The 121,896-nt window shown below is 40.7% G+C and overlaps 2 protein-coding genes across 2 annotated transcripts; one reads left to right on the top strand and one right to left on the bottom strand.

Moving 5' to 3' along the window:
- The first annotated feature begins 266 nt into the window (after positions 1-266).
- Positions 267-77,299, top strand: si:dkey-288a3.2 (protein phosphatase 1 regulatory subunit 37). The gene is made up of 9 exons (XM_060932784.1): positions 267-408; positions 20,839-20,939; positions 21,403-21,522; positions 28,773-28,920; positions 33,921-34,076; positions 34,197-34,309; positions 37,218-37,359; positions 37,442-37,608; positions 77,102-77,299. The coding sequence occupies exons 1-9, from the start codon at positions 267-269 to the stop codon at positions 77,297-77,299; spliced, it is 1,287 nt and encodes a 428-aa protein (XP_060788767.1).
- Positions 77,300-96,818: 19,519 nt separating this feature from the next.
- On the bottom strand, positions 96,819-114,834 carry LOC132893636 (adenylate kinase 7-like). The gene is made up of 18 exons (XM_060932782.1): positions 114,745-114,834; positions 112,814-112,960; positions 112,626-112,737; positions 112,447-112,541; positions 112,262-112,372; positions 110,361-110,444; positions 110,182-110,270; positions 109,758-109,848; positions 109,579-109,656; positions 107,171-107,320; positions 106,908-107,036; positions 106,708-106,807; positions 106,426-106,554; positions 106,298-106,348; positions 105,996-106,193; positions 105,532-105,749; positions 100,630-100,788; positions 96,819-96,887 (listed from the first exon to the last, which is right to left on the bottom strand). Exons 1-18 carry the CDS (start codon positions 114,832-114,834, stop codon positions 96,819-96,821), a joined length of 2,100 nt encoding a protein of 699 aa, XP_060788765.1.
- Positions 114,835-121,896: the final 7,062 nt, after the last annotated feature.

The raw sequence follows: 121,896 nt of genomic DNA, 5'->3' as shown, positions 1-121,896 counted from the left end.
GCTCCATGAGTCGCTCGGCTCGTTCATTATTGATGGCGTGGCATCCTGTGGCAGGTTTGTAAATGCTTTAAGCACAGGTTTCTGGTTTCCACGTGCCACTTGACTGCTCTGGATCCACAACAGAACCAATTTTCAAAGTGGACTGCGAAGTGGAACTGGACATGTAGCTGTTCTCACGGACCCGAACTGTCTGAAATGACTTCCAGTGCTGCAGGACAAATTAAAATGAACTGAGTGAAGCTGTTAATATCTGATCAGCAGTAGTGATGACGATGAGCGGCCATGCTGAGGAAGAGGAAGTGGCACGTCTGCTTGGCAGAAAGAGCCGAGGGGAAAAGCGTGTCTCATTTCCTCCAGATGAGGCAATGGTTTCGGGATTTGCTGAGAGCAAGGATACATGGCAGGATGGTAATAAATCCTCAATAATAATAATAATAATAATAATAATAATAATCTGCCTTTCTGTGTGGAGTTTGCATGTTCTTCTCCTGTCCGTGTGGGTTTCCTCCGGGTGCTCCGGTTTCCCCCACAGTCCAAAGGCATACAGGTTAGACTAATTGGTGGCTCTAAATTGACCGTAGGTGTGAATATGAGTGTGAATGGTTGTCTGTGTCTATGTGTCAGCCCTGTGATGACCTGGCGACTTGTCCAGGGTGTACCCCGCCTTTCGCCCGTAGTCAGCTGGGATAGGCTCCAGCTTGCCTGCGACCCTGTAGAAGGATAAAGCGGCTAGAGATAATGAGATGAGATGAGATAATCTGCCTTTCTGTGTGGAGTTTGCATGTTCTTCTCCTGTCCGTGTGGGTTTCCTCCGGGTGCTCCGGTTTCCCCCACAGTCCAAAGGCATACAGGTTAGACTAATTGGTGGCTCTAAATTGACCGTAGGTGTGAATATGAGTGTGAATGGTTGTCTGCGTCTATGTGTGAGCCCTGCGATGACCTGGCGACTTGTCCAGGGTGTACCCCACCTTTCGCCCGTAGTCAGCTGGGATAGGCTCCAGCTTGCCTGTGACCCTGTAGGACAGGATAAGCGGCTACAGATAATGGATGGATGGATAATAGTTATCGTCGTCATCATCATCATCATCATGATCATCATCGTAATATATCACAATGCTGTTGTATTCTCCATTTTGTTTGGTGAGAAGGTGTTGATTACATCAGAAATAAAACACTTGGGAGAAAACTGATCCATAACACAGTGATGTGAAGATCTGTTCACACCATTATAACCCAGAAATTGATTATTTTCTCATAATAGCATGCCCCGAATTGGTTTAACTATCTTCTACTACAACAATTTGCCAAAGTTTCCAAGTTAATGAATGCAAGCTCATATATTTTTATCCACTTATAGTTACACTTAACATTATAGAACCTCTGGGGACCAAGTTCCTTTTCTCACTGATGTTTTTTCAGTCTTATTTCATGGACGTTCCACAACATGCAACTGGAAATGGATAAAAGGTTAAAATGTGCCATTATAAGAGGAATAAAACACTCCAGGATGTGCTGTTATGGGAAAATAATCACACCGGCATTTTGTTGATGATTGTCCTGGACTAGCACAGCCCACGTATAAACAAAATCTGCAACCAAAGAAGGATTGACATGGTTTCAGATCTTTCTTGTTTTTCAATTCCCTCCTGTTACATCTCAGTTTTCACAAACACGATAAAGAGAATTTCAGCAGCTCATCCGGCGGTGACCTAGATGTTTTGAAAGAGATGGATTAATAAAATGAATGTTAATTAAAGTCCAGGATTTGTGCAGTGTAAAACTGTAACACACACACACACACACACACACACACACACACATACACACGAGTGCTTCTGTACTTCTGGTAAAAGTTTCTTTTCTGTGTTTGTCTTTGTTTCTGGAATTGCGAGTAAATCAGGAGTTCATCACGTCTGTGAGACGCCCTGAATGCATTTACCTTGCGTTAATGAAGCACAGAGAAGTGTATTAGGCAGGAAAAAAGGAAGAAAACATTTTTAAAATGCGCTTTCATCAGTAGGGCTAATTGTAGAGCTCTCATTAAGACACAATAAACACTGGATTAGTGGATAAGGAATGAAAGCCTGCTGCTGCTGTTGTTGTTGTTGTGGTTGTTGTTTGTTGAGCCTTTTATTTCTCACTTCTATTTTAGGCAACAGTCCAACCTTGACAGATATAATTTTGGCCTACGAGCAGAGCTGCATAAAGCACAAAGTCGCACCCAATCCCAAGACACTGGACCAAATAAAGGTACAGCGGATTAACACTTTCTTTCATTTATGTGGAAAAGTTCACACGTCATGTTTGTTGTGTAAATCATACACAATTCACGTCCATTGCTATGAGATCAGGTGTACAAATAAAAATATTATGCCCGGAAATTGATCATGTGACTCACATGACATGATGTGATATATTTATTGTGAAATAAAATTCACCTTTTCATGAGCAAGATCATAAAAACACTTAAAGAATTAATCCATTGCAATTTTTTTTAATCACATCAAGGCTCAATTTATACAAGAATAGAAATCATATCTGAAAAGGGAAGCCACATTAAATATTAACAGGTGAAATTCAACAAAATCATATGGAACAATGAATTATGATTAAATAAATAAATAAATGAATCATATGAAAAATAGGATGTAAAAAATTAATCATGGGCAAGTAAATGACTCATATATGAACTGAAACAGGAGGAAATATATAAATCATGGAAATCACAGGAGAAAATAACTGAATCATGTAGAAAAAAGAATAGTGAAAAATCCCATAAAAACAAATCATCTCATCTCATCATCTCTAGCCGCTTTATCCTGTTCTACAGGGTCGCAGGCAAGCTGGAGCCTATCCCAGCTGACTACAGGCGAAAGGCGGGGTACACCCTGGACAAGTCGCCAGGTCATCACAGGGCTGACACATAGACACAGACAACCATTCACACTCACATTCACACCTATGGTCAATTTAGAGTCACCAGTTAACCTAACCTGCATGTCTTTGGATAGTGGGGGAAACCGGAGCACCCGGAGGAAACCCACGCGGACACGGGGAGAACATGCAAACTCCGCACAGAAAGGCCCTCGCCGGCCACGGGGCTCGAACCCGGACCTTCTTGCTGTGAGGCGACAGCGCTAACCACTACACCACCGTGCCGCCCCAAAACAAATCATAAGAAAATGAATAGAAAAAAAATAATCATGGGAAACCAAAAGAATCATGCAAAAGTAAATAAATATTTTAAAAAATCTGGTGAAAACTGAATCATGAATAAATACATTAATCATATGGAAAATAACATGAATGATATGGACAATCACATGTGAAAAATGAATCATAAGTAAATAAATTAATCATGTGGACAATTACATGTGAAAATGAACCATGAGTAAATAAATGAATCATACAGATAATCACATGTGGAAAATGAATCACGAGTAAATAATCATATGGACAATAATGCGAAAAATGAATCATGAATAAATAAGTGAATCATATGATCAATCACATGTGAAAAATTAATCATGAGTAAATAAATTAATCATATGGAAAATCACATGTGGAAAATGAATCATGAGTAAATAAATGAATCATACAGATAATCACATGTGGAAAATGAATCACGAGTAAATAATCATATGGACAATAACGCGAAAAATGAATCATGAATAAATAAGTGAATCATATAATCAATCACTTCTGAAAAATGAATCATGAGTAAATAAATTAATCCTATGGACAATCACATGTGGAAATGAATCATGAATAAATAAATGGGGCAGAGACTTGGACTAACATGTGACTTACAACATGCACTGGGATGGTTTGCAGCCGAGTGCGAAGCGGGTGGGATGAGGATCAGCACCTCCAAGTCTGTAGCCATGGCACTCAGCCAAAAACGGGTGGAGTGCCTACTTCGGGTCAGGGGGGAGTTGCTACCTAAAGTGGAGGAGTTTAAGTATCTCGGGGTTTTGTTCACGAGCGAGGGTAAGGGGGAGCGGGAGTTGGACAGACGGATCGGGGCAGCATCAGCAGTGATGCGGACGCTAAACCGGTCTCTTGTGGTAAAGAGAGAGCTGAGCCAAAAAGCAAAGCTCTCGATTTACTGGTCCATCTACATTCCCACTTTCACCTTTGGTCATGAGCTGTGGGTAGTGACCGAAAGAATGAGATTGCAGATACAAGCAGTAGAAATGAGTTTTCTCCACAGGGTGGCTGGGCTCTCCCTTAGAGACAGGGTGAGAAGCCTGGTCATTCAGAAGAGACTCAGAGTAAAACCGCTGCTCCTCAACATCGAAAGGAGTCAGTTGAGGTGGTTCGGGCAACTTGTTAGGATACCCCCTGGGTGCCTCCCAAGGAAGGTTTTCTGGGTATGCCCCACCAGAAGGAGACCCCGGGGCAGACCCAGGACATGCTGGAGAGATTACACCTCTTGGCTGGCCTGGGAATGCCTCAGTATTCCCCCGGAAGAGCTGGTGGAGGTGGCCGGGGAGAGGGAAGTCTGGGCTGCTCTGCTTAGTCTGCTACCCCCGCGACCCAGATCCGGATAAGCAGTAGAAAATGGATGGATGGAAAATCACATGTGGAAAATGAATCATGAGTAAACAAATTAATCATTTGTACAATAATGTGAAAAATTATTCATGAATACATCAGTGAATCATATGGACAATCACATGTGGAAAATGAATCATGAATACATAAATGAAATATTTGGACAATCACATGTGGAAAATGAATCATGAGTAAATAAGTGAATCATATGGGCAATCACATGTGAAAAATGAATCATGAGTAAATAAGTGAATCATATGGACAATCACATGTGGAAAATGAATCATGAATACATAAATGAATCATATGGGCAATCACATGTGGAAAATGAGCCATGAGTAAATAAATGCATCATATTGACAATCAAATGTGGAAAATGAATCATGAATACATAAATGAATCATATGGACAATCACATGTGGAAAATGAGCCATGAGTAAATAAATGCATCATATTGACAATCAAATGTGGAAAATGAATCATGAATACATGAATGAATCAAATGGACAATCACATGTGGAAAATGAATCATGAGTAAATAAGTGAATCATATGGGTAATCACATGTGGAAAACAAATCATGAGTAAATAAGTGAATCATATGGGCAATCACATCTGGAAAATGAATCATGAATAAATAAGTGAATCATATAGACAATCACATGGAAAACAAATCATGAGTAAATCAGTGAATCATATGGGCAATCACATGTGGAAAATGAATCATGAGTAAATAAGTGAATCATATAGACAATCACATGTGGAAAATGAATCATGAGTAAATAAGTAAATCTTATGGGCAATCACATGGGGAAAATGAATCATGAGTAAATAAGTGAATCATAAGGACAATCACATGTGGAAAATGAATCATGAGTAAATAAGTAAATCATATGGGCAATCACATGTGAAAAATGAATCATGAGTAAATAAGTGAATCATATGGACAATCACGTGAAAAATGAATCATGAGTAAATAAGTGAATCATATGGACAATCACATGTGGGAAATGAATCATGAGTAAATAAGTGAATCATATGGACAATCACATGTGGAAAATGAATCATGAGTAAATAAGTGAATCATATGGGCAATCACATGTGGAAAATAAATCATGAGTAAATAAGTGAATCATATGGACAATCACATGCGGAAAATGAATCATGAGTAAATAAGTGAATCATATGGACAATCACATGTGGAAAATGAATCATTAGTAAATAAGTGAATCATAGGGACAATCACTTGGGGAAAATGAATCATGAGTAAATAAGTGAATCGTATGGGCAATCACATGGGGAAAATGAATCATGAGTAAATAAGTAAATCATATGGGCAATCACATGTGAAAAATGAATCATGAGTAAATAAGTGAATCGTATGGGCAATCACATGTGGAAAATGAATCATGAGTAAATAAGTGAATCGTATGGGCAATCACATGTGGAAAATGAATCATGAGTAAATAAGTGAATCGTAGGGACAATCACATGGGGAAAATGAATTATGAGTAAATAAGTGAATCATATGGGCAATCAAATGTGGAAAATGAATCATGAGTAAATAAGTGAATCATAGGGACAATCACATGGGGAAAATGAATCATGAGTAAATAAGTAAATCATATGGGCAATCACATGTGAAAAATGAATCATGAGTAAATAAGTGAATCGTATGGGCAATCACATGTGAAAAATGAATCATGAGTAAATAAGTGAATTGTATGGGCAATCACATGTGGAAAATGAATCATGAGTAAATAAGTGAATCATAGGGACAATCACATGGGGACAATGAATTATGAGTAAATAAGTGAATTGTATGGACAATCACATGTGGAAAATGAATCATGAGTAAATAAGTGAATCATATGGGCAATCACATGGGGAAAATGAATCATGAGTAAATAAGTGAATTGTATGGACAATCACATGTGGAAAATGAATCATGAGTAAATAAGTGAATCATAGGGACAATCACATGGGGACAATGAATTATGAGTAAATAAGTGAATTGTATGGACAATCACATGTGGAAAATGAATCATGAGTAAATAAGTGAATCATATGGGCAATCACATGGGGAAAATGAATCATGAGTAAATAAGTGAATTGTATGGACAATCACATGTGGAAAATGAATCATGAGTAAATAAGTGAATCATATGGGCAATCACATGTGAAAAATGAATCATGAGTAAATAAGTGAATCGTATGGGCAATCACATGTGGAAAATGAATCATGAGTAAATAAGTGAATCATATGGGCAATCACATGTGAAAAATGAATCATGAGTAAATAAGTGAATCGTATGGGCAATCACATGTGAAAAATGAATCATGAGTAAATAAGTGAATCGTATGGGCAATCACATGTGGAAAATGAATCATGAGTAAATAAGTGAATCATATGGGCAATCACATGTGAAAAATGAATCATGAGTAAATAAGTGAAACATAGGGACAATCACATGGGGAAAATGAATCATGAGTAAATAAGTAAATCATATGGGCAATCACATGGGGAGAATGAATCATGAATAAATAAGTGAATCTTTTTCTTATGTGCACAAATGTGCTACACTGGAAAAGTCCAATAGATGTGAAAACAAGTTTAGCTGTGAAGTATGTAAAAATAGCAAGTGTAAATTGAAGTGTGATGTTTATGTGATTTTCTGTTTAAAAAATATCACAGTTATCACTGTATTTAAAAACAAAACAAAAAACACTATAAGTGCAATAAGTATCAATAAAAAAATGCATGTGCACATTCATGAGTCTAATTCAGGCTTACCTAAACTTCAGGATCAACAAAAGAGTAAAATAAAAAGACAATCAAGACACACACACACACACACACACACACACACACACACACACACACACACACACACACACACACATAAACTCACAGGCGTGCATGCATAATTCAGAGCGTGCGCTCACTCCTTTTCCCTTTGACCAGCCATGTTAAGAGCATCGTTTTCCTCTCTGCATAAATTGACGATTAGATCAAGGGGAATTATTTGCAGAAAATGAGAGACTTAGCGGTACTTACATGAAGCACATGCTCAGTATTAGCTCTGAGGTGCTAATGAGCACGGGTGCGTTTAAACAAATGTAGGTGGTCCGACCCAAAAGAAGAAAAAAAACAGGCGGAAAGAACTGTATATCTAAGCAGCAGTGATATTTAGCTGCATTTCTAATAAGGCTGGAACTCGCTGCTTAAAGAGCAAATTTATCAAATTAGGTATTTTCAGGCAGGACGGCCCCTGGAGGAAACTATTTAAAGCTTTTATCGCACCCATGGGCTTCCACTTGCTGTAAGAGGATAAAACAGCACTGTGTTTGGTTACATCTTCATAAGAATAAAGGGAACAATAATGAACCTGAGGGCTATGAGATTATTATTATTATTATTATTATTATTATTATTATGACACTACATGCTTTGATTTATTTGTATGTACAAACCGGCTCACCTTATTTCTCCCCATAATCTCAGGTGTATCAAATCTCACTGACTATAAAACTGTAAAAGTTTACTGTCAGGTTGTTTGAATGCTTTTTCATTCCATTTAATATTTAACATTAAGAGATTTTTAGAGATGCAATGATGCATATTCATGCTACATGATTTCCTGAAGCACAGATTTCAGTTTCAAACAATGTTTGGTTACCATTTTTATTCAAAGTTTATTGAAATAACATAATATTCTCCAACGTTGTCGAATTCCCGAAGCTGCTTGGTCGGAAGGTGTTGATTCGTTTTCTATAACAGCAGCTCCAAAATTACAGCGCTGTGCAAAAGTCTTAGCCCCATGTAAAGAAATGCTGTCGACCAAAAAGTGGCTTAAAAAATAATGAAATGAAATGTTACAACATTTTTAAAAAAATCTATAAATATCAGTAAGCCATAATAAATGAAACAAAATCAATATCTGGTGTGAGACGACCCTTTGCTTTGAAAAAAAAATAGTCTGAGGTACAGTGAGTGCAGTTTGATAAGGAAATGAGTTGTAGGTTTTACTGAGCATCTTACAGAACCAGCCACAGTTCTTCTGGACACTTTGACTGTCACACTCACGTCGTAATTTTGCACCAAAACCCAGCAGCCTTCATTATGCTTTCTTTTTTAATCTGAAAAGTGCTCTCTTATGGAATACGCTGCTCAGATACAAACTTTTTTTCCTGTAACATTTCATTTTTTGTTGGAAAAACACAAATGTTTGGAACTTTAAAATGTTTTTGTACTGACTTGATAATATAGAAGTCATAAAATAGAAATCTATAACAAAGTTTGTATGGAAAAAAAAATAGGGGACCTAAAACTTGCACAGTACTGTATAGTTCGGACAATAATTCAAATTACGTTATAGTTTCTACAGTAACAGTGGACTTGTGCGGCGAAAGCTCAACATAATCGAAGTCTAATAACAAACAAACAAACAAACAAACAAACAAACAAAATAAAACATGGAATGATGGATTTGATGTCGTACCATTGTTCTGGAAAGAGATTATGGAAGGAGTCTCCAGTGTCAGCGGTTCAAAACAGATAGGTTTATGTTTTGTGGATTGTTTTGTTTTTGGTAACATGACACAACAAGCTGTGTTTTTTTTTTTTTTGTCTTAATAATGTTAAGACAGGCGGCAAGGTGGTGTAGTGGTTAGCGCTGTCGCCTCACAGCAAGAAGGTCCGGGTTCGAGCCCCGTGGCCGGCGAGGGCCTTTCTGTGCGGAGTTTGCATGTTCTCCCCGTGTCCGCCTGGGTTTCCTCCAGGTGCTCCGGTTTCCCCCACAGTCCAAAGACATGCAGGTTAGGTTAACTGGCGACTCTAAATTGACCGTAGGTGTGAATGTGAGTGTGAATGGTTGTCTGTGTCTATGTGTCAGCCCTGTGATGACCTGGCGACTTGTCCAGGGTGTACCCCGCCTTTCGCCCGTAGTCAGCTGGGATAGGCTCCAGCTTGCCTGCGACCCTGTAGAACAGGATAAAGTGGCTAGAGATAATGAGATGAGATGAGATAAAATGTATCTGTAAATGGATAAAAAGTACAACGTGTCGTTTCATTTACAAGCTAAAAGTTGTAATCATTGGCAGTTGAAAGAAGTGTTGTGTTGTAAAAAAAAAAGACCAATTTGAAAATAATCAAATTTCACATGGACGCTTTCACTCACTCTGTCGTTGATTGTTTTCCTACAACAGCATGTTTCCTGAAGTGCTCGGTACCTCACACATCATCCAGCTCTATTTTCAGAGTCATGGTCTGACAGAAGCGAAAGCACACTCATACATACTGTACATGCCTCTGTGTGAATCAGAAAGCTTCCTCCTGTCTGATCTGAACCGTTCTCGTTTCATCACAGAGAAAATTCACTCATCTCTAAACACAGAGTATAAAAATACTCACATTTGAAACTTTAATGCACTTCATGCTCCCTGGACTGTCCTGATTCCCTGATTAAAGTCTCCTCTGGGTTGAAGGAGATGTGTTTATTCCTCCTGCACATCCTTTCACACATCTAATCTGCACATTCTGTTTGCATACAATAGAACGCAATATATAAATATATATATTAAAAAGTCCTTTTGTCCACTTTTGAGACAAAGAGCGAGACATGGGCACCCTTTTTTTTTAAAGTCGATTCAAATTTTGTAATTTTTTAATGATAAATTAAGTTACCCATTTTTGTCCGTGCTCTTTCTAGACACTGCGGGTTTAATTGCTAATTGTTAACTGGGAATGAATATATTTGCATATTAATTAGCACCTCCATTTGCATTTTTAATTTGCTGCCTTCAAAGGGTGTGAGATAAAAGGTCGTGTTATTTTAAATAATTTATCCTTTATTGCAGAAAAGATGCTGAAAGGAAAATGTGCAAGTGATTTTTAACCCCTGTGAGCTTTTCCTGTAAATTCTGAAATTCTTCGACTAATTAATACAGTGGGGGGGGGGGGGGGGGGGGGGGGAGGACACGGTCGTTTGTGCAAAGCAACCAAAAAACATAGCTCTTTTAGAGAAGAATGAAAAATGCACCAGAGATGGTTTGTGTCAAAGTCGCGCTGATAAATGTTTTGTCTTGCCGTTTTGTCCTCTCCCTCCTCACACATCACCACATTTGGCATTTGTCCATTTTTATTTTCAGCAACACGCAGCACGGGATGTCGTTATTAAGATGAAAAGCATCAAACAAAAATGGTTCAAATGCAGAGCTTGGAGTCGTCGCTGTTGAGACTTGGGGACCGTTCACAAGCTCCATTTGTTTTCCTTCTAACACACACACACACACACACACACACACACACACACACACACACACACACACACACACACACACACGCTGCAATCAAACATGTTGTTAATGTTTATAGCAGATTGATCCAGGACCCTGATCAGCCCGATACCTACGAGCTGCTAGGAGCCATCTGCTGTCTGTCTGCTCGAGAAACGTCTTCTCTACACAGCTCTTCATCACCATTTCCGCATTTTTTACTTTTGAAATTAATATGATTTTTTTTTCACTTACAGAAGGGTCACAAGAACTTGATTCACTTGATTTACACGATTCTCACGTGGGTTTTAGACACATCACTTCATCGTATGTTTGAAATCTTTTTCACATTATTCTGACACCAATTTATTTCCACATGTGATTTTTACATGATTGTTATTTTTACATGTAAACTTTACATTATTCATTTATTGTATTGTTTTTACAAATGATTCACTTATGTGCACATGATTCTTTTATATTTACATTCCATTCATTTATTTCCATATGTAAATTTTACACAATTGTTTTTTACCTGTAAACTTTAAACATTTTTTACAAATGATTTGCTTATGTGCACATGATTCTTTTATATTTACATTTGATTCATTTATTTCCATATGTAATTTTTACACTATTGTTTTTTTTCTGTAAACTTTACAATGTTTTTTACAAATGATTCGCTTATGTGCACATGATTCTTTTATATTTACACTTGATTCATTTACTTCCACATGTGATTTTTACACGATTGTTTTTTTCACCTGTACACTTTAGACAATTCATTTTTTATTTTGTTTTTACAAAAGATTTGCTTATGTCCACATGATTCTTTTATATTTACATTCAATTAATTTATTTCCATATGTAATTTTTACACAATTGTTTTTTTACCTGCAAACTTTACACAATTTTTTTTACAAATGATTCACTTATGTGCACATGATTCTTTTATATTTACATTTGATTCATTTACTTCCACATGCGATTTTTACACGATTGTTATTTTTACATGTAAACTTTAGACGATTAATTAATTATTTTGTTTTTACAAATGATTCATTTCTGTGCACGATTCTTTTACATTTACATTTGATTCATTTATTTCCACGTGATTTTTACATGATTCACTTTTTATGTATTTTATTTTTACAGGTGACTGTTATTCAAGGTTGATTCATTTTTTCCACATGTAATTTTTACACTTGATTCTTTTGTTTCCACATATGATTTTTACATGATTGTTTTTCACATGTAACCTTAACATGATTAATTTATATTTTTACACATGATACATTTTATCTTCATGTTTTTTTTTTTTTTACAAATGATTCAATTATGTTTACATGATTATTTACATTTACATATGATTCATTTAATTCCACATCATTTTTGGACTTGATTTGTTTATTTTTGCATTTGATATTTACATGAATTTTTTCACATGTAAACTTTACATGATTAATTTATTTTTTTACACATAATTTATTTTATCAACATGTTTTATTTCCTTTACAAAAGATTCAGTTATGGTCACATTATTATTGTACATTTGTGTAAATGCAAACATAAATGTTACATTGATTTTTGCATTTGATTTTTACACATGATTCTTTTGTTACAGAAGAATATTCATTCATTTCCAAATTCACGGTGGTGTAGTGGTTAGCGCTGTTGCCTCACAGCAAGAAGGTCCGGGTTCGAGCCCCGTGGCCGGCGAGGGCCTTTCTGTGCAGAGTTTGCATGTTCTCCCCGTGTCCGCGTGGGTTTCCTCCGGGTGCTCCGGTTTCCCCCACAGTCCAAAGACATGCAGGTTAGGTTAACTGGTGACTCTAAATTGACCGTAGGTGTGAATGTGAGTGTGAATGGTTGTCTGTGTCTATGTGTCAGCCCTGTGATGACTTGGCGACTTGTCCAGGGTGTACCCCGCCTTTCGCCCGTAGTCAGCTGGGATAGGCTCCAGCTTCCCTGCGACCCTGTAGAACAGGATAAAGCGGCTACAGATAATGAGATGAGATGAGTAGTAGTAGTAGTAGAATTCACATATGGAAAACTTACAATCACATATGAAAAGGATGTGATCACCAAACACAAGAATGTATTTGACATCCTGTAGAATTTCCTATCTTTTATTAATTTTTGCACTTTTAGCCCATTTGTTGTCACGATGTCTGCTTTTGTCTTTGTTAATGAAGACATATTGAATAACAGAGATCATTATGGCTGGTGAATCCTGTAGCTGCTCCGAATGCGAACATTTAAAGAAAAAGAAAACACAAAACCACCTCCACTCACTTATACCCACGGTATCTCCTGACCTTCTTCACACATTTCACTTGATGTTTCATTGTCAGTCAGGTTTTGCTCTCAGGTTTGGTGCAGTGCTTATCAGAGGAGGACTATTTCTGTCACGTTCACTCGAATGCAGTCAGATTAGATTCATGCACTGCATGAACAACGGGGCTAATTAATGCGTCAACAGATGACCAGCTGTTTCTAATTAATAAAGCCTGCTTTAATTAATATGGAACATTTGCATCGATGGTAAAGCGAGTCATAAGTTGCTTTTTAGTGTGAAAATGCACGAATCTTCAAACTCTGTCTATCTGTCTGTCTGTCTGTCTGTCTGTCTGTCCTGCAGGAAATCACCTGCTTGAGTAACAGAGCCAGATGCCTAGATCTCCAGGGTGAGTAAATTGATTTTTTTTCTTTATGTAAACAATTTATTATGCATAAAATAGCATATTTACTTTAATTCCATCTGAGGAATAAAGAACCAGTTCATTTTGAGGATACAAAATGAATAAAGAATAAAGAACCAGTTCATTTTGTGGCAGCACGGTGGTGTAGTCATTAGCGCTGTTGCCTCACAGCAAGAAGGTTCTGGGTTTGAGTCCAGTGGCCGACGGGGGCCTTTCTGTGTGGAGTTTACATGTTCTCCTTGTGTCTGCGTGGGTTTCTTCCCGGTGCTCCGGTTTCCCCCACAGTCCAAAGACATGCGGTTAGGTTAACATGGGGCAGCCTTGGGCTGAGGTTGGGCACCTAACCCACAACTGCTCCCCGGGCACTATAGCATAGCTGCCCACTGCTCTGGGCATGTGTGTGTGCTCACTGCTCACTTGTGTGTGCATGCGTGTGTTCACTGCTTCAGATGGGTTAAATGCAGAGGAGACACTTCACTCTGTGCTTGACTGTACGTGTGACAAATAAAGGCTTCTTTGCTTTTAATTTATTTCTTCATTTCCTGGTCCTAGTGCTCTCATGTGCTCTGCTACAACATCAGTTTATTCACCATGATCAAATCCCTTTATTGATATTTATTACAATATCACTTTAACTTAGTTCCCATTAAAGTTTCTGACTATAAAGTAGAATTCTGACCAAAATGTTCTATTTCTCTTGCTGTTGGAGTTTCGAGATGTTTCACGGCTGCACACGCCATGTATCCTATGTGTGAATGTTTTGCCGAGATAAAAAGTGTCCCGTATTTTACGATTCCGGAGATTGCCGAAGCAAGTGAGCAACAATACCATGTGACCAGCGTGGGGCATGTTTGACCTACTTTTAACCAAAACGAGTCAGCGTGGGCAAACATGGAGGACTCGGCTCTCCTGCCAGCTAAAAGGCAGCAGAAAAGAAAAGGAAAGCCTGTCTAGTGAGTGCAACTGCAAGATAGAGCAAGGTTAGATGGCATGTCATTTTTCTGGACAGATAACTAAATCATTTTAGCTAGCACTTAGCAAGCTTAGCCTTATGCCGCTTTTCCACTACCAACACGGCTGAGTTGGGCTGAGCCGTGCCGTGCTGAGTTGGGCTGAGTCGAGCTGAGTGGGGCTGTTGGGGTTGCATTTCGACTACAACCGCGCTGAACCGTGCTGGCTGGAAGTGGGTGGACATATTGGGTGGAGTTAGCGAAAGTGGGTGGACGTCACGTGATGTCGTTAGGCGGTGCAAACAGTGACATCAGTGACCTTTTAAGCGGTAGTCTCATGACCCGGATAGTAAACAAGAAACATGGAGGACATGGAGTCGTTAGTGTTGCTGGTCTTGGTGCTGTGGCTTGTTGTCACCGACAACGCCAACAGATACTGGGAAGAGCGTATAGATGAGGCGAGGCGCATAAGGCTTCAGAAATTCTCGTAATTCGTAATTCTTCTTCTTCCGAGTTTACGGTGTTTACAGATCCCAGCGTGCTTGCGGGGCGTGTGTGGGCGTGTGAGGACACTCCTCCTCACCAATCAGTGCACAGGAGAGTGTCTCCTCACACCCCTAGGCCCCACTCGGCTCAGTTTGGCTCGCTTCAGCCCCACTCCAAAACCGTGCGAGTTTTGGGTGCTAAGCAGGGCTGAAGCGAGCTGAGTCGTGCTGCTCTGAGGTAGTCGAAACGTGAGCCGTGTTGGGCTGAAGTGAGCTGAAGCGAGCTGAAGTGAGCTGAAAAAGGGTAGTGGAAAAGGGCCATTAGACTGCATGGGTTCGATTCCACGGTAGCGACTATGGAGATACACACCTAATGTTTTGATCTTACAGAGAAAGAAACGATAACACAAAAGCAGTAACAAAGAAAATATATATTTGACTTTTGTTTCACGGAGCTATTCATGAATGTCAACCACAAATTACATCCCTGTGACTCAAAACTCTCCGAGGTCGAGGCAGAATCATGATGTTTTCCACACGTCGCCATTTTGGTGTGATGCAGTTCCATAGTTATGCTAATAAATTAAAGCTCCTTGTGTTCGGCTGTTTCTGTAGGGCCATACTGTTTACCTCAAGAGGGAGGAAAACAGTCCCAAAACGGAGAAAAGCGACCCTTAACATATCAAAATGATCACATCTTGTCTGCATGATATGGTTCTTGTGGGACATAGGAAAATGCCATGCACAATAAAAATTTTTTTTTTGAAAATTTCAGATGACTTTGCAGCCAGCACCTTTAATTAATTATTCGTCCATGCTATGTAATAATCAGTAGCCTGTTCAAATTCCAGTGTAACATACGGCCCAGTCATTATTGCGAAATAAACATGTATTGCACGGCTACTTATGAAAGAAATTGATGAATTAACAGAAAAATTATTGTATTTTTCTGGTTTAAAAATTATTTTATTGCTTCTGCTGTGATGTGATCCACAGCAACTGTCTCATCTCATCTCATTATCTCTAGCCACTTTATCCTGTTCTACAAGGTCGCAGGGAAGCTGGAGCCTATCCCAGCTGACTACGGGTGAAAGGCGGGGTACACCCTGGACAAGTCGCCAGGTCATCACAGGGCTGACACATAGACACAGACAACCATTCACACTCACATTCACACCTACGCTCAATTTAGAGTCACCAGTTAACCTAACCTGCATGTCTTTGGACTGTGGGGGAAACCGGAGCACCCGGAGGAAACCCACACGGACACGGGGAGAACATGCAAACTCCACACAGAAAGGCCTTCGCCGGCCACGGGGCTTGAACCCGGACCTTCTTGCTGTGAGGCGACAGCGCTAACCACTACACCACCGTGCCGCCCCGGGGAAAAACATGATAGGAAAATAATCAAGAACCTGATGTGGAGTTCTCATTTCCACCTGAAGCTAATTACAGTATTTCCACCTCCTGATGTGTGTTATTCCTCTTCTACAACAGCCATTTTTGTCAATGACATTTTTCTTTATTTTTAAGAATGGCATGTTGAACTTTTTATCCATTCCTAGTTATATTTAATGCTGTGGAACATCTGTGAAATGAGTTCATTCCTGCTCTCACTTACAACCCCGATTCCAAAAAAGTTGGGACAAAGTACAAATTGTAAATAAAAACGGAATGCAATAATTTACAAATCTCAGAAACTGATATTGTATTCACAATAGAACATAGACAACATATCAAATGTCGAAAGTGAGACATTTTGAAATTTCATGCCAAATATTGGCTCATTTGAAATTTCATGACAGCAACACATCTCAAAAAAGTTGGGACAGGGGCAATAAGAGGCTGGAAAAGTTAAAGGTACAAAAAAGGAACAGCTGGAGGACCAAATTGCAACTCATTAGGTCAATTGGCAATAGGTCATTAACATGACTGGGTATAAAAAGAGCATCTTGGAGTGGCAGCGGCTCTCAGAAGTAAAGATGGGAAGAGGATCACCAATCCCCCTAATTCTGCACCGACAAATAGTGAAGCAATATCAGAAAGGAGTTCGACAGTGTAAAATTGCAAAGAGTTTGAACATATCATCATCTACAGTGCATAATATCATCAAAAGACTCAGAGAATCTGGAAGAATCTCTGTGCGTAAGGGTCAAGGCCGGAAAACCATACTGGATGCCCGTGATCTTCGGGCCCTTAGACGGCACTGCATCACATACAGGCATGCTTCTGTATTGGAAATCACAAAATGGGCTCAGTAATATTTCCAGAGAACATTATCTGTGAACACAATTCACCGTGCCATCCGCCGTTGCCAGCTAAAACTCTATAGTTCAAAGAAGAAGCCGTATCTAAACATGATCCAGAAGCGCAAACGTCTTCTCTGGGCCAAGGCTCATTTAAAATGGACTGTGGCAAAGTGGAAAACTGTTCTGTGGTCAGACGAATCAAAATTTGAAGTTCTTTATGGAAATCAGGAACACCGTGTCATTCGGACTAAAGAGGAGAAGGACGACCCAAGTTGTTTTCAGCGCTCAGTTCAGAAGCCTGCATCTCTGATGGTACTGTATGGGGTTGCATTAGTGTGTGTGGCATGGGCAGCTTACACATCTGGAAAGACACCATCAATGCTGAAAGGTATATCCAGGTTCTAGAGCAACATATGCTCCCATCCAGACGACGTCTCTTTCAGGGAAGACCTTGCATTTTCCAACATGACAATGCCAAACCACATACTGCATCAATTACAGCATCATGGCTGCGTAGAAGAAGGGTCCGGGTACTGAACTGGCCAGCCTGCAGTCCAGATCTTTCACCCATAGAAAACATTTGGCGCATCATAAAACGGAAGATACGACAAAAAAGACCTAAGACAGTTGAGCAACTAGAATCCTACATTAGACAAGAATGGGTTAACATTCCTATCCCTAAACTTGAGCAACTTGTCTCCTCAGTCCCCAGATGTTTACAGACTGTTGTAAAGAGAAAAGGGGATGTCTCACAGTGGTAAACATGGCCTTGTCCCAACTTTTTTGAGATGTGTTGTTGTCATGAAGTTTAAAATCACCTAATTTTTCTCTTTAAATGATACATTTTCTCAGTTTAAACATTTGATATGTCATCCATATTCTATTCTGAATAAAATATGGAATTTTGAAACTTCCACATCATTGCATTCTGTTTTTATTTACAATTTGTACTTTGTCCCAACTTTTTTGGAATCGGGGTTGTATATTACACCAGCCATAAACACTTGTTCTATCACTAGACTTAGTTTCTTTTTCTCTTCTTGAAAGAATCATTAAAAAAAACTCTGCTGGTTATGTTACTAAGAAACCACAACATGATTCTGAAGACTTTGTCTTGTTGGAGAAGTTACAGCTTTGACGTTGACTCTAGAGGCTCCTTGAGACATAATTTTTCTGCGCTGGAAAGTTTTACAAAAATTCATAAATATGAATGAATATCATAGGATATTAATGACACCATCTGTATCCTTTTTAGTGCTCTAAATATTCATATCCATATTCAGTGTGTCTTAAAATGTTGGTTTTGGACTTGAGTCTATTTCTCAAAACATAAACAAACCAGTAGCCTAAACTCAACGACCATGACTCTGACCAGGCAGTTACTAAGGATTCATGTTCATGAATGTGGGCTTTCTTTGCAATTACGTAGGACACATGCAATAAACTATCTCACATCTGGCAAGTGGACATTCCTCACTCACTTCTTTCAGCTTGTCTGGGGTCGCTGCCATGTAGACCCTATTAATCCACGTGTCATATTCACTGGAGCATTGTTCTACACCAGATGCCCTTCCTGTCACCACCCTCCCATTTCCAGAGTTGGGAAACAACCATTCAGACCTATGGACAATTTAGAGTAGCTGGTTAGCCTAACTGCATTCTACCATTGCCTTATTTTTGTATTATACTGCTTATTTTGCACTACATTACCTATATTTTGCACTATACTGGTGGGTTTTTTTTTGCTTTTATTTTGCACTATATTGCCTTTACTTTGTATTATTTCTTCCACCTATTTATTGTTGTAATTTGGCATTCATGGTGGATGGCAAACTAAGAATTTCATTGTGCAAGAGGACATGTTTCTTACTGTGCATATGACAATAAACACTTTGAACCTTGAAACTGCATGTCTTTGGACTATGGGAAACTGGAGAACCAGGAGGAAACCCAAGCAGACACGTGGAGAACATGCAAACTCCACACAGAAAGGCCCCTGGGCTTGAACCCAGAACCTTCTTGCTGTGATGTGACAGTGCTAATCACTACACCACCATGGCACCCCAATAAGCAGACATTCCTACATCCACTAAAATTGGTTTCTTCCAAGCCTGTATATAGAGCATCCTTCTCTTTGGAGCAGAAACATGGACCATCAACAAGGAACTGGAAAAAACATCTTGATGGCACTTACACCAAGCTATTGATGAAGGTACAGAACCTTTCTTGGAAAAACTACCCCACCAAATCTCAGATTGTTGGAGGAGTCCCTCAGATCTCCACCACCTTGGCACAAAGAAGAGCCTGGTTCACTGGAAACTGCTTTCGAGTGAAAAATCAAGTAATCTCTGATACCATTCTGTGGAGACTACCTTGCTGAAACTGAGGAGCCAGACCACTCACCTATCCAGATACCTTAGTTACGGATACTGGCCTACTCGTTGGCATAATGGGTAGAGTGATGAACAAGTCCCAGTGGCTAAAGATGGTGTCAAAGATTTCGATGGCAGTTGACCTGTGATGATGATGACATCCTGACCTTTACTTGAAATTCCCAATACCCAACTATCTGTCTACTTCAACCTTACAACATCCACTGAAAGTGCACTTGAAGTGTCGCGTTTAAACCCGACCTGTAGAGTTTAGTGTGAGGATTTACATCCGCAATGTAATTTCCATAGACAAATACCGATATAGCAAAAAGTAATGAGGAGATCAGTCTTGCTTCGAGCGTCCTAACCAGGATTGCAGCATCTGCCATAGGACATTATTGTCATTTATTTTTTGCTGTTGTCATTCAGTTTTTTTATTCCATGTTTGTTTGTTCATTCTGGAAGCTTCATCATTGAAAACACAGCCGCTTTTCGTTGATCCCGTCATGTGGGACTGGACCCAAATCTTGCATACTGAGATACCATCGGAAACTTCGTCAAGCCTCTTAATTGAAATCTGCACCCGGATCCTGCAGGGCTCGGATTAAACTGCAGTCTCTTTGATGAAGGGAACAGCTGTTATTGATATCGATATGAGCGGATGGATGGCAGATTTAAACGCCGGTCAGTGCCTTACAGCTTCCTGCTCCCTGTCATACATTGATGACATCTTGACTCCAAGACACAGTATCATTATCAGTGAACGGCAGAGGGGATTAGAAAAATGGGATTTCAGATCCCCCTATGTAGGGTGCACTTAAGTGATTGTTGTAAAAAAAATGACATGATTATGCTAATGAAGAATAAATTATCATTTTTCCACCACATGGCTGTAAGAGATCTGCCTTCTCCCCGACCATGAAGATAAGAGTTTATGAGGGGATGGGGGTCCAATAAAGATTCACTGCTGTGACCATCAGAGTGTTTCTCTAGGCTTTGTTTTAAAAAGTTCCTGAAAAATGACTTTGATTCTCCTCTGCGTGGCAGGACGTGACTGCGTCCGTGTCGAACATTTCTTTTGCTCCTTAATGAACACCAACCACCAAGTCACATCTGTGGAGATGCAGAATTCAAAGTGTGTGTCGCTGGCTGTTGGATGAGCATGTCGCTGTCAAATACTGATTTATCGACTTTAATTCCTGCTGTTCGGTTTATTCCGATTATTCCTATTTCAAATTTCTCCCCCAGGTGTTCGTTTGGATTATCGTTCGTGTGAGTCTCTGGAGGAGATTCTGAAAGCTGTCCGGTTTAATCTGATCAACCTACAGGGGGCGGAGCTCGAGGAAAATGTAAGTTCACTGCAAGAAGTGTTTCTTATATCATCAGAAACCACAGTCGTGTTGAATTCTTGAGTACTTGTGCTACTATGTTATTGTGTCTATGGTAACAACTTTGACTACATTTTAAAAAGCAGTCTCCAGTGTCAGCGCTGTATCTTTAGGTTTTTCTGAAATCTTCAGAACAGTTGAGTTTACGGTTTGCGGTTTCCATGGAACATGACAAGCTGTTTTTTTTCTGTGCCTTAATATTTTTAAGACGTGGAAAAAACAAAGGCTGGCAAAGGAATAACTGTTTGTAGCTGCTATAACATAAGTGAGAAGACAAACTAATTTGTTTCAGGGACATTCTATAACCTTACACGTACCTAGAAATTAATAAAAAGTCATTCTTTAATAAATAGCAAATTGTTCAGCTTTAGTAAACTGCTGGGGTATATGAGGAATAAAACAGGCATTATTCTTCTTTCTGTAGGGCGCTTCATCACTGATGGATATGATTTCATACTACGAATCAGCCACACATCTGGATGTGTCTTCTAATACGAGTATGGGAGTCTCGGGATGGCACGCCCTCTCACGTTTACTCATACAGGTGCAGAAATTATGGATGGATGGATTCCTGGAGATATTGAATATGATTTTGGTTGTTAAAAAAGAAGTGAATTTTTACTTTAAGCAACTTGTGCAGTTTGTGCCTTCTGCAATGTAGCTTTAAGGATTGGTGAAGGACTAATGGTACATTCAGACCAAAATGCAGAATGACTAGAAGTATTTCATTTTCTATGACAGCCAGCGTCTGTTGGCGGTGTGCAGTGGCACAACTAGTAGTGGTGTGCCTTGGACGGTAAGGGCATCAGAATAAAGTTGAAATCTGTATAACTTTATGGTAATGAGCTATGACACGATTTGGCAGCAACCTAGAGAGCACAGGTGTGTACATTTTGGTTATGTTCAAACCATTCCCAAGGACAATGGAGGAGAAATTAATCATCGTGGTGATGAATTTCCCAATTATTTACGAACTGTCCCTGTTTGCAACACTATTTAGTATAAATACAGAGGTGTTTGTATAGAAAATCACGCGTACTGATTGGTTGAGAAATTCAGACTATTTCTTCATAATCGTCTCGAGCGACTTGGCAAAATGGCGGCCAATCGCTTCGTCACCGTAAAGTGAGGAAAAATTACAAAAGAAAATGCTGTTCCTAAAAGCACGAAAGATGCTACAAAGTTTGGTCAAAAACTATTCAAAGGTAAGGTGAGATTGTGATTTATTTTATCTGTTTCAAAACAAAGTTATATTGGTTATGTGGGGTAGTGTAATGGTTAGCACTGTTGCCTCGCAGCAAGAAGGTCCGGGTTCGAGCCCCGTGGCCGGCGAGGGCCTTTCTGTGTGGAGTTTGCATGTTCTCCCCGTGTCCGCGTGGGTTTCCTCCGGGTGCTCCGGTTTCCCCCACAGTCCAAAGACATGCAGGTTAGGTTAACTGGTGACTCTAAATTGACCGTAGGTGTGAGTGTGAATGGTTGTCTGCGTCTATGTGTCAGCCCTGTGATGACCTGGCGACTTGTCCAGGGTGTACCCCGCCTTTCGCCCGTAGTCAGCTGGGATAGGCTCCAGCCTGCCTGCGACCCTGTAGAACAGGATAAAGCGGCTAGAGACAATGAGATGAGATGAAATCTCATAGAGTTATGGGACCCCAACAGAAAATCAGTCACCTTGTTAAACACTTTTTTTCATCAATCTTGAAACAAACATACTTTTAGATAAAGAATCTATAGAGTAACAAACTCCTAAAAGCAAAAAGTTATGCCAGTTGAATAGACTGAGCAGCACACCACACCACCTCTGAGGTTTGAACTGATCCCACTCAGTAGTTTAGGTCCTTTTAGGGTTAAATGGGTATCTAATGTATGAACCGTGCTTTTGACCTGAGTAAAAAGGTTGTGTGCCATAAATAACACCTATTATGGATATAATAATTGCATATTAATGGTGTAATACTTTTATACCAATTTCTTATATGTCCCCCAATTTCCTATAGGACCCCCTTGAAAATGAGATGCCACATCTTAAGGGGTTATCCTCAAATAAATAAATAAAAATACAATATGTGGTTTCAGGGATCTTTTTATGCGCAAAGTTCCCCTGCATAATTAACTATGAAACAACAGCCTACAAACATTACAGCGAGTCCAGATTTATGAATTTATATCTGAACTTGTACTGTGGCATGCAAAAGTTTGGGCACCCTTACTGAAAATGTCTGTTACTGTAAATAGTTAAGTGAGCAGAAGATGAACTGATCACCAAAAGGCATAAAGGTAAAGACGAGACATTTCTTTTCAGTGTTTTATGCAAGATTTGTGTATTATTTTTGTTTTGTACAACTGGAGAGTGAAAAAAGAAAAGGAACACCAGGTGAAAGTTTGGGCACCCCAATACATTTGAGTTCTCAGGTAACTTTTACCAAGGTTCCAGACCTTAATTAGCTTATTATTCAAATTCTTCATTAGGAAAGGTCAGATGATGCAGATTTCAAAGCTGTATAAATTGTCTGACTCCTCAAACTTGTCCCTAAAATCAACAGCCATGGGCTCCTCTAAGCAACTCCTTCGCATTCTGCATAATAAAATAATTGATGCTCACAAAGCAGGAGAAGGCTACAAGAACGTAGCAAAGTGTTTTCAGGTAGCTGTTTCCTCAGATTGTAATGTTATTAAGAAATGGCAGTTAACAGAAACAGTGGTGATCAAGATGAGGTCTGGAAGATGAAGAAAACTTTCTGAAAGAACTGCTCGTTGGATTGCTAGAAAGGCAAATAAAAACCCCTGTTTGACTGCAGAAGACCTTCAGAAAGATTTAGCAGACCCTGGAGTGGTGGTGCACTGTTCTACTATGCAGCGACACCTGAACAAATATGACCTTCATGGGAGAGTCATCAGAAGAAAACCTTTCCTGTATCCCAGCCACAAAATTCAGTGTCTGAAGTTTGCAAATGAACATCTAAATAAGCCTGATGCATTTTGGAAACAAGTCCTGTGGACTGATGAAATCAAAATAGAACTTTTTGGCCACAATGTGCAAAGGTATGTTTGGAGAAAAAAGGGTGCCAAATTCCAGGAAAAGAACACCTCTCCAATTCTGAAGCATGGGTGTGGATTGATCATGTTTTGGGGTTGTGTTGCAGCCAGTGGCACAGGGCACATTTCATTGGTCGAGGGAAGCATGGAAGCAAACATCTGGAAGCAAACATCACACCATCTGTAAAAAAGCTGAAGTTAAAAAGAGGATGGGTCCTACAATAAGACGATGATCCAAAACACACCTCAAAAGCTACAATGGAATACCTCAAGAAGCACAAGCTGAAGGTTTTGCCCTGGCCCTCACAGTCCCCTGACCTAAACATCATTGAAAATCTGTGGCTAGATCTCAAAAGAGCAGTGCATGCAAGACAGCCCAAGAAACTTGTAGAACTGGAAGCCTTTTGCAAGGACGAATGTGTGAAAATCCCTCAGGTAAGAACTGAAAGATTATTAGCTGGCTACAAAAAGTGTTTACAAGCTGTGATACTTGCCAAAGGGGGTGTTACTAAGTACTGACCATGTCAGGTGCCCAAACTTTTGCTTCAGGTTCTTTTCATTTTTTGGTATTTTACACCTGTAAATCATGGAAATAAAAATTTAATATTGTGGAAAATTATTAAAGAAATGTCTCGTCTTTAGCTTTATTCTTTTTGGTGATCATTTCATCTTCTGCTCACTTAACTATTCACAGTAACAGACATTTTCAGCAAGGGTGCCCAAACTTTTGCATGCCACTGTATATTATTACCAAAAACAAGACTTGGCAAATTTTGCAAAGTAGCCTCCAAATATAAACAAATACTGCCTGACTATAACCTATAGCTAGTTCAATTTGCGAAACTAGAGGATTATTTCTTGTTTGCCAGCTTTGTAAATGAAATCCAGCTGTTTCAATGTGGATCAAAAATGAAGTCCTTTGTACAGACTAAATGTTATATATTACTAGCAAGCTTACTAACTCACCAGTACTGCAATGTTTTTAATCGAATAATTTGTAGTTATCCACATCGAAAGGAGTCAGTTGAGGTGGTTCGGGCACCTTGTTAAGATGCCTCCTGGACGCCTCCCAAGGGAGGTCTTCTGGGCATGCCCCACCGGGAGGAGACCCCGGGGCAGAGATTACAGCTCTTGGCTGGCCTGGGAACACCTCGGTATTCCCCCGGAAGAGCTGGTGGAGGTGGCCGGGGAGAGGGAAGTCTGGGCTGCTCTGCTTAGGCTGCTACCCCTGCGACCCGGATCTGGATAAGCGGTAGAAGATGGATGGATGGATGGATGGATGGAATTTGTAGTTGGTTCTGCTAAAATGGCTAAAACTATTAAAAAGAGTATATCCACAATTTTGTATTCCCTGTTGGTTAGTATTGGTTAATGATGCAAATTCCTATGTCCTATTAGTGTCATATACATATATGATATTATATGGTTGCAGGAAGATTTGAAGTTTATCTTTGAGTGAGTGAAGTAAAGAAGTGAAAATATTTTTCAACATGAGAAGATAAATTTTATATCTTCGTGCCACCAAGTAATGTTCTTTATATTATATGGACACATCCACAAAAAATATGCAAGTTAATCAAAAGAATTTTAATTTTGAACCAGTTTGCCATTTTGACAACGCACATACTGTATAGTCAGTGGGAAAACACTGGGAGTTACATCATCAGAGTGAAATATTGGGAATTATTATATATACAGGCCACTTTTTCTATGGAATAAAAACGTGCTCTATTCCCTTGTAGCGCATTTCATTTATTTGGTTTGATAGCATGCAATATTGTTAGCATATCGCTTATCCTATGTGTATTAGTCACTCTACCCAATGGAGAATAAGTGGTCAATATGGTTTACTATATTGCATGGTTGTCAAGACAACATGACATCATACATCAGAGCTGATGCAAATATTCAATGAGAAAGTTTTCTGCTGTGCATGCACACAAGCATTTCTTTGTTCGCCGGCAGCGCCCGTAGTAAACTGTCAGTGATTTGAAAATGCCATTAGATATGTATTACACGTAAAACTTCCATGCTAGCAAGCGAGTGTGACAATTTGTAAACAAATATGGCCTCCAGATTTGCTTCGTTAAATATGGAAGATATTGAAAGAATTTTGAATGTGGATGTATAATAATCATAATGTTGGCTGGTTTTTTTTTCATGGTATATCAGACACATTCCATTCAGCTAGCATGATGTTGAACTCGTCTTCGACTTGTTCCATATCACGCTAGCTGAAAGGAATATATCTGATATACCACGAAAAAAGCCAGCTAATATTATTTAAATATGTGACCCAGATCCACAATGTATTTTGTATGAAAAATGTGAGTTGTTCAACATGAGAAGAAAAACTTCATATCTTCAAGCCAATGTGTGATTTTCTTTTTATTATATAGACACATTCACAAACAAAAAGTACCCAAATTTATCAAAACAATTAATCAATTTCCACATGAGTGACATATAGAGATTTATGTCACGGTTTTGGTTCTTCATGTCCCGGATGGAGCTAATATGAAAAATATAAGTGGCGTATTTCCCAGTAAAACACTCGTGTCTATGTAATATATAATTATTATTAACATATGATAAGAGAGATTCTGTAATTCAGATTTCTCCAATTTCTTCAAGCATTGTAGGAGAAATGTCAGTGCTGTTATTTCGGCAAAGTGCACAAAGCACTAAACCCATTCATTATCCATCCAGCTGCTTATCCTGTGCAGGGTCACAGGCAAGCTGGAGCCTATCCCAGCTGACTACGGGCGAAAGGCGGGGTACACCCTGGACAAGTCGCTAGATCATCTCAGGGCTGACACAAACAACCATTCACACTCACATTCACACCTACGGTCAATTTAGAGCCACCAATTAGCCTAACCTGCATGTCTTTGGACTGTGGGGGAAACCGGAGCACCCGGAGGAAACCCATGTAGACATGAGGAAAACATACAAACTCCACATAGAAAGGCCCCTGTCGGCCGCTGAGCTCAAACCCAGGACCTTCTTGCTGTGAGGCGACAGCACTAACCACTACACTACTATGCCACCACACTGAATACAAGGAACACAAAATAAGTTCAACATTGTGACAAAGAATTAGATGCAAGGATGCTTTAACGTTTAAGCGTTTAAGCGTATTAACCAGAAAGCCTTTTGCCCCCATAAAGTGTCTTCTTATACCCACATTTACCAAGGATACCAATAATTTTGGAACTCACTTTAGGTCAAACACTTTCCAGTGACAATTTTTAAGTGCACAAAATTACAAATCAGGCATTTTTAACACATCAATATACGCCATGTTTACATAATGTTAGAATGATGATGGGAGATCATACAGAAAGCTAAGCTAGTTAGCTATGTAGCTCAGCAAACATGTATTAGTTTGGTTCATTTGCATAACATCAGTGAAACATATCTAATGATATGGATCCTTTTCAAGAAATAATGATCAGGAACATGTTTTTTTGCAGTTGTGTTTTTGACATGCTTTTTGTAGTAGCGCTGAGCTCAAAATTATGATCTGTAAATGGTTCACTCCACTCGGACAGCTAATTTTATAGATTATTTAGATTTATTTAAGGGTAAACACAGCATTAAATTCACAAATTTTAATTTCAAACATGCTTTAAACAAAAGAAACCCGGAAAGGTTAGCCACTTCAAGCTAGCCAAGTCAACCTGTGTGTTAACTAACAGTTTGCACTGAATAAAATCTGAGGTCTTATGCTAATTTTTGTTTTGTTTAGCTAATATGATATAAATGGCTGATGTCAACCTGTCACAAACGCAAGCTAATTTACTCGCTTGGCATTTTAGCTAACGAGTTAGCAATATTAGGCTCAATAGCATGGCAGGAGGAATTGCATATTCATATGTATTAATTAATCCTGGTATTTCTGGTTTGGGTAAAGGTTTAGAGATGTTTTAATTTTATTACTTTATCATATATTTTGATTTTTAATTGAAGAACATGATGTTCATGGCTAATTTAAGAGCATTAGCTCCAGTTTGGGAACAGTAATACTGTGAATGACTGATTTCCCACAATGCCTTGGCCTTTTTTCTCTCATGTAACATTGCAGACCTGCTCTGCTTAATCTAGTATTTTTTAATAAATATTTAACACAGTTTTAATGAAAAATAAGACATGTAATTTTGTCTTTGCATTGATTTATAAGTCAGAAGGCACAGAGCCACTTTTCAATGCCTTTTCTGCACCCTCACACTAGATCCTCTGATCCGATTTATATTCAAAGTGCAGTAGAAGTAATGAATTATCATGCATCAGGGACGAAAATATTCACACCGCAGGATATTGCTGTATTCACACTTTGATTTTAATGGCTATCATTACACTTCACTTTAGTTCACTGTGATATTATGTTCAATTAGTGGCATCTCTAGATGAAAGACAGATGAACTACGCCCTTGTGGTTCTGCGGACTTCGACGGTCAAACCAAAGGTATGCTCTTAGGCAGTATTATAGAAGATCAATCATGTTTCCATCAACAACAAAAGAAAGGGATGGAAAAAAAAATATCTGGACACTTTTGAAGCTGTGGACTAAGGGATGGAGCCTAACGATGGCCGCTAGATCTCCGGCGTCCCCCTGCCACGGGTTGTTTTTCTGGTTTTTGACGTTCCGGCTCTTTTAGACAGGTTGTGCTGGGATGAAAAGGGAGAAGATGGATAGGCCAGGCCATAGTGAGGACAGAATGAAACCTTTTTTCTCTTTCACTGTTTCTACCTCTTTAGAGTGGATGCTTGTGGAGGTTGGATGCCTGTAACATCCCCATAGAGGATTATCCTGCACAGGCCCTGTCAAGAGCCCTCCTTAGCAGCAGACTGACAGTACTGCACCTTGAAAACACTAGACTGAGTGGAAAGCCGCTCTTCACACTCGGTATGCTTGTCCTATACACACACACACACACACACACACACACACACACACCTTGTGAGAATATGCACAATAACACAGCTAACAAACTGTGCTTAGGAATTGCATTAAAATGTAGGTTTTGTTGTGGAACGTCCAGCTACTTCCTGTTATCACTTATGTTCTAGCAACTATAAATAGTTGAGTTCCCTCAGCAGCCTCTGTTTGTTCTCTTTTGAGGTTCATTAAAAAAAATCTGAAAAAAAACCACAGCGCTGACACTAGAGACTCCTTCCATAACTGCTTGAATGTAAATACCTTCTTTACCATATCGATGATTAAGGGACAGCAAACGCTGACAGTAAACAACCCCTGTGTCTGAAATCACTCCCTACTCACTGGACTATATAGTGAGGTTGCCATTTTGTAGTGCTGTCCGAATGTCTCATCTCATCATCTCTAGCCGCTTTATCCTGTTCTACAGGGTCGCAGGCAAGCTGGAGCCTATCCCAGCTGACTACGGGCGAAAGGCGGGGTACACCCTGGACAAGTCGCCAGGTCATCACAGAGCTGACACATAGACACAGACAACCATTCACACTCACATTCACACCTACGCTCAATTTAGAGTCACCAGTTAACCTAACCTGCATGTCTTTGGACTGTGGGGGAAACCGGAGCACCCAGAGGAAACCCACGCAGACACGGGGAGAACATGCAAACTCCACACAGAAAGGCCCTCGCCGGTCACGGGGCTCGAACCCGGACCTTCTTGCTGTGAGGCAACAGCGCTAACCACTACACCACCGTGCTGCCCGCGCTGTCCGAATGTATAGTGAGAATTATTACACCCTATATAGTGCACTCAAAGTATCCCACAATGCATCATGAAAAGTAGTGTACAACTGATGGGCACTAACCAAGCAATATATCTCATCATGCATTGCGGTCATGTTGAAAAAAAAAAGAAAAGGCACATGACAGAGAGGAGCAACCAGTGCAGCAATGAGAGAATATTATGTATAAATGTAAGTAACTTTCTGTTTGATTTTTGATGATACGCTGAGCATTTTTAAATTTTGTTGAACTGTTTTTAATGTAGTAAACGTTACGCCATTTTGGCAGAAAGCACTGCTAGCGATCTGGCACGTTTTAATTGTGTGACAGTAATAACGTAAATAAAAGCACGATGGAGTAGTGTCCAAAAGTGTTTTTTTTCATCAGCTCACTACATAGTCCTCTATCTAGTAATTCCCTATATAGTGAGTAGGGAGTAGTGAACGAGTGAGTGATTTTGGACACAGGGAATATTTTCAAACCACTTTGCTTTTGGATGTATGACACTGCATTATCGTTGATCATTTTCCTTTCGTATAAATACAGAGGTGATTATAGGAAATTGTGCGCATTGATTGGTTGAGAGATTCGGACCATTTCTCAATAATCACCTCAAGTGACTCGGCAAAATGGCGGCCAATCGCTTCGTCACAGTAAGTGAGGAAGATTTATAAATGATGAAAGAAAATGCTGTTCCTAAAAGCACTAAAGATGCTATGAAGTTTGGTCTAAAACTATTCAAAGGTAAGGTGGAATTGTGATTTATTTTATCTATTTCAAAAAAGTATTTTATCTGAGTCGGTGTAGATAAGTGACAAGTCTGCGCTGCACCGTTATACCATTGGGCGGCACGGTGGTGTAGTGGTTAGCACGGTCGCCTCACAGCTGTTGCTGATGTTCAACACCTCATAGCTGTTGCTGATGTTCAGTCATGTCAGTTACGCTCCTTTGTAAGCAAGGACGTTTATGTAACTGGGTAAAAAGTGGGCGTGGCACGGTGGTGTAGTGGTTAGCACTATCACCTCACAGCAAGAAGGTTCCGGGTTCGAACCCAGCGGCCGGCGAGGGCCTTTCTTTGGGGAGTTTGCATGTTCTCCTCGTGTCTGCGTGGGTTTCCTCCGGGTGCTCTGGTTTCCCCCAAAGACATGCAGTTAGGTTGATGTGGGGCAGCCTTGGGCTGAGGTGCCCTTGAGCAAGGTACCTAACCCCTGACTGCTCCCCGGGCGCTCTGGTGTGGCTGCCCACTGCTCTGGGTGTGTGCGTGCGTTCACTGCTTCAGATGGGTTAAATGCAGAGGATGAATTTCAATGTGCTTGAAGTGTGCATGTGACAAATAAAGGCTTCTTCTTCTATAACATTTGCATGCTGCTTTTGAAGTTTGAAATAAATGATTTATTAAATATGATTTTTTGAAATAATCACCTGTGTATTTATACAATTATCCACCTCAGGCTCAGTGAATATCGGTGAATAATAACCGAGACGAAGTCTTCGGTGAATAATTGTTAAATAACAGCACGCCCCCTGGTGTTTCATACTGTCATTGCATACAGGACGTGTGCAGCCTGACGTTAATGATGTCATATACACGTATCATCGCCGCATGCTTTGCGAAGTACAGATATAATTATTCATGAGCAGTTATGCATAAATATGTTAGCCTTTATATACTGCATGTATTACATACAATATTATGAATTATTTATAATGTTGTACTGCACTAAATTGAGTCATAACTGTTAAAGTGTTACTGTTCAAATAATAGGCTCTGAATCTCTATTGTGTGTATTCCTGCCCCTGCTGGCTAGGTAATAGGCCTGGAATAAGGTGGTGTGTGTGTGTGTGTGTGTGTGTGTGTGTGTGTGTGTGTGTGTGTAAGCATTGTATGTATGAGGCCCTGGCCAGCATGAACAGATGAAGAAGAACAGCGAGAGGAGTGGCAGATTTTGGCCCTGTGACCCTAACAGTCAGACTCGGCCAGGATTAGATGTCCTAATCTTCTTCCTGTCAGTTTACACGCTGCTGCACTGATCCATGTATGAGCCTCTGCGGCCAGCTCACTGTGAGCGCCCACTATAGCAGTAATATCAGCTCCTTTAAGAATGTAATACTTCGCTGCAACTGTTATGTGCGACGAGTTAACCAAAACTCTCACTGTGTAAGAAATTGCTCCTTTATTTACTCTATACACTGTTCAGTTCTCACACATCACCATGACCCACTATATATATTTTATAGATTTTTTTTTTGCACTTTCCCTGTTTTTTGGTCACACAACAAGCTCCATTTTTATCTTTATAACATCAACCGATTGAAAAAAAGAGAGGCTGGTGATGGAATGACTGCTTATAGCTGCTACAATGTGAGCAGAAACAGGAACTGACTTGTTTTACAGACATTAAATGTAAGTATAAATGGATAAAAAAGTACGACGTGCCATTCTTATAATAAACTACCATTTTTGGCAAATTGTTGCAGTATAAAAGGAATAAAGCGCCGTGTTGGGATGTGCTGAAATTGGAAAAATAATCAGTAAATTTCAGTGTGGTAACAGGAATGTCGTTTTACCTCAGGTTATATTACACCAACCTTTAATTCGTTGTTGATTATTTTCCCTAACAGTACATCCTGAAGTAATTTATTCCTTACTCATGATTACTTATTTACACTTATATTTGAAATCTGTGGCTCAAGTATCCATCCAGGGAAAGAGAACTAAAGCTAACCACTTTAAAGTGTCTTATTTATAGCTATGAACAAGTGATGAAAGGTTTATTAAACGGTAGCTGTTGCTGATGTTCAGTCATGTCAGTTACGCTCCTTTGTAAGCAAGGAAGTTTATGTAACTGGGTAAAAAGTGGGCATGGCACAGTGGTGTAGCGGTTAGCACTATCACCTCACAGCAAGAAGGTTCTGGGTTCAAGCCCAGCAGCCGATAACGGCCTTTCTGTGCGGAGTTTGCATGTTCTCCCCGTGTCTGTGTGGGTTTCCTCCGGGTGCTCCGGTTTCCCCCACAGTCCAAAGACATGCAGGTTAGGTTATAATTTTTGGCTCTAAATTGACCGTAGGTGTGAATGTGAGTGTGAATGGTTGTTTGTCTCTATGCGTCAGCCCTGCGATGACCTGGCAACTTGTCCAGGGTGTACCCTGCCGCTCTCCCATACTCAGCTGGGATAGGCTCCAGCTTGTCCGTGACCCTGCACAGGATAAGTTGTTACAGATGATGGATGGATGATAAAAAGTGGACTAGTATGAGAGGACCTGGTTGGCCAAGGTTTAGGTGTTAAAATTGAACGTTCAGAGACCTGAGAATGTTTTGAAGACAGTGTATTGGACTAGAAGTTCAGCTGGGTGTAAAGGTTTAAGAAGATGATTAGAATTTGAAGACGTCTGTTTGCTATTATTCACTTCTCACTCCCATAGTTATCACTCTTTCTTTAGCTTTTGTTGCATGTACACTTGTCAAGCCCTTGTCCCTTTGGCTTAATGTCCACATCGAGCTGAGTTGCATCTGTTTGATTGCAGTAATGTCTCAGCGGAGAAGAGCGAGAGCTGCTCTGGACATGGTCCATTAGCGAGAGCAGTGTGAGAGGACCTTAAATGAGTGGGAGGACTCGAGCAGCACATCCTGCTCTGTTTCTCTAAGCAAAGCTTGGATCTATTTGATATTTTGGTGCCGCGCCAGCACCCCTCGTGTTTCTCACTAGAATGCCCAGCTGCTGATCATCACCATCGATCGGGCGCGTCCCTGATTAAGGGACTTGCTAGCTCGCACAGAGGAGTCTGTCCGATCAATCCAACGATCCCACTATTCACTTCCTGCTGTGTGTGATGGCCATGTTGGCATTCGGCATGCGACCAAAAGGGTCTGATCGGATCTGCCGCATTGATCCGGACAGCAGGACTGTGTGAGGCCACGGACAAAAAGCCCATGAAAGGGGTCCCTGTTCTGAAAGGACACAAAATGATGTTGATTACGATGATGACTGCAGTGATGTAAATAGTAAAGACTAGAAAATTTGTGAGTTTTATTCTGAAGGTCCGTCTATTTTTTTTTCAGGGGCTGTATTTTTTCCCTCTTACTTGCATCCTAATACTTAAAAGTCCTCCATTTGCACATCATGATTTGACAATAATATATCCTAGCAGCTACACATGTTAAGATTATTTCCCCTTGTTCTTTGGAGTTTGCTCTCTAAAGAAGAACATCGCTCTGCAGGAACTCTACCTGTGTGACAATGAGCTCAACAGTTTCCATGACTCCATGCAGTTAGGAGAGCTTCTCAAATACAACAGCACCCTCCGAACCCTTGACCTTAGCAATAATGCCATATCTGACTCAGGTATGCCCATTTCTTTGTCCCAACCTTGACCTACATGAATACTTACTTCAGATTTTTATGCTTTCATAACACAGCTATGCTACACTGAGTTCCCAAACACTTTCCTTTCTCATGCTGCAGGTCTTGAGGAGCTCTGTGATGGTCTGAGAGTTCAGAAGTCTGGTCTGAGAACATTAGTGCTGCATAACAACCAGATTACTCACCGTGGAATGATTCATCTAGGACGTGTTCTGGTGAGTTGCAGTGCGTGTTCATTAAGAATGCTTTTATGCAGCACCGTTTGCCAATTAGTCTGATGAAGTGCGTAATATGTTAATACATTATGCCCCAATTTTCCAGACAAATGCAAAGACTAAAAAAAGAAATTAAAGCAGCACTGGAAAACCCAGTCCTTTTAAACACGACAAAATATTAACAACAACTGTGCTTTTAGTTAGATTGGCATGGACCATACATGTACCACTTTATAAATTACTGACATTGGGAAATTATAGAAATTGTAAATTGGGAAATTATAGAAGTCAGGAAATTATAGAAATTAGGAAATAGGTAAAGTACAGAAAAGGGGAAATTATATTGTAAATAAGGAAATTGATAAACTAAAAGAGATTGGAAAATTATAGGAATTAGGAATTGCAAAAATGGTAAACTATAGAAACTAGGGATTGGGAAAATGGCAAACTACTAGAAATTAGAAGTAAGGAAATTGTTAAACTAGAGATATTGGGAAATTATAGAAACTGGGAATTGGGGGACTGGTAAACTAGAAATGGGGATGTAGGATTTTTTTTAACTATAGAGATCGGAGAAATTATAGAAACTAGTAGTTATTGCCTGTGAACCTGATTTCCTCTGAATGGCCCAGTGGAGCGTTGAGTGGACATGTGATATATATGTTTTCACTGTGTTCTGTTAAAATGATATAAATTGCTCCCCGCATCTCCTCAGTGAGGTAGACTCGGCCCTAGTGGAAGTCTCCAGCGAGGAGCGCTGATTGCGAGGTCCTGTACAATCGAAACTCTCAGGCGAGTCGGGGAGGGATTCCCTGCCGAGGCTGCATGCAGTGTTAGCATGAGCATGTAGCCTATGGGAAATGAATAGTGTGCTGGATTAGCACTAATCCCATGTTTTGGAAAATCGAAAATGTTGTCTTGGGCTCCTCTGGGGTGTCACCAATCCATATGCAAAGTATGGAGTATGTACGTCCAGCCGTGTCGACTTGCATAGGTGAACAGACAGAGAGACAGACAGCCTTCCTTTCATAGTATAGATTGGGAATTGGGAAATTATAGAAATCCAGAAATTAGATGAATTGGGAAATTGGTAAACTATAGAAGTGGGAAATTATAGAAATTGGAAAGTAGGAAATTGGAAAACTACAGAGATTGGGAAATTATAGAAAATGGAAATTGTTGAAAATGGTAAGCTATAGAAATTGGAAATAAGGAAATTGTTAAAATATACAGATTGGGAAATTATAGAAATTGGGAATTGGGGAAATGAAAAACTATAGAAACTGAAAATAAGGAAATTGGTAAATTATAGAAACTGGGAAATTATAGAAAATTGGAATTGGAGAAAATGGTAAACTATAGAATTTGGGAATTGAAAAACTACAAAACTAAATTAGGAAATAATTCCCATGAATTATATTTGAGATCATAATTATCATATTTTTGGTTATTAAACAAAGAAATTTTTTTGATCAAACTTTCCTATTTATTTATTTAAATAAATTCAGCCTACTCGTCATGCTTCTTATGCCATAACATGGATGATCCAGCAATAATTTGCTTTGGTTGCTATTTATTTCAACGCTGTGACCATAAATATTGTTCTTCAAGCTGTGCCATGTCTGCGCATAATTAGTTTAGTCATTTGCACAATTATTGTCAGCAACCTTAATAGGTTCAAGTTCCTTACAAATCTTTTTTTTTTTTAATCGAGAAAGTTCTTAAACGTTTTCATGACAGCTCCTGGATTCTTTTGTCTCTGAAAGAGTTTGACAGAACGGCAGAAAAGAACGGGGAACAAAAAGAAAGCGTCTATCTTTTCCTCACTGGATGGCTTATGTGTAATCCTTAATAATATCCATTCCCCTTTAGTAGCTCTGATTGTCAGAATAAACTGTACCTTTTTGTCATTTGAATGGCGATCCAAATCAAAAGGGTACAAATTAAAGGGCCGCTTTTGTCTCCTCTCGGCCGCTGGCACGTTCGCCGTGAATCCATCCAGGCCAAAAATAAAGCCGGCTCATTCCATTTTGCCTGCACTAAATAAGAACAGTTTGATTAAATAATAGATATGTGTTTAGTGAGCTTTTCCATGCGCTGTGTCATTAAGAAGGATAAGTCGACATCCATGCGACCATAATGAATATAATTAGTGCAATGGCTGCTCGTGTCGAATATGACACAGGAAGGGCTGTTATTAACCTCTCTGGGTTTTTTTCTTTATTCCGGGGCTCCTTTAAAAAGAGGCAAGAGCAGAAGGGATAAATGGGTTAGTCGGTCAGACTAGAGCCTGTCTTGTGTCAGTAGACGCTAATTAACTCATGTTGTTCACTGATGACGTTTGCAGAATCTCTTTATGTATCGGGTAAGTGTCCTTAATGACATTGGCCATGTTTTATACGACTGTTTTAATTAAACATGGACCAGACTGCGGATGTCAAGCTGTTACAAACTACACACTCTGCAATGTCACGTAAATAAAATGTGTATCATTGCTACCGTATGATGTCCTCTTAATGTTAGTGTCATTAAAAAAGAAATAAAAACATGCACAATCACGATGCTAAGGTGAGTTTTTAGCTGTACAACAAATATGTTCAAATAATTGTGATGTGCTTAGTGATTCTAGTGCTAACTGCTTGGTTGGTGTTGCATTTTCGTTATTCCTGTGCAAAGTAAGAAGTTTGGTTCCGTGCAACATTTGCTATGTTATGAAACTGATTATGACCAATTGGTATTATTAAATGATTTTAGGATTAATGGTTTAGTATATTAGCCTCAAAGCACTGGTGCAAAAATAAACAAACCAGCTTTCGATGTTTTGTCTAATAGTCTGTATTTGGGTTAATTAAAGGAAAATGGTGTAAATTAAATTTTGCCTGCCCGATTGCTTTAATTCATCTCTTAGCCTTTGTTGAGAACACTGGAAACGTTGGACCTTAGTGATAACGACGTCAAGGACAGAGGGATGCACACACTGAAGGAGGCGCTCATCAGTAATCGCTCGATTACACAACTCAGCCTGGCCTCAGTGGGAATAACATGTGAGGGTATGGATCAGCCACTTCCACATGTCAATACTTCAGCTTTTACCTCCAGTAATTCCTGTTTGGCGTTTGGTGCTCATTTCAGGTGCTGTGGCATTGGCCGAGTTCCTGGCTGAGACTCGGTTCCTCCAAACTCTGGATGTGAGGCAGAACTTCGTCCTCACTGGAGGCCTGATGGCTTTCACTCTGGCCCTGAAGCTCAACCACACTCTCGTCCATTTAGACCTGGACCAAAACCCCAAAGAGGAGAAGGTTAGGGAATGTGAACACTTCACATTATGTTATATCTCATACATTGCATAAAGTGTGGCCACAAGATAATAAACTGGAGACTCAAATTAATCCACAAATCCCTGAAGTATCTCATGGTTGTGAAATATTATGTTGTGATCAGAAGATACTAAAGTCTTGGCAATGAGTTGTGTAACTTCAGGCCGTGACTTAATATGCGGAAACATCATACTTAATACATATGGCCCTTTTCCACTACCCTTTTTCAGCTCACTTCAGCTCGCTTCAGTTCACTTCAACCCAACACGGCTCGCGTTTCGACTACCTCAGAGCAGCACGACTCAGCTCGCTTCAGCCTGACTCAGCACCCAAAACTTGCACGGTTTTGGAGTGGGGCTGAAGTGAGCCCAACCGAGCCGAGTGGGGCTAGGGGCGTGAGGAGACACTCCCCTGTGCACTGATTGGTGAGGAGGAGTGTCCTCACATGCCCACACACGCCCCGCGAGCACGCTGGGATCTGTAAACCCGGAAGAAGAAGAATTACGACATTATGCGCCTTGCCTCATCTATACGCTCTTGCCAGTATCTGTTGGCGTTGTCGGTGACAACAAGCCACAGCACCAAGACCAGCAACACTAACGACTCCATGTCCTCCATGTTTATTGTTTACTATCCGGGTCGTGAGACTATCGCTTAAAAGGTCACTGATGTCACTGTTTGCGCCGCCGAATGACATCATGTGACGTCCACCCACTTTCGCTAACTCCACCCAATGTGTCCACCCACTTCCAGCCAGCACGGTTCAGCGCGGTTGTAGTCGAAATGCAACTCCAACAGCCCCACTCAGCTCGACTCAGTCCAACTCAGCACCGCATGGCTCAGCCCAACTCAGCCGCGTTGGTAGTGGAAAAGCACCAATAGACTCCTGTTAGTTATTAAGTCAGAAAAAGTCTGTTCACTTTGAGAATTCACTAATGGTGACTCAAGCCAATGGTAAACACTGCAGTGCCAGTGACTCTAATATGTCTTTATGAGTCATTTCATTGCATGTAATCCTGTCAATCATGTCCATGACTAAGGCCTCATGTAAGAATACCATTTGGTTGGCTTTGCTTGCCTTGTCCGGCACATGGCAGCTTGGTAAACTCCACGGACAAGCACACTACATGACTAAGCCTGTGATTGGTCGATATAAATTAGATGTGTCCCATAAGCCAGTTCATTCCAAATATCGCCTAGTTTTCACGAGCATGCTAAACTCACCATCTTCAATTCTTGATTTATTTCACAGTCAAACAAAACAAGCAGCTCTTGTTTTTCCTTGTGTTCTATTATTTGTTTAAGTACGTCACTTCTAACATTTTTTTCAGCAACATCTCTCCTTTCTGGAGTCTTAGAAATTGTCATGAAATTGTAATAGCACCACCTGCAGTACTGGAGCACTCCTACACATGCGATGGCCAACGCAAAATCGCTGTGAGAATGTAAGCTTGTGGAGTTGAAGTACTTAAAACGAGACGATGTTGATTGTGTGAAGACAAAACTGTGATGTAACATCACTTAAAGACCTTAACATACTTAATGCGAAGACATTGTTGTCTCATCTTTATGTAACCCATGACGTCTTCACATTAAATACAGTGGGGCAAAAAAGTATTTAGTCAGTCACCAATTGTGCAAGTTCTCCCACTTAAAAAGATGAGAGAGGCCTGTAATTTTCATCATAGGTATACAGTACCTCAACTATGAGAGACAAAATGAGAAAAAAAATCCAGAAAATCACATTGTCTGATTTTTAAAGAATTTATTTGCAAATTATGGTGGAAAATAAGTATTTGGTCAATAACAAAAGTTCATCTCAATACTTTGTTATTTACTCTTTGTTGGCAATGACAAAGGTCAAACGTTTTCTGTAAGTCTTCACAAGGTTTTCACACACTGTTGCTGGTATTTTGGCCCATTCGTCCATACAGATCTCCTCTAGAGCAGTGATGTTTTGGGGCTGTCGCTGGGCAACACGGACTTTCAACTCCCTCCAAAGATTTTCTATGGGGTTGAGATCTGGAGACTGGCTAGGCCACTCCAGGACCTTGAAATGCTTCTTACAAAGCCACTCCTTCGTTGCCTGGGTGGTGTGTTTGGGATCATTGTCATGTTGAAAGACCCAGCCACGTTTCATCTTCAATGCCCTTGCTGATGGAAGGAGGTTTTCACTCAAAATCTCACGATACATGGCCCCATTCATTCTTTCCTTTACACGGATCAGTCGTCCTGGTCCCTTTGCAGAAAAACAGCCCCAAAGCATGATGTTTCCACCCCCATGCTTCACAGTAGGTATGGTGTTCTTTGGATGCAACTCAGCATTCTTTCTCCTCGAAACACGACAAGTTGAGTTTTTACCAAAAAGTTCTATTTTGGTTTCATCTGACCATATGACATTCTCCCAATCCTCTTCTGGATCATCCAAATGCTCTCTAGCAAACTTCAGACAGGCCTGGACATGTACTGGCTTAAGCAGGGGGACACGTCTGGCACTGCAGGATTTGAGTCCCTGGCGGCGTAGTGTGTTACTGATGGTAGCCTTTGTTACTTTGGTCCCAGCTCTCTGCAGGTCATTCACTAGGTCCCCCCATGTGGTTCTGGGATTTTTGCTCACCGTTCTTGTGATCATTTTGACCCCACGGAGTGAGATCTTGCATGGAGCCCCAGATCGAGGGAGATTATCAGTGGTCTTGTATGTCTTCCATTTTCTAATAATTGCTCCCACAGTTGATTTCTTTACACCAAGCTGCTTACCTATTGCAGATTCAGTCTTCTCAGCCTGGTGCAGGTCTATAATTTTGTTTCTGGTGTCCTTTGACAGCTCTTTGGTCTTGGCCATAGTGGAGTTTGGAGTGTGACTGTTTGAGGTTGTGGACAGGTGTCTTTTATACTGATAACAAGTTCAAACAGGTGCCATTAATACTGATAACGAGTGGAGGACAGAGGAGCCTCTTAAAGAAGAAGTTACAGGTCTGTGAGAGCCAGAAATCTTGCTTGTTTGTTGGTGACCAAATACTTATTTTACCGAGGAATTTACCAATTAATTCATTAAAAATCCTACAATGTGATTTCCTGGATTCTTTCCCCCCATTCTGTCTCTCATAGTTGAAGTGTACCTATGATGAAAATTACAGGCCTCTCTCATCTTTGTAAGTAGGAGAACTTGCACAATTGGTGGCTGACTAAATACTTTTTTGCCCCACTGTATGTTCAAGCCTTTAAGATTTTGTATCTATAATGATTATCTCATTTTAAAACAATAGTCAAGTATGTCATGGCCATGAAATAGATCTCAAGAAACTTTACTCGTGGCTTTAATATGTTCATTCAAGGCCAAGCACCATTTGAAGTCAGTCAGTTCAGACCGTGCTGGAGATTTTTTCATGAAATGTCAATGTGACAGGACGAGCTGGAAGTAGCTGCTGTGTTGTAGTCAGGATGTCCACAAGGGGACCAAAAATATAAAGTGATATTCTATCATTTGCTGATGCATTTCCAACAACTCTATACTTTCTGCATTTTGTCACGTTATTGTAATCGCACCACTTGCAGCAGTGATGTATTCATACACGGCAGCCAATAAGGGCTTTTCACTGTCATCACAGATTTTTGTTTATGACGCATCTGCCATATTACCGGGCAAACAAAGAAACAGCCACGACAATCAATAATGAAAATCGAGATCACTGCAGTCAGTACAATCTCTCTGAAATTAGTAAACTTTTATTTTAGCAGATCACGTTACATCCAAAAGCTGAAACATGCAGGCATCGCAGATCCAAATACTTTACCCACAAATGCATTTATTCCATTTGAAAAGTGTTTGGCAAACAGCTACCGGATTTGGGACACTATGACATCCTGAACTATTTAGTATTTGGGACTTCTAAATACGGCGGCACGGTGGTGTAGTGGTTAGCGCTGTCACCTCACAGCAAGAAGGTCCGGGTTCGAGCCCCGTGGCCGGCGAGGGCCTTTCTGTGTGGAGTTTGCATGTTCTCCCCGCATCCACGTGGGTTTCCTCCGGGTGCTCCGGTTTCCCCCACAGTCCAAAGACATGCAGGTTAGGTTAACTGGTGACTCTAAATTGAGTGTAGGTGTGAATGAGAGTGTGAATGGTTGTCTGTGTCTATGTGTCAGCCCTGTGATGACCTGGCGACTTGTCCAGGGTGTACCCCGCCTTTCGCCTGTAGTCAGCTGGGATAGGCTCCAGCTTGCCTGCAACCCTGTAGAACAGGATAAAGCGGCTACAGATAATGAGATGAGATGAGACTTCTAAATACACCAGAGATGCTAAAGGCAGACAAAAGTAGAGATGCCTACCAAAATTTCGAGGCAGGTTTTGTGCCGGAATGTTATGGGAAATTCCTGATCAAGAAAAATACCTTATTATGACAAAGGTAAGCTCAAACATGGACTTCTAATAGTAATAAACAAGCCAGGACCTAGAGCTAGCATATTTTATGGTGTTTAGCCTTGTCTACATTATCAGTACATAACAAACATGCTGCTAGTCGAGCAAAACATTAGGTCTAATAAAATATATCGTGACCATTTAACCTGTTAAATCTTTACTATCTAAGACCAAAGTTCTGTCCATGTTACACCAACTTACAGAACTGTTAAATGTTTACTTGAGTACACTGAGGCTAGATAAAGATCTATGGGATGTTTATAACTGAATGGCCTTGAGCTAGAAAAAGTGTGAGGAGAAATAACAGGTGCACAGAGCTTTCACACTAACCTGATATAAAATGTTCTCCACACACATGTGGGAATGTTGGCATCCCGTTTAACTGCAGCTCACCATTTTTTTTTTTGTCTTTCTGGGTTCGCCGGGAAGCAGTGAAAAGTTAAACCAGGCTTATCTCCACATCTGTTATTACATCTAAAAACACGACAGGTCTCTGGCATTGTTCTTTTAGATGGAACTCCAACAAGTTTATCTGGAGATGTTTACTGAATTTGGCTTACAATCACTTGCGTACATTTGTGCTGGTCACTGTCAAACACAAAGCTTGCCAGGCAACATGGCCACATAAAACCGCAGTTACGATGACGTCATGTGAAAGGCCACTATAGGAAACTCCAGAGAGTCTGCAAGCTTGAAGACTCACAAAAGTTGTTTCATCCAGCTGCCATGTTGTCACCGGGATATCTGTAGAAGAACCATTAAAATAAAGTGATACCAGATTTTATAGTTGTTAAAGAACTGGGCAAATAATTATATTGCCATAAATGTAATGCTGAAGTTTGTCAGTGCATGGCATTTTAATGGTTAAAGAGTATTGTTTATAAATGCAGTTTGTTTTTCCCCCTTGTGATCAACTGTTTTAGATCGAGACACTCTCTTTCAAAGTTTAAAGCCCAAATTTTCAGCTTCAATACTCACAGACCAGCTAGATATGCCAGTACAACCAAACTGTGAAAGCCCCCACCCACCTCCCCATTAAAAAAAAAAAAAAATCATGATGTGGCGGCTTTAATGCACGCCCCAGCTCGATTAACGGAAAAAATAATTAAGCTCAGTTGCCATCTGTTTGTCATGATTTTATCTTCTCTAACTTATTTGCATATTAAAGCATTAATTAAATTCTCCAAGGAAAGTAACGCTCACTTTAAAACACACTCCAAAGCCTCCGCTCTGGTTTTATTTTTGATTTCTGATGTATTTTTGTGAATTCCTTCCCTGTCAATCAGTTGCGCTTTATAATATTTCACAAAGATGGAGCATCTGTCATTTATAAAGGTGCTGCATTTAAATGCCATTGAATATTATAATCATTTTTAAAATGACAGTTTACAGAAGTAAACCGTTTTCTGAAAAAAGAAAAGATTTTTCTATTGAAGTCTATCTCACCCAAACACGTAACCTAAGTACACACCCGAATCTTCATATAATCTTTGTACTTGTTTCTTTTTACATTTTTAGCTATGTATTAATATTGTTCAAATATTTATTCACTATATTCTCAACTATATTGTTATTATATACAGAGAGAGGATATTACACGGTGGCACAAAGATATGAAGTTTACCTTCGAGTAGTGAATGTAAATATAATGAGTGAGCAAAGCGAATGAGTGATATATTTTTCAACACGAGAAGATGAACATATTTTCGTGCCACCGTATAATCTCATCTCATCTCATTATCTCTAGCCGCTTTATCCTGTTCTACAGGGTCGCAGGCAAGCTGGAGCCTATCCCAGCTGACTACGGGCGAAAGGCGGGGTACACCCTGGACAAGTCGCCAGGTCATCACAGGGCTGACACATAGACACAGACAACCATTCACACTCACATTCACACCTACGCTCAATTTAGAGTCACCAGTTAACCTAACCTGCATGTCTTTGGACTGTGGGGGAAACCAGAGCACCTGGAGGAAACCCACGCGGACACGGGGAGAACATGCAAACTCCACACAGAAAGGCCCTCGCCGGCCCCGGGACTCGAACCCAGGACCTTCTTGCTGTGAGGCGACAGCGCTAACCACTACACCACCGTGCCGCCCCCACCGTATAATGTTCTTCATATTATATGGACACATCCACAAAAAAATACGCAAATTAATCAAAAGAATTTTTGACAACACACGTCTAGTCAGCGGGAAAACACTGAGACTGACATCATCGGAGTGATATATCGGGAATTATGTCACTCAGATCCGTGATGTATTTCGCATGAAAAATATGCGTTTTTCAGCATGAGAAGGCAAACGTCATACCTTCAAGCCATCATGTGATTTTCTTTTTATTATATAGACGGGTGGCACGGTGGTGTAAGTGGTTAGCATGGTCGCCTCACAGCAAGAAGGTTCTGGGTTCGAGCCCAGCGGCTAGCGAGGGCCTTTCTGTGCGGAGTTTGCATGTTCTCCCTGTGTCTGCGTGGGTTTCCTCCGGGTGCTCTGGTTTCCCCCACAGTCCAAAGACATGCGGTTAGGTTAATATGGGACGGCCATGGGCTAAGGTGCCCTTGAGCGAGGCACCTAACTCTCAACTGCTCCCTGGGCACTGTTAGCATGGCTGCCCACTGCTCTGGGTATGTGTGTGTGCTCATTGCTCACATGTGTGCATGTGTGCGTTCACTGCTTCAGATGGGTTAAATGCAGAGAGGAATTTCACAAATGTGTGATGAATTAAGTTGTGCTTTCTTTCTAGACACATTCACAAACAATAAGTCCCAAAATTTACCAAAACAATTCATCGATTTCCTCACGAGTGAAGATATTGAAAATTATTCTATCCACATTCACTGGATATGAGCAATCGCACACTCTGATTGGCTATTCTACTACTAGGCTATCAGCTCATATACCATGAGTAGAGAAAAACAAACTGGTGGCACGTGTTGCTGAACCAACTGTGGACGAAATAAAAACTACCCAAAAACAAAACCCTAAAAAATACAAAAAAGCAACAAAATATGGAATAAAAGTATTTGATGGTAATAACGTGTCTTTTTTATTTTTCAAGAATTATTATTATTATAGCATTTTTCACAAATTGCTACTGTCATTTCGACGCATTGTTTACATTCTAAGCGGAAATTATTTTGTCGGGCATTTTGTATAAAGTTTTTATTTATTGACTTTGCAAAAAATAAAAAAGCTGTGTTTCTCAAAATCCAGTGAATGCCGATAGAATAAAACAGTTATTCCACTCAATCCCGTCGTACGTGACTTATAGCCAACTCGGTGCTACGTGCCTTGTCGGCTATCAGCTCATGTACAACTCGATTTTGTGGAATAACTGTTAAATATGTCATGGTTTTGGTTCTTCATGTCCTGGATGGAGCTCGTATGAGTGGCGTATTTCCCAATAAAACACTCATGCCTGTGTAATATTGTCATATATGTAATACTGAATTGCAGTAAGTGAAAATAGTGGTTTCATTCATCCAAGATGGCCACCTATATAATATTAGCTAACCAAACTATGTGGTCATTACATAGCCATAACATTTCCTGGTGTTTTCTTGTAGTAATGTAACTACTTACATCATGAGAACTAAACAAACAAACAAACAAACAAACAAACAAACAAACAAAAAAGTCCTAGATACATTGTAACAACAAGATGGCTGCCTCTGCATAATGATTTACTGAAGCAACTTTTGACAAATGTTCCTTGTTCGTTGTCATATAACTTTAGAAGAAGGTTCAGTTTTAAATGTTTTCAGGAACAGGACAGTTTTCTTTACCAGATTAGAAATAGTTTACATCAGAAAAATGTTCGCTGGGTATTTACAGAAAAGTTTTTATGTGAGATAGACTTACATTACGTGTTAGAAATATTATCATCTCAGCTCCAGGGCAAAACTAAAGAAATGTCAGACAACAAACACGTCTTGGCTGATTGATTGTAGGGGTTAAGGAGAAAACTGTGTCAATTCCACCAAGCTATTTCTTTAAGCCATTTTAAGCAGGTGTATTTTACTCTGGCCGTGTGTGTGTGTGTGTGTGTGTGTGTGTGTGTGTGTGTGTGTGTGTGTGTGTGTGTGTGTGTATGCACTACTGGGATTTGTCTAGGTCAAGGCACAACATAGCAGAACGAGTGACACTTGTATTAAGTAAATCTTATCATCAGAAATCAGCAGGCGATCAGATCGAGTGTTTTGGAGATTCAGTCGTGTGGAATTCCCTCTGGCCTGCGAAAAGTGGAAAAAAAAAATCTTTCAAATGAAATGTATCAGACAAAGTGTGCGTGCGTCTATGTGCATGTGTGTGTGACGCAATTTGGGATGCGCATGTTTAAAAAGGGAGGAAGGTGGCGGGGAGAAAACGTCGGTCCTCGGGTCTTTGTTTACAGCATCTGATTTGGCATGCGTGTCGAAGCTCGGCTTCATTTGATCGTCGGCCCCTTGTTGGCGTGAATTATTAATTATTTACCCGTTTAAAATATTCATAGAGGGAGTTTTATGAAATGCAGGATTCCAAGGACAAGCTATCAGTGGCTGTAGCAAGGTAGTTTATTCTCGTTTTCTTGTTTGTGTTTCTTATCAGAGGACTGTGTTGACATGAGTGAACAATGTTCATCAGGAGCGTCCTCAGCCTGGGGTTGTGTCCTGTGAGGTTTTAGTGTGTGTGTGTGTGTGTGTGTGCTACTTGAATATTAGTACAGAGCTGGTCAGTAACAGCTTGGTGTGGGTTTCAAGCTCGCAGAGACGTAATGTAATTACTGTTGTTAGCGTGAGAAGCGGCATTAAGTGCACATGGAGAGGAAGTGGGCTTTGCGGGAGACGTGTGTTTGGAGCTTGGAGACGTTCAGGGACGTCTGGGGGGGGGAGGGGGAGTGTCAGGACGGTCATGGTGTCTGAATCTCTGATGGAAGGAGCTGAGTGAGCATACAGAGAGAGAGAGAGAGAGAGAGAGAGAGAGAGAGAGAGAGAGAGAGAGAGAGAGAGAGAGGACATCCCTGAAACTGATGACAGATAAATTCATCCTGGGCCAATCAGTCAACTCCAAAATTACTGGCACCCTTCTATTCTTTCTTGGAAATGATGCACATAAAATGCACCGTGAGCCAAAAAGTTTTTTTTTTCTTCTTCACTACTTAAAACATTCATATCAAAAATATTGCCACCCCAGAAACAGCACCTCTACCTGGAACATTAAATAATGTTAAGGCCATTTGTAAAGAATCGTGAACCGAACCCACATACACCCTCATGCGCAACATTTCAAGCTCTTTTACAGTGCTGTGCAATAGTCTTAGGCAGATGTAAAGCAATACTGCCAACCAAAAATGGCTTAAAAAAGAATGAAATGAAATGCTTCAACATTGAAAAATTATTATAAACAGCAGTAAGCCATAATAAATGAAACTAAGTCAATATATGGTGTGAGACGACCCTTTGCTTTAAAAAAAAATAGCAATCTCAGGTACAATGAGTGCAGTTTTATGCGGAAATGAGCTGTAGGTTTTACTGAGCATCTTACAGAACCAGCCACAGTTCTTCTGGACACTTTGACTGTCACACTCGCTTCTTCATTCTGCACCAAAACCCAGCAGCCTTCATTATGCTTTCCTTTTTCATCTGAAAAGTGCTCTCTTATGGAATTTTCTGCTCAGGTACAAGCATTTTTTTTTTTGTAACATTTAATTTTGTGCTGGAAAACGAACGTTTGGACTCTAAAATGTTTTTTTTTTACTGACTCAATAATGTAGACATTATGAAATAAAAATCTGTAACAAAGTTTGTATGAAAAAAAATAGGGGGCCCAAGAATTTTGCACAGTACTGTATACACTTAAAGTTTTGTGCATGTGGACGCTGTCTTTAATTCAGACCACACTGGTTCAAAAGAGCTCAAATCAAGAGACTTGTATCACTATGGCAAAACATTATTTGTAATATGGATATTTTCTTGTTTAAAGCCATTGTAAAAATCTCACTACTTGTGACTACGTTACTAGAATTTAATTCTGTATTCATGCTCTAGGTCTTAAACCAATAAACCCTCAAAGTTTACTATTAACAGCCTTCAGTGTGGGGCAGAAGAACATTTATTGCAAATATTATTAATAATAAACCAGAACCAGCAAGAAGGTTCTGGATGAATGAATGAATAAATGAATGGATTCATCTTTATATCATTCCAAAGAACCCTACTCACTCCTTCTCCTGGCTTATAGCTTTATTTTGTATCTTGTAATTACCCGTGTCAATATGGATGCATATTTGGCATCGTGTTACTGAAAGATCTATCTACTTACAACTTGTAACCTCTTGGCAGAAGCAGCCATGGTTTGGGTCTCTTCATACATCCTCCTACTGGCATATTTTCACCTGGTATTTTGGCCAGATTATATATTTTTATATTCTGACTTGTGCAAATCAACAACTATCTGTCTGTTTTATGTTTTGACACCATGGTGATACACGGTTTGCATTTCAATTTCATTTAAATATTCTTTATGGGTACAAATTATATTGCCACATCACATTTCTGACATAAAATACAGTCATTTAAAGATGTTCTTCTGGAAAAATGGAAAGGAAATTAGTTTCCCTGTAAACTGTGATTGATTTATTTTATATTATCATTTTCTTCGATTCCCTTGTAAGGTGCCAATAATTATAGAATACACTATTTACACTCACGCACACACAGGGAACTGCAAGGATGGACTCATATATGGCCTATGCACTGACATATATATACACAAATACACTTATGCATGCACACAAACGGCCATAAACACACAGCACACGTAGAGTGTTATGATGAAAAACTTACAGCTGAAGTGCAGATATCCGCAACGTTAGCACTGATTACATTAGTTACATTCAATGCAGATAAAATTACAGCTAATGCAATCACAGCAACGCAGTTTTTGCTGTTTTTTTAATGATGCTATGATTGCAAATGACGCTCTGAGTTAGTGCGTATGTCGGAGCTGAAAACGTGCTCCATATCATAGCATAGTGCTAATTCCTCTGACTCGTTTCCTGGCAGGTTCTGGGGCATGAAAACAGGTGTGATATAGAAAAATAACATTCAGGTGTTCATCAAAATCAGCCCTCGCAGAATTCTCACATCACTTTTCCTGCTTCAATTGGCTAACACCCTCACAGCTTGTTTAGTTTGGATCTCATCTTGTTGAGCAGTTTGGGTGGGAGTTTGTACTTTAGTTGTTTCTCCCGGCTCTGAGATCAACGGTGGTGTGATAATTCGTTACACACATCCCTCAGTCATTGACTAAAGCTGTGACTAAAGCACTAATACACAACTCTTTCAAGTTGCAACAAATCCAAACCCAGGACCATCAATATCCTCCTGGTGGCAGGAAAATAATAAACACTTCAATCCAAACTGAAAGCAGGTAAATTCAGTGGACACTTTCCTTATTTTTTTCAATTGATTTTCCAGGAGCACAGCTTGTACATATCAAAATATCAGCATGTGCATTACTGAAATATCCCATAAAACCTCTGACTGTTTTTGTAAAACCTATGACTGTTTATCCCACAAAACCTATGACTGTATATCCCATAAAGCCTATCAAAACTCATTATTTCCTGTAGTAACAAACATACGGTATACAGTGGTGCTTGAAAGTTTGTGAACCCTTTAGAATTTTCTATATTTCTGCATAAATATGACCGAAAACATCATCAGATTTTCACACAAGTCCTAAAAGTGGATAAAGAGAACCCAGTTAAACAAATGAGACAAAAATATTATACTGGGTCATTTATTTATTGAGGAAAATGATCCAATAGTACATATCTGTGAGTGGCAAAAGTATGTGAACCTGTAGGACTAGCAGTTAATTTGAAGGTGAAATTAGAGTCAGGTGTTTTCAATCAATGGGATGACAATCAGGTGTGAGTGGGCACCCTGTTTTATTTAAAGAACAGGGATCTATCAAAGTCTGATCTTCACAACACATGTTTGTGGAAGTGTATCATAACACGAACAAAGGAGATTTCTGAGGACCTCAGAAAACGCCTTGGTGATGCTCATCAGGCTGGAAAAGGTTACAAAACCATCTCTAAAGAGTTTGGACTCCACCAATCCACAGTCAGACAGATTGTGTACAAATGGGGGAAATTCAAGACCATTGTTACCCTCCCCAGGAGTGGTCGACAAGCAAAGATCACTCCAAGAGCAAGGCATGTAATAGTCAGCTAGGTCACAAAGGACTCCAGGTTAACTTCTAAGCAACTGAAGGCCTCTCTCACATTGGCTAATGGTAATGTTCATGAGTCCACCATTGGGAGAACACAGAACAACAATGGTGTGCATGGCAGGGTTGCAAGGAGAAAGCCACTGCTCTCCAAAAAGAACATTGCTGCTTGTCTGCAGTTTGCTAAAGATCACGTGGACAAGCCAAAAGGCTATTGGAAAAATGTTTTATGGATGGATGAGACCAAAATAGAACTGTTTGGTTTAAATGAGAAGCGTTATGTTTGGAGAAAGGAAAACACTGCATTCCAGAATAAGAACCTTATCCCATCTGTGAAACATGGCGGCAGTAGTATTATGGTTTGGGCCTGTTTTGCTGCATCTGGGCCAGGACGACTTGCCATCATTGATGGAACAATGAATTCTGAATTATACCAGTGAATTCTAAAGGAAAATGTCAGGATATCTGTCCAGGAACTGAATCTCAAGAGAAGGTGGATCATGCAGCAAGACAATGACCCTAAGCACACAAGTTGTTCTACCAAAGAATGGTTAAAGAAAAATAAAGTTAATGTTTTGGAATGGCCAAGTCAAAGTCCTGACCTTAATCCAATCAAAATGTTGTGGAAGGACCTGAAGCGAGCAGTTCATGTGAGGAAACCTACCAACATCCCAGAGTTGAAGCTGTTCTGTACAGAGGAATAGGCTAAAATTCATCCAAGCCGGTGTGCAGGACTGATCAACAGTTACTGGAAACGTTTAGTTGCAGTTATTGCTGCACAAGGGGGTCACACCAGATACTGAAAGCAAAGGTTCACATACTTTTGCCACTCACAGAGATGTAATATTGGATCATTTTCCTCAATAAATAAATTACCAAGTACAACCCCGATTCCAAAAAAGTTGGCACAAAGTACAAATTGTAAATAAAAACGGAATGCAATGATGTGGAAGTTTCAAAATTCCATATTTTATTCAGAATAAGAACATAGATGACATATCAAATGTTTAAACTGAGAAAATGTATCATTTAAAGAGAAAAATTAGGTGATTTTAAATTTCATGACAACAACACATCTCAAAAAAGTTGGGACAAGGCCATGCTTACCACTGTGAGACATCCCCTTTTCTCTTTACAACAGTCTGTAAACGTCTGGGGACTGAGGAGACAAGTTGCTCAAGTTTAGGGATAGGAATGTTAACCCATTCTTGTCTAATGTAGGATTCTAGTTGCTCAACTGTCTTAGGTCTTTTTTGTCGTATCTTCCGTTTTATGATGCGCCAAATGTTTTCTATGGGTGAAAGATCTGGACTGCAGGCTGGCCAGTTCAGTACCTGGACCCTTCTTCTACGCAGCCATGATGCTGTAATTGATGCAGTATGTGGTTTGGCATTGTCATGTTGGAAAATGCAAGGTCTTCCCTGAAAGAGACGTCGTCTGGATGGGAGCATATGTTGCTCTAGAACCTGGATATACCTTTCAGCATTGATGGTGTCTTTCCAGATGTGTAAGCTGCCCATGCCACACGCACTAATGCAACCCCATACCATCAGAGATGCAGGCTTCTGAACTGAGCGCTGATAACAACTTGGGTCGTCCTTCTCCTCTTTAGTCCGAATGACACGGCGTCCCTGATTTCCATAAAGAACTTCAAATTTTGATTCGTCTGACCATAGAACAGTTTTCCACTTTGCCACAGTCCATTTTAAATGAGCCTTGGCCCAGAGAAGACGTCTGCACTTCTGGATCATGTTTAGATACGGCTTCTTCTTTGAACTATAGAGTTTTAGCTGGCAACGGCGGATGGCACGGTGAATTGTATTCACAGATAATGTTCTCTGGAAATATTCCTGAGCCCATTTTGTGATTTCCAATACAGAAGCATGCCTGTATGTGATGCAGTGCCGTCTAAAGGCCCGAAGATCACGGGAACCCAGTATGGTTTTCCGGCCTTGACCCTTACACACAGAGATTCTTCCAGATTCTCTGAATCTTTTGATGATATTATGCACTGTAGATGATGATATGTTCAAACTCTTTGCAATTTTACACTGTCAACTCCTTTCTGATATTGCTCCACTATTTGTCGGCGCAGAATTAGGGGGATTGGTGATCCTCTTCCCATCTTTACTTCTGAGAGCCGCTGCCACTCCAAGATGCTCTTTTTATACCCAGTCATGTTAATGACCTATTGCCAATTGACCTAATGAGTTGCAATTTGGTCCTCCAGCTGTTCCTTTTTTGTACCTTTAACTTTTCCAGCCTCTTATTGCCCCGTCCCAACTTTTTTGAGATGTGTTGCTGTCAGGAAATTTCAAATGAGCCAATATTTGGCATGAAATTTCAAAATGTCTCACTTTCGACATTTGATATGTTTTCTATGTTCTATTGTGAATACAATATCAGTTTTTGAGATTTGTAAATTATTGCATTCCGTTTTTATTTACAATTTGTACTTTGTCCCAACTTTTTTGGAATCGGGGTTGTATAATATTTTTGTCTCATTTGTTTAACTGGGTTCTCTTTATCTACTTTTAGGACTTGTGGGAAAATCTGATTATGTTTTTGATCATATTTATGCAGAAATATAGAAAATTCTAAAGGGTTCACAAACTTTCAAGCACCACTGTAATATGCTAAAATCACAGCAAACATCATTAAAAAAAAGGCCAAATTTGACAGAAATGTTGTAAGGCTCAGGATTCCAAAAAAAAATTCAGCCCAAAATGCTTTTCAATCTGATTTTATAACACAGGGTGTTTCAAAAAATTTGATATTATCCGAGATGTAAATATTCCAGAAACTACATAGTCGAGGTGAATGAAACTGAACAGGCTTAATGTTGAGCAATATAAGATTTATTACTCAAAATCTCATCTCATTATCTGTAGCCGCTTTATCCTGTTCTACAGGGTCACAGGCAAGCTGGAGTCTATCCCAGCTGGCTCCGGGCAAAAGGCAGGGTACACCCTGGACAAGTCGCCAGGTCATCACAGGGCTGACACATAGGCACAGACAACCATTCACACTCACACCTACGGTCGATTTAGAGTCACCAGTTAACCTAACCTGCATGTCTTTGGACTGTGGGGGAAACTGGAGCAAACCCACATGGACATGGGGAGAACATGCAAACCCCACACAGAAAGGCCCTCGCCAGCCACGGGGCTTGAACCCGGACCTTCTTGCTGTGAGGCAACAGCGCTAACCACTACACCACCGTGCCACCCATTCCTCAAAATTTGAATGAGAAATTCAAAGGTATGTTGAGTCCATGAATGATTTCACAAATTTTCAATGTGTGCGCCGCCTGAAACATAAAGATGATTCTTGGATATGGTGCAGAACTCATTCACTTTTGGTGAGTCCCTTTCATGCTGAACTGTGGCATGGGGATTTTCTTCGCCCCAAATGTGAACATTATGCTTGTTGACTTTGCCATCCATCCATCCATCCATCCATTATCTGTAGCTGTATCTGTATCCTGTTCTACAGGGTCGCAGGCAAGCTGGAGCCTATCCCAGCTGACTATGGGCAAGAGGCGGGGTACACCCTGGACAAGTCACCAGGTCATCACAGGGCTGACATGTTGGCTTTGCCATTCATATGAAATGTGGCCTCATCACTGAAAACAAAACGTTCATCGAACTCATCTCTTTCAAGTTTCTCTTGCATATCAACACAGAATTGTTTGCACTTTTGCTTGTCATCTGCCTTTAAGGCCTGAACAAGCTGCAACTTGTAGGGTTTCATTCGCAAATGTTTCCTCAGGACATGCCAAACTATCATTGGAGGACTCTGGGTCTCCAGTGCTTGATCTTCTTATGGACTTCTTGGGGCTTCGCAAGAGTTTTTCATGAACCCGCTTGACCGTCTCTTCTGATGCTGGTGGTCGTCCGGATCCTTTTGCCCTACACAGACAGCCTTCCTCTTTGAACTTTTTGTGCCGTGTTCAAATCTGCACTGCAGTTGTGTGCATTTTAGAGAATTCTCTCATAAATGCACACTGCACAGTCTTGTTCGACTGTGTTCGAGCGTACTCTAACACACAAAACGCTTTTTCTTTTCCAGTGAACAGCATTTCTATACCGAAAAAGATAAAATCAAAAAACATTAAACATAAAATTTTGACCTGTTTCCACACATGCTGTTAAGATTTGAGGTCAATTGTACGAGAATTGGCAAAGTTATTAGATTGTGAAATTATAACAAATTTTTTGAAACACTCTGTGTAAACATAGTGCACCATAAAATAATTCTTTATTGTGAGTCGAGTTGGGTTGAGATTGAGATGGACGCATAATGTGATGTGTTCTCTGGCAGTGCCACTGAGGCCAAAGGCAGCTGACAACAAAGTTCTGGTAGTATGAAGAATTTTTATTAAAATCTCAGAATGTGAGCGCTACTACAATGCTCATTTAAACGCCACCAATAGGGTGATGGTCTGGGATGACACAAAAGTCACAGAACAGCTACAAATGCATGAGTGGGTATGGCGAAATGTAAATAAATCATAAAATTGGGCAGAAAAAAATCCTTATTACTTCAATCTCATGTGCACACAACACCTGCATGAATTGATTTCTGGATGATTTAATGACTCAGAATCTAGTCATTTTCATTAACAGCAAGTCTTTAATCGTTTGAATATCTTTATGATATTATCTGACATGGAGAACATGTTACGGTAGGTAGTCTGTTATAGAATTCAGCCACGGGTTACAAAGTGATGAGTAATAAGACAGCTGAAAACTGGTCGAGCAAAGATGAATGAATGAATGAATGAATGAATGAACTAGCTAACTTGCTAATTTTAGATAGATCATTTAGTACGCAACATTCATAAGACACTCGGTAGAGTGAATACCTCCACCAAGCCACATATTATCAACATCAAAATCAAGTCACTTGAAGCGTGGATAATACTAAAGTTGTACACCAAATTTAATCAAAATCCATTCACTACATTTTCAGTTATGCTGAGAACTGGGGAAAAAAATCCTGGATCCACGTTACATTACATTCATGGCATTTAGCAGACACTCTTATCCAGGGTGACGTACAACGTACCCAGAGCAGCCTGGGGAGCAGCCTGGGGAGCAGCCTGGGGAGCAGCCTGGGGAGCAGCCTGGGGAGCAGCCTGGGGAGCAGTTGGGGGTTAGGTGCCTTACTCAAGGGCACTTCAGTCATTCCTGCTGGTCCAAGGAATCAAACCGGCGACCTTTTGGTCCCAAAGCTGCTTCTCAAGCTATTAGGCCATGGCTTCTCATATACAACCCCGATTCCAAAAAAGTTGGGACAAAGGACAAATTGTAAATAAAAACGGAATGCAATGATGTGGAAGTTTCAAAATTCCATATTTTATTCAGAATAGAACAGATGACATATCAAATGTTTAAACTGAGAAAATGTATCATTTAAAGAGAAAAATTAGGTGATTTTAAATTTCATGACAACAACACATCCCAAAAAAGTTGGGACAAGGCCATGTTTCCCACTGTGAGACATCCCCTTTTCTCTTTACAACAGTCTGTAAACGTCTGGGGACTGAGGAGACAAGTTGCTCAAGTTTAGGGATAGGAATGTTAACCCATTCTTGTCTAATGTAGGATTCTAGTTGCTCAACTGTCTTAGGTCTTTTTTGTCGTATCTTCCATTTTATGATGCGCCAAATGTTTTCTATGGGTGAAAGATCTGGACTGCAGGTTGGCCAGTTCAGTACCCGGACCCTTCTTCTACGCAGCCATGATGCTGTAATTGATGCAGTATGTGGTTTGGCATTGTCATGTTGGAAAATGCAAGGTCTTCCCCGAAAGAGACGTCGTCTGGATGGGAGCATATGTTGCTCTAGAACCTGGATATACCTTTCAGCATTGATGGTGTCTTTCTAGATGTGTAAGCTGCCCATGCCACACGCACTAATGCAACCCCATACCATCAGAGATGCAGGCTTCTGAACTGAGCGCTGATAACAACTTGGGTCGTCCTTCTCCTCTTTAGTCCGAATGACACGGCGTCCCTGATTTCCATAAAGAACTTCAAATGTTGATTCGTCTGACCACAGAACAGTTTTCCACTTTGCCACAGTCCATTTTAAATGAGCCTTGGCCCAGAAAAGACATCTGCGCTTCTGGATCATGTTTAGATACAGCTTCTTCTCTGAACTATAGAGTTTTAGCTGGCAACAGCGGATGGCACGGTGAATTGTGTTCACAGATAATGTTCTCTGGAAATATTCCTGAGCCCATTTTGTGATTTCCAATACAGAAGCATGCCTGTATGTGATGCAGTGCCGTCTAAGGGCCCGAAGATCACGGGCACCCAGTATGGTTTTCCGGCCTTGACCCTTACGCACAGAGATTCTTCCAGATTCTCTGAATCTTTTGATGATATTATGCACTGTAGATGATGATATGTTCAAACTCTTTGCAATTTTACACTGTCGAACTCCTTTCTGATATTGCTTCACTATTTGTCGGTGCAGAATTAGGGGGATTGGTGATCCTCTTCCCATCTTTACTTCTGAGAGCCGCTGCCACTCCAAGATGCTCTTTTTATACCCAGTCATGTTAATGACCTATTGCCAATTGACCTAATGAGTTGCAATTTGATCCTCCAGCTGTTCCTTTTTTGTACCTTTAACTTTTCCAGCCTCTTATTGCCCCTGTCCCAACTTTTTTGAGATGTGTTTCTGTCATGAAATTTCAAATGAGCCAATATTTGGCATGAAATTTCAAAATGTCTCACTTTCAACATTCGATATGTTGTCTGTGTTCTATTGTGAATACAATATCAGTTTTTGAGATTTGTAAATTATTGCATTCCGTTTTTATTTACAATTTGTACTTTGTCCCAACTTTTTTGGAATCGGGGTTGTATATCTGGATCCTGGATCCACATACTTATCTGGATTTACATCAAAATTTCATCAAAATCCCATGGCCCAGCTTTCCTCCAAATTTCATCAAAATCCGTTCACTACTTTTTGAGTTATATTGGGAACAGACAAACAAATGGAGGCAAAAACATAACGTCCTCCAACAAATCTGGTGGAGGTAATGAATAAATGAATCTGTCACACATGGAAACACATTTATCCTGGCTTTTCACTTGTATCTTCAATGTCTCCTAATTCATATACAATAAATGCGTTGTTTGGGCTTGTATTCCTGAAAGTAACTTTTTGCATGAATCTCTGACCAAGAAGACAGAAGAGTCCAGATGATCGAGTTCTTGGTGAGATGAAAAACAAAAGAATGATATATGACAGAAAGGATATATGACGGATGCAGTTTGATGTCTGGTTTAAAATTCTACAATTCTTTTACCGCAGCTCTGAAATTGCCCCAGAAAGTTTAGAAGGAATCTTATTCTCTCTCTCTCTCTCTCTCTCTCTGTCTCTGCACCCTCGATCCAAACAGTCTTGCTCAGTTCCTGGTTTATTTTCAGGGGCAAAACAGGCATATTTGCCAGCTGTGTAATTTACTGTGGCGCTCATTTGCATATTAAAGCATTAATTAGCCCCTCAGAGTGCGTGAGCGTGTATAGTGTAATCATTGGCCGTGTAGTGTTTGGGTCGGGTGTTTGCGCCGTCGGGAGCGCGTGGGGGTCTCTGGGTGCTCGTGTTGACCATGCGGTGCATGCTTGTCGGCTTTGTTTCTCTCTCTCCGTCTCTCTTTTTCTTCTTCTACTTCTTCTTCTCTCTCTCTCTGTATCTCTCTCCCCCCTGCTGAAGAGGGGGATGAGGCGAGGTTGCGCTGTTCAGTTTTTCAGCTTTTTCCGGGCCCTTTGATGTGTCACACTCGATCTGTCTCCCTGTCATTTTAATCGCTCTACTTTACCCCCATCAGTGCAGTCAGAGGTGTGACCTACAGTTTCACAGGAAGGAGGTTGCTTTTTCCCCTTGCTTCTTCTTCATTTGATGGTGATGGAGGGAGGGAGAGAGGGAGGGAGGTGGAAGAAAGACAGAAAGACAAACTGGCATGTGAAAGACAGGATTTTATTTAAAGGCTATGTGTCAGAAATATAAACTAGTGAGATAACACGCTCAAGAACTAACATGTAATATCGTGCAGGAGTACTAACTTGAACAGCAAATTGGTAAGATGGCGTAATTCCCATCTAAAATCTTTTGAATGGATGCACTTTGAAGTTTTGTCTAAGTCGTTGTTTAAATGCATATAAGAAAAAGAATATTTTTATTTCAGCTTTTCCTGAAATACTCTTATGGCTCATATTTTGATATGATGGAGAGTCATCTTCCTCTCCGTCTCCTCAGCTGGAAATGGCCCGTCGGATGAGCCGGTCCATCAGAGTTTTTTGCATTTCCCTTTGGGCATGTCCTCCAACTGTACGCTCAAGCGCTCCGAGTCACCAGTCAGCCGCTCTGAGGCTCATCTGAATATCATGAAGCCCTCAAGTCACTGCTTTTTTATCAGGGGCTTCATCCAGCAAGAACCTTCCTTTCCCTTTCAAATATCCGTGCCTGCAGAAGCACCTCATCCCCCCTTTTTGAATATGGATGCTTTATTAAGTGTGAGTGATGCGATGCCCATCTTGATGTGCGAGTCAGGGAGGATCTCATCTTGAGAGGAACTCAGCAGAACTTCTTCCTTCCTTCATCAAAGTCATGTCAAGAATTTATAGGTCATGTGTTTGAGAAGCAGGTATCATTAAATTCACCCTTAATTTTTTTTTTTTAAATTAATGACATGGTCATGGTCGAGATCACAACCTTTGCTTACCATCAACTATGACTGTTTAGAATTGTTGTCGTTATAGCTTGTTAATTAGTTATTGGAGTTAGAAACCAAATCAACTGGCTACTTAAATCGAATTAGATAAAAATGATTCTAATGTGTTTATTTTAGGATGTTGTTCATTTTCTAATCAAATGCAATTCGATAAATGAAAGGAAAAAAAGTCATATATTATGTGAAGGATGACACCCTTGAGGAGATAGTGTTATCATAAAATAATCAATGAGACATTTGACTAATTTGCTGAACACAGTTTTCCTAGGGCAGCACGGTGGTGTAGTGGTTAGCGCTGTCGCCTCACAGCAAGAAGGTCAGGGTTCGAGCCCCGTGGCCGGCGAGGGCCTTTCTGTGCGGAGTTTGCATGTTCTCCCCGTGTCCGTGTGGGTTTCCTCCGGGTGCTCCGGTTTCCCCCACAGTCCAAAGACATGCAGGTTAGGTTAACTGGTGACTCTAAATTGACCGTAGGTGTGAATGTGAGTGTGAATGGTTGTCTGTGTCTATGTGTCAGCCTTGTGATGACCTGGCGACTTGTCCAGGGTGTACCCCGCCTTTCGCCCGTAGTCAGCTGGGATAGGCTCCAACTTGCCTGCGACCCTGTAGAACAGGATAAAGCGGCTAGAGATAATGAGATGAGATGAGACAGTTTTCCTATTGATTTCACTATAGTAACAGAAAAATGTGCTTCATGATGAATAACTGAATAATAAACCAATGGATAATCGTTTAATAGTTCTATCATACCCATCACTTCTTCTATCTTTTCCCCCTTTAATCCACGGTTGAAAAGTATCGATCAACATGTGTGCAAGGCTCAAAGGCTTGTGTTGTGTCTGAATTAGGAAAGTTTCACAACAATGCCATGTGTTGTGTACGTTTAACACGTCTGCGTGGAATTGTTTTGTCTGTTAGCGAAAACACCTAGACTGAAGTGTAACACCACTTGCCGTGTCTTCAGTCATCGTACACAGCTAACTTTCCAACTTCTTTTCTATCGTGAAAATTGAACAGGTCAATCATAGAGAGAAGACGTTAAATTGAGATCATTTCTATCCCTCCTGTTGCTGTTTCTCACATGAGCATCCGGTATCGCTAGCAAGCTTGCTCGGTTCACAGTCCTAAACAATGGCTGAGAAGAACAGAGCTGCTATGAATTAACACCATCACCTTTCAGCTGACACATTTTTGGTGTGACTTTGAGAAGGTTTTTTTTGCCTCCGTTGTGCTCTCACTTTCGCCCTCTGTTCACTGAGATCTGTCTCTCATTGCTGGCGTGGATCTCAGGAGTCCTGTATTTGTTCTGCTGTCCCACCTGACTCAATTGGCAAACCATTGGTGTGTTAGTGTGACCACAGAGGGTATCTGTGGAGGGGGTTGGTTGGGGTAGGTAGCAGGGCACTGCCTGTCCCCGTCCCTGTCACACCAGCCCAGGCTGCCTGGGCACCATGGAGGGGAGATAATTGGATTTGTTGTCACCTCCAGCGGCTGCCAGGAGCGGGCGTCTGCTCTGCTTAGCGATGAAGACATCAGCATGACAGGGACCCTGCGAGAGGATCAGCTGGCATGGCGGGCACCACTAATAAAGTGCCAAGGTTGTCACGTCCAGGCGGGCAGAAGCAGGCCAGCTGTTCATGTGCCCGCATCCCAACGCCAGGCCAGAGGGGAGCAAAAGTGGGCATCCATCATTAGTTGGCTCGCCAGAACTCTCAGTTCAGATTGAGCGAGGAGGCATGAGTTTGACCTCTGGCCCTCTTACTCATGAGCCAAGTTGGGCACTGTAGCGGCACTGGCACTGGAGGCCAATACTACGGCTCCATGCCATTCCATACTCTTGCATGGCACCTGTTTGGCGTTGGGCTGAGATGATGATGGGCTAGCAGGTGAGACGCCCCGGTGGTAATCAGTCCCTTGCTGTCCATCGCTCCATCATTGCTTTGCCGTGTGCCATGTCCTACAGAGAACAGTGCTCTCTCTTTCTCTCTCTTCCTCCACACACTTCGCACACCATTCCTTTTATTCTGTAACTTGAAAGTTAAAGGAACAGTTCAATGAAAGATGAACATAATTTGACTGATCAGCCAGGACATGCTTCTTATCCTTACATTACAGCTACAATACTAAACTAACTATCAGCTAGTGAAAGTTTACCTAAGCAAAATCATCAAAATATGCAAACATTTTTAAAATAGTAGTGAAAGACTATATTTCCAAAAAAAAAAGAAGTCATTCTGTGTCTTAAACTACATCAGCAAATATTTTTGTGTGTGAAATTACTTAGCTATGTTTTCCACAGTAGCGTCATATATAGCATGAGTGAAAAACAAACTACTGGAGCAAACCATGGACTTCAAATGAAATTTGGTGTCCGGGGAAATTTGTGTTAGGCACAATGGAAAAGTGCTCTATTGTCTGATAATGATGTCACAGCCATCCGTGGCTGGAAGTACAAGATAACATTATTGGCCATGATATGTTGGTAGGAAGGATGGCATTATTCTCTCCCCCGTCAATCAGAGTGATGCTCGCCAATCATAGGTGTCCGAAAGTGTCATGTATGTGGAAGAGGGTTGATAGCTCTTCATGTGAGTGTTCAGGAGAGTATTGGGTGGAAATTGGCAAATGAGGAAACTGGGAGAAAATGGGGGTGCAAATCCCCCTAAAAAGCATCAATTAGATTTATTTATGGTTTATAGAGTTTTATTAGAACAATTATAATCTAAAGATAACCTTTCCTTATTGGATAACTCTGTTCTATAGAAATGTGTAATTTGTGGCTTGTAATAGGATACACACATTAGCTGTGTAATAAGACGTAAGTGAATTGTGAAGACAAATACATTCATGGGTTTGCTCTACCCCATATGAAACACGATGTAGCTGTAGCTGATCTGTCGGTGCATGTATGCTTGCCTGGCCCCGATTTAAAAGAGTAGTACGAGTGTCCATAATTGGGGAAAACATGTTTGTTGGGCTTAGACATCTCGGTTTCCCCAGGGATCAATTAGAGAAACACTCATTCAGCATGCTCTATTCAAATGAATACCTGAAGAGTTCCTTAACAGCGATGACTTTTACAGGATAAACACTAGCGATAAAGACCTCATCAGCAGGAGTGTGTATACATATAAGGAGAAAATTACGATTTGCTTTGCTATGAAATTTGTCATGGTTTTGAACTCAATGGGGAAATAAGTAAAACGGTGACAAAAGGACGAAGTGTTATAGGATTTTAAATACCAAAGATATAATGGGCTCTGGGGTCTCTTGTAGGCTTTTATTTGCATGGTTAAGTTGGACTAAATGTCCATAACCTGATTACGTTCTCATTTATGTAAATCCAGCCAAGTGCATATTAACCGAGCTCCATTCACCAAGAGTCGTACAGTATAAGTGTCTTGAACATATTTTGTGACTATTAAGGATGGAATTGGTGCTTATTTTCCTGCTAAGAGGGCATGGACACTAAGCTGCCAGTTTATTAGTTACTCGATTACTGGAGGTATGTATTACAAGCTTATTGGATTTACAAACCTATCATAATAATAATTGCTTTACAGAGAAAAGATATTTCTAGAGCTGGGCTATGTGAGGAATAAAACACAATGGGGCATGCTGTTCTGGGAAAATAATCAATGATAGGGTGATGTCCTGAAATGTTTTATACTACAACAATTTGCCAGCATTTCCAATTTATGAATTTTTAAGGAGCTGCATGTCATACTTTTTATCTGTTTATAGTTACTTGTAATGTTGTAGAACATCCATGAGACAAGTTAATTCTTGCTATCATTTATGTTATAGCAGCTATAAACAGCCTTTCCGGCAAAACAAAACCAAATCAATACAAAGCCTAGTGGGTTGTGTTACTGAAGGAGGGGGGAAAAACAACAAAAAGTGCAAACTCCTCTGTCCTGAAGTCTATACTGTGGTGGAAAACTTAACCTTACTGTTGTACCCTTGACTGTTACAAAGTGCTGACACTGGAGACACCTTACTCCTTCCATACATGTTAAATAAATGTCTGCTGACAGAAAACTCCACCATTACATTACATGGCATTTAGCAGACGCACTTATCCAGAGCGACGTACAACAAAGTGCAAAAGTCAGGGACACGAAGTGCTGAACTTCTAGACAAGAAAGTTCTAGTGCCAACTGAACAAGTGACAACAATACCTAGTGTAATATTCTGTTGAAGTATTAATACTCAAACAGCCAAGGAAACAAACGAACCATATAAAGTACAACTACATAGAGATCTCAGACAGTTAATACTGTGGCAAATGCACAATCCTTATTGTTGGCCCTCGAATCTGCTGCTGCCCATGTTGGTCTCTATTGTAATGGTATCAAAACAGTGTTCATTTCTACTGAATCTAACCCACGTATTGTTGCCATATCAGGGAATCCCAACAAGCATGTAGAAGACTTCAAATGTCTTGGTTCCTGTATCATGAACTCAGAAAAGGATTTTCAGATTCATAGAACCCTAGCTTGGAGTGCAAGCAACAAACTTGATAAGATCTAGAAATCAAATGTGCCAAGAGAACTGAAAATCAACCTTTTCCGAGCGACAGTTGAGCCCATTCTTCTTTATGGATCTGAGACCTGGACGTTGAACTCTCGACTGCACAAATGTTTGGATGGTTGCTATACTAATCTGCTGAGGAGGGTACAGAATCTCCCATGGCAGTCACACCCAACTCTGGAACAAATTTACATGAAAACCCCAAAGGTGAGCCTACGACTAATTGAATGTCGTACAGGATTCGCTGGACACTGCTACCATGCAAAGGATGAATTAGTATCTGATCTCCTTCTATGGAAAGCATCTACCAGCAGGAAGCTGATGTACCCAGACATAATAGCATGTGACACTGGTATAAACAAGGAAGATCTTCCAACCTTGATGGCAGATCGAGACTGTTGGCGCAAAGTTGTACTTGGCATCTCACCCAAGGGCAAGGGGTAGTAGGTAGGTAGGTAAGTAGGTAGACGGCTAACCCCAGGCTAAATAGTACACAGCCTGGGTTGGTCAAGACCAATGCACAGTTACACAGTGGGCAGGGAAGCAGGGGAGAGGTGCAGCCTGAAGAAGTGGGTCTTCAGGCTGAGCTTGAATGTGGTCAGGGAGTCGATGGGAAGGTCATTCCACCAATGGGAAACCAGAACAGACAGCAGTCTTGAGTGGGCTAGGCAGGAGTGGAGAAGAGGAGGGGCCAGGTGACCAGTAGTAGCGGAGCATAGGGATCTGACTGGCATGGAGGGGCAGACCAGACTCTGGAGGTATGCTGGCCTTAACCCATTGACAGCCTGGTAAGCTAGTACCAATGTCTTAAATTTGATGTGAGCTGCAATAGGTAGCCAGTACAGGTTGGCAAGCAGCGGGGTGACATGGGAAGAATGAGGGAGGTTGTATGTCAACAGTTATAACGCTCTTAATCAGATTATGTCAACTGGCAGCTGTATACAGTATATAGTAAATCCCTGACTATAGAAATGATTGTGTATTAGAATCAGTGCATTAATATAAACCTGTGATTTGCAAGGTGGCCAGAGGTGCTGCTGTCAGAGGTGCTGTTTGGGAAAATGACCAGCTGACCAATCAGATTCAAGAATTAAACAGTGCTGTGGTGTATATTCAAGTAAAAACCTCAACAGCATGTGTTCTCAGGGTACGTAGCAGACCCAGATTAAGATTGCATGCAGGATTTTATTTATTGATTCTCATGCCCCTTGGCACTGTCAGCGGGCAGCAGCATAAAACTCTCTCAGCGTCGTCTTTATTCAGACGAGAGAGAGAGAGAGAGAGAGACAGAGAGCATAAATAGGGCACTGGAAGTGAAATACAGGTGTGTCACATCATCCTTTTCAGCTCATCCCCTAAATCACACCCTCTCGCTGCAGACTCTGCTCCACACCTACCTGCTACATTTAACATTATGATGACTCTTTATTAGTTTCAGGAGTACTGTTTTGTATAAAACTCTGTTTTTTCGATGCACTGACACTCAAAATTGTGATATATATTGTGCATCATGAAGGGAAACAAACTATTGCATTTTTACTACAAAAGAGCTTGCATAAATAATGACAGGAAGCTTGTTTTTTTTTCACAAACATATCATATTGATGACCTGATCTTCTCGACAGATGAGAGGATCAAAGATTTGTTCAGTTCCAGAGTCTCATTCCTGCTCTCGTTAATGAAGTATCTTCGTGTTTAGTCGTCCACATGAAGTAACCTTGCCATGCCAACGCTCTTGGAGAGAGAAGGAACATATATCTACATACATCCAGCTTACAGATGGCGCTTTGCCGTCACTGACTCCTAATCTTCATGGCTTGCATTAAAATGAGTCATTAATATCAGCACCACAGTTCCATCGCTTTCTCTCTTCCTTATTCACAGCGCATCCTTCTCATCGCTTTCCATCTCCATCTTTTTGATCTACTGAGTAAAAAATGTCCTTTCTTTATATTTAATTCCAGTTGTAGTTTTGTTTTTAACAATCAAATGAGCTCACAAGTTTATTTTAATGGGCTCTTTCTGTAACATTGCCGTTGCTATAGTAACGGCTCATTCACAGAGGGATGATATGCATAATCCAAGCTGAATAATAAAATAGCATTAAAAAATTATTTAACAACAACAAAACAGTTATTTTTGATTAATTGTTGATATGAAGAAGGTTGTTTTTATGAGATGTTCATTTAACGTTTATGGAAGGAGTCTCCAGTTCCAGTGGGGTTTTTTTCCAGTCAGTAGCTTTTCCGCCACGGAAAAGTCTTCACAGCTTCTCAGGCCATGTACACACGTAGCCGGGTATTTTTAAAACCGAACATTTTTCCCCCCCTCCGTTTATAAAAATGTTTTATCCACACCACCTCGTCTTCGAAAAAAATCCCTTCCACACATAACCGAACATCTGCGTTTTCAATCACATTCATAAGCATTCCAAACCTGTAGATGGCATTATTTCCCCAAATCCTACCCCCTAATCACATCAGAATAGCCCTCTGTTGGCGTCACTTCCGCCTAAACATAAAACATGGCGCCAAGCTCGTTCGTCTGGACAGACTCGGAGACAGAATTGCTTCTAAACACAATTTTGGAGTATAAACTTCAAAAGACGCAAGAAAACGTTGATTGGGAATCTTGTCAAAGCAAATATGTGGACATATTGACCCTGTTTTTGGAGCAGTAGTTGGGCTTCTAAAATTAAACATGTAAATAGCACCTGCACAATAATTAACGCTTTCAAGGCACTACTCCGATCCATTACTCTTTGTCCATGCTTAATCTGGCTTCTGCAGTAAACAAAGGTCGCATGTTTGACGTCAGGGCAGATTTGTTGTCATTTTTTTGGCGCAGATTGTGACGTTCTAAAACGCAAAACTCCGGTTATCTCTGTCTACACGAAAAGGCATACACGGAATTTTCAAAAATCTTCACTTTGCCCGGAGTTTTTTTAAAATATTCGTTTTTGATGTGTTTTCATGTGGATGACAGGCCAAAACGTAAAAAAATATCTTCGATTTAGCAGATACCCGGCTACGTGTGGACGAGGTCTCAGTAACATGACAAGCTGTTTTTGTTTGTTTTGGTGAGGGAACGTTTCTTTATAGTAGCTAAGAACTAACTTGTTTTGTGAACGTTCCAAAACATAAAACGTAGCTATAGATAAAAAGCACAATGTTTTTTTTTCTGTCAACTAAATATTACATAACCATAGCACATTGTTGTGATATAAGAACCATAACAAACTTTCTGATGTTTATATTTTTTAAATGATCATCTTCTGTATGGTAACAGTATCTCTGATTCGTCACACCACCCCGCTGTTGAATATTTTCCGATAACAGCATGTCTCGAAGCACTTTATTCCTTTCAAAATGAAACGGATAGCAAAATCCAGCCTTTACATTCAATCCCGCAGGCGTGTTCGCTTGCTTCAAGAAACAATTATAGCCATCTTCTCCTTGAGCTAATATCGCACCACCTGAGATTCATTAAATGATGTTGGAGACGTAGCGCGAGTCACATGGTGAACAAACAAAAGGGTTTTGCGGCATGAGAAGCCATCAGGTCAGAACTGCACGACAAATCATCTCTCTCCACCTCACAAAACCCATCTGGAGCTTTTCTGTTCTGCCATGATATTTGAACGTGAAGTTGTGGAGATCAATTAAATAAGCAGCGACTGCAGTCAGTAGCACTCGAGTCCGCCCCAGAGGTCACAGTGGGGTCGTTTTCCAGCACTCGTGCCTGATAATCGCTGCAAATCATGGCTCTCTTAAGCGCTGGGGCTCACCTTAATTACTGCTTCTGGGGTGAAATTTCACACCACATGTAATCCACAGATGAAAGCAAATTGATAATAGATGACTGAAAGATACTTTTTTTGGAGAGAGAGCAGAGGCTGGACCTCATGAAGTGTGAAGTGCACATCGTTCATAAAACGTGTGTGTGTTTTAAAATGTCGAAAAAAGATGGAAAATACGATCTACACTGTCTCAGTGAAAACAGTGCACTTGTTTTCATCGCAGTAACTTTCCTTTGACACGATGTCACGTTTCTGCGAGTTCTCATTACAAACAATGATCCGATTTTTTTCATTCCTGTCATCCTTAACATTATGTTAATGTGCTAATTAAGAAAACCAGTCATGAAATAAAACAGAATTAGCTACTCATGTGGGTCAGCTGAAGTTTTAAAAGCATTTTAGAAACTTTTTTTTTGCGTGTGTGTGTGATTTAAGAAGTGAGGGTTTTTTTTTCATTTTCTTTTTGAGAAATAGAATTCCGCATGTACAGTACCATTATCTCATCTCATCTCATCTCATTATCTCTAGCCGCTTTATCCTGTTCTACAGGGTCGCAGGCAAGCTGGAGCCTATCCCAGCTGACTACAGGCGAAAGGCGGGGTACACCCTGGACAAGTCGCCAGGTCATCACAGGGCTGACACATAGACACAGACAACCATTCACACTCACATTCACACCTACGGTCAATTTAGAGTCACCAGTTAACCTAACCTGCATGTCTTTGGACTGTGGGGGAAACCGGAGCACCCGGAGGAAACCCACGTGGACACGAGGAGAACATGCAAACTCCACACAGAAAGGCCCTCGCCGGCCACGGGGCTCGAACCCGGACCTTCTTGCTGTGAGGCGACAGCGCTAACCACTACACCACCGTACCACCACAGTACCATTAGTTATACTTTATTATTATACATACAGGACGCTTTTTCGATGGAATAAAAACATGTGTTCTGTTCTCTTCTAGTGTGTTTCATTCATTTGGTTTGATAGCATGCAATATTGTTAGCATATCGCTTATCCTACGTGTATTACATCACTCTACCCAATGGAGAATGAGCATTGAATATGATTTACGATATTGCATGGTTGTCAAGACAACGTGATGTCACACGTCGGAGCTGAACTTCCGTGCTAGCGAGCGACTGTGACTATTTGTAAACAAACATGGTCGCCAGGTTTGCTTTGTTAAATACGAAAGATTTTGAGAGAATTTTGAAAGAGAAAGATGTGTTGAACACCTGAAAGGCTACCAGAACTTCATTAGCTCATTAGAATATTGTTCCATCAAATGTGTATGTATAATAATAATAATAATAATAATAATAATAATAATGGCTTTTTTGTGGTATATCAGATTTATTCCATTCAGCTAACATGATATTGAACGAGTCGAAGACAAGTTCAGTATCATGCTAGCTGAATGGAATATATCTGATACACCACTCAATGCCAGTCAAAATTATTTAAATACACCACAATGCTGTTGAATTCTCAAATCCGATTGTTCAGAAGGTTTTGATTAATGTTCTACAACAGCAGTTTATTTCATAGTAAAAACTTACACATGAGGAACTATATTTAAAACCTGTGTTGTTATTTAACAAAGACAAAGTTGTAAATGAGGCAGCTTTCTGTTTAGTTAACAGTTATCAAAGCAGTAGGTTTTCCACCATGGGAAAGTCTTCAAGATTCTTTGCGATTGTGGTCACATGACCAGCTGCAATGTTTTTAAATCTCATCTCATCTCATCTCATTATCTCTAGCCGCTTTATCCTGTTCTACAGGGTCGCAGGCAAGCTGGAGCCTATCCCAGCTGACTACGGGCGAAAGGCGGGGTACACCCTGGACAAGTCGCCAGGTCATCACAGGGCTGACACATAGACACAGACAACCATTCACACTCACATTCACACCTACAGTCAATTTAGAGTCACCAGTTAACCTAACCTGCATGTCTTTGGACTGTGGGGGAAACCGGAGCACCCGGAGGAAGCCCACGCGGACAACATGCAAACTCCGCACAGAAAGGCCCTCGCCGGCCACGGGGCTCGAACCCAGACCTTCTTGCTGTGAGGCGACAGCGCTAACCACTACACCACCGTGCCGCCTGATGTTTTTAAATATCTCTTTTTTTTGTTAACGTCAAGAGAGGGAAAAAGGGAGGTTAGTAAGGGAAAGGCTGTTTATAGCTGCTATAACATAAGCGATAGCTTGTTTTCGGGGATGTTCCACAACTTTAAATGTAAACAGATTTGAGCTGAGCTCAAATAATTGCAAATGACTGAAGTTGGACTAAGGTAGGCTACATTTTCATATTAAATAAAGATTAGACAGCTGCAATGTATAGTATACCGAGGCTTTCTTTCTGTGTTATGTTCTTCAACAAAATTACTTTTGCCTTAAAAGTGAAAAAAACCCAAACAAAATAAAATAAAAAAAAACCCCACAAGTTTCATTTCAAGTCGTATCCATTTCAGGATCCAAGCCTGGACCTGAACATCCATTTCGTATACAACAGTGACATCTACAGTCAGAGGCAGACGAGATGCGTTCCTGACATAAATGTGGAATAAGATGGATAGATAAATACAACAGTGTGTGTATAAGAGACAGAAGGAGGAAATAAAGTGCTGGTAATTTAGAGCTTTTGATGTTACTGAGTAGAAAGATCCAAACATTTTAAGAGCATTTTATTTAAGCTACATTTTATCTCGTCTTTCTTTCTTTCTTTCTTTCTTTCTTTCTTTCTTTCTTTCTTTCTTTCTTTCTTTCTTCTTACAATATAGTCACAACACAATCAAACAGCACAAAAAACAAAAACGGCTCAGACATGTTTTACAACAATGAGTAAAAATGCAATTTGCCTTTTGTTTGCTTGTGGATTTATATATACATTTATGATTTCTTTTTTAGGACCTCAGCTCAAGCTCTAGCTCTTTTTTTTATTTTTATTTTTTACTCATACTCCTATTTTCTTCAATCCATACTAACAGGAACATGGGAATCTGAACGTGGATAAAAGTGCAATGACAGAAGATATTTTTTAACATGCAAAAAATAATAATAAAAAAAGAAATCAAATGTGACGCATGCGTAGGCCTACTTGTTACTGGCATCTGAAATGTTTGGTAATTTACATATATTAGCATATAAAGTAATTGGCACAGATGCCAAGAAAACAGTGGAAAACAGATTAATTGTCATCCACCAGCCATGGTGACACAGTTAAAAATGAGGCCCCCTTTTTAAGAAGCCAATTATCAGAAAGTTTCCTAAGTAGCCTTTCACATTTCTCTCTCTCATGCACACACACACACACACACACACACACACACACACACACACACACACACACCTCTTTTCTCTCTGTGCGTCTATATACACGTATCGATGAATCCAGATATTCACATGTCGCCTGGAGATGATCAATAAAGTCAGGTGGACCACGTGGACTGTAAAAGTAGAGTTTTACTTTCAATCCTTGTGTATCTACAACGAGGTGTATAATTGTGTACAATTAGTTGGTATATTGGTGTAATCCAATAGTTATGTTTGGGCAATAATACACTCCTTGAGTGTGACATGCATTAAAAAAAAAATATATATATATATATATATATATATATATATATATATATATATATATATATATATATATATATATATTCACACATGGTGGTGATAGATTCTGCTCCGGCGTGCCGCAGCTCTACTTTTAGCCCCTGTAATAATTGGATAGTGCCTCCATTTATAAGGCTGTCTGAGGGAATGCAGAGCTAACAAATGAGCTAGTTTAGTTGCCAAGAACAGAGCAGAGCAACTTAAACGACTCCTTTTTCACCGTCGTCGTGAAACGGAGACTTGAAGTAATATCAAGAGATATAAGAGTGCTGATAGTTTATGTTGAATCAGATTACATAACAGGACACATGAATGATTTATACTTTATCAGTTATTACAAGAATAAATGTGTGTGGATCATAATGGATCAGTGAACACACACACACACACACACACACACACACACACACACACACACACACACACACAGAGTCGTAGTGTTTGTTTGGTGCTGCCTGTGAGTGTTTGCGTAAAGGCTCGTTCGGCTCTGAGATCCCCGAAACCCCTGGCGCTCTGCATCGGCCTGCTCTCGCTGCCCCTCAACGCACAGCCTTATTTGTACTTGTTAATGACTTTATAATTCGTGGCCGGCAGGAACCTGCTTTTATCCTGATTAGTTTAGCACCCTGGTGAACAAAAAAAGAGCCTGGGTAAGTGGCACGGTGCCAGAAGAAGCTCATGCCACTGAGCCTCTTGTCCATCTGCGTCGTTCTGGTGCAGGATCGAGACCTTTCCCGGGAGATGTTCACACAAAGACTTCTTGAGGCAATGTTTTTGATACCTGTAGATATCTTCTGAAGTGGTCTTCAACATCAAGTCACGCAACATCCACATACTTTGCGTCCTCTCCTGTTTGCATTCACAGGCTCAGCGTGTCTTAACACTTGAGATGCACGCAAACTCTCGCATCAAAGTGTTCGTGAGGCCCGGAGAGTGTTACACAGCTTTTCATCACGAGGCCTGATGGTTTACTCGTCTCTCTCGTGCTCTCTAAGACGTCAAGCTAGACAGTTTCCTCTTCTGTGATCCTGGTCAAATCAAGAGACCCCCCCTCCTTTTTTTTTTTTTTGTATATTTTACCTGCAAGATGGTTTGATCTCGTTGAAGACAGGGTGCCGCTTCCCCACCACCACCATCACCACCACCGCCATTTCTCTTTTCCATCCACCCAGCACCCCCCGTCTGTGCTTCTTTTGCATGCATTGTCTTTGAACAATGCGCTGTTTGAACAGTGCGCTCGTGAGGAAACAGGCGCGCAAGCTCGCCGCCTCGTCTTTTATCACCCGCTTCTCCCAGTGACGCTATTAAAGCTTATGTTTCATTAAAAAAGGGGGATGCGGCCAACAGGAGACAGACGAGCGCGACTTCAAACATGGTGCCATCACATGCACACAGCATCTCAACCGAGAGGACAGACAAAGCAAGGCCGAAAGTGTGTCTGACTGTATACATGTACCTGAGAGGTGTTAAATCATTAATTAGGACAATTCCAAACACCTCCACATCCTTCCCTCATCTTGAGCGTGCATCTTTGCTAGTTCATACTGCCTCGAAATCCATCATACTCAAGATTCCCAGCTGTGATGCGTCTATAAAGCAGTGGATTTATAGTAGATTGGAAGTAAAAGAAGCAAAAAGGGCTGAAACTAACCAAAAAAAAAAATTGGTATGGCGAAAATAAGATGCATTTTTCACTTTTTTTCTTTTTTTTTTTTTTGCTACCTCGGTCTGTATATGGGAGACAAGCTCACTGTAGTGTGCACCCATTTCTAATTTGAAGTACAGATCTGCAATTTGCTTCTTTTTTTAATCACCTACTATGACCACTATCCACTTCATAATCCAAAATACTTTCCTCCTTCAAATAATCTGAAAACCTTGTGAAACAGAAATAGTTCTGTCCATCATAGACGTAGTGTCTGTGCTCACACGTTCTCTTTATTTGCAGGAATTACTCTCGTTTTGTCATCATTTCGATTTCATTTCAACCCTAAAAAGCTGAAAAAAAAACCCTCATGAGACAACCAACTAATGTAATTGCATCATTGGGAACTTAGTGTGATTCATCATTAAAGGTGCAGTGTGTAATGTTTAATTGTGTTTACGGACGTATATAACTTCAGAGATACCTTAATAAAACTGACGTTCATAATATTAACGTGCAGTGGATTTGCCAAACTTCTTCATTTCATTCAAATGTATTATGTTATCTGTGCTTTAGACATACGATGAACACAATTTTATTCTATCCACATTCACTGGATATGAGCAATCGCGCGCTCTGATTGGTGACTCGACTACTAGGCTATCAGCTCATATACTGTGAGTAGAGAAAAACAAAATGGTGGAGCATTTTTCTGAACCAACCAAGGAGGAAATAAAAACTCCACTTGAAAACAAAACCCCCAAAAATACAAAAAAAAAGCAACAAAATATGGAATGAAAGTATTTGACGGTAAGAGCGTATCTTTTTTATTTTTCAGTAATTATCATCATAGCATTTTTCACAAATTGCTCCTGTCATTTCGCCAGTTTGTTTACATTCTAAGTGGAAATGATTTTGTCAGATATTTTGTGTAAAGTTTTTATTTATCGAATTTGCAAAAAATAAAAATAAAAAAGCCGTGTTTCTCAAAATCCAGTGGATGTGGATAGAATAAAACAGTTATTCCACTCAATCTCGTCGTACATGGCTTATAGCCGCTATCAGCTCATGTACGACTCCATTTCGTGGAATAGCTGTTAAATGCATTTATTTTAGTAGTTCAAGTTATGAGAACACTGTTGCTAAGCGGCAATTGATGATGAATACAGAGCATCGACTCAACTAGGTAATGACTGAACTAGCTCACAAGTAGCCATTAAATCTTTTATAGGAAGACTGTAAAGCTAAAATGACAGTGGAAACGAGATGCTACTGTCAGGAATGTCAACAGTTTCCTCCGATGTGTCAAGAGATGATTATAATTAGACCATAATGCTGCTTAGGATTGACAGCAAATCAAAAGGGCATGTATTCTGAAAAGTTGTGAATTCACCTCAGGTCAGGTGTGTAGTTTATTTAGAAGTTTCTCATAAACATATCAAACCCAGTGGAACGCAGGATCAGTTTCAGGACGGTGGGTTGGGTCGTAACTTGGTTTGAAGGTGAATGGAATGAAAACTAGATAGAAACTGTGACTAAAGTCACAGTAATTTGTGCTAGCTGTTACAAACTGGGACGTCTGGTCACCGTACCCTATAGATCTGGAACGGTAAGAGATAGAGAATGACGCTTAGTGAGGAAAAGTTGCACCTTGCCGCCCTGAACAAAATTAAAAAAACTGATTGAAAAAATTGTGAAAATTGCCAGAGTTATAAGTGATTGAAAAAATCCCGTTTTTCATTTGCCCCTTTACCATATCCCACAATCCACTGCATGGTTGGAAATGTCCAATGGCCAGGCCCAGGCTGCTGATAATGGTACAAAAACCAATACTGGGCTATATAATCAGTTTCGATATTCTCATATCGGATGCTCAAATATTATTACAGGTTTACATCGTCTCAGATTTTTTCAAGCTTAATGCTGCTGGAAATGATCGCACATTTACAATTTGTCATCAATGTAAATGTGCCATCAGTTTTGATGTTCAAATATCAGCTGCAAGCTGAAATGTGATGTTATTAGATTGCTTGTATATGTCTAGTTACTGGTTCCATGGTATTTTTCGTCAGCACAGAAATTTTTAATCGGTCATCCTTATGTTATTGCCCATACAGCCCTTTCACTTTCACTCTCTGCATTGTTTACACGAAATACATGTTCCAACTACTCAGCATTATAACTCTGGCCAGCAACATTAACTGTGTACATTTACACTGATGACGAATTGTAAATGTTCAATCATTTCGAGCAGTATTAATCTTGAAACAATCTCTGAGACCATGTAAACCTGTAATAATATTTGAACATCCAATATTTGAATATCAAAACTGATTATATAGCCTAATATTGTTTTTTGTGCCGTTATCATTAGCCTGGGCCTGGCCCCTGGAAGTTCCCAACCACGCAGTGGATTGTGGAATATGTGTAAGGGGCGAATGGATCATTCTGGTTCAGTGATCCAGATCAGCACCAAAAGTCAGAGTAACGTAATGCAGCCCAGAGGTATTCAGCATGTGAAATTTGGTGATGATTGGTTAAAAACTGATGTAGAAATAGCATCCTAAAAATGTTAGGAGAATAATAATAATAAGAAATGTTACCAGGCAAAACAAACCTCTTCCAGTAGCACTTATGATGAATATGAGGGAAGATATCACGAAAAAAAATAGGCACCCTATGGGTCCATGTGGCTACTGCTTATAAATAAAATTGTTTTCTGATCCCATGTCCATACAGTAAATATAGCATATATATTTACTCTATGAGGCAGTAGCCACAAAAATGAAGCGTAATCCAAAAATTAACAATTTAAAAACCACAGAAGTAAAATATACCAAGTGTCTGTACTTTATATTATTCTACTCTTACCTCTTACAGTTTTCGAAACTGAAACCTCTGAACCGAGGCTGACATACACACGCTGTCGCCTTGACCCAAACTCTTTTATTTCCCAGAAATGGCCCAGCGCTAGAGCTCAGTGGAATGCACTTTCCCTCTGTAATAAGCATAAACATGTCTGAAAGCGATTTCTTTAGTCTAGTCCATTTATTTCGAATGGTGAACCGAACTGTATACACTCACCGGCCATTTTAATCGGAACACGTGTATGCGCATGTGCAGTGCATGATTGTTACACTCTTACATCCTTACAGCACGATGACATAGTGGCTAGCGCGTCTATATGAGGCAGTAGACACAACAAAAATGATTTTGACCTTTTTGGTGACTTTGACCAGATGACCCTCAAAATGTTGGAGGTTCTATTTTGAGACAAATGCCCATCTATCTTTAAAGTTTCATTAAGATTGGTCCAGCCGTTTTCCCATAATATCATTAACCATAAAAGAAAGAAAGAAAGAAAGAAAGAAAGAAAGAAAGAAAGAAAGAAAGAAAGAAAGAAAGAAAGAAAGAAAGAAAGAAAGAAACCCGACCGAAAACAATACCTTGCCCCCGGTGGACTCTGTCCCGGGCAAGGTAATAATAATTATAAGAAGAAGAAGAAGGAGGTGAGGGTAACAATTTGTGCCAGCGCTGCTAGCACAAATTAGTATCGATAAAGGGCATTTATTAGCGATCTATAATGACATAATATCAAAGCGAATGAAAATGGAGGTGCCTGTTTTTCAGGGAAAGTGACATCTTGGTGCATTGAGCCAAAATCCCAAAGCATGGCAAGTCATCCAATGAAATAACTGACCTCGAAAAGGTCAGCAGTTCTGAGGGAAGTAACTTGCCTGCGTAACTTTTGGAGTGCTGGCCCAGATGTTGATGAGTCTCCAGGAAAAGCAGACGAGGCCTAAGCACAGTGTGTCTACGTGAGGAGGATATGAGCCAAGCGGAAGGGAGCGCATGGCAGAGCCGAACTATGACTCTGGCAGCGGAGGTGTGTTTTGCAGCCGTGGAGCTGCTGCTCCAGAAGGCGGTGGCTGTGCCCGCGGCGGGTTTCCCTCCCCGCATTGGCACTGTACGGGTGGCATGGCGCTGCTGCTGCAGCGAGCCGATCGTGCCCTCTGTCACTCACGGGGAGCAGCCCCTGTCCAACTGTCACTTCCTGACAGCCTGATAATCAATCTCTTTATTAACTGCTCTGCTGAAAACAGGCTGGCACGGCGGGCATCACCATGGCACTGCTCCGCTGGGGTCGGGAGGTTGGCACGGTGGGGTTCGACCGCTAAAAACACACCGGTGGCTTCGGAGGCCTCGTCATCCCCGGTGATAATTTATGAGCAGGGAAGTGTGCCTGTGTCGCCCGTGTTGTCCGTCAGCCAGCTCCCCACCCTGCTACTACACAACTACAGTGCATGTGTGTGTCTGTTTCTTTTTCTTTCCTTCTTTTGTTCTTCTCAAATTCAGCAGAAGCATCTGTGTTTACAGCCTTGTTCGTTCACATATGAATCTCTCCTGAAGTCAAACTGATGAATAACTAAAAATGGTACTTCTGAGCTGTATCGCGTTAAATATTCATTCTGTTTTCTTGTTCGCAGGACGAGTTTCTGATTGAAACCCAGAAGAATTTATTGAGCAGGATCTCTGATCTATGTGCGGCTAATGCTGCGGCGGCCTCAGAGACGGACCAGCGCTCTGAGACTCTTTTAACGCATGACAATGACAACAACAATGACAGCAATGAGAAAGATAACGACGGTGAAGCTGCAGCTCCCCGAACACTTGCAGACAAATAATAATAATAATAATAATAATAATAATAATAATAATAATTCCATTGCAAATAATGATCAACTCCAAATCCATGTAATAAAGATGAAGCCTCTCTCCCTAATGAAGCCGTGGCCTCCCTGCTGTTTCCAGTCTAATGTTCTTGCTGAGTTTTTTTTTTCCCATAAAAGCAATTTTTACAAGCCTGCGTCCAAATGTGAATCGCCTTGAAACAAATAGAAACCTTTTCTTTCTCTTGCGCGCTTTCAGTCTAGCTAGATCACTTTATTCGCATGGTGTGTCGTCCGTCAGTCTGTTTGCCAGGCTTCCACCTTCGCTAATAACCTCCGCTCACTCAAAGAGAAAGACCAAAGCGTCTGAGTATGAGAGTGTGTGTGTTTTAATGTAGTAGAACACCGCATAGTTTACAGAAACATTTCTTTTCACTTGCTCGAGGAGAGAAAAGCAGTGCGTGGGAAGACGAACATATGTGAGGACGAGGAGGCCGCGATTTACGTCTGCTCGTTTGTTCAGCTCGTATCCGAGACTGCGATTAGCATGTTTAGTGAGTTACGCTGCATGCTGAAGACCACTTTAAAGAAAGAAACCAGCTCCAGTGAAACCGTGGATTGTTTTTGCTAAGAGCATTGTATTTTCTGAGCTTTTTTAAAAATGGATCTTCCATAAACTTACTTATTAAACTGGATTCATGTTTAAAATATGAAAATTATTCTCTGTATATAAAAAGAGCTCTGTAGATCAAATTTAAGTTGCAAGGCTTTAACATAAACAGTATAGTATAATTAGTGTTTATTAGTACAGTGCAATTTTTATTCATTTATATTTCATTCTCTTAACACGTGTTATTAAATTAGAGCGACTGCATAACAGTTTTTCGATAAATGGTTCATTGTTTTGCACTGAAGGAGATTATCAGGATTGATTCTGAATTCGTTACCGAGACGTTTCTTAATGGATCTTTAATTGTTTGACTGGAGAAAAAAAAATCAAACCGAAGGCAGAACTCTCAGTGGTGGATGTGTAATCCTGTGCAATGAAATTTATAGAAAAAAATATATATTTAATACAGTTTTCAGGTTCAGACAGGCGTCTTGGAGAACCCCAGATTACTCCGATATGTTTTGATTGACAGTTGTGTGTAGAGAAGTGTGTGCAGACGTGTAGATCAGAGCACACACACACGTTCTGATGTGATTTAGGTTTCACGCAGGTTCCCCCTCCACCTCCCATCCTCCCTACCCCCACCCCCCCGGGGTTGTGCCCCTCGGCACAGGGCAGGGGCAGATTGACAGAGCAGCATGGTGCAAGGCCCCGCTGAGCCAACGTCGCCCACCACACACACACACACACACACACACACACACACACAATCTACCTGATGTTTTCAACAAAGGCTTCTGTCTCTCCAGCTCTGATGCCAATGGCTTTGGAAGTGGCAGAACCTGAAACAGATGTACAAACGGTATGAGTGAGCTTCTATACATCAATACGTAAGGAATAAAATCTCAAGCGCTGTTTCATTTTGAGCACAGAGAAGGCCATGACAGTCACCTGAGAGTCAACATTGAGAGGATAGGATGGATTTTAGAAGGAGAACAGATTTCACTGCAGACGAGGTCATCGAAAAGGAAAGATTTTTTTATTCTAAAAAGAGACGTATGTGTATAAGAATATTTTTTCCCATTACAAAATAAAATTACTGTCTCACCAAAACATGCCACATATAATCTTGTAGAATACATGCAAACATTGTGATCCTTGGGGGGGGGGGACCTTTTAACACATTTTCATATTTTTATTGATATATTGACTATATTTATTACATTTATTTTAGAATGATTGCCTGTGATTAAATATGAGATTTCACATGACAGATAAAATCCATGAGGAAAACCAACTTTTCAAATAGATGGGTTTCTTTTCCTGCCAAGTCAGCTCATGGAAATAAAAAATATATTTACACAATCAGGTCTTCCTAAAATGTTACTAAATCTTGTCAGTCCCCAAACTATTAGCTTCATCTAAAATATGCAGAATTGCCCAGGCCCGAGTTTCCCAAAAGCATTGCAGCAGAAAGATCATCATTAAATGGTAGAGCGAGCAACACAATGAATACTCTCTCTCTCTCTCTCTCTCTCTCTCTCTCTCTCTCTCTCTCTCTCCTAGTTAAGACACTCTTAGTGTTAAGAGGCTTTTGGGAAACCAACCACAGTTGTGTTGATTCTTGGGGGTTTCAAAATCAGCTCTATAAGCTACAAATTGTTGTACTTTTCCTGAAAGTAATCGATAAAATGTCGCTCTGGATTGTATCAGCATGTTCCAGCATCACTGCAGCTACATCTGACAGGAAGAATGCAACTCAGTGCTGTAATTTACACACCATCGAATGTTAATTGTAGGGGCGCCAATACTTTTAGAAACTCCATGTTGTCTAGAAATGCACTACTTTTAACTGCTGAAGAAACAAAAACGTTTTACGTCCAAAGTTCTGCAGTGTAGTACAAGATACACTCCCGTTCAAAAGTTTGGGGTCACTTTGAAATGTCCTTATTTTTGAAAGAAAAGCGCTGTTCTTTTCAATGAAGATCACTTTAAACTAATCAGAAATCCACTCTATACATTGCTAATGTGGTAAATGACTATTCTAGCTGCAAATGTCTGGTTTTTGGTGCAATATCTCCATAGGTGTATAGAGGCCCATTTCCAGCAACTCTCACTCCAGTGTTCTAATGGTACAATGTGTTTGCTCATTGCCTCAGAAGGCTAATGGATGATTAGAAAACCCTTGTACAATCATGTTAGCACAGCTGAAAACAGTTGAGCTCTTTAGAGAAGCTATAAAACTGACCTTCCTTTGAGCAGATTGAGTTTCTGGAGCATCACATTTGTGGGGTCGATTAAATGCTCAAAATGGCCAGAAAAATGTCTTGACTATATTTTCTATTCATTTTACAACTTATGGTGGGAAATAAAAGTGCGACTTTTCATGGAAAACACAAAATTGTCTGGGTGACCCCAAACTTTTGAACGGTAGTGTAAGCTGTACTGTCTAATTAATAATAATAATAATAATAATAATAATAATAATAATAATAATAATAATAATAATTCTTTTTGTATTACAAGCTTTTTTGTTTTTCTTTCTTGTGTTTTAAAATTGTGTAATTTATTTATTTATTTAAGGCTTTCTGGTTTATTATTATTATTATTATTATGATGATGATGCAGGTGAGGACTCAGTGAAGGCCCTCCGAGTAGTGAATGATGAGGTAATGCTGTAAGTGACCCGCGCGCGCACCGTCATCAATCACCGGAACGTTTCACTGACTCTCCAAAGAGACAGCGCGCGAGGAGCGCGGTGCGCGTGACGCACGCTTCTTGGAGGTGTTCCCCCGGTTTGATGGATTCGCGGCGCGCGCTCCCAGCAGCCCCGCTGACCGCCGGCTCTCCTCCCGCTTCCTCCTGTCAACACGATGCTGCGCGCGATCAGTCGTGAGGCGCGCGCGCGCTGCGGGCCGCTCCGCTCCTCGCCGTGTCCTCTGGCCCGCGCCCCAGTTAGCGCGCGCGCGCGAGCGCTCGCGCTCTGTGCCGTCTGCTCGCCGCACCGCGCGCGCACAGCTCACCGAGTTCCGCTGTGGACTTCCGGCGCTCGCTCACTGGTCACGGCAAGATCCGCTTCCTGTCAGACATTCAGGTAAATATTCCGAGGAGTTAAACATCAGTAATATACAGACATGAGCGATGAAGCAGCTTTAGTCAGTGTAATTAACTATTTATTACTACTACTATTATTAACAACAACAACAACAACAACAATAAGCAATACCTGTCACCTTCTTTAAAGTTTTAATATTAATAGTAATTTTTATTTTATATAACTAATATGCAAATTGCAAACGAATTAGAAATGAGCATTTGTGAATTTTTATTAATTAAGTTATTATTAATTAATTAAGTTACTACAATTAAATTAACTAAATAATAAATTAATTGGCTATTAGTTTAATAATAATAATAATGAAAGGGTAGAATTTCTTGCACATATAAAATGCTATTATAATAAGGTTATTCACATTCAACTTAAAGAAAATTGAGCTTTACAGTTAGGTGGTTTTACTAATTATATTTATTTGTAATAATAAAACAAAACCTAGTTTCTTACATTTGTAATAATAATAATAATAATAATAATAATAATAATAATAATGCCAAACCTGCTCTGCTTTTAATTTTTATTTATTTATTTATTTATTTTTGTGTGTGTGTGTGTGTGTGTGTTACATTCCTTTGAGAATAAATGCCACTGAACAGGCCAATCAAGAGCATGAAAGTTTATTTTCAAGAAGTTTTAGTTTGTTCAGTTTGTGTTGTTCTTCATGAAAGAGAACGATTATTTAGATGTGATGTTATTTTTGATCAGTCATAATGCACAGCAGTGGTGCCCTCTGATCAATGAAAGCATTATCAGGAGATGAGAGAGAGAGAGAGAGAGAGAGAGAATTATAAATATTGCCCGTCCAAGAAAATGTGCTTTCCTTCGATTGAAGAGAACATAATGGTATTCACATGGGAGATGTCACATGGGAGATGTCCCGCTGAGACACACACACACACACACACACACACACACACACACACACACACACACACACACACACAGTTGTTCCGAAGCAACAAAACACACTCGTCCTGTAAGTGCCAGTGTGTTGATTGCCGATGGCCGATGAAGTCCATGAATAGCAGCAGTAGGAAATTTAACAGCCAAATTATGGTAAACACACACACACACACACACACACACACACACACACACACACACACACACACACAGTATATAATTAACCCACACTTACTTTATATCAGTGTTCTCAATCTGCCAATGACATCAAGTAACTTTGTCACTGTATTATAATTAAATAAATATCATATTATATGCGCATTATAATCCAGCCATATCAGGTGAGTGCTGCAGCTTAAATTTGCATTATAACATTATTATAATAATATAATAATATTATTACGAGCAATTTTATAACTTCTGTCTAGCCTTCTGTGTCATAAAGGCGCTACAGCTTTTCATTGCTTTGAAAAGGCTGCCATCTAGTGTCCGTCTGAAGACAAGAAGTTGTGGTTGCACGAATGAAGCTCCATTTCAGGTTTCAAAGATGACTAAAGTCACAAGAGCAGAGTGGATTTGCATCAATTTAAAACACACACACACACACACACACACACACACACACACACACACACACACACACACACACACAATTCAAATCATGACGTTTGATTCAAGTCACAAGTCAAAAGAGCAGACTGTCTATGAATTATTTTCCATTTAAAATAATGCAATAAAATGATCTGACAATTCTGTAACCTCACCAGAAAACAAGGACTTGAAGAACTGAAAGATTTGCTATGACCAAAACTTCCAGACCTGATTGAATGAAAGCATAGATTATGAATCTTACCACCAAAAGTATCCAAAGATCTGTTTAGTCAATATGAAAAGAGGTTGTGGGCTTTAGATAAGTTGTTAGATATGATATATAGTCAAGTCAAGTCAATTTTATTGTCAAATATGCTATACATTCTCGACATACAGCACAGATGAAATTTCAGTCCTCTCTGACCCACGGTGCAAACAGGCAATGCAATAAATAAAAATAAAAATAGAATAATTGAAAAAACAAACAAACAATATAAACAGTATAAACACTCTAGATAAGAACTAGACATAGACTAAACACTCAAACAATATAAACAGTGTAAACACTAGATAAGAACTAGACAAAGACTAAACACTCAAACAGACAATATAAACAGTATAAACACTAGATAAGAACTAGACAGACTAAACACTCAAACAATATAAACGGTATAAACACTAGATAAGAACTAGACAGACTAAACACTCAAACAATATAAACAGTATAAACACTCTAGATAAGAACTAGACAAAGACTAAACACTCAAACAGACAATATAAACAGTGTAAACACTAGATAAGAACTAGACAGACTAAACACTCAAACAATATAAACAGTATAAACACTCTAGATAAGAACTAGACATAGACTAAACACTCAAACAGACAATATAAACAGTGTAAACACTAGATAAGAACTAGACAGACTAAACACTCAAACAATATAAACAGTATAAACACTCTAGATAAGAACTAGACAGACTAAACACTCAAACAATATAAACAGTATAAACACTCTAGATAAGAACTAGACAAAGACTAAACACTCAAACAGACAATATAAACAGTGTAAACACTAGATAAGAACTAGACAGACTAAACACTCAAACAATATAAACAGTATAAACACTCTAGATAAGAACTAGACATAGACTAAACACTCAAACAGACAATATAAACAGTGTAAACACTAGATAAGAACTAGACAGACTAAACACTCAAACAATATAAACAGTATAAACACTCTAGATAAGAACTAGACAGACTAAACACTCAAACAATATAAACAGTATAAACACTCTAGATAAGAACTAGACAGACTAAACACTCAAACAATATAAACAGTATAAACACTCTAGATAAGAACTAGACAGGCTAAACACTCAAACAATATAAACAGTATAAACACTCTAGATAAGAACTAGACAGACTAAACACTCAAACAATATAAACAGTATAAACACTCTAGATAAGAACTAGACAGACTAAACACTCAAACAATATAAACAGTATAAACACTCTAGATAAGAACTAGACAGCCTAAACACTCAAACAATATAAACAGTATAAACACTCTAGATAAGAACTAGACAGACTAAACACTCAAACAATATAAACAGTATAAACACTCTAGATAAGAACTAGACAGACTAAACACTCAAACAATATAAACAGTATAAACACTCTAGATAAGAACTAGACAGACTAAACACTCAAACAATATAAACAGTATAAACACTCTAGATAAGAACTAGACAAAGACTAAACACTCAGACAGACAATATAAACAGTGTAAACACTAGATAAGAACTAGACAGACTAAACACTCAAACAATATAAACAGTATAAACACTCTAGATAAGAACTAGACATAAACACTCATACACACACACACACACACACACACACACACACACACACACACACACACACACACACGTAAATTGGTGCAAATAAACAAACAGTCAAGGGCACTTGAGGTATAGCAGGTAAACATGAAATAAGCAGTATGAACAAACTAGCAGCTGTTAAGGTGAGGTAGTGCGGAATAGTGCAAATGAGTGAGGTAAAGTGAGATGTGCGGTCCCTGAGTTCAGTGTGTTAATGAACGATGAGATGTATGTATGTGTGTGTATTTTTTTTGGGGGGGGGGGGGGGGGGAGGGACTGTGAGGATGACATGTCAGATGCTGAAGGGGGGGCAGGGGGGTGTGCGAGCAGAATCTGTGGCAGGGGGCAGAGGGGGGAGGAGGGGCAGAACAGGGAGGGAGTTGAGCCTCCTGACCGCCTGGTGAAAGAAACTGTCCTTAAGCCTGCTGGTTTTGGCCCGGAGACTCCGCAGTCTCCTCCCCAATGGCAGCAGGCTGAAGAGGTTGTGAGATGGGTGGGTGGGGTCACCTGCAATCCTGATGGCTTTTCGGGTGAGGCGGGAGTTATAGATATCCATAAGAGAAGGGAGAGAGACACCAATGATCCTCTCAGCTGCTCTCACGATGCGCTGCAGAGACTTGCAGCAGGACACGGTGCAGGCGCCGTACCACACGGTCATGCAGCTGGTCAGGATGTTCTCGATGGTGCCTCTATAGAAAGTATGCATGATGGGGGCCAGGGCTCTTGCTCTCCTCAGTTTGCAGAGGAAGTACAGACGCTGTTGGGCTTTTTTGGCCAGTGATGCGGTGTTGTTGCTCCAGGACAGGTCTTCAGAGATGTGCACACCCAGAAACTTGGTGCTGCTCACGATCTTCACTGCAGCACCGTCGTGGACTATACTGCATTCAGTCCTTCAGAATTGATGTCATTTTGATCTGCAGTGATCTGATCAGTGAAATGTGAGAAATACAGAGCTCAAAATGTCTGCCTTTGAATGGACCATAACATCTACCAACAGCTACCACACCATTTTGGGATATCCGGGAATCCATAGAAAAATGACCACAGAAGTAAGAGCTGGAAAACTGGAAACAATACACTGAGAAACAATGCTCAGAATGGCATGATACACTCAGCAAGACTTCGCAAAGAGGAATGACTACAACAGGGTATAAATACAGTTAATTTAAGGAATAACATAGAACAGGTGTACACATTAGATAAACAAAACAATGATAAGACAGGGGCTTGGAACTAAAATGTACGGAAAGCTGTGACTCAGACGAAGAGGTGGAGTTTCTGACATAATTCACTTCTCATTCATTTTGAGCTCAAAAACGTTGCTTCTATACGAAACACTTGTAAAAATGAAGCAAATATACTGTCTGAACTGATGTTTGTTTATTTATTTATTTATTTGGCTCCTGATACACAGGGAACTCTACCTGACATGAAAAACTGTAATGTTGTTCTGTGATACTCTTTAGACACCAAACATCGAGGAAGTAGACTTTTTTTCAGTCACACATGTAATGATGACAGCCCTTTCTGTCAACAAAAAAGTCCATTAAAGTGCTGGCTCTTAATAATGACTTCTGTTTATTAGCACATTCAGCGCTGTGAATTAACAACTTCCTGAAACAATGACCTGAATGAATGTTTGCAGAAATGGAATAATTTTTTTTCCCAATGTAATTAATTTTCTGCTCTCTGACTTGCGTCTGAAAATATCTCATTATCTGCCATTTGTAACATCAATCCTTTAAAACCGTACAGCAAATCAAGGCAATTATGCAATGCCATGTCTACTTTCCTAGTTATCAAGCTCTCCCAAATACATTACCGTTAATGAAGTTTTAATTAGCAGCTGGCTTTTATTGTTGGTTTCAGAAGCTTTTAAATGCACAGGTACACAAACAGCAAGGTCAGAAATGAGAAAATTTCTAATCAGCTTTTACTGACTATAAAGAACATGCAGTTAGCACGCAATGGGGTGTGCAGTTGTAGGAAAATAAATCAACAACGGGATGGTGTGAAGCAGCCCGAGGTGAAGCGGAGTCACTGCTGGCACCCTGACGTTGCTTATTTCCAATGACATGATGTTCTGTAGTGTTTTATTTCTCTTATAACCCTATTATCCTTTAGTCAGATGTGCCTTATTCCATTTCTGGGTTGTTGTGGAAGAGATATTCAGCCTGAAACAAAACAGATAACAATGTTTTCACATAAAATACATACTGCTGTATATTCATTCACACACACACACACACACACACACACACACACACACACACACACACACACATAATGTATATACGTATATGGGATATAACAGTGACGTGAAGATATGAAATTTATCTTCAAGTGGTGAACATATTCACGAGTGAGGGAAGCAAACGAGTGATATATTTTTCAACATGAGAAGATAAACTTTATATCTTCATGCCACCATGTAATGTTCTTTATACTATATGGACACATCCATAAATCGAGCATACCGTAAATTCTGGCAGGCCACAAGTTCAAGCTCAGCCCTCAATCCCAGCTACATCAGCTGACTGCAGCTGATCTCAAGCCAGCCCACATCAGCTGTCAGCTCAGCTGATTCCGTTCTATGCATTCTATTGGCATATGTCTCATAGAGCGCCTATTTAAGCTGCTTTAACCTGCCTACCTTTGCTGTTTTCTCATCTCATCTCTCATCATCTCTAGCCGCTTTATCCTTCTACAGGGTCGCAGGCAAGCTGGAGCCTATCCCAGCTGACTACGGGCGAAAGGCGGGGTACACCCTGGACAAGTCGCCAGGTCATCACAGGACTGACACAGACACAGACAACCATTCACACTCACATTCACACCTACAGTCAATTTAGAGTCACCAGTTAACCTAACCTGCATGTCTTTGGACTGTGGGGGAAACCGGAGCACCCGGAGGAAACCCACGCGGACACAGGGAGAACATGCAAACTCCACACAGAAAGGCCCTCGCCGGCCCCGGGGCTCGAACCCAGGACCTTCTTGCTGTGAAGCGACAGCGCTAACCACTACACCACCGTGCCGCCTGCTGTTTTCTCTGCAAGCCATTTTGAAGCAAGCACAATTTCCATTCGCTGGAGCTCTCGTTTGGCAAGTAGAAGTCTTCTGTTCCCAGGATTAATGAATGACCTGCGCCAGACTCCTGGAAATCTTGTTAATAAATAGCATCGGGGCTCCATTTGGAGCTTCTCTCAAGGAACTGTTTGTGTTGTCGGTGGGGGCATCCGCATCGAGTCCCCAGCTGCAGATCTTTTCAGCTCCTCTGCTCCTAGGGAAGTGTGAAAACAAAAATACTGCCCGCACCTCTGCACAGTCCCAGCTTTGGCTGCTCCGCCGCCCAAGAGAGCGTGAGTCTAAGCCCAGCAGCCGCATCTGCAGACTCAAATAACTCCTTGTCAGCCTTGTCCACCATCCAGCATTACTTGCCACCATGAACCCCAGAATCCAAGCCCTGGAGTCCAATCGACTCCCTCTACAAGTTCACATTTCCCGGCAACAGCAGGTTTGTTTACATCCTCCATGCTCCCAAATTAGTTGTGGGGCCAACTCCTGTGTCACAGAATGATGACATCACCACCCAACTACCCAATCTGACAACTTGCTTTAACCCTATAGGTATAGCTTCCCATAAATATTTTAGGAAGGGGGGGGGGGGGGGGGGGGGAGCCGAATAATCGATGTATCTGCTCTTCAGAATGATGAAGCTCAAAGCATCAATGAACAGTTTATAATCAACAAAACAGACTTCATGTTAAAACTATAATGCATTTCCTGTTTACACAGTTGTACTTTGTGACTATATAGGACACAGTTATAGAAGCGAGTTATTTATAATCACGCTATCTGTTATCACCCAAATGAGGATGGGTCCCTTTTGAGTCTGGTTCCTCTCGAGGTTTCTTCCTCATGTCATCTGAGGGAGTTTTTCCTTGCAAACGTCGCCACAGGCTTGATTATTGGGGATAAATTAGGGATAAAATTAGCTCATGTCTAAAGTCTTTAATTTTCTGTAAAGCTACTTTGTGACAATGTCTGTTGTTAAAACCGCTATACAAATAAACTTGACTGTAGAATTTCTAGGCATCACCTTAGACAGCAACCGGATGCAAGCTTCACTGCCTCTCAGAAAAAAAATCAAATCATTTCAGAGAGGTCATGAGAAGTGCAGGAGGCAATAGCAAATTCAAAAGGGAACTGTTTCTATGTTTGGGCATCTTAATTACGCAATGCGCATTATTCCCCAGGGACGCTCCTTTGTACCCAAGCTTCTTGACCTCTCTAAATCTGTAGATAACTCCATGATAGGATGAGCTTGGATACAGGCTGCAGATCTGAATGCCAGTTCTGGTCTCCTTCTCTTGGGTAAATGGAATGGTATCTCATTCTCCCATAATGAAAACCTGGAATCTCCATTAGCAATTGACTTGTTCATAGCTGCAGCCCCTTCCATTGGTTGTTTTTTTTTCAAGAACCAGTGGTTTGCCGATGCATGGCCAAAAGAATTGTCATCCTTGTCAGCTAACACTTTTTCCACTGCTCTAATGGAATTTACCCAATTGTGTAGCTCGTCTTCTGCGGGGTAAACACTGGTCAAGAAGCAAATCCTGTTTTTGTAACAATGACGCAGGTGTAAACATCATTAACAAGGGCATACCTCAGTTCCGTTAATAATAGATTTGTGACGCGCTTCACAGGTCCTCTGCATTGGATAATTTCATCATGTGAACCACCCACATTCCAGGCCTGGACAACAAATGGCCGATTCTTGTCCCTCTCTGAATTTCGGAATTTCGCCAACAGTGCCCAGAGGCAGCGCCATCCAGCCTGACCTGCCCCGTTCATTCAAACTGCGCTAGATTAAACAATAAATGTTATTGCATAGCTGCGCAGGCTTTCTTTATAAACTTACTAGCCATGGTAACTCACCTCACCGTATTTCATCTTGGTTTAACTTGCTTCTGACTTAATAGCTCAGTGTGCTCCTCCTGCTGGCTCTTCCATGAAAACATGGAAGGCCAGGGAGGTCTGCCTGGTGTGGTGGTTTTGGGGTTTTTTGCTGTGGCTCTCCCTGCTTTAGCCTTTCCATGTAGGCACATGGTAGGGCAAGGAGGTGTGCTCTCCCTGCCCCAAGGCTTTTCAGGTATGCACGTGAAAGGGCAGGGAGGTCCCAGAACAGAGCCACCTGCCAAATACAACTTGTTGCAAATAAAATTCCTTGATGAAGTGGTCCTGACAAAAATCAAGCATAGTGTAAGTTCAAGCTCAGTCCTCAATCCCAGCTACATCAGCTGACTGCAGCTGATCTCAAGCCAGCCCACGTCAGCTGTCAGCTCAGCTGATTTCCTTCTATGCATTCTATTGATATATCTCTCATAGGGCACCTTATTTAAGCTGCTTTAATCTGCCTACCTTTGCTGCTTCCTCTGCAAGTCATTTTGCAACCCACCTCCACCCCAACTCCTCCCCTTTTATGCTGTCTGACTTTAATCAATGTCATTTCTGTATCACTGATGCCTGCTCACAACCAGTCCAGGCCACCTTCTTCCATTGCTCCAGGGTCCAGTTCTGATGCTCACATGCCAATTGTAGGCTCTTTCCTTGGCGGACAGGAGTCAGCATGAATGTCCTGACCAGTTTGCAGCTATTCAGTCCCTACAAAGCAAGCTGTGATGCATTGTGCGTTCTAACACCTTTCTATCATAGCCAGCATTAACTTTTCCAGCAAGTTGTGCTACAGATGCTCTTCTGTGGTTCGCTGATTGTACTATCTTGGACTATTTTCTGATAGACAATAATCACTGCATACTGGGAACACCCCCATGACCTACAATTTTGGAGATGTGTTGACCCAATCATCTAACCATTGCATTTGGCCCTTGTCAAAGAGGCAAAGGTCCTTACGCTTGCCCTCTTTTCTACTTCCAACACATCAACTTGATGAACTGACTGTTCACTTACTGCCTCACATATTCAACTCGCCCTGTGATGACCTGGCGACTTGTCCAGGGTGTACCCCGCCTTTCGCCCGTAGTCAGCTGGGATAGGCTCCAGCTTGCCTGTGACCCTGTAGAACAGGATAAAGCGGCTAGAGATAATGAGATGAGACGAGACATATTCAACTCCTTGATGGGTGCCATCGTAACAGTGTAATGTTGTTCACTTCACATCTCAATGCCTTTATAGTTCACTGTTTTGAATCCCTCAAAGGCAGCCATCCTCCATTAAGGGGTGGGTGCTTCGGTCTTAAGGCTAATTTATGCTGACAACCCAGTCCTCGCAGATGGCGTCGCAGATGGCATCTGCGAAGCCCCCCCCCTTCGCAGACGCTCTGCGCGCACCTCCCAAAAATTGTGACCACCGCAGACAGCCTCGCAGACAGCGTCGCAGACAAGAGGGCTCTGATTGGTCCACTCTACATCCGCTGTACACACACTTCCGCTTCCCTACTTTCCCGGTTTGGTTTGTTTTCACGACCACCATTTTTAAAAACATGAGCGAAGATGGAGCAGCACGAAGAGCGGTTGATCGAGGAAGTACGTACATCTATACGACTCCAGTTCTAGTTATTATAAGTAACCGGAGGATAAACACTCCACTAACCACACCCACCAACTATTCCTAGCGATTTCGTGACTTCACACCCCCTTGCGTTGTGGCGGTGAATAACATCGCGCACGCCTATTACTCCCCGCTCAACGATAAATTACAACTGTCTGCGAAAAGCTATCTGCGAAAGCCTTGTCGCAAGAGCATGCAGAGGCCTTTATACAGACCTTCTAATACAAACAGTCTTTGCTGCTGCTTTCCCTGCTTTAGCCGTTCCATGCAGGCATATGGAAGGTCAGGGAGGTGTTCTTTTCATTGCTGCCACCCTCCCTGCTTTAGCCGTTCCATGCAGGCATATGGAAGGGCAGGGAAGTGCTCTCCCTGCCTCAAGGCTTTCCACATAGGTACGCAGAAGGGTAAGGAGGTCCCGTAATCCATGCCATTCTGTTCCTGCTGCCCTCCCTTCTTTCGCTGTTCCACGTAGGTACAGTGGTGCTTGAGAGTTTGTGAACCCTTTAGAATTTTCTATATTTCTGCATAAATATTACCTAAAACATCATCCGATTTTCACACAAGTCCTAAAAGTAGATAAAGAGAACCCAATTAAACAAATGAGACAAAAATATTATACTTGGTCATTTATTTATTGAGGAAAATGATCCAATATTACATATCTGTGAGTGGCAAAAGTATGTGAACCTCTAGGATTAGCAGTTTGAAGGTGAAATTAGAGTCAGGTGTTTTCAATCAATGGGATGACAATCAGGTGTGAGTGGGCACCCTGTTTTATTTAAAGAACAGGGATCTATCAAAGTCTGATCTTTACAACACGTTTGTGGAAGTGTATCATGGCACGAACAAAGGAGATTTCTGAGGACCTCAGAAAAAGCATTGTTGATGCTCATCAGGCTGGAAAAGGTTACAAAACCATCTCTAAAGAGTTTGGACTCCACCAATCCACAGTCAGACAGATTGTGTTAATATTCATGAGTCCACCATCAGGAGGACACTGAACAACAATGGTATGCATGGCAGGGTTGCAAGGAGAAAGCCACTGCTCTCCAAAAAGAACATTTCTTCTAGTCTGCAGTTTGCTAAAGATCACGTGATCAAGCCAGAAGGCTATTGGAAAAATGTTTTGTGGATGGATGAGACCAAAATAGAACTTGTTGGTTGAAATGAGAAGCGTTATGTTTGGAGAAAGGAAAACACTGCATTCCAGCATAAGAACCTTATCCCATCTGTGAAACAAGGTGGTGGTAGTATCATGGTTTGGGCCTGTTTTGCTGCATCTGGGCCAGGACGGATTGCCATCATTGATGGAAAAATGAATTCTGAATTATACCAGTGAATTCTAAAGGAAAATGTCAGGACATCTGTCCATGAACTGAATCTCAAGAGACGGTGGGTCATGCAGCAAGACAACGACCCTAAGCACACAAGTCATTCTACCAAGAATTGTTAAAGAAGAATAAAGTGAATGTTTTGGAATGGCCAAGTCAAAGTCCTGACCTTAATCCAATCGAAATGTGGAAGGACCTGAAGCGAGCAGTTCATGTGAGGAAACCCACCAACATCCCAGAGCTGAAGCTGTTCTGTACGGAGGAATGGGCTAAAATTCCTCCAAGCTGGTGTGCAGGACTGATCAACAGTTACCGGAAACATTTAGTTGCAGTTATTGCTGCACAAGGGGGTCAAACCAGATACTGAAAGCAAAGGTTCACATACTTTTGCCACTCACAGATATGTAATATTGGGTCATTTTCCTCAATAAATACAACCCCGATTCCAAAAAAGGTGGGACGAAGTACAAATTGTAAATAAAAACGGAATGCAACGATGTGGAAGTTTCAAAATTCCATATTTTATTCAGAATAGAACATAGATGACATATCAAATGTTTAAACTGAGAAAATGTATCATTTAAAGAGAAAAATTAGGTGATTTTAAATTTCATGACAACAACACATCTCAAAAAAGTTGGGACAAGGCCATGTTTACCACTGTGAGACATCCCCTTTTCTCTTTACAACAGTCTGTAAACGTCTGGGGACTGAGGAGACAAGTTGCTCAAGTTTAGGGATAGGAATGTTAACCCATTCTTGTCTAATGTAGGATTCTAGTTGCTCAACTGTCTTAGGTCTTTTTTGTCATATCTTCCGTTTTATGATGCGCCAAATGTTTTCTATAGGTGAAAGATCTGGACTGCAGGCTGGCCAGTTCAGTACCCGGACCCTTCTTCTACACAGCCATGATGCTGTAATTGATGCAGTATGTGGTTTGGCATTGTCATGTTGGAAAATGCAAGGTCTTCCTTGAAAGAGATGTCGTCTGGATGGGAGCATATGTTGCTCTAGAACCTGGATATACCTTTCAGCATTGATGGTGTCTTTCCAGATGTGTAAGCTGTCCATGCCACACGCACTAATGCAACCCCATACCATCAGAGATGCAGGCTTCTGAACTGAGCGCTGATAACAACTTGGGTCGTCCTTCTCCTCTTTAGTCCAAATGACACGGCGTCCCTGATTTCCATAAAGAACTTAAAATTTTGATTCGTCTGACCACAGAACAGTTTTCCACTTTGCCACAGTCCATTTTAAATGAGCCTTGGCCCAGAGAAGACGTCTGCGCTTCTGGATCATGTTTAGATACGGCTTCTTCTTTGAACTATAGAGTTTTAGCTGGCAACGGCGGATGGCACGGTGAATTGTGTTCACAGATAATGTTCTCTGGAAATATTCCTGAGCCCATTTTGTGATTTCCAATACAGAAGCATGCCTGTATGTGATGCAGTGCCGTCTAAGGGCCCGAAGATCACGGGCACCCAGTATGGTTTTCCGGCCTTGACCCTTACGCACAGAGATTCTTCCAGATTCTCTGAATCTTTTGATGATATTATGCACTGGAGATGATGATATGTTCAAACTCTTTGCAATTTTACACTGTCGAACTCCTTTCTGATATTGCTCCACTATTTGTGGGTGCAGAATTAGGGGGATTGGTGATCCTCTTCCCATCTTTACTTCTGAGAGCCGCTGCCACTCCAAGATGCTCTTTTTATACCCAGTCATGTTAATGACCTATTGCCAATTGACCTAATGAGTTGCAATTTGATCCTCCAGCTGTTCCTTTTTTGTACCTTTAACTTTTCCAGCCTCTTATTGCCCCCGTCCCAACTTTTTTGAGATGTGTTGCTGTCATGAAATTTCAAATGAGCCAATATTTGGCATGAAATTTCAAAATGTCTCACTTTCGACATTTGATATGTTGTCCATGTTCTATTGTGAATACAATATCAGTTTTTGAGATTTGTAAATTATTGCATTCCACTTTTATTTACAATTTGTATTTTGTCCCAACTTTTTGGGAATTGGGGTTGTAAATGACCAAGTATAATATTTTGTCTCATTTGTTTAACTGGGTTCTCTTTATCTCCTTTTAGAACTTATATGAAATTCTGATTACGGTATGTTTTAGGTCATATTTATGCAGAAATATAGAAAATTCTAAAGGGTTCACAAACTTTCAAGCACCACTGTACGTGGAAGGGCAGGGAGGTCCCATATTCTGACCTTAATCAATGTCATCTCTGTTGTAAGCTCTGTTCTGTACCCTATGGGGGATGCTGCAGCTCTCCCTGCTTTAGCCTTTCCGTGTAGGAACATGTTAGGGCAGGGAGGTGTGCTCTCCCTGCCCCAAGGCTTTCCACATATGCACGTGGAAGGGCAGGAAGGTCCCAGACAGACCCACCCACCAAATACAACTTCCTGCAAATATTGCAATGTAAATAAAGTTTCTTGATGAAGTGGTCCTGACTGAAAAAAAATATGCAAGTTCATCAAAAGAATTTTAATTTTGAACCGGTTCACTATTTTGACAATGCATGTCTTATCAGTGGGAAAAATCAGTGGACTGACTTTTCAAGAGGATTTATCGAGGGCATCAAAGCAGCCACAGGCCCCACACCAGCCAAAACTGCTACGCTAAAATCCAAGATGGGGATAGCATCACAGACTCATGCAAGCAACTGCAACGCTGGGTGGAACACTACCTTGAATTGTATGGCACTCTAAACATGGTTACTGATGCCACTCTAGCTGCCCTGCCAAGCTTTCCTGTCATGGATGAGTTAGACATCCTACCCTCTATGGAGGAACTCAGCAAAGCCATCAACCACCTTACCAGTGGAAAGGCCCCTGGTAATGATGGCACCCCATCCGAAGTATTGAAGGCTGGCAAGACAGAATTATTACAACATCTATATAAGTTCCTATGCCTCTGCTGGGAGAAGAGCTACGTCCCACAAGACATGCGGAATGCTTTCATCATCACTCTTTACAAGAATAAAGGTGACCGCAGTGTCTGTGACAATTTCCATGGCATCTCACTACTCGTCACTGTCGGAAAAGTATTCGCCCGTGTCATTCTGGTCCGCCTACAGCATCTTGCAGCACGTATTTACCCTGAGTCACAGTGAGGATTCAGAAGCAGTAGATCTAATGTGGACATGATCTTCTCGCTATGCCAGCTACAGGAGAAATGCAGGGAGCAGCAGAAACCCCTATACAGTACATCGCCTTCATTGACCTTACTAAGGCATTTGACCTAGTCAATAGATCTGGCCTCTTTGCTATCCTTAAGATGATCAGTTATCCCCCAAAACTGTACAACATCATTAATTCCTTCCATGATGGAATGCGTTGCAGTCTGCTTCAACAGTGCTACTTCAGATCCTTTCCAGGTGAGTAGTGGAGTAAAACAAGGCTGTGTCCTGGCACTGACTCTTTTCAGGATATTTTTCTCTGTGCTTCTCCATCATGCATTCACAGACTGTGAGGAGGGCATATACCTCCTCACTAGAGCTGATGGAAAGTTCTTTAACATTGCCCGGTTGCATGCTAAGATGAAAGTCAAGGAGATTCTGATCCATGAGCTGCTGTTCGCTGATGATGCAGTGCTGATATCCCACACAGAGGCTGGCCTCCAATGCTTAGTTGATTGTTTCTCTCATGCCTGTAAGGAGTTTGGCCTGACCATAAGTGTCAAGAAGACTAATATCCTGGCCCAGGACACTGATCCTCCCCCTGCCATCACTACTGGTAACAGCCATATTGAAGTAGTTGACAACTTCACCTATCTGGGGTCAACTACTTCCAGCTCCCTTTCCCTAGATGATGAAGTAAGCATGAGAATCACCAATGCCACAGGGGTTATGGCAAGACTGAACAAGAGAGTTTTGTCCAACACTCATCTGACCGCAAATACCAAACTGCACGTATACCAAGCCTGTGCACTCAATACTCTTCTATATGGTAGTGAGTCCTGGACAACATATGCTAGGCAGGAAAAAGGCTGAACAGTTTTCACCTCCGCTGCCTTAGATGTATCCAGAACATTTTGTGGCAGAACAAGCTCACTAACACAGAAGTCCACCAACATGCTGGTATTCCAAGCCTGTACACCCTACTTAGCCAAAGGCGCCTCAGGTGGCTAGGTCACGTGCACCGTATGGACCCAGGGTGCATTCCAAAGGATATTCTGTATGGGGGAACTGCATGAAGGATCAAGTCCAGTTGGAAGACCGCACCTCTGCTTCAAAGATGTGTGTAAGAGAGACTTGAAGCTGGTGGGAATCAATATAAATAACTGGGAAAACGCAGTAGACTCGTGTCAAGCCTGGAGGACTGTGGTCAAACACACCATGCAAAAGGCCGAGCGTGACAGGAACAACCAGCTCGTTGCAAAACGAGTGAAGAGGAAACCTAGAGCGGCTGCTCCCAGAGAAGCATCAGGCTTCATATGCAGCCGCTGCGAGAAGTACTGTCACTCTAGAGTTGGCCTTTTCAGCCACGCTAGAATATGCTAGTGCTGCACCATCATCTCTTGAGATGGACAGATGCTGACGAAATAAAGTTTCTTGACGAAGTGGTCCTGACAGAAAAAAATATGCAAGTTCATCAAAAGAATTTTAATTCTGAACTGGTTCACCATTTTGACAGTGCATGTCTAATCAGTGAGAAAACACTGGGAGTGACATCATTGGAGTGAAATATCAGGAATTATTATACATACAGGACACTTTTTCCATGGAATAAAAACATATATTCTATCCACATTCACTGGCTATGAGCAATCACATGCTCTGATTTGTGGCTCTACTACTATGCTATCAGCTCACATACCATGAGTAGAGAAAAACAAAATGGTGGCGTGTGTTGCTGAACCAACCAAGGAGGAAATAAAAACTCTAGTTGAAAACAAAACGCCCAAAAATACAAAAAACAGCAACAAAATATGGAATAAAAGTATTTGATGGTAAAAGCGTATCTTTTTTTATTTTTCAAGAATTATTATTATAGCATTTTTAACAAATCGCTACTATCATTTCACCGGTTTGTTTACATTCTAAATGGAAATTATTTTGTTGGTGTCAGTCCTGCGCGCTATGGCGTATGCACCTGAAGGCACGCCCTGGGCTGCGCACGCATCGAGCAGACTCCAGCACATACGCTGTTAACGACATGCACCTGAACTTAATTAAGGAGCTATATGTGCACCTATTTAAGGACTGTTCAGATGCAGTATCACTGTGAAGTATTACGCTACGTCAGTATGCATTACCGAGCCTTACTACCCGTGTTTCTGATTTCCTGGTTTCCTGATTGTTGTTCCTGTTTCTCGTTCTCGTTCTGCCTCTGAGATCCTGTTTGCGCCTCGCCTAACCCTTTGCTTGTTTTACGTTTTTGGATTTAGCCTACTGTATTGGACTGTTTGCCTGTGTGTCTGTTTTCACTCATGTATATATTTTCACTGTTGTTATTAAATATACTTCTTCACATACCATACATCCGCCTCCTACCGCGTCTAACAGTTGGACATTTTGTATTAAGTTTTTATTTATTTTGCAAAAAATAAAAATAATAAGAGTGCTCTGAGAACACAATACCCCCTGCTGGCAACTATGCCATAACTCTGGTAAAATGTGACTGAATTGAATGAAATTACAATATGCGTATTGCTGACATATAACAAAGAATCCTGTCAAGTTTTGTGAAATTTCTCCAAAAATTGTGAGAGGAGTTGATTTCAGAAGGTAAGTACCCTTCCTGGGATGGATGGATGGATGGATGGATGGACGGACGGACGGACATCTCCACGACATAATCCCCCTTCGGGCCTTTTGGCCAACGGGGGATAATAAACATTGTGAGGGAAGTTGATTTCAGAAAGCAAGCACACCTTGATGAAATTGCCAAAGTACAAGTTTGTTAATAATCAAGGGCATAACTCTGGGAAAATTAGCCCAAATTAAACAAAATTTCAGTATATGTATAACTGTCATATGACCAAGCCTTTTGCCAAGTTTGGTGAAATTCCTCCACAAACTGTGAGAAGAGTTGATTTCAGAAGAATGTACACCCTCATGAAATTGTCAAAGTACAAGTTATTTAATCAAGGGTCAAAACTCTGGTAAAATTTTCACAAATGAAATTAAATCACAATATGCATATTACTGTCATATAACAAGGCCTTTTGCCAAGGTTCGAGAAATTCGTCCAAAGATTCTGAGAGGAGTTGATGCTAGCCAAAATTTAGACACACCAAAAAAGCAACAGGGCAGATTTTGCAAGGGATTAGCGGCAGGCACGTAACTCCGTTATGTGTAGTTGTCAATGTTGATTTTAAAAGTAACTAAGTAAATTACATAGAGAAATGAATACTTAAGTCTGAGTGAAAAATACCGTGGCGAGTGTGCCTAGAAGAAGAGTCTGGAGACAGAAATCTTAGTTTCTCAGTCATTAGCCTGTGCTACTTGCTCTCGATAGCACTGGCTTGATCGCTTTGTTAGCATTCACTAACACTACTGATGAACACTACACTGGCTGGAAGGTGACTTCACTGCTGCCGCTGATGGTGCCGATTCGTGGTTAAGCTCGCGTTGGTCTTTGAGAATGCTGATATGCTAATATGAAGAGAGTGTGTATGTATAATAATAATATTGGCCGGCTTTTTTTGTGGTCTATCAGATATATTCCATTCAGCTAGCATGATAGTGAACTCGTCTTCAACTCGTTCAATATCATGCTAGCTGAATGGAATATATCTGATGTACCACTCGACAACAGCAAATATTATTTAACCCCTTCAATGCCCTTGGATGAGTCACGTACGTCATGAAATCTTTTACCGCTGTGCCTTATGACATACGCTACTCATCATAAACACCTCCTTTTATGTACCTTACATGGCATATTACTTTTACTTCACAGTGGCACATACTGCCTAGTGTTTAGCGTGTCCACCTCTCGATTGGGAGATCGCGAGTTCTATTTACAGTCGGGTCATACCAAAGACCATCATAAAAATGGTACCCAGTTACTTGGAATGCATGGACCCTTGGTATACATTGTGTTTTCAAGTACTAGGAATTCATGTTTATGGACAGGTTCTCATTGACAAGACCTGTTGTCTTGGATGTTTTTGAAGTTGTTTTTGATTACTAAAGTTATTTTTACTCTACAACAGTGTTTTTTGTGATTTTTCTATATAAATATTAAAAATATAAAGTTCTGAACAAGTTAGAGAAAGATTATCAAAATATCCCAATTTTGACCTATTTTTGTCCCATATGCCCGGCACATGACAATTAATTATGGGTGGCAGCCAAGGAGTTAAATATCTCACTCGGACCCGTGATGTATTTTGTATGAAAAATGCGAGTTTTTCAACATGAGAAGATAAACTTCATATCTTCAAGCCAACATGTGATTTTCTTTTTATTATTTTGACACATGCACAGACAAAAAGTACCCAAATTTATCAAAACAATTCATCTTCATGGGCGGCACGGTGGTGTGGTGGTTAGCACTGTTGCCTCACAGCAAGAAGGTCTGGGTTCGAGCCCCGTGGCCGGCGAGGGCCTTTTTGTGCGGAGTTTGCATGATGTCCGCGTGGGTTTCCTCCGGGTGCTCCGGTTTCCCCCACAGTCCAAAGACATGCAGGTTAGGTTAACTGGTGACTCTAAATTGACCATAGGTGTGAATGTGAGTGTGAATGGTTGTCTGTGTCTATGTGTCAGCCCTGTGATGACCTGGCGACTTGTCCAGGGTATAACCCGCCTTTCGCCCGTAGTCAGCTGGGATAGGCTCCAGCTTGCCTGCGACCCTGTAGAAGGATAAAGCGGCTAGAGATAATGAGATGAGATGAGAATTCATCCTCACAAGTGAGAATACTAAAATTATGTTTCTCCATGTCCCAGATGTAGCTCGTATGAAAAATACAAGTGGCGTATTTCCCAGTAAAACAAGTGTCTGTATATAATAAATATTCTTTCCCAGTGACTAGATGTACGTTGTTAAAATGGTGAACTGGTTCAAAACTAAAATTAAGATTATTTTTGATTAACTTGCGTATTTTTTGCATGAATGTTTCCATATAATATAAAGAACATGACACGGTGGCATGAAGATATGAAGTTTATCTTCTCGTCTTGAAAAATATTTCCACTCGTTTGCTTCGCTCACTTGTGATATATACATTCACCACTCGAAGATAAACACACACACACATTTTATATATATATATATATATATATATATATATATATATATATATATATATAAAATACAGGAACACTGAAACACATCAACAAAGAGTGAGTGCGAAAACCTACCAGGAAGTCTCCTGCATCATTTGGTCGGGTTCTGGATAACTCAATGAGGCCTTGGGACAGAATGGGCATCACAGTGTGCCTCAGATACTCCTTAGCAGATTCTTCTTCTCTCATCAACAGTTCCTCTTCCTGCTGCTTCATCTCTTGTAGGTGTCGGTTCTGACAAAAACACAAACGTGCGCGCACACAGAGACGAGAATGCAACAATGCAGCAAAATGAAACCAAAATACAAGAGAATATCTCATGTAACTGTTTGGATATATATGAAGAGTTTGGTTCCAAAACATGATAAATCCACTTGAGAAAACAATTATTTTCTTTCCCAAAAAATTGGTAGCATGAAAACCACTGTTTTCAGTTTGAAACTTTAATATAATACTATGAAGTTGTAATAACATTAAAAATGCAAATCTATATTTTGATTTAAATTTTTTTTTTTTATTCAAAAAAAGATTATATTTTTCCAAATTGTAATATAGGGGTGGCACGGTGGTGTAGTGGTTAGCGCTGTCGCCTCACAGCAAGAAGGTCCGGGTTTGAGCCCCGTGGCCGGCGAGGGCCTTTCTGTGCGGAGTTTGCATGTTCTCCCCGTGTCCGCGTGGGTTTCCTCCGGGTGCTCCGGTTTCCCCCACAGTCCAAAGACATGCAGGTTAGGTTAACTGGTGGCTCTAAATTGACCGTAGGTGTGAATGTGAGTGTGAATGGTTGTCTGTGTCTATGTGTCAGCCCTGTGATGACCTGGCGACTTGTCCAGGGTGTACCCCGCCTTTCGCCCGTAGTCAGCTGGGATAGGCTCCAGCTTGCCTGTGACCCTGTAGAAGGATAAAGCGGCTAGAGATAATGAGATGAGATGAGAAATTGTAATATATCCATGACACGCTTTTTCCCAAAATGTGAAAAATATATTACGCCAATAAAAACAATTTTTGTCTCATTCATCTCATCTCATTATCTCTAGCCGCTTTATCCTTCTACAGGGTCACAGGCAAGCTGGAGCCTATCCCAGCTGACTACGGGCGAAAGGCGGGGTACACCCTGGACAAGTCGCCAGGTCATCACAGGGCAACAATTTTTGTGTGTGAAATATAACTAGAAATAAGAAGTAAAGTTGATCTACATGTATAACTGCCTCTAAACTTGGACCATCTCTTACATTGGACCACAGGTTTTCCCAAATTACATTCATCTTGTCGTCTACAAGCCCCAATCTATTTTACACAGAAAGCCCTGAGGAATGTTAATAGATCCAGTCAGATGTTTATGTGGAAACTTTTTTTTAAAAGACAAACTTTTTTATTCTGAATAATATATTTAGAGGGCGGCACGGTGGTGTAGTGGTTAGCGCTGTCGCCTCACAGCAAGAAGGTCCGGGTTCGAGCCCCGTGGCCGGTGAGGGCCTTTCTGTGTGGAGTTTGCATGTTCTCCCCGTGTCCGCGTGGGTTTCCTCCGGGTGCTCCGGTTTCCCCCACAGTCCAAAGACATGCAGGTTAGGTTAACTGGTGACTCTAAATTGACCGTAGGTGTGAGTGTGAATGGTTGTCTGTGTCTATGTGTCAGCCCTGTGGTGACCTGGCGACTTGTCCAGGGTGTACCCCGCCTTTCGCCCGTAGTCAGCTGGGATAGGCTCCAGCTTGCCTGCGACCCTGTAGAACAGGATAAAGCGGCTAGAGATAATGAGATGAGATGAATATATTTAGAAGTTTGGACATCTTGTACAGCATGTACAGTTAAATTCATAGCAGAGTGGGGCGGAGCTCCATCCTGAAAAGAATATGGTAAAGCATTGACCTGATGTTTGATGGCTTTTACGACTGTATGATGTCTGTATGTATGAACAATGAATGTGTACCACCACAGGGAACCCGATCATAAGTGCAAGGCAAAGCAACGTATCTCATAAACACTTGACCACTAGACAATGAAGTTTGCATCTTTATTTACATAAGATCAATGGGGTTTTATCCAGAGCTTATTTTCAATCTGCTTTTCAAAAAAATAACATGGGATTATTTACGAACACATTTTACACTCATTGGGAGCGCCACTTTTTGGCAGTGCCTAAATGTATATTAAGCAGCATATCTACATCCAAGGAGGAATCAGGTGTACTTAAAGTGGAAAATAACATTCGGCCACATTCTCTACTGGAATAATAATATAAAACAAAAGTATAATAAAGAGTCCCTCCACTCGCACATCAAAGCTATTAATTTATTTCATTCAAACTCTCACTAAAAGACGGGGATTCTCCACGATGTTGACAGTCAGTGGGAGCTGCTATTACTGTTTTCATATTTGAATGGTGCGCTGTGATTGGTCAAGCAGAGATAACACGTTTTGTGGAAAATGAGTAGCGGTGCTTGTCACATTTTGGAAAGAAACGGGATACACAAAGCAGAGAAACGTGGCGGATATCGCGTTTTACATAAAATTGATTTTGGAACTTTGAATGGCGATCAAATGCCAACCTTCTTTCAGCAGGAACTTGATTATTTTAAATGGCACTTATCATGTTTTGAAACCAAACTCTTCATTTATCTCACACAGGAAAATAAAAATTTAAGTAATTAACCTAAATAAACATTTTTTTAAACCAGCTGAAGTTGCTGATGTTGAAAGTGGGTGTGGCCTAATATTTTAGATGCAATAAATAGAAATGAGCATCATACTTTGAAATATGATACCAATGAAACCTTGGGAATCAAATCGGAAGTGTGGGGTGAGTACCATACAGGACTTAGGAGATGGGTGAAAGTTAATATAGAGAGGGATTTTATTTATAAATGATCAACAGACAAAGCAGGCAAACGCAATCAAACACAAAAGCGTTATCACAAGGCAAGCTAAAGGCCCTAAGCATGGTAATAGGATTCAGAATCAAACAATGCTCAGAATTAACACAGGCTTGGAATGGCAAGACTTTGCAAGGCTTGCATATACCAGCCTAATATCCTCTAAAAGTAAGAAGTAACCAGGAAGTGGCAAATTAGGGCGATGATAATACTCTGGTGAAGGTGATTTCTGTTGTGAGGAGGAGTAATGTCCCAGGGTGGTATGACAGTATATGGCCAAAGGTCTGTGGGCACCTGACCATCACACCCATATGTGGTTCTTCCTTAAACTGTTACCACAAAATCTGAATCACACAATTGTATAGAATGCCTTTGTTCCGTTCATTGGTACTAAGAGGCCCAAACCTATTCCAGCATGACGATGCTCCTGTGCACAAAGCAAGCTCCATGAAGACATGGTTTGCCATGTATGGACTGGAAGAACTTGAGTGTCTTGCACAGAGCCCTGATCTCAACCCCACTGAACACCTTGAGGATGAATTGAAATGCAGACTGCACCCCAGGCCTCATCACCAGTGCTTGATCTCACTAATGCCGCTTTTCCACTACCAACGCGGCTGAGTTGGGCTGAGCCGTGCTGTGCTGAGTTGGGCTGAGTCGAGCTGAGCGGGGCTATTGGAGTTGCATTTCGACTACAACCGCGCTGAACCGTGCTGGCTGGAAGTGGGTGGACACATTGGGTGGAGTTAGCGAAAGTGGGTGGACGTCACGTGATGTCGTTAGGCGGCGCAAACAGTGACATCAGTGACCTTTTAAGCGGTAGTCTCACGACCCAGATGGTAAACAATAAACATGGAGGACATGGAGTCGTTAGTGTTGCTGGTCTTGGTGCTGTGGCTTGTTGTCACCGACAACGCCAACAGATACTGGCAAGAGCGTATAGATGAGGCGAGGCGCATAAGGCTTCAGAAATTCTCGTAATTCATAATTATTATTCTTCCGGGTTTACGGTGTTTACAGATCACAGCGTGCTCGCGGAGCGTGTGTGGGCATGTGAGGACACTCCTCCTCACCAATCAGTGCACGGGGGAGTGTCTCCTCACGCCCCTAGCCCCACTCGGCTCGGTTTGGCTCGCTTCAGCCCTACTCCAAAACCGTGCGAGTTTTGGGTGCTGAGTAGGGCTGAAGCGAGCTGAGTCGTGCTGCTCTGAGGTAGTCGAAACGCGAGCCGTGTCGGGCTGAAGTGAGCTGAAGTGAGCTGAAAAAGGGTAGTGGAAAAGGGCCATAATGCTCTTGTAGCTCAATAAACACAAATCTAGTGGAAAGCCTTCCCAGAAGAGTAGAACTTATTATACCAGCAAAGCGGGACTAAATCTGGAATGGGGTGTACTAAAAGCACATATGGCCACACATGGTCTAAGAGAAGCAGCTTTGGGACCAAAAAGTCGCCAGTTTGATTCCCTGGACCAACAAAAACAAGAAGAAGCCTTTATTTATCACATGTACACTCAAGCACAGTGAAATGTCTCCTCTGCATTTAACCCATCTGAAGCAGTGAACACATACATGTACACACAAGTGAGCAATGACAATGCACACATACCCAGAGCAGTGGGCAGCCTGGGGAGCACTTGGGGGTTAAGTACCTTGCTCAAGGACACTTCAGCCCAATCTTCAGGCCAAGGCTGCCCCATGTTAAATTAACCACGTCTTTGGACTGTGGGGGAAACCGGAGCACATGGAGGAAACCCATGCAGACACGGGGAGAATATGCAAACTCCACACAGAAAGGCCCCTTTTGGCCACTGGGCTTGAACCCAAAACCTTCTTGCTGTGAGGAGACAGTGCTAACAACTACACCACTGTGCCACCCAGCAGGAATGGCTGAAGTGCCTTCGAGCAAGGCACCTAACCCCAAACTACTCCCCAAGTTCTAGGTATGTTGTACAGGTACGTCACTCTGGAAAACAGCATCTGCTAAATGTCTGCAATGTAATGTAATTTCATATCATGTAAACTGGGTCTTTCTAAATATCTGGCTATCAATCATCACTTCATGGCTGTTCTTTCATGAACGGATCCAGACCCTAGTGTCTTGTGTGTTTATACCCATTCCTCCCAGCGCTGTGCTCTCTGCTCCTCGTCTTCTTCATCCCTGCGCTTGGCTTCGGCCTGGCGTGCCTCCTCTTCCTCCCTCAGCCTGATCTCCGCCTGCATCCGTTCCTCCTCCAAATGCTTTGCGGAGGGGCTGTAGTTCCTGACCTTCCCCACAATCTCCATCATCTTCTCTATCACCAGAACATTCTCTGGGTCATCAGGACTGATCTCTAGAATGTAGGAGCATTTGGTAATTTTACAGCCCTCTGTTGGCCATGGCATGAACTGCAATAGCAATGAAAACATTGACAACAATGCTTGTTTGTTTTGACAACGTGATACGGATTAATAATTTCATATGTACATGGTATGGTTGGTGAACATGCTGAATGGCTGTAAAATTTAAGCTCTGGTGATACCTGAAAGAAAACTGTGTCAGTAGAGCAACTGTACTGATGTCTATCTTTGAGGCCTACCTATATGCACAGGGTGAATCTCCAGCTCATGAAAGTAGCTTAGCACAGTTTCATTCTCTGAATTGTTTTTTCTGAAGTTGTCCAGTCGTGGGACAAACCTATCGAAGGAGTACGATGTACCCTGCACCATGCGCTCAGGCAGGTTCAGCACACGTTCCTTCAGGAACTGGTCGGTGGCATCCAGAAAAAACACAAACTCTATATATATATACACAAACACAGAAGTAAGGGAGCAGTCAGGAGTGTTAGCATAACTAGCACCGGATAACTATCTGCATTTACATTCCCATAAATCTACACACCTGGGATGATTTTGACCTTGAACCATGCCTGTTTAGCTTTGTCATCCTCTACTGCACAATATAACAAACAATGTTAAAACCAAATGAGTGAATTGTTCAAACTAAAATGAAATATTTATTAAGCCTACCATGAAATAGCTTTTTAGCTTGATCATATGTCTTCGGAAAGCCATCCAGGACAAAGCCTTGATTTCTACATGGTTTCGTCTTCAGCTTGTCCTTTATAATTTGGATAACGTACTGCTCATCCAACCAGCCTGAATAAAGACATGACACATGTTATGTCATTAAAGTTTTCATGCCCTGTCTCATCTGGATAAAGTTTACAAAACAGCTCCATTTGATTATACTCTCCATAAAAAGAAGAAAGGAAAATCACTGAGCATTGATTTAAAATATTAATTCATTACCTCCATTTTCATCCATGTTGTTCTTCAGTGTCTCCAAGAGCTCATTTGCTTCCTCTGATTCATCGTCCTCATTGTTTTCGTCCATGTGGGCACGTGACTCCTGAATACAGCCGTCAGTGAAACATTTATTTTTGAAAATCTTGCTGCTTATCAAGCAAGCAAGCTTTTCTTATTTATAAATGCACTAACGTGACACATACCAGGTTTGCGAGAGTCTCAGTGATGACCTCTTTGAGTTTTACATGCTGCAGTTTGTAATGCCTGCATATTTTTTCAGCTATGGTGCTTTTCCCGACAGCAGGAGGTCCCAAGAGACAAATGCAAACAGGCTAAAAAAAAAAAAGAAAGAAAAAGAAAAAAAAGAGAAAGAAATCAATCAGTACAACCATCCCTCATCCAAAGCTTGTTCTTAATATGGACACATTTAAATCATTCTAACAGTCCCACTTTTTCAGGCACTTACTGGCAGGCCTCGGGTGAGCCTGTATTCCTCCACGACTTGGTCAATGTTCATAACAATGCCTGACTTTGAAACCCAGTTCATACTGACATCGTCTGTGAAAACATTGGTCTCCATTCGAAGGTTGATGAATAAATGATCAATTTCTGTTTGCTGAGAAACAACAACAAAAATGTGGTAGCCATTAGCAAAATTATAGTTACAGTAGCTTCTTGCACTGAAATGTTTATTATCGGAAATAAGGGACCTTTTCGTAACATTTAGCGCTCTCTGCTGCCTATGAAAAAACTACAATTAAAATAATCGCAATAGAGGCTTTGCACTGTCACATGACCCCATAGCAACGATAACTATGCCACCATAACGGGGGAATGCTTGTAGTGCTTCATTAAGCCGAGTTAGTTGTTACTGATCAGTATGGGAAGGTTTTGCTGTGTTTTTGGATGTTCAAATCGTTCTGAACGAAACAAAGACATCAGATTTTTTAACTTATCAAAAGTAATACATCATCGGGGAAAAAAACTAGAGAACTTTCTAAACATAAAAGGGACAGTGAGAAAAAACATTCGGTGGTACTTGGTGTCGAACAGAGAGGTCAGAAACCCGATAGTATGCTCACTTCATTTCCACAAAAATAAGAATTCCGAAAAAAATATATTTCAGAACTGCAGCAAGGTGCTCATTCTTATCCAGTGAAGTGAACATGAGCAGCACAGCAGCTCAACAGAGCCTAACCTTCACAGAGACTTAAAAAGTGCATTTACATTTGGGGAGCCTTCGGAGCATGTTGTGTGCACGCTTGGGACCCAGTCATTATGGGAAACACCTGATACTGATTTGAGAGCAATCAGCATACACATGTAAGGACACAGAGGCTTTGCGAAGTCTTATCGTTATCACAGTCACATTTGTTTCTATCCATGTTTATGACTCTGCTTTCGGTTTCATTTTATCTTGTTTTTGTAAATATCACACCTGCTAATAAACACTCTTCCTGCACTTACACTACCGTTCAAAAGTTTGGGGTCACCCAGACAATTTTGTGTTTTCCATGAAAAGTCACACTTTTCTTTACCACTATAAGTTGTAAAATGAATAGAAAATATAGTCAAGACATTTTTCTGGCCATTTTGAGCATTTAATCGACCCCACAAATGTGATGCTCCAGAAACTCAATCTGCTCAAAGGAAGGTCAGTTTTATAGCTTCTCTAAAGAGCTAAACTGTTTTCAGCTGTGCTAACATGATTGTACAAGGGTTTTCTAATTATCCATTAGCCTTCTGAGGCAATGAGCAAACACATTGTACCATTAGAACACTGGAGTGATAGTTGCTGGAAATGGGCCTCTATACACCTATGGAGATATTGCACCAAAAACCAGACATTTGCAGCTAGAACAGTCATTTAGCACATTAGCAATGTATAGAGTGTATTTCTGATTAGTTTAAAGTGATCTTCATTGAAAAGAACAGTGCTTTTCTTTCAAAAATAAGGAAATTTCAAAGTGACCCCAAACTTTTGAACGGTAGTGTAGATCTGTCTACCGCCACATACCTGACAAAGTACTTCACAAAGTCTCTGTGAAAACATCGTCCTTATGTGCATGTGCTGATTGCGCTCAAATCAGTATCAGGTGTTTCCCATAATGACTGAGTCCCAAGCACACGCACAACGTGCTCCAAAGGATCCCTGAATGTAAATGCACTTTTTAAGTCTCGGTGAAGGTTAGGCTGTGCAGAACTGCTGTGCTGCTCATGTTCACTTCACTGAATAAGAATGAGCACCTTTCTGCAGTTGTGAAATACATTTTTTTTAAAATTCTTACTTTCGTGGAAATGAAGTGAGCATCCCGTTGGGTTTTTGACCTCTCCATTCGACATTGAGTCCCACCAAATTTTTTTTTTCCCATTTTCCCTTCTACCTTTAGAAATTTCCCTAGTTTTTTCCCCTAATAATGAATTACTTTGGGTAAATTTAAAAAATCTGATGTCGCTTTGTTCAGAACAATTTATACATCCAAAAACACAGCAAAACCTTCCCATACTGATCAATAACAACTAACTTGGCTTAATGAAGCACTACAAGTGTACCCCCTGTCATGGCGGCGTAGTTACCGCTGCTATGGGGTCACGTGACAGAGTAAAGCCTCTATTCCCACCACACAGTGTTCAGCCTTGTGATTTATAATGAAAAGGGGCGGAGTTGAGCAGCTCTCTTCTGTCTGGGGTGAAGCTAAATTCCTTATTGCCAGGAGCCCAAACTGAAGAAACTACTGAAATCCATTTCACCGCAATATTACAAATTATGGTTTTCCTCATTTATATCTTTCATAGTACATACTAATAATTAAAGGTATATAAATACATTTAAACATCACACGCTGCACCTTCAATCGGATCTGCAAAACTTACTGTCAGTTCCTCTGTGGGAAGTACTTCCTCTTTTGGAATGTTTTTGGTTTTTCCTGGCGCGAGCATTTTTGCTATTGCCTAGAAAAAGAAAAAAGAAAGAAAAAGAAAAAAGAGAAAGGATTGAGCAGCAGAATAATGTGTAAGACTATAAATAAAACTGCTCATATTAAGAAACTCACATTAATAATCTCAGCAATGGTCTTCTGTGATTCATCCACTGCAAGAAAGTACTGCAGCTTCGGCTTACGCTTGATTACATTCTGCACAATCCTTTGAAAAAAGAAAAGAACATATGATCAGTGTTAATCCGACTTTTAGTACACAGTCCAAAACATTACCATATTAACAACTTCCTGATAATGACTGATGTTACAACTCACTTTAGTGATTCAATTCTTTTGAATGGCACATTTAAGTGAATTGAATTTTATGAGGTGTGAGTCACTGAAGATTTGAGCAAGGTTCAATGAGAAAGCTGGATAAAGGATTACAGTATAGATTCACACAGTAACCAAGATCTGATAAAACTGCTCCTTTTGATTCATTTGCGCTTGAGAATCAGTTCACTAAGTCAATAAGAGCAATCTGTCCATCACTACTGACCCTGCAAGATCTTTGACATGAATAACAGGAATGATATTGGAGCCATCTCCAAAGATGGGCACTTCCTGTTCCTCTCCCTGCCATGACATCTAAAAGAGGGCGGTGTCAGAAACACTCAGTTATACATTGATATATGCTGATGAATTATGAAACTATTATTTGAAACTGTCTGGATTTACCTTGAAAAAGAAATGAAACACTTGCTCGCCCATTCCATATTGCAGCCCAGATGCAACAACATAAGTAGAGAACTTAGTCTGATTCTGAAATATATGAGATATTGTAAAGATTGAAAAATCTTTAAAAGAAAAGTGCAAACAATGACGAATGAATTGAGAGGATTTTTTTTAAGAAGTAGCTGCAACAACAAAAATGAAGCTCATTGTTTAAGCCAGTGTTTCCCAACCACTGTGCCGCGGCACATTAGTGTGCCGTGAGAGATCATCAGGTGTACTGTGGAACATTATCCAATTTCACTTAATTGTTCCGAAAATTATTTATTTACTGCAAATAATTTGTCTTCGTTCGTCTATGCCAGCGACGTATAGTGACCGGCAGAACAATTAAATACTCTTCCAAAAGATGGCAGCAGGTAGCTAATTAACCTGTGTATCTACCTGTTGCCATTCAAACAATAGAATTAGTAATGCTTCAGGTGTGACAGCGGTGATAGCGATAGCAGGGATGAGAGTTTTCTGCTTTTCGGCGGATTTCCGCTTTTTCTGAGTAAAAATTGACCTTTTTATATTATGCCAAATCCGTTGAGGTTTTTTTTTCATTTATTGAGGGGGGTTGGGGTATGTTCCTTCATGATACTCAAGCGTAATTCATTCCTACGACGATGTTACATGTTTACATTTTCGCCATCTTTAGTCTCGCTAAGTCTCGTGGTAGAATACGTGTTATCTACAATGTAATTGGCCAAAACTTCGCTGGCGAGAGCATGATAGCCAATCATAACAGTTCTTACAAAAGAGAGGACTGACAAGCTTTTGTCTTTGGCCAAAAAGCTGAAGAAGTCGAAATGATCAAATGAAAATGAGAAGTGACTGTGAACTATAAATAACTGTATAAAGTGTACATAGACATTATCCCATAAACTTAGCATTCATCTGATTTAATACATTGAACATGTATATGAAAATCAGTAAATCTGAATTAATGCTGACAGTTTGAAAACTTAAATATTTCAAAAGACTTCTTGAAGAAATCATATGCAACTAATGAGGACATAGGGAGAAAAGGTCAGTCACCCTAAGAAATTTTATTTAATATATGAACATTTTGATAATTAATAGAACTTAAGTTTAATGTGGGCGGCACGGTGGTGTAGTGGTTAGCGCTGTCGCCTCACAGCAAGAAGGTCCGGGTTCGAGCCCTGTGGCCGGCGAAGGCCTTTCTGTGTGGAGTTTGCATGTTCTCCCCGTGTCCGCGTGGGTTTCCTCCAGGTGCTCCGGTTTCCCCCACAGTCCAAAGACATGCAGGTTAGGTTAACTGGTGACTCTAAATTGAGCGTAGGTGTGAATGTGAGTGTGAATGGTTGTCTGTGTCTATGTGTCAGCCCTGTGATGACCTGGCGACTTGTCCAGGGTGTACCCCGCCTTTCGCCCGTAGTCAGCTGGGATAGGCTCCAGCTTGCCTGCGACCCTGTAGAACAGGATAAAGCGGCTAGAGATAATGAGATGAGATGAGATGAGTTTAATGTGAATTTAGTTTGTTATTTTTGTTGATCATAAATTATAACCATACCCTTGAATGTAGAATGTGATTTTAATTTGAATTCAAACAATACTCCTATTGATTTGAAACATATTTTCATGTAAATATATAAAAAAGACAACAGATATATATATTTTTTTTCTACTACAGCTCAGATTGCAGGAAAAGTGGTTTGTAAGGCCTTATTTTTCAAAAATTTCCTGGGGTGGGATTCCCCCCCAGGAATATATATATATTTTGTGATATTTTTGTTTGGTGGTGTGCTGTGGGATTTTTCAAATGTAAAATATGTGCCGTGGCTCAAGAAAGGTTGGGAAACACTGGTTTAAGCCTTCGTTAAAAAACTTCTGGCAGTACTCACAGATTTTCCCAGTTTAACCACAAGCTTCTCCACAGCAATATGATCTTTATAACTGGGATGTGGTTTCCGTCTCCTGTATTCCTCTTCCTTTAAAGAAGTCTCTGGCTCATTCTATAATTCAATAAAAGCACAATGAACTCCAAAACATGGAGAAATTCACATGATACGATCAGTTCCATACTTACTGGATTGAGTGTCTTAGTCAGAGCCCACGTCATGACCGAGGAGATCAAGATGAACATCTTTGGTCCAGGAAATGCATCAGTTTCTTTGTGAAGAGCTTTAAATGGACAGACAAAGACAAACCTTTTAATAAAAGGTTATAAAAACAGTTAATACGTGGCAGACAATTTACTGCAGATACCTGAGACTGCCCAAGACGCTTCCTCTATCTGATCAGCATGCTCGTTGTAAATGTTATAAATGATGACATCTGACTCCATCAGGTGATGAAAAAGCTCTTCACGTGTTAAGTTCTATGGAAATGGGTTAAATAAATGATTAACATCACCAGGCAAATTACAGCCAAGATTACTCAGATATTTCACTCACACTATATTCTTCGACTGTAAAACTGGACTTCTCTTTGTTTTTTTCCGAAACGGTTCCAACAATCTGATAAATGTTTTCTTGGGATGATTTGTTTTCCTCCTCATCCTCCTCATTGTGGAATGCTTGAGCAACACACAAGGATAAAAACTGGATGCATATGAAAGAAATAACAAGAAATGTCAAAAGTCAATAAAAGTACAAATAAACAGACTGAAATGCATGATCAAGTTTGAAATAGTGTTCATCATTTATTTCATTGTGGCACGCTGGAGAGCACAATTACTCTCATCACCCTGAAGGTTTTTTTTTAACCCAATAACAGCACATCCTGAAGTGTTTTATTCCCCTTACACCACTGAAATTTGCAAACACGAACAAATTTTCAATTCTGAAAACTGTTCATTGGCTCTAATTTTCAAGATATCCTCCTGGGTCAGGTCTGTATATGAACATGAGAATGGCAGAGCTTACACAAGTTATAAAGGGAAGGTTTCTCAATTTAAACCAGAAAAGACTAAAAAGATACATTTTAGTCATTTCATAGACAGACAGACAGACAGACAGACAGACAGACAGACAGACAGACAGACAGACAGATAGATAGATAGATAGATAGATAGATAGATAGATAGATAGATAGATAGATAGATAGATAGAGTGCTGTGCAAAAGTCTTAGGTCCCCTATTTTTTTCATAACTATTTTATAGATTTCTATTTTGACTTCTACATTATCGAGTCAGTACAAAAACATTTTAAATTCCAAACATTTGTTTTCCAGCACAAAATTAAATGTTACAGAAATGTTTGTATCTGAGCAGCATCTTACGTAAGAGAGCACTTTTCAGATTAAAAAAGAAAACATAATGAAGGCTGCTGGGTTTTGGTGCAAAATAAAGACGCGAGTGTGACAGTCAAAGTGTCCAGAAGAACTGCGGCTGGTTCTGTAAGATGCTCAGTAAAACCTACAGCTCATTTCCACATAAAACTGCACTCACTGTACCTGAGACTATTTTTTTTTTAAAGCAAAGGGTCGTCTCATCTCATTATCTCTAGCCACTTTATCCTGTTCTACAGGGTTGCAGGCAAGCTGGAGCCTATCCCAGCTGACTACGGGCGAAAGGCGGGGTACACCCTGGACAAGTCGCCAGGTCATCACAGGGCTGACACATAGACACAGACAACCATTCACACTCACTTTAGAGTCACCAGTTAACCTAACCTGCATGTCTTTGGACTGTGGGGGAAACCGGAGCACCCGGAGGAAACCCACGCGGACACGGGGAGAACATGCAAACTCCGCACAGAAAGGCCCTCGCCGGCCACGAACCCGGACCTTCTTGCTGTGAGGCAACAGCACTAACCACTGCACCACCGTGCTGCCCTAATTTCTTTAATGTTGAAACATTTCCTTTCATTATTGCTGAAGCCATTTTTAGTCAACAGCATTTCTTTACGTGTCTTTACATTTCTTACATGTTTTTGTACTGACTTGATAATGTAGAAGTTATGAAATAGAAATCTATACCAAAATCTCTATGAAAAAAACAGGGTGTCTAAGATTTTTTTGCACAATACTGTATATGAAAGATGTTAGATACAGGTGTTTATTTGACAAATTTATGGATTCAGGTTCATGATTAATAAATAACAGAAATTCATCTTTTTATTTATTTATTTGGGATGTTTGGATTCAGTGTCCATTTCTAATCCACATCAAAATTAATCATGAATGTAAACAGGTGGTTTTTAGTTTGATCATTATTTCATTACAATTATAATAGACACAAAACATGATTATATTTTATTTAGGTGTGTAAAACTGAAGCTGACATTACACAGTAAACTCACTCTGACTCACAATAATTCACTTAACTGAAGTAAAGTGTAGTTTACAATTTTTACAAGATTTGTAACATAAAAGAAGACTGACCTCTGCGATATATTTTGAGGTGTATTTGTCCACGTTATTGATAAAAACGCGTTTAAATTGATGTGAGAGTTTCTCTGTTTCTGCAGCCATATTTTGAGTTTGTTCAGGTTCTGTTGCTTCGCAACGAGAGCTGGGAGCCGATTCTTTGAAGAGTGATTCTCTGATTCGATGCATCAGTTGGACAGAGTCGACTCCGAACTGCTGAAGACGATTCCTCAAAAGATTCGGTTCACGGTCTTGCACGAAGAGAGGAGAAGGTTTCTGCTGTCACTGTGTAACAAATTATGGAACGCCATTGAAGTCAATAAATAAGTAAATAAATAAATTCATGCATCTCATCTCATTATCTCTAGCCGCTTTATCCTGTTCTACAGGGTCGCAGGCAAGCTGGAGCCTATCCCAGCTGACTACGGGTGAAAGGCGGGGTACACCCTGGACAAGTCGCCAGGTCATCACAGGGCTGACACATAGACACAGACAACCATTCACACTCACATTCACACCTACGGTCAATTTAGAGTCACCAGTTAACCTAACCTGCATGCATGTCTTTGGACTGTGGGGGAAACCGGAGCACCCGGAGGAAACCCACGCGGACACGGGGAGAACATGCAAACTCTGCACAGAAAGGCCCTCACCAGCCACGGGGCTCGAACCCAGACCTTCTTGCTGTGAGGTGACAGCGCTAACCACTACACCACCGTGCCGCCCTAAATAAATAAATTTTTATTTCAAAATGACGTTTTTCAAATGACTGTTTTTCAGAATCAGAATCAGAATCAGATTCATTGGCCAAGCATGTTAACACACACAAGCAGTTTGGGTCCAGCATTTGGTGTCTCTCGGGAAAGGGGGAATAATAAAAAAAGAGGAGTAAAAAGAATGAATGGATGTAAATGTAAGTTACGTACACTACCGTTCAAAAGTTCGGGGTCACCCAGACAATTTTGTGTTTTCCATGAAAAATCACACTTTTATTTACCACCATAAGTTGTAAAATGAATAGAAAATATAGTCAAGACATTTTTCTGGCCACTTTGAGCATTTAATCGACCCCACAAATGTGATGCTCCAGAAACTCAATCTGCTCAAAGGAAGGTCAGTTTTATAGCTTCTCTAAAGAGCTAAACTGTTTTTAGCTGTGCTAACATGATTGTACAAGGGTTTTCTAATCATCCATTAGCCTTCTGAGGCAATGAGCAAACACATTGTACCATTAGAACACTGGAGTGATAGTTGCTGGAAATGGGCCTCTATACACCTATGTAGATATTGCACCAAAAACCAGACATTTAGTAGAATTTAGCTAGAATAGTCATTTACCACATTAGCAATGTATAGAGTGGATTTCTGATTAGTTTAAAGTGATCTTCATTGAAAAGAACAGTGCTTTTCTTTCAAAAATAAGGAAATTTCAAAGTGACCCCAAACTTTGAAACGGTAGTGTATATGTACATTAATATAAGAGAAAAGTATATATGTATATGTAATGTACAATATGGACAATATAGACATTATACAATATATATACAACCCCGATTCCAAAAAAGTGGGGACGAAGTACAAATTGTAAATAAAAGCGGAATGCAATAATTTACAAATCTCAAAAACTGATATTGTATTCACAATAGAACATAGACAACATATCAAATGTCGAAAGTGAGACATTTTGAAATTTCATGCCAAATATTGGCTCATTTGAAATTTCATGACAGCAACACATCTCAAAAAAGTTGGGACAGGTGCAATAAGAGGCTGGAAAAGTTAAAGGTACAAAAAAGGAACAGCTGGAGGACCAAATTGCAACTCATTAGGTCAATTGGCAATAGGTCATTAACATGACTGGGTATAAAAAGAGCATCTTGGAGTGGCAGCGGCTCTCAGAAGTAAAGATGGGAAGAGGATCACCAATCCCCCTAATTCTGCACCCACAAATAGTGGAGCAATATCAGAAAGGAGTTTGACAGTGTAAAATTGCAAAGAGTTTGAACATATCATCATCTCCAGTGCATAATATCATCAAAAGATTCAGAGAATCTGGAAGAATCTCTGTGCGTAAGGGTCAAGGCCGGAAAACCATACTGGGTGCCCGTGATCTTCGGGCCCTTAGACGGCACTGCATCACATACAGGCATGCTTCTGTATTGGAAATCACAAAATGGGCTCAGGAATATTTCCAGAGAACATTATCTGTGAACACAATTCACCATGCCATCCGCCGTTGCCAGCTAAAACTCTATAGTTCAAAGAAGAAGCCGTATCTAAACATGATCCAGAAGCGCAGACGTCTTCTCTGGGCCAAGGCTCATTTAAAATGGACTGTGGCAAAGTGGAAAACTGTTCTGTGGTCAGACGAATCAAAATTTGAAGTTCTTTATGGAAATCAGGAACGCCGTGTCATTCGGACTAAAGAGGAGAAGGACGACCCAAGTTGTTATCAGCGCTCAGTTCAGAAGCCTGCATCTCTGATGGTATGGGGTTGCATTAGTGCGTGTGGCATGGGCAGCTTACACATCTGGAAAGACACCATCAGTGCTGAAAGATATATCCAGGTTCTAGAGCAACATATGCTCCCATCCAGACGACGTCTCTTTCAGGGAAGACCTTGCATTTTCCAACATGACAATGCCAAACCACATACTGCATCAATTACAGCATCATGGCTGCGTAGAAGAAGGGTCCGGGTACTGAACTGGCCAGCCTGCAGTCCAGATCTTTCACCCATAGAAAACATTTGGCACATCATAAAACGGAAGATACGACAAAAAAGACCTAAGACAGTTGAGCAACTAGAATCCTACATTAGACAAGAATGGGTTAACATTCCTATCCCTAAACTTGAGCAACTTGTCTCCTCAGTCCCCAGACATTTACAGACTGTTGTAAAGAAAAAAGGGGATGTCTCACAGTGGGAAACATGGCCTTGTCCAAACTTTTTTGAGATGTGTTGTTGTCATGAAGTTTAAAATCACCTAATTTTTCTCTTTAAATGATACATTTTCTCAGTTTAAACATTTGATATGTCATCTATGTTCTATTCTGAATAAAATATGGAATTTTGAAACTTCCACATCACTGCATTCCGTTTTTATTTACAATTTGTACTTTGTCCCAACTTTTTTGGAATCGGGGTTGTATGTTATTTACCAGTTGGGAGGTCCGTATCGTGAAATACCATGACCGAGGTCTTGAAAGTACTGAGCGAAGCCCTCTGGGCCGAGGTCAGTATTCAAGGCCGAGGTCACGGTATTTCACCATACGACCGACCTTGAGCTGGTAAATAATATATTTATTTTTTTCTTTACCAAATTCTAACAGAAAACGAGAGCGCCTGAAAAGGAAAACCGAGCTGAGGTGCCATTTTGAATCCTCACTCACGGCTGTAATGTAAATTGCTTCCTCCTCAGTATACAAGTGCACTTTCATGGCAGGAAAAAACTACATTTTGCAACCTATGTAGTCCCCTATTTATACAAATAGGAATCATTCAGGATTCAGCCATGTTTTTGCTCAGTGTTAGCAAATTACAAGTTTTTAGCTTTCTCCTGAAATGTTTTATTTTATTTCTTCTTCCTCAGGGTAGTAAAACTCACTTTCGCTGTGAACACTGTCATTATCGCTACCCATGATGTAAAATTAATGATATTCTCCTGAGGAATGCTGGCAAAAATTTATGATTTTTGATAATCTTATAAATAAATCTTATTAAAAAAAGATAAATGTTGACCAAAAATTCTACTATGTTTGTTGTTGTTGTGAATGAGCGAGTCGCCAGAGGTCCATAACCGGGGTCCGTAACTGGGGTCCGTATCGTAGGATACGGACCCGCTCGCCAGCCAATCAGAGCACAGGATTTGGACAGCAAAAAAATAAATAAAAATAATTATTATGCGTACAGGACACACTTTGGATGGAATAAAAACATGCGTTCTATTCCCTTCTAATGGGTTTCATTCATTTGGTTTGATAGCATGCAATATTGTTCACATATCACTTCTCCTACATGTATTACGTCACTCTACCCAATGGAAAATGAGCGTTGAATATGGTTTACACTTCTCCTTCATGTATTACGTCACTCTACCCAATGGAAAATGAGCGTTGAATATGGTTTACAATATTGCATGGCTGTCAAGACAACATGATGTCACATGTCAGAGCTGACGTGAATATCCAATGACAGAGTTTTCTGCTCCGCATGCACAGAAGCATTTATTTGTTCACCAGGAAAGGGAAACACACGTTGAACACCCGAAAGGCTACCAAAACTTCATCAGATATTCTTCATGCATACTAAGAAGCAGTGGTGAACCGTTACTATTCAAGCTGGGACTTGAGCTCAGCCAAAATTTCGCCAGACACACCGAAAATGCAGCAGGGCAAAGGATTTTGCAAGGGATTAGCGGCAGGCTGATAGGTCGCTCCGTTGTGTGTAGTTGTCAGTGTTGATTTTAAAAGTAACTAAGTAAATTACACAGGGAAATGAATACTTAAGTCTGAGTGAAAAATACTGTGGCAAGTGTGCATGGAAGAAGAGTCTGGAGACAGAAATCTTAGTTTTTCTGTCATTAGCCTGTGCTACTTGCTCTCGATAGCACTGGCTTTACTGCTTTAACACTACTGATGAACGCTATACCGCCTGGAGGCCTAGGGCGATAAATTTTTGGTCCCTCCCACTATAAATCAAAATCTGACTGGTCAAATTCATCTGTCAGTTCTTACATAAACATACACTGCCATGACCTTCTATCCCAGCAATGAAGCTCTAACCAATGAGTGAGCCAGCTCTAAATTCTTCTCAGCCTAGAGACAACAAACAAAAAGATCTCATTGGATAACTATCTTTTAATGTTTTCAGGACAGTAATCTTTTCATTTCTGAAGCAAACTTGATAGAAAATGAGGCCAAATTAGAATTAGAAGTGAATAATTATAATGAAATTATGAAAGAATGAAAGCAATCAAAGAATGAAAGAAATTAAATCTAACATTTCTCATCTCATCTCATTATCTCTAGCCGCTTTATCCTTCTACAGGGTCGCAGGCAAGCTGGAGCCTATCCCAGCTGACTACGGGCGAAAGGTGGGGTACACCCTGGACAAGTCGCCAGGTCATCACAGGGCTGACACATAGACACAGACAACCATTCACACTCACATTCACACCTACGGTCAATTTAGAGTCACTGGTTGACCTAACCTGCATGTCTTTGGACTGTGGGGGAAACCGGAGCACCCGGAGGAAACCCACGCGGACACGGGGAGAACATGCAAACTCCACACAGAAAGGCCCTCGCCGACCCCGGGGCTCGAACCCAGGACCTTCTTGCTGTGAGGCGACAGCGCTAACCACTACACCACCGTGCCGCCCAAATCTAACATTTGAAATGCTGATATGTTTAGGCCTGCTGTGAAGGCCTACAGTGGTGCTTGAAAGTTTGTGAACCCTTTAGAATTGTCTATATTTCTGCATAAATATGACCTAAACATCATCAGATTTTCACACAAGTCCTAAAAGTAGATAAAGAGAACCCAGTTAAACAAATGAGACAAAAATATTATACTTGGTCCTTTATTTCTCATCTCATCTCATTATCTCTAGCCGCTTTATCCTTCTACAGGGTTGCAGGCAAGCTGGAGCCTATCCCAGCTGACTACGGGCGAAAGGCGGGGTACACCCTGGACAAGTCGCCAGGTCATCACAGGGCTAACACATAGACACAGACAACCATTCACATTCACACCTACGGTCAATTTAGAGTCACCAGTTAACCTAACCTGCATGTCTTTGGACTGTGGGGGAAACCGGAGCACCCGGAGGAAACCCACGCGGACACGGGGAGAACATGCAAACTCCACACAGAAAGGCCCTCGCCGGCCCCGGGGCTCGAACCCAGGACCTTCTTGCTGTGAGGCGACAGTGCTAACCACTACACCACCGTGCCGCCCGGTCCTTTATTTATTGAGGAAAATTATCCAATATTACATGTTTGTGAGTGGCAAAAGTATGTGAACCTCTAGGATTAGCAGTTAATTTGAAGGTGAAATTAGAGTCAGGTGTTTTCAATCAATGGGATGACAATCAGGTGTGAGTGGGCACCCTGTTTTATTTAAAGAACAGGGATCTATCAAAGTCTGATCTTCACAACACGTTTGTGGAAGTGTATCATGGCACAAACAAAGGAGATTTCTGAGGACCTCAGAAAAAGCGCTGTTGATGCTCATCAGGCTGGAAAAGGTTACAAAACCATCTCTAAAGAGTTTGGACTCCACCAATCCACAGTCAGACAGATTGTGTACAAATAGAGGAAATTCAAGACCATTGTTACCCTCCCCAGGAGTGGTCGACCAACAAAGATTACTCCAAGAGCAAGGCATCTAATAGTCAGTGAGGTCACAAAGGACCCCAGGGTAACTTCTAAGCAACTGAAGGCCTCTCTCAGATTGGCCTCTCTCACATTGGCTAATGTTAAAGTGCATATCCTGGACCAAGTTCGTCTTTTTTTATATGAAAGAATGTCCCTTTACACACTCATCCAGAAGGGTAATTTTGCACAAGGCCATCTGTCTACAGCAGAAAAAAATAAAATAACAAAATGCGTCTGGAAAAATCCCAAGAGAGTCATGGAGCCAGATTCGTGACGTTACCTGTGGAAGCGCCGGCAGGCTGTGAGAGCTTGCACAGTTTCAGTGCATAGCCTGTATAGACCAAGCGCTCCCATTTCTCTCTCATTGTCCGGTCTTTTGGAAAACAATGAGTACTAATCCCATCAAGATTGGTGTTGCTACACCCTCCTATGATACATCTGTTAACCATTTTAATAATTACGTGATAATGTTGAAGAAATTTGCAGAAAACCACCAGGTCGTTTTCTCATAAATAAACTAGCGCTGACGTAGGATTCAGAAGGAGGCATCCTGCACATGATGTCACGAAAATCAGTGTTTGCTGGGAAATCCAAATGGCAAGTTTTTTCAGAGGTGGACCAATTCGCCTCAAATGGCTTGATTTCAACTGAATTTTTCTGGTATTGCACAACGTAAAAAAATTGCACAAAATGCAAAATGTGACACATATTTGACCAAAGTTGAATATAAAGTAGGAGAATTACATTGATCTTGCTCCTGAATTTACCCGTGATATGCACTTTAAT

The sequence above is a fragment of the Neoarius graeffei genome, chromosome 11 (genome assembly GCF_027579695.1).
Source record: "Neoarius graeffei isolate fNeoGra1 chromosome 11, fNeoGra1.pri, whole genome shotgun sequence".
Taxonomy (NCBI): Eukaryota; Metazoa; Chordata; class Actinopteri; order Siluriformes; family Ariidae; genus Neoarius; species Neoarius graeffei.
The sequence above is the reverse complement of the archived record's forward strand: the minus strand, read 5'-3'. Positions and strand labels throughout refer to the sequence as shown.

Bases quoted from the DNA above. Each gene is read 5' to 3' on its own strand.
- LOC132893636 (XM_060932782.1), bottom strand. From the start codon at position 114,834: ATGGCTGCAGAAACAGAGAAACTCTCACATCAATTTAAACGCGTTTTT. The intron at 112,961-114,744 runs GTCAGTCTTCTT...ATATGCATCCAG, and splicing joins CCTCAAAATATATCGCAGAG to TTTTTATCCTTGTGTGTTGC. The intron at 107,037-107,170 runs GTAAGTGCCTGA...TTTTTTTTTTAG, and splicing joins GGCTCACCCGAGGCCTGCCA to CCTGTTTGCATTTGTCTCTT.
- si:dkey-288a3.2 (XM_060932784.1), top strand. From the start codon at position 267: ATGACGATGAGCGGCCATGCTGAGGAAGAGGAAGTGGCACGTCTGCTT. The intron at 21,523-28,772 runs GTGCAGAAATTA...CTACCTCTTTAG, and splicing joins TCTCACGTTTACTCATACAG to AGTGGATGCTTGTGGAGGTT. The intron at 34,077-34,196 runs GTATGCCCATTT...CTCATGCTGCAG, and splicing joins TAATGCCATATCTGACTCAG to GTCTTGAGGAGCTCTGTGAT.